Here is a 142,301-nt window from a genome sequence, read left to right as displayed (position 1 = left end):
AGAGCTGTCACCTGCCAACTTGTGCTGCTTGGGAAAGCAAGATTTGAGCGCCGAAATCTGTTTGAATCCAGAATCTGGGCAAATTTTACTATGTTGTGTTGATGAGGACACAGTGTTAAGAGCAGTCTTAAAACAACAACAACAACAAAACAAGTATATATTAAGCCTGAAGATTTAAGGAGGGATGTGTGGAAGCGGAGAAGACGAAAGGTCTGCAGTGTGGAAACAGGTTCAGACACGGGCGTTAGCTCCACAGGCTGACGTGGAACCGATAGGCAGAAGCCAAGAAGAAGAGCGCAGCCTATTAAGAATGTTTTCACACTTAGAACTGCGCAAAAGGGGATGTGCCAAATGGCCTTTATTAGGGGATTGGTTAACGAAAGTAGGCCATACTGATATAGCCGGCTCCTAAAAATTATATTCAAGAATTTAAGTATATGGAGGAATGTCCAGTGTAACAGGTGAAAAAGAGATGAGAAAAAAATTATGACTACATGATTCCATTTATATGAAATGTCCACGATAGGTAAATCTGAAGACACATGAAGTGGACTCATGGCTGCCACGGGTAGGGAAAAGGGAGAACAGGAAGTAACTGCTGATGGGTGCTTTTTGGGGTGATGAAAATGCTCTAAAATTCGATATTGATGGCCACACAATCTTGTGAATGTATTAAAAACCATTATTAAAAGGGTGAATTTTATGGAACATGAATTGTATGTCAAGAAAAAAGCATGAGGAACAAAAAGATTAATTATGTATGTGTAGAGAGTACACAATATGTAATTGTATATAATAGACAATATTATGCTTAATTTTTTTTAAAGATTTTATTTATTTATTCGACAGAGATAGAGACAGCCAGCGAGAGAGGGAACACACACAGTGGGGGGTGGGAGAGGAAGAAGCAGGCTCAGAGCGGAGGAGCCTGATGTGGGGCTCGATCCCATAATGCCGGGATCACGCCCTGAGCCGAAGGCAGACGCTTAACCGCTGTGCCGCCCAGGCGCCCCTATGCTTAATTTTTTAAAACCATACCTACAGATCCCAATTTTGTGAATTATATCTCCACATCCATATGGTGAGAAAAAATTCTGGAAGGAAATACTAAGAGTTAACCATGTTTTACAGGTAATGGGGTCATTTGATATTACAGATTTTATATAATAAACACTTCTTTTAGAATCAGAAACATACTTTTGTAAAAAGGGGACTGGGCGCCTGTTCAGGTAACAAGCTCCTTGTCATGGTAAGTATTCCCAAAAATTTGAGAGTCACCAGATATGGATACTTGCACTGAGAGTTTGACCTACAATGTATGATCTAGTCCTTTTTTCTTTTCTTTTTTTTCCCCATAGGCTCCACACCCAGCATGGAGCCGTGTGGGGCTTGAACTCACAACCCTGAGATCAAGACCTGAGCTGAGATCAAGAGTCAGATGCTTAAACTGACTGTGCCACTAGTCCTTTTAACTGAAGTATTATTTTATAATTAGTTTTTCATTTATTTTCTATTTTCTTTTTATAATCCATTATCTCAAATCTTGCCTCTGGTACCAATCTCTGTGGGGGGAAAAGAAAATTATTTTCCTATAAAACACAGTAATTAGGGGCGCCTGGGTGGCACAGCGGTTAAGCATCTGCCTTCGGCTCAGGGCGTGATCCCGGCGTTATGGGATCAAGCCCCACATCAGCAGGCTCCTCCACTATGAGCCTGCTTCTTCCTCTCCCACTCCCCCTGCTTGTGTTCCCTCTCTCGCTGGCTGTCTCTCTCTCTGTCGAATAAATAAATAAAATCTTTAAAAAAAAAACCCACAGTAATTAAAAAAGAAAGTCACAACTTGAAGGTACTAAGACCCAACAAGGGGAAGGAAATTAGTTTAACAGCAAACCATCCGTGTTTATAGGCTGCCATGATAGCAAGATGATGTCACAAAATTTAAGAAACTGTCTTGCTCGTGGAAGAACCTCCAGATTTCTCCCTTTCCTCTTTGTGAAAGTGAAAATAAAACTTTAAAATGAGACATTTCAAGTACTATCTGCGTGTGTAAATACACTCGCTCCAAAGGTTGCTGACACCCGGGCAGAGCATAATTCTCATGAGGAAAGCGGCCACCGTTTTTTTAGACCCACGTTCGGGGATTGTCAATGGGAGAGGCGGCTGGGCGGGCTCCTCTACCCTCATCTGCTCTCCCGCGGGGTTCTGGAGCATGGGCTAACTCCTCCCACTTCCCTGGCAGAGGGTTGAGGGCAGTGGGAGAGAGGCTCCAAGCTATAAAAAACTTTCAAGTTTTATTTCCTTCTAAGGCATCCTGAGTCACTGGGTGCTCCAGCCCCCAGTGCCCAGGGAAGTTCAGCTCCAATCGGAAATGTGTGTGTGTGTTTCCTGAACCAAAGCTGCTGAAAATCCAGATGACGTTGCCACTTGGACTGAATCTCTTGCAGGCAGAGTGGGAGCTTCCTATTTCCGTCCTGGGAGGAGGATGGAAGTCACTTAATGATCAGTTTCTCTGACCCACGTTCCAATATGACATCACAGTCTAACAGCAAGCGTACCCTCCACTCTACCCCCAGCGCAGAGCTGCTGACACTTTAAAAATCTCATTTGTCACCTCAAAGCATACAGCATGCCCACACTATTTTTCCTCCCACCCTTTAGGCTGCAATTTTTTTTTTTAGGTTTTATTTTTCATTTATTTGAGAGACAGCACGCGAGGGGGAGAGAGAGATTGAGAGCAAGAGCAGGGGGAGGGGCAGAGGGAGAGAGAGAAGCAGACTCCCTGATGAGCAAGGAGCTGATGTGGGGCTGGATCCCAGGACCCCGGGATCACAAGGGCTGGATCCCAGGATCCCCGGATTATGACCAAGCTGAGGGCAGACGCTTAACCAACTGAGCCACCCAGGCGCCCCAGGCTGCAATTTCAATTTGAACAAGTGATGCCAAGCTGTGTTGGTCAGAATCCCAGAAAGCCATTTAGTCCAATAATCTTATTTTAACTGAGGAGGAAACTGAGGCCCAGGGAAGCAAAGTGCCTGCCCATAGCTACAGAGGGATAAAACCAAAACTAAGACCCAGGCCGAAAATGTCAGGGCAGAGGGTTCTGTCCCCACAGCAGTATCCACATCCTTTAATTCAGCTCCTGTATACAGGAGGGGCCCAACGCTCCCTGGAAGTGGGGCTCCAGCCTTCTGACCAAAGCAGCGGCTCTCCCTGTCATCTTCCCCCTTCTTTTCGGCCCCCTCACTGCTTTTGCATAGAAATAAACAGGCAAGGCAACCTGGAAAAGATCCTTCTGGAAACAGAGGTGGCCTTTCCTGCTCCAGAACTTTGTCTAGGATCAGGGTCTGGAATAGGACTGATGAAGGGGAAGGTTTCAACTCCAGGGCTATAAAGTTACATCCCATCCCTTTTGTTCGGCTGCCCCGCTCTTGCCATGGGCAGAGGTATGTGCTTACGTAATTTAAAATTCCCATCCAATTTTTTAAAGTGCATTCACGCAATTCCTAAAGACACTTGGGATTAACACTGAGGTTAAAGGGCAATGAATCTTTTTATGGTGTGTGTTTTCCCACATCGAGTGAGCACGGATACAGGAATAGGCCACGAGATCGTGTTCAAATGTCAGCTATTAACAGCTGAGCTGAAAACTAGAGCAAAGCTGTCGTGGGATGTGTCCGTGGTGCTTCTGGCCTCTCCTGCTCACCTACTGTCCTAGAGCCTGGGTGGAATTACATCTGGGGGCAGGTGAACCTTGCTCATGAAGCAGAAGGGACTGGAGGCTATACAAGCTAAAAACCTACACAGTTCGCAGTTAGAGATGAAAGGCTGCAGAAATGTTTATTGAATACAGTGCCAGGTTTATAAATAAAACTTATTTACAATTTCCATAGAGTTGGTCCCCCATCAGAGAGGTGGTTAAATCTCCAAACAGTTTATCTCAAGATTTACAGAAACGTTCAAGTACATCTCCTTTCCAAATGGCCACGGTGAAGGGTAACTTCTGTTATCAGAACTCCTGCCATCTTTGCTACAGACGTGTTGAAGGAACATTAGAAGAGCTGGAGAAAGAACACACACTCCACCCATGCCGATACCTTCTTACTCCGAGGGATACGGACAGCAAAGGGTTTCTGTCTCCTACAAGACAACTTCGGGGGATTGAAAAAAAAAAAAAAGGAAGGTACTAACTGCCAGCTGAAGGGGATAGGTTAAGACACATTCGTGGAATCTCGTCACTGCCAAAAGGATAGTGTATTTCGGATATACAATAATTAATTCAGATGTTGAAAATAATTGAATGAACAAAAGAGCAGACTTTTGACCAAATTTACATTCTTTGTTTAGGAAGAAGTTCCCAGTATGCTGAGGGGCTAGTAATATGCTGCTACTCCAACGGGCCACAGCGGCACTAGGGAGGCCTACTGGACGGCCACTCGTCACAACACGGGTTACAGGTACAGTCAGACATGCATTTATAAAGAGAATATAAAAATATGTACAGTAGCTCATTTTCGATGTAAGTTGCCGAAAGACACCAATTAGAGTGTGCAAAAATTCATTTGTCTAAAAATCAGAAAAAGCCTTCCTTGGCAACAGTGCGTCAAAAGCCCATCTGAAACTTCGAGATCCATTTGCCTTGCCCAACACCTACCCCCAACAGATGGAGAACGAAACTATGAAAGTTTGCCAAGTACTCAGCAGTTTCTTATGGCAAGTCTCAGGCTCAAGCGGGATGCCAGTTAAACTAGTCACTTTATATATATATAAATATATGTATATATTTATAGAGCAGTTAGAAGTACGGGGCAAGAGTGTACAGGAAGGTGCTAACCAACTCTAAGGGTACGGACCCAACACCCAGCTATTTCCTCTCACGAACACATGCAGCCTGCAAACACCCCGCCTGGGCTGGTCTTCCCCTCAAAAGCCAGAGGGGAAAGGCTCCCGTGGACGGGGCTGCCCTCCACACCGAGCAGGGACTCAGCACGCCCTGGGGGAAAGGCTTCGCCTCCTGTACAGGATGCTGGCCATGTGAAGAATCCGGTTTCAAAAGCAGTCTTTTTGGAAGGACTGTGGGACCACTGCAATGGAGCCCACCCAGCTTCTAGAAAAAGACTTGACGGAAGATTAAGACAGAAGGCAAAGTTTTAAAAAACAATTTAAATGACCCCCAACTCTTTGAAACTACCAAGAAGCCAACGGACACAGGCCTGAGATGGGTCAACACTTGGCCTCCTTGCAAGAAACATCCAGGAGCCCTCGGTCCTCCTGAAGACCCTCCGAGGTGTTCTCAGGTGTTCCGTCCATATTCGGGGAATTGGACAACCACCCAGTCTAAGGACCAACGGCAGAAGATGGGCGGGCTCCTCTCCACTGCTCTGACCTATCCCCCTGGCAGGAAATCAAACAAGCTGCAAAATGCCAGAAAAACAGGGAGTAGGAGAGGGAGAAGCCAAGGGTCTCTGTAAATCAGCCCTGAATGCACCCATTTGGCTGCCAAGAGCTTCTCGCTGCCTCGCCAGCAGCCTGCCGCGGTTCCCTGGCAAATGAAAACCTCCCACAGAAACACTCAAAAAACCCAACTCTTCTTCCTGGTGTGATACAAAACGCACACCCAGCCTGCATTTCAGAACGAGTTCTGCCCTAGATGCAATATTTCTTTAAAGGGGTTTTAGAAGCACACCAATCCCACTGCAAAGACCAGTACTGGCATCTCCGTTTTGGTTACAGGTTTGTAATTAGACACAAAATCCCCTCCAGGCTGGAGTTCTGCTTTCAAGCTGGGGGCTAGCATTAGTTCTACTTGGGAGGGGGGCGGGGAGAGCGGGGAGGGGGGTAGCAAAGTCAAGTCAACTCTGAGGGGCAAAAAAAGGGAAAAGGAGGCTAAGGAAAGTATCATCATAAATTAAAAATCACGACTCAAAGGTGACCGGTAGTGTCTTTTAGGCATAAAGACTGGCTTAGAAGGGACTACTGCTTCTACCACAGCAAGGGTCGAATTACAGACACAATCATGTCTCTTGCACAGATGGTCTCAAGTAGTTACGCAAAACAGGTAATCAGCAGCACGACTGAGAAGAACCCCTAAGTACATGCTTGAGAAAAAGTGGTTTTTTTCCTTAAGAAGAGTGCCACTGCCTGAATGATCGTTAAGTTACCAGGGTTCACTCCCCCCCACCCCACCCCCCAGTGAAAATACAAGTAGACCTACATGGCCATAGATAGGATGAAGCCAGTGCTATCTGCCCGGTTCGAGGCAAAGTCTCAGGCTGAGGTTGGTGTTGGGATGTCAGGAGAGAGGGAGGGCGGGAGGGCGACAAGCCCAAGGCTGGGCTGCGGGCTTTTAAAGGTACTGACCTCTCCTCCGACTACCTTGTCCCCGTTGAGATCTCAGCTTTACAAAGCATTTAACACCACTTTAAGTTAATGGTCTTTTTTTATTGGAAAAAAAAAAAAAAAAAGACTAGCATTTACAACTTGGAATGGACGTAAATTATAATTTCTTGATCAGCAAATGTTGATGGTTGTGCTGAGGTCCACGGCCACAGCCTACTCTGCCGGCTCCAAGTCATGGATCAGGAGGTTTTAAAAACAGAGAGTCCAGAGATGCTCCCTTGGTAAAGGTTTTTCTTTCTTTTTTTTTAATTTGTGTGAATGGTGACAGCCTGACACCCATTTTGCTCTAGGACAACGCGGACAACGCTAAACCAACACACGCAGCATGCCACCGGGATGAGTGTCACCGTCACCGGGGGTGGGGGCACCCAGAAGTACAAGGGGGCCGTCCTGCGAAGTGGGGCTACGACTAGACAGTTTATCCTTCACCCATGCTTCTGCACAGCATCCTGAGGTAAACCAATTTAAAATGTTTGTTTTCAGCAAACCGGCTATGACAATTCATACTAACAAATTGAACTAGAACCCATCTGAAGTAGTTTTAAATTTGTTTTTTCATTTTTCGTTTTTAATACAAATGCCTGACTGTGCTCAATTGTCAAGCTGCATGCATGAAAAACTGGCCAGCCCAAACAGTGTATTAATCATGAGCAATGGAACTGCAAGGAGTCCACTAGGCGCTTCCTTATCATTAAGGTAGTACAAGTATTTATATCGTAAAACTCATGTGTAGCTTGATCTTGAGGGGACAGGACCACCAACCAATACATGCAGATTGTGTGTGTGTGGACAGAAGGTACTTTTGACATTCAGTTTTGCTATATAGAAACAGAATGAGTAAATGAACTTTTTTTTTTTTTTTTGCAAGAGGTAAGTAAAAGATTCAATTTGATTCTTCTAGAAGGGGGGAAAGGAGTTGAAAGTAGGCCTTCATTTTGCAGTCATCATCTGTACGAATTCTGAAAAGACAAATAATCGTAACTTTTGGTTATCTTCAAAAGCAGCTTGAATGAACACAACATCTCTACTCTGCACAGGGAAAATAAATAAAATCAGTGTCTCGTGAAGCGGTTAACTTGTGCACGGATACTGAAGGGAAGACTATTACGAAGTAAGCTGAAGAGACGTAGTGTTTTTACCTTCATAGTTGACTTGCCCATCTCCATCAATATCTGCTTCTCTGATCATTTCATCTACTTCTTCATCTGTTAGTTTTTCTCCTAAGTTGGTCATGACATGACGGAGCTCTGCTGCACTGATGTAACCATTGCCATCCTGTGAACATCAAGCAGGTGCTACTGAGAGCGGTGGAGAGGGCTTCTGAGCGGTCTGACTTACTCGCGCCCTCGCCCGGCACTGCCAATGCTGCACATGGGGACAGGTGGCCCAGCTCCGGTCCCTCCCCCAATCCACCAACTGCAAGCCCCCGGTGAACACCAAAAATGCAGGGGCTTGGCCGACGCTACCAAACTGAAAGCAGCAACCAAGAAACGTGGTTCAGAATTCCCCACCCTCAGCCAATTTAAGGCTGCCGCAGTTAAGTTGGCATATTTCCAAGTCAGATCACCACAGAGGCCCAGGCAATTCGGTTGAAGCGTTCTAAGTATTTCAGCAATGGTAGCAAAGAAGCCGTCCATAAGAACCGTCTGCAAAACGGACGCAGGGTTACCTTGTCGAAGACTCGGAATGCCTCGCGAATTTCTTCTTCACTGTCTGTATCTTTCATTTTTCTAGCCATCATAGTCAAAAATTCTGGGAAGTCAATGGTGCCATTACCTCAAATTAAAAAACAAAAGCTCCCATCAAATAAACGCTCCGGTGATGCTCCCCCGCCGTGATAATGTCTGAAGCTCCTTAAAGAACGGTTAAGACTCACTCGGACAAACTGATCAGTTATTTTATGAGGTTAAACCATTTTGTGAGTCTCAACTGTTCAAATACTTCGCAGGGCAGTTTCCCATGATTCATGTCATTCCAACTAGTAATCAGGGTCCAAGACAGCACTTTATGATGCAAAGGAAACTGCACATGTGGGTTCTTGACCACTAACGGCAGCTATGCAGTTCAAGAGCAGAAAGCCCACGGCACCCTTCCACTCCTGATGGAAGCACTCGAGACCGCCCCCCCCCCGGGGGGTGAGGGGGAGCCCTCGGACCTACCACTACGCCTGGGCTCGTGATGCTGGTCAAGGCCCAGAACTGGCCTGCCAGTACAATGAAATGTTTTTATGGAAGAAAAGGATTACGGGAGGGGGAAAAAACCGACTTTCTTATGCCACAGACCATAAAGCATCACACACAGTCTTCTCCAGAAAGCGTTTCTGGGCCACGTTCTGATAAGTCACCTAATCGTTTTTCCTCCAACCCAGGATCTTTGTTTCCCCATTAGGGCAAGGCTCAAAGTGTTTTCATAGCTCAGGCCATTACCACTAGGGAACTGGGTCAGGAGTCTCTTGTCTGGCCAGTATTCCAAATACCTTCCCCTCTAAAGTTAAGAGTTAAGCGAGCAGCCCCAAAAGACAAGCCAGCAGATCAACAGTGTAACTTGAATTAAACGGAAAAATTAAATTAGAAGAAAAAAAGCCTTAGGTTAAATTACTCATTTTCACCAGTACCTTTAAATCAAAATATTCATTCAGAAATCCCTTTGGCCTCCAAAATTTTAAAGCATTATGATATTCATGCAAAACAAATTATTTGAAGTGCTATCTCATAGGCATGCAAAGACATCCTTAGGCATTACATTTATCCATCACTAGAATCTGCAGCCTGAGACAACTTCTCCTTCCTTGTTCCATACAATCTAAGGGCCTAATACACTTTGCCAGTCCCAGAGCACCATTTCCCAGGGTTCACAGAAAACGGGAGGTGCCCCCCGCCATGTTCCCAGATGGCCAATCATCTTAGCAGTCAAACAAGAGGGAATTATGAGCTACCCACCCCTCTTCCAGAACATTAGTGTGGATGAAAACGCTTTTCAAAGTAGCTCGAATGGGCTGAAACCACTTGTCAAAGAGCTCACCCAAAGCTCCTGCTTCTAACTGTATGTGACCAAAGTCAATTCTACTCTATCACATTATGATACCGTATTTATTTAAATGGGTACTATCTAGCCAATCATCTAGAAAATAGTCTACATCCAAACTGCTTATTCTTACCTCATTTTTAAAAAATTTACCATGTTCTACGTTATATAGTACATGCATATACGCGGTTTCCAAAAAGACACGGTTTTTCGAGAGGGGAATGCTCAAAAATGGTTTACTGAGAGAAATGAGCAATAAAAGGTCTCCTGTCCAGTGTTCTAGTCCAGAGGAACTGGTGACTAACTGGTGACCCGTTACAGAGGACACTGCTTGTGGCTTCTTGGTCTGCACTTTATTCATCTTCCCTGTTAGGTTCTATCATCTACTCCCTACAGTCATCGAGCACTCCATGTCCAAGCCTTACATGAGCCTCAAAATTCTCTGTAATGAACACATCTTCAGCTCGTGCCGTCCTCAATTCTACATTAACGTCTAAGAGTGCTCTTCTCCCACTTAACTTCCCACGCCTCTTGGAGACAGTAAGCTTTTTGAAAAGGTCTATGGCTATTTATTTTTACTTCCCCAAAGGACTCAGTGCAGACTCATGGGCCAGTTGATAAAAAAGATTGAGCTGTAGGTCATGGCAAGTAGAAAAGAACAATACGCCGATCTGATCCAGGAAATGTTCTAGACAGTGAGCACAGCCAAAGGCAGGCCCATAATCTTCTATTTGCATTGTCAACGGCCGTCAGGCAACCACCGAAAGGATCGCTGCGCATTTGCTTTGCTCTGGGGACCTGAAAGACAATCTTGTGACATGTCTGAACTTGAATTACACAACACTGGCACTCATTCATAGGTCTCAGCCCTCACCGTCAGCATCCACCTCGTTGATCATATCCTGCAATTCGGCTTCTGTTGGGTTCTGACCCAGTGACCTCATGACAGTTCCAAGTTCCTTTGTTGTGATGGTGCCATCGCCATCTTTGTCAAATAGGGAGAAAGCTTCCTTGAACTCTGAAAACAAAAGTTTACCCTTTAGAATGAATGTCTTTACCCAACCCAGCCACAGCGCACACTTCCCTTGGGCTTGCCAAAGCAAACTGTCCAAGTCTGCAAATTATCAGAAACTGCCTAGTCGTTATCTCCTGAAATAAAGACCACAATAGTCCTATTGGACCGGCCTTCATTCAGCAGTCCATGAAGCAAACACTGCTCCTGGTAACTGGTTCCATGAAACCATGGTATTCTCACATTTTTGAAGGAAACTAAGCTTAAACACAATTAAATTAGTCCTCAATCCGATCTGACAAGTGAAGATTGGTCCACATGTTCCCTTAGGGCCCCTTCCTATTAAATTGCTACAGCCACAAATGTTGCTTTCACAGCAACATGAAGGGGCTACTAGAAATGTACATTCCCAAGTAACCAACGTGTTCTGTCTATATGGCACTTATGGCATTTCAAAGGCATCCCCGGTTTCCTAGAGAAATCATCTCCAAAAAGTCCTCCAAGGAATACTAAAAGCTAGAATCTAAACTAACTCCCTCTGCAACTGTTCTAGTAGTCCTAACCCTCATTTCCACCCATTCCCATGTATTTTCAAATAGCAAGCACAAGCCTTCATGGTGAATTACGAAGAGACCTCTGGCATAAGAATTCTCAACTCCATCTGGGAGCAGCAGGCACAGGGCACTCTCGTGACATGCAAAGCCGTGACCACCATGAAGCAGCCAAACACTCCAGAATGAAACAAGGATTCCTAGCTCCACTTCCTTTCCCAATGCCTCTGAAACACTGGCAAGGAATTAACACCTGACCTAAATATTTCTGCTTATTGCTTCCATTTAAATAAGTTCTTAGAAAACCGCTCAAATTATAGGGGGGGAAGGGTCAGAGAAGTCACCCGAATGGAGTCATGCCTGGTTCTAGCCTACTGGGACTCCCTGAGGTCATCAACTTACCAGCAATCTGTTCTTCAGTCAGCTGATCAGCCTACACAAAGAAAGAAGAGGTTATAACTCAGTGCACAAGCATTGATTGAGAGCAACAGAGTTCTCCCAATTATACTTTTGATATTGACCTTTCAAAAATCACTCTTTAAAAAAAAAAAAAAAGCCAACCATCTGAAACTGTTATCCCTTAAACGAGAACAATGAGAATAAAGGGAACAGTTTATGCTATTTTAAAAAACAAAGGATGACAAAGAAGTGACAACATTTCACTTCAGGTTTTCTCTGCTGGGCCTGTGGCTATGTGCTCTGAGGTCTAGAGGAAGGGTCAGTTCATAATTTGAAAAATGGCACCTCTAGTGGCAAAAGGCCACACCACATCGGATGCAGCGGCAAGCTCTGAGAAAGAAGAGCGCCACCTACTGTGTCAGGGACACTGCAGTCCCCCCTTCCATCCGAGGATCCCAGCCTGTCGCTGCTGTCACCACAGCTAAGATCACGGCCAGGGGCAGGCTTTTAGCGCACCTTGCGCATTGCTGTGGGCGCTTCAAAATCTCCAAATAGGCGTTACATAACGGCATTGGGTTGGATTAACAGGCCTTCATATCTATTTTATGAGATACAATTAAGTGGAAAAAATAAATACACAGCAATGGGTTACCCAACCAACTTCATTTCCATGTAATAAATGCTTTCCACTTAAATTAGGCAGTTATTTATTAAAAGCCTACCATTTAGAATGGCTGATGCCCTCAAATTATCTTTGATAAAGAAGCCAGAGAAAAATGCAACCATCCTACAACTGAGCTGTTACAAAACTGCAAACGTTAAGTACACACAAAAGTACATAATAATTATGAGACTATACCATGTCTTTTCTGGAAAAAGAGCAACTACTAACTTTGCTAGAGAATACCCACTCTACCAATTTTCAGAGAAGAGCTGCTCGTAATAAACACACTTTACTCAGGCGGTGATGGCCATGAAGGTAATTTGCACTTGTATTGTCTGGTCTCTGCAACACCGAACCTGTGACCTGTGCCTCCAGCCAGGGGACTTCGAGAATGCAAGGAGAGCTAGTATGTATTTTTATTTTAATGAAGGACGCCTAAATGAAGCCACTTACAAAGTAAGTCCTAATAGAAAGCTAACCACGTTATGTTTACTCTAACTCTTAAATGAAAACTTTCCCAATAGGTGCGGTGTTCCAATATACTAATTTGGGGAAAAACTTATTTTTCAAATTAGAATTGGGTCTTCCTTTCTACCCCAGTCACCGGAAGACGGTTTTCTTTATATCGAACGAAGGAGACACGGTGATTTACGTAACGCCAGAACAACATCTGTCTTTGTACAACAGGAAGCCCTGCCACACCTCGCACAAGAAGCTGTCACCTTACCGGGGAGAACAGTCCCACCTCACCGCAAAACTCTCTTGGTTAGAGAGCTTTGCGAGAGCATCAGCCTGCCTCGACAAAGAAATACCGGCCTCCAAATCGGGCAAAGATGCTCTGAACCTGTCGGGAGCCATCTCCCCATCCCGCCAAGCCAGAAAGCGCTGTCGGTGATGTCAGCCCAGCCCGCCCAGAGAGGAAGGGGGCTGTAGAAAACACACCCAGCGAGGCGCACAAGCGCATCTGGCAATCTAGAGGCTGCAGAGAAAGCGGAAACGTGGAGGGCATCTCCCTGCGGACTGCAAAGTGGCGAGGGGCCAGGCTGGGGTGCGTGCCCCGAAAGCAGGCGAGGTGCGGAGGAACGAGGCAGCCCCAGGGCGGGGGCACCGCCCTTCCCTGGCCAGGACCACCCCCCACTCCCACCCCCGCTTCGGGACCGCGCCGCGAGAAGGGGCCAAGCCCGCCGCGCGCCTCCCACCCGCTTCTGCTCCCCCAGGCGGCGAGCCGCACCGCCGCCTCCTCCCGGAGCAGAAACTTTGCGTCTCTAATGGAAACCGAGCCGCGCGCCAGCTCCCTCCTCCCCCGCCCCCCCCGCCCCAATTAGCGCGAGCCGAGTGCCTCCCGCTTCCGCCCTCTCCGCCCCCCACCCCGCCTTCCTGCCCCCACCCCACCCTTCCCCGGCTCCTTCCTTCCCAGCCCACGCCCGCGCCGCGCCCCCCGGGAGGGAGGAGGGAGAACTGCTCAGCCAAGGCGCCCAGCGGGGTCGCCGGGTGGGGGAGGAGGTGGACGCGGACTGCGCCCCCCACGCCCCGGCCGGAGCAATGTGCGCCACCAGGTAGGTCGGGCCCATTCATTCTCCGCTGCCCGCCCGACCCGCCGCCTCCGTGCCTAGGGTAGAGGGCGGGGGGAGGGGGGGAATCGAGTGCCCGGCCCCGCCCGGCTCCCCCGCCCCCCGGGGCCCCGGCTCAGGCGCAGCGCTGCGGGAAGCCCGGGTGCGGCGCGTTGGACGCAGTGGTGCGGGGCTGGGGGAGGGGGTGGATGCGGAAAGCCCCGGTGCAGCTGCGGCCGGAGCCCCAGCCCGCGAACAGCCCACGGCCAAGTCCAGCTCCAAGAGCGACCAAAATTTAAATAAGAAACCCTGGCCGAGAAAAGCGAAATGCAAACCCAAAACGCGTCCTTCTTAACTACAGCTGCTGCGTAACACCCGGAAAAGAGGAAAACGCCCCCACCGAAAAAAAGGGGGGGCGCTTAACTAAAAATTTGGGAAGAAATCATGAGCAGGCAGCTGCTACGCCGCCGTTCACCACTCCCGACCTACCATGGTGCGAGCGAAGGGAAGAAGAGCAGAGGGAGCGAGGGTGGCTGCACCAGCGCAGGGGCTGTGACGGCGGGAGTACGTCCGCTGCTGCTGCTGCTGCTGCTAAGGCGCGATGTGCGCTCAGCGCTGTGCCGCTGCCGCCGCCCGACTGCGAGTAACGGCACCGCGCCCGCGAAGCTCTCAGCAGCACTGCCGAAGTGCGAGCCTGCGCCCCGTGGTATATATACGGCGCTCCGTATCCCTCCGCCACGGCCGCTGCCGGCTCGCTCGGAGCGGTGCTGGGAAGGCCGGGCCTCGCCCAGTTGGCCCCGCCCCCGGCGCGCCCCGCCTCCCGCCGCCCCGGCGCGCCCGCCGCTAGCCCAGCATGGGGCCCCGGGACGCGAAGCGTTCGGAGAGAGGCGGGAGGTCGTAGGGCTGGGGCAGAGGCACGGACAGGTGGGGGAGGAATCCCCAGACACTCTCATCTGGGGCTGGAGTAGGGCAGAGTGCTTCCATAGCCCCGACCCGGGGCGGCCCTGAACGTGAGAAGCTGTCCACCTCTCAGCCCAGCCCCACCTCCACCTGTGGGACACCCCCCTCACCTCACATCTTTTACACCTTCTCCTGGGGCAATCGGGTCGGGTCCCCAGGGTCCCGCGCCCTGGGGTCCCCAGCTGGCCGCCTTCCGTTCGGAGAGTTTCAGGAGGTCCTGGGTCAGGGGGCGGCCGCGGGGAGCTGGGGACAGAGAATTGACTGCACACCTTCCCCCGCCTTGGAGAGGGTCTGAAAGGGCCATGGCAGTTTTCCTCGGGCAAGAAATTGGTCAGATGTTTTTTCTTTCAAAAATTTGAAGCAATTTCTGAAACAAATTATATATGCTGAGTTGCTAAATCTGTGTCATGCTCATATGCTTAGCCAGTCTTCTTTTAAAGTTTTCACGTTTCCACTGAATATTTTTTGTATACCTGAATAATATCTCTCCCTTAACTGTTTTGTTTCCTACGGAAAATACTATTCATCCTGGCTCTGGTCTTAACTGAAACTGAAGTACCTGTGTGAACCTTCCATAGACCTTAAAACCCATGCTTTCATTTTTGTTTTTTTCTTAATTTTCCCGGTCCTGAGAGGGATCGGGTCTTTAGTCATAAAAACAAAGAAGGGGGAAAAATAGGCACTTAGAATCCCCTAGATTAGAGCTGGAACAAACAGCAAGTTCTCCCTACAATGGAGCTGGTTATATTTTAATGTACAATCTGGATTCTGTTCCTTTCTTTAAAATATTTTATCTTTAAATTTACTAATGTTTTCAGTTTTTCTGTAAACTAGAAAAAAGGCAATTTCAGTTATTAATTTGAAACCAAAACTTGTTAAAATCTTGACAAAATGCTGCAGTTAGTTTTCTCGCCAAGGCAGCACACAGAATTTGATCTTTTGTTTACAGGGCCTGGGCAACAGTTGTAATTTATCATTTGTTTACTCTTTCAGAGAATGTGCAAAGTGTGTAATTGACAAACTCTGCTAGAAAGGGCTTCCGTTGGTTACATTTGTTTCTGGCTTTGAAAAATTTGCAGAAAGATGTTTTTAAAAATGAAAAATGTTCAGCCACATTGCAGATGCAACGAGACTTCTGGGATAACCTCTGTTGGAACTGTTCTTACGGCTGTTCCTTCTGAAATGCTGCAGAAAGAGTGAGAGAGGCTGCAGCAGCAAGCCAGGGAATGGTGTTGCCTTCTCTCTGCAGATTAAAAAGATTATTTACTTCACAAATCTACCAGTCATCATTATCAGCTTCCTCCTCCTCTTCCTCTTCCTCTTCTTCTTCATCTTGTTCTTGCTCACGTTAGAAAACCTGAGTGGGAGAATTGGAAATAGGGAAATAGAAGGAAAGGGACTAATATGAAATCATTTAAAGGGTATTCAATAATCTGGTAAGTTACAAGTTTAATTGGCCAAATACGTCTTAAAACTGCTTCATTTCTAAAGGAATTTGTATTCTTTCCTCAGTTTTTTCATATCGTACTTAGTGAAATACATTTTACATTTTAAAATACAGTACACATTGTATAAGTACGGGTAAATAATGGCTTGGAAATGAAATGTGTTTAATTATTAAGGATTCATTAGCTTCTCTCTTCCATTCCTTATAATCATTTTGGTTAAATTCTATAATCTGTGATTTTGAAAATAATATTTCTCCCTGTCATTTAACCAAGTTCATCCAAATAAGAAACTTTGAAACTTTTTCATGACTTTACTTGCTAAAAACTGTGCATTTTAGAATCATTTTACCCATTATAGTAAAATTCATTATTCCGATTCTTTATATAATTTTACTAGCTTAAGTTCTCTTTTGATAATTCTTTAATCACCTTTCAAGTCTACTGGGATTGTAGTGAGGTCATGCTTTAAGTATTTGGCTAGCTCGACACACTGAAATATGAGAAGTTGAGTGACTTGCCCAAGATCTTACTGTGAGTCAAAGATGGCGCATGAAACAGAGCATAGGCCCTTGCACAAGCGCTCTAATATTAGATTATATATTAGTGAAATCAATATCGGAAAACTTTAAACATACAATGTGAGGGATTTGCCTATTTCATGAAGAAGATTCTTTTACCTAGATGATCACTGGGTTTTCATTAAAGTCAAATAGACTCTTTTTTATTATTTAAATTCAATTAATTAACATATAATGCATTACTAGTTTCAGAGGTAACAGGCCAGTAATTCATCAGTCTTAAATAACACCCAGTGCTCATTACATCACATGCCCTCCTTAATGTCCATCACCCAGTTACCCCATTTCCCCACCACCTGCCCTCCACCAATCCTCAGTTTGTTTCCTATGATTAAGGGCCTCTTATGGTTTGATTAGATTCTTTTTTTTTAATAATAATATTTTTACACTTGATCTTAGCCAAAAAGCTGAGAAGCAATTATATCATAATTTTTTTTAAGATTTTATTTTTAGGGGTGCCTGGAAGGCTCAGTCAGTGAAGTGGCCAGTTCTTGATTTCAGCTCAGGTCATGATCTCAGTGTTGTGAGATCAAGCCCCATGTTGGACTCCATGCTCAGTGTGGAGCCTGCTTGAGATTCTCTCTCCCTCTCCCTCTGCCCCTCCTGCTCATGCTCTCTCTCTCTCTCTCTCACTTTCTCTCTCTCTAAAAGAGGTAAATACATCTTAAAAAAACAAAAAGAAAGAAAGAGAGAAAAGAAAACAACTTTTGCTGAGCGTTGACTATGGCCAGGCCCTGTGCTAAATGCGTTATTTCGTTCTCCTGCCCATCCCATGAGGCAGGTATTATTATCCTTATGTGGAAATAGGCACAAAGAGATTCAATGATTTTCCTAATTTAAGCAGTGGAACCCAAATATCTAGCTCCAAGCACTTTGGACATTACACTATAACTATTTCCTGTAATTTAGTAAATTTATTTTTAATTTGATTTTCTTGGGAGGAAGAAGCACAAAGATTAAGATCAAAATTTGTTTTTTAGGGGTCCCTGGTTTGTAGAGCATGTGACTCTTGATCTCGGGGTTGTGAGTTTGAGCTCCACGTTGGGTATGGGGATTACTTAAAAATAAAATCGTAAAACAATTTTTTAAATTTGTTTTTTAAATAAATACTTCCTTTTTTTTTTTTAAAGACTTTATTTATTTATTTGAGAGAGAGGGAGGGAGAACACAAAGGGAGAGTAAGAGGGAGAAGCAGACTTCCCGCTAAGCAGAGAACCCAATGTGGGACTCGATCCCAGGACTCTGAGATCATGACCTGAGCTGAAACCAGACGTTTAACCAACTGAGCCACCCAGGGGCCCTTAAAAAAAATACTTTTTATCCAAGGATTTGAAAGTAGAATGAGAGCATAGGAATGCAGTAATAACTATATCTCCCACACAAGGAGCAGCGTATTTGTGAAAGAAAACTCAAAGCAAAACATTTACTTTGTAAGATGTGGCATATGTGTCTGCAATGGAATATTACTGAGCCATCAAAAAGAATGAAATCTTGCGCTTTGCAACAACATGGATGGAGCTATATAGCATATTATGCTAAATGAAGTAAGTCAGTCAGAGAAGGCCAAATACCATAGGATTACACTCATATGTGGAATTTAAGAAAGAAAACAGATGAACATATGGGAAGCGGGAAGAGAGAAAAAGGAGACAGGAAAACAAGCCATAAGAGACTCTTAACTATAGAGAACAAGCTGAGGGCTGACAGAAGGAGGGAAGGTGTGGGAGGGGCTAGATAGATGATGGGGATTAAGGAGGGCACTTGTTGGGATGAGCACTGGGTGTTGTATATGAGTGATGAATCACTGAATTCTATTTTTCTTTTTTAAAGAGTCCATTTATTTATTTGAGAGAAAGAGTGAGCGAGAGAGAAAGAGCACAAGCAGGGGAGGGGGTGGAGAGGCAGAGGGAGAAGCAGACTCCCTGCTAATCAGGGGACCTAATGCGGGGCTCCATGCAGGGCTAATTTCCAGGACCCTGGAATCATGACCTGACCCAAAGGCAGACGCTTAACAGACTGAGCCACCCAGGCGCCCTGAATCACTGAATTTTACTCCGGAAACCAATATGGCACTGTACATCAACTACCTAAAATTAAAAACAACAACAACATGGGGCGCCTGGGTGGCACAGCGGTTAAGCGTCTGCCTTCGGCTCAGGGAGTGATCCCGGCATTATGGGATCGAGCCCCACATCAGGCTCCTCCGCTATGAGCCTGCTTCTTCCTCTCCCACTCCCCCTGCTTGTGTTTCCTCTCTCGCTGGCTGTCTCTATCTCTGTCGAATAAAACAACAACAAACAACAAACACAACAACAACCAACACAACAACCAACACAACAACAACCACATTTATTTTGTGATGCTTTGTAGCTGGAAGACGTTTCTCATTTTGCAGATGAGGCCTAAAGAGGCGAGGTGAGTGCTGCCTGTGGGACATTTAGGTGATGACTCTGTGCTGTCACAGAAAGAGAGAACTCTGAGGGCTCCCTAATCCTGGTCCTGCTCCATGCTGTATCTCCAGGATTTGGTCTTTTAAGTTTCTCTTTCACAAAACTGTCTTGCAGCAAAACCTGATGTTAAGACATCAATTAATACAAACAGGGGTACCTGGGTGGCTCAGTCAGTTAAGTGTCTGCCTTTGGCTCAGGTCATGATCTCAGGGTCCTGGGATCAAGCCCCATGTCAGGCTGCCTGCTCAGCAGGGAGTCTGCTTCTCCCTCTCCCACTGCTCCACTCCCCCCAACTCGTGCTCTCAGTCTCTCAAATAAATAAATAAATAAAATCTTAAAAAAAAATTAGTACAAACAAGTCCTGATTTTCACTAGTATATATTCAGAAAATACATTTACATATTTAGATCTGCCTCAAAACAGGGCTCTATTTGAGTATTTCTTGTACCCACACTCTTCTAGGCACCAGGAATACAGCGGAGGATGGATAAATAGATCTCCCTGCCTTCATGAAGCTTACACTCTTTTGAGAAAATCACTCTGTGTGTGTGTGTGTGTGTGTGTGTGTGTGAGAGGGAGGGAGAGAGAGAGACAGAGAGAGAGAGGGAGAGAGAGAGAGTTGATCTGATGATTTTTACAAAGTATCCAGTCTAAATTCATTCACTTATGTACGTACAGTCAATGCTGCTTTACGGATGGTTTATTCAGTTAGAAGATTTTTCTCAAGAAATTTGTAATGCCAAACTGGAGCCTCTGAGCTATCTCACAGGAAAGAAGTCTTGTCTTCTCCCTCTCCATCATCCCCACAGCCCTCCTTCTCCACCCTGTAATACCTCGATGATTATCTACTATTTGGGATTCTCTACTCCACTAATCATCTCCATGAGCCGGAACAGATTCTTGCTGTTTGTATGTGGATTTACATTTCATTAAATGTTATACAGGATTTTTAAAAAAGCTTTACTATCTCTAACAATGAACAAAATACCTCCTTATTTTTCCATTTTAAACTTTGCTGTTACGGCGTTTGTGGGATATAATCTCTTGCGACTGGCTCTTATAAAGGTAAAGAATAAAGGAGAATTCTAGCATCACATTGAAATTTTAAAACCTGTGACTATCAGAACACAATAAGCAGGTGTTAAGCCAAGACCTTGTGCCAGGAGAAAAACATGATCGATTTTAGCATATGTCGATTTAGTGCCCCATAATTTTAAGTGACTCATAACCAGACTAAATGCCCTGCAGTATGTTCCAGCTTGCAATGTTCACCAATATATTTAGTTAATGGTTTAAAGTGTAATATTTCCAAACGGCACCATCCACTTTGCATGCTTGCCCCATTCTTGTTTTTTCAAAAAGGCTTTCCTTTGTAGAGGAGAAGACACATCTTGCCCTCCACAGGGCTGGTGCTTGTTGTGCTAGTAGCTGTGGTGATGGATTTGCACTCTTCCCTCTCTGGCCTGTTCCACCCTTGTGACCAAGGTCATGAATATGCAACATAGCAAGTTAGGGTCAGGGATAGAGAACAGAGCAAAATAATTGGCCATTAATAAGTCTGGACCCATGACTTGGGCTTCATTAGCTCTGTGCTTTCACCCACTGAGCTCTTAAGTCACAGGCAGCCAGTGGGTGTACAGACTTAGGGAACAAGTATGTGAATTCAGATTCTAAAATGCCCAATGGGATAAGAGCACAGCTTTTTGTGCTGTGGTTAGTTACACTAAACTCAAGCTGGTTGTTTTGTTTTGTTTTTTGTTTGTTTGTTTTAATGCCACTGAGCTACTGAGAAATATATTCTCTAAGTCATTTTATTTTGGAAATTTTTAAGTCACCATTCTCCCTATTAATCCCAAAGTCAAGGGCACAAGTCACTTTAATCAACATCCAAACACCCACCCTCCTTCTCCTGAGAGTGTGGGGGTCAAACTGGAGAGCTGGCCTAAGACATCCATACAATAGGCACTTAGCAGCTTATAAATGATTTGACAACGATTCAGCTGAGGGATTTGTAGCCACCATGGTAAGCTGGAATCACACTTTTTGGGGTGACTTGGTTTGCCTGAAGAGCAGAGCCAGTGATTGGCACAAATTGGTACTTTCAATGAGGTCTTGATATGGAGAAAACTGACCACAATGATTAATCATATACATTGATTCTGATTGTGAATTATAGCAAAGAATGGGCCTCATTAAGTGCAGAAGAGGGAAGGTCTAGTTCGGCGACTGTGGTTTGATTTTGAATCGTAACAGATAGCCTTGGTCCTGCGTTTTGGAGCCATGCTCTCCAATACAGTAGCCACTAGCCACACGTGATTTTCTAGATCAAAATTAATTAAAATAAAAAATTCAGAGTCTCAGTGTCATTAGCCACATTTCAACTAACTCAATAGGCCCGTATGCTGATGGTCGCCATATTACACAGCTTGAGACATGTCCATCATCACAAAAGTTCTATCTGGACAGCACCATTCTAAAGATTTTTTTTTTAAGGGAATAAACATCCATGTTTGCCTGAATCAAGAACGTTGAGGACCCCCAAATTTTTAATACCTAATCCATGATTCTTTGTTCATCCCAATGAGCTTGTCCCCTTCAGAGCCAAGCAGCATGTGGCCACCAGATTAGTTTCATTGTGTCATTTCTCCACTCCAGAACCTTCAGCGGCTCCTCAGTGCTGACAAGAGAGAACATGCTAAGTCCTCACGCCTGGCATTCAAAGCCCTTCAACAGTTTGTGGATCTACTTTTTCAGTTACTTTTGTTATTCTATAAAAACAAATTCTCTGCTTCAGACACATTGGTTTATTCTCTGTTCCCTGAATAAACATTGTGTCCTCCCAACTCAATGCCCTTTCCATGCCATTCCCAGGGTCAGATGTCTGTCCATATCCTCACCACCTGTCTAAACCCTCCAGAACCTTCATGTCCAGTTTAAATCCCACATCTTTCCAACTTTGCTGCTTCTTATAGCTCTGAATGAACTTCTTCTCTCCTGAATTCCACATCTCTTACCCATGTCTACCTACTATCTTCTCATGCATCTTATCTCCTCATCCAGATAGTAGCAGAAGCTCCATGTTATACTCTTTGTTTTTGCTTTTAAAGATTTCACCTATTCATTTGTCAGAGAGAGAGAGAGAGCACAAGCAGGGGGAGCGAAAGGCAGAGGGAGAAGCAGGCTCCCTGCTGACCAAGGAGCCAATGCCAGACTCGATCCCAGGACCCCAAGATCACCACCTGAGCTGAAGGCAGACGCCCAACCGACTGAGCCACCCAGACGTCCCCATGTTATACTCTTTGAACTCAGCATAGTACCTCAGTCAATAAATACCAATACATTATTTAATTGGTTAGTGTTGACCTCAGTTCACTCCTAGGACTAGGGAAGATATTAGACATGAATTTTCCAAAGTAGAGAGAAAAGGAAAAGGAAATCTTTGCTTTAACACTGAACTACCACCTGAAACCAGTCTCCCTAGATTTGGTGGCAGGCCACATCTCCTCAGGAACCCACTGGACTGTTCCTGCCTTGCTCCCGACCTGTGCCCTTCTACAGCCCTGAGCAAGTATATCCCTTCTTCTGCAATTCTCTCCCCACTTTCACATAACCGGATCTATTCCTGGCTTCCTGTGATGGAGAAAACATGGCCAAAGGCAAGTTGTACTTGAATAGGAAAACTGAACTATCTGTTGCCCAAGTCCAGTGAGGATGCTTCTAGAGTTCTATTCATTCTAAGTAGAGACTCTGAGTCATTGACTAATAAACCAACTCTCGGTATCACAACAGGATGAATGGACTGTTCGGTCACTGAAAAGATTTGCCTTCAAGAGAGTCTGCGAGTTGTACAAATGAGTATTGGTACGCCCCCCTCCCCCGCCTCCTCACATTCTCCTCCGTAAAGCAAGAGGGTAGAAATAAATTTTGTCTTACTTCAGTGAAAGTTTATTCAAGGTTTTATTTCTATTAACCTTGACAAAGCAAACAGCTATTTCCCAGAAGAGGACAGCATTGTGAAATATCATTTGCTAGGTTAAATGGCTGCTTCCTTGGCTACTCAGCCACACAGACTCAGCTATGTCACCTGTAAAATGGCTATAATCATAACACACCTCAGGGGCTCTCGTGAGGGGAAAAAAAAAGAGAGAAAATGAGAGGAAAAAATGTCAAATTAGTTGTAAACAATAAAACCCTAGACAAATATAAGATGTGGTAGTCTATAATATCTAAAATACGTGTCAGCTAAATACGGCAAAGGTCAGGTCAGAAGTCAAGTCAGGACCAGTCAGGGAATCTGAAGCAGTCATTCTAAGGCTCTTCAGTGGGAAGATCCAAAAGGTCTCCCATCGCCCCCAACAGGCTGCTGCCCGGGGCAACAAGCCCTCTGGCCTCGCTCCCTCCACCAGGCCAATGGAATGCTGCTGAGTCATCACCGTCGTGGAGAGCTGCCTAAGAGATTTGTGACTCAGAGAACTGATTTATCGTGTTGTGTTTCACTGCTCCAGCGCTTCCCGGCCACACAAATGTTCATAGTTGCACCTGTTTCACATCAAGTTTGAAACCTAGGAAATGACCCCCCAAACTGAGTAGCAGCAAAATAGACAAGCCATATTTTAAACGGCCTACCGACAAGTGATACAAAGAGAGGCATTTCTGATTTTCAAATCGCAAAGAAAGGTGAGAACCGACTAAGGCTGTTCAGCGCTTTGTACCTGTGGGAGCTTTGTATTTTGGGATGCTTGGAGGTTTGAGCACCGTTTCAGCCTGTATCTTGTATACAGAGGCTCACGCGGTGCTCTTCTTTCTCAACTCTTTTTTGCTTGTAAACATTTGCTAGACAGCCAGCTAGGTGAGGGGGCTGGGTGCCGCGGGAGCTTTCTGTGAAGAGCACCGTGCTCTAGACAAGTTCAGTCATACCTGTTTTCATCAGCGGGAGAGGAGAAACGAATTTTTAGGAACCAGCCTAAAAGTTGCCTAATGAGAAATGAAGATAAAACTACAATGATTCTTTATTAGCACTTGGCAATACCTCCCAAAACTGACTTCAGAATGTCCTGAAAGAATTACTGTTGTATAGCTACATTCCTTTTCATTTGTTGGTTACTCCTTTCAGAAAATGAGCTTCTCTTAACTCTTTTGGGAAGAAGAAAGGGAAACACTACTAGCCTGAAGAAGACAAAAGTAAAGAAACTGATACAGCTTAACAACGGGAAAGTGTCAGCAGTTTAAACTAAGGTCAAAGATTTTAAACCAGCTGTATAGATAAGACCTAGCACAGAGAACAATTCAGGACAGCCAATCCCTAAATGGAATAACAAAGTCCAAAGCAAAGTCATCTCAACATTTTCCACAGTCACTGGGAGGCCTTGTGGATGATAACATTCCTCTGCTCCCCTTATTACAATTAATCTTTGATTAAAGTGTTTTCGAAGGTCAAAGGAAAGATCAGTCTAGTAAGGATCCTAAAGCCCACTCTGTCCCTAACTATTCACTTCTCAGAACTTAGTTTTCTTATCTGTAAAATGGAAAAGAGGGACCAGATGGACTTTCTGTGATTCCTCCCAGATTTAGAATTTTATGATTCTAAATATTTTGCTTGTGAATTTTGTGAGAGATCTGTGCAGAATTCCATTAGTAACTGGGAGACCCCTGGAGATGTGGATATAAATAGAACTAAGGTCATTGGGGACTTGACTCAAGAGTTACATCTTTTTATAAACAGTAAAAATTAAGATCATTATAGAATTCCTCCTTTTTTGAATGATAGTTGATTAGAATACTTGGAACAGACTAAGCCATGCCTACTCAAACTGACTGACTGGGGGGAGCCTGAGTGGCTCAGTTGGTTAAGCGTCTGCCTTCCGCTCAGGTCATAATCTTGGGAGTCCTGGGATTGAGCCCCTTGTCAGGCTCCACGCTCAACAGGGAGTCGGCTTCTCCCTCTCCCATTGCCTCTCCCTCTGCCTCTCCCCCTGCTCTTTCTCTCTCTCTCAAATAAATAAAATCTTAAAGAAAAAAAATCAGAACAACTGACTGATCAATCGTGACACTTATCCCCCCCAAAATATAAAAAAAAAGATCAAACCTGGGTAAAGGACATTATCCCTTTATAAAGACCAGAAGAGCAACAGTAGAAAGGGAAAGTGAGTGATTTTGTTTGAGTGAATCTGATTTATTATTTTTTTCTAAATCTCTGCATTGTTGCAAGAATGTAATAGAAAACACACAAGGGGGAGCTTGGAAGTAAGCCTTGATATTTAAGAAGACATTAATAATTTCCCATAATGATAGTTCCTTAATTTAAAAATAAAAAGTGGAGATAAATGGAGAAAAAAATTGTGGTGTTAAAAAAAAACTACCATCTACATTGTAGACTATAAGTAAATATTGGTTGGTTGATTTTCTTGGAGCTCAAAATACTCTTTTACTTCTGGATTCTTCTACCACTGTTCCAATTATTGTTCATTCATTCCTTTAATGAATATTTATTGAGCTCCTGTAGCATAAAGTGAAATTCACTAAGCACAGAGAATATAAAGATGAATTGGATAGGCCCTACCCTTAGGGAGCTCGCAATTTAGCAAGCTAATTGCTGACCACCAAAAAGCGGCAGGATTGGTATGTCCTAGGACTGAAGTAATAGGCCCAGAGGAGCATTTTGTAGCACAATGATTCACATTTACATGAACTTGGGACAGACTTTATAATAAACCCAACTTTTTATGCAATGGGGACTCTCCCTCCAGAAGTATTGCAAAGATTAAATGTGAAAATAAATGTAAAAGTAACTTTAAAAGCCTAAAGCACTGTACATAGAAGCAGATAAGCCTCAATATGACATAACAAATTCTGGTCTAACTTCTTCATAGCAGAATAAAATAATAGAACTGTAAGGAAATCTGGAAATCATCTAATCCAATCCTCTCACTCTCCAGAACAGAAAACTGAGGTCCCAGGAACAAAGGGATTTATGCAGGAATTCCCAATTTGTTAGTAGCACAGTCAAATCTCTTTTTCTGGCATCATGATCTGAATTAACACAAAGAAGTCACGGTATATATTTCCTACAATGTATATATTGCCAAAGAAATATGGTGGATTGTTTCTTTGGGCAGGTATCTTTATGGTAAGTTGCTCATTTGGAAATTCAGAGATTTGCTCACTTGGCAAACGTCTTTGGGGATGACTACTAGCCGCCTACAGAAAGAAAACCACAGCTTTTCTCCTTTTTGAACAAGGCTTTGAATAAAGGTTTGAGAAGCAGCAATAAACAGCTACTGGCAGCTATAGTCTTAGATCAAAGAACAACCCTTACATGGGTACAGTAGAAACACCACTACTGGTTGTAAAACCTCAGGAAAGACCATTAACAGCATAACCTTAGAAACAGGATGTGTTCAATCACAAAAATCATTAGATCATCAAAGCCATATTGTGTCAAAATCACAGATAGAGGATGTTAAATGAAATGGCAGGTCTAAGAAATCCACAAGGCTTTATTTTCTCAGCTAGATTCTTAAGAGTACTGGAAATAACCAAGCAACACTTCTTCTCTGCTACTTTCTCTGTAGGACACTGAAAATTATGTTCAGAGAAACGCTTTCCCTTAGTTTCCACACCTTCCTCCAGTTGCACAGTCAAGTTCCCCAAATGCTTGAACCATCTCACACCTATAGCGTCAGCTCTAGAAAGGAGTTATTTACTGGAGCAAAAAAACTCAGGCTTGGGAGACAAGACAACCTAGACTGTGTTCTGTGCTCTGCTACTAAATTGCTATGTGACTGTAGGTGTGTCGATCGACCTTCCTAGGTCTCAGATTTTTCACTTGCACAGCGAGGGCTTAGAGGTACCATCCAGCACTAGACTGTGGTACCAGATCTGGCCCAGCTGTCCCACTGAACCCCGTCCCCTGTCTAGGAGAGCCTTTCCACAAAGAAGTCACAAGGGGCTTTCCGTGGGGGAGGCTGCCAGAAGCTTCCCCTCGGTCTCCCGAGGTCAGCAGCGGCCAGCCCGCGGCTCCGCGGTCACCGCCTGTTATTCTGCCCCGGTCATCGGCCCGCGGCCCCCAGCCGACTCCTGGCCATGTCCCCGGCGGCCCCCTTTGGCTCAGACCGGGCTCAAAACCCGGCCCGCGGGAGATAAGGAAACCACAGGAGGAAAATGGAAATGGGCCCTTCCGAAACAAAAGTGCCCACGAGGGTGCTCCTCGCGCCCGGGCCTCGCTGTAAACAGGAAGGGTCGGCTCCGTGGCAGTTTGAGTCGGGGTTTCGAGACAAGGGGAGATTTTCTTATTTCTCCGGCTGCAACTGTGTTCACAAAACGTGCCGGATAAACAGCAACGCGCGCGGCCTCACGGAGCAAGGGGGCAGGGCGGTAGTGGCTGAAGCTCGCCCCTCGCTGGGTCACCGGCCACGGCCAAGGCGTTTAGCATTGTTTTTAAGGCAACTATCTGCCCTGAGCCTCTACGTGTACGACCGAGGTGTGAGCGTCGCGCCTAAGCTTTTCAAGAGCGCGCTGGCGGGCTGGGCGGGGCGCGGGCGAGGGCACTATATCTCCCGGCGGAGGAGCACACGGCAGGCTGACAACACACCCCCCAAAATGCGCTCAGTTGCCGGTTGCTTAGTTGGCGCTGCTGAGTCTTCTTTCCTCGTTCAGTTTGACAAGGACGCTATGATAGGCCAGCGCGACCCTGCAGTGGTTGGCCGGAAAGAGTCGAGCCGCCTGATTGGCCGCGCCGCACCTGCAATGCGTCAAGCCGCGGCGGGCGTAGAGGACTCCGCGTGAATGGTCGTGGCTGGTGGGGCAGCCGGCAGCGTTCGGGAGGGAGCGGCTCCGCCTATGGCCGCCATCTTTACTAGTGGCACCTCGGACGGCCCTGGACGCAGAGGGCCTTTCGCGGCTCTCTTTGGCCGGTAGAGAAAGGCTCTGTGACATAAGTTGCCTTTAGGGTTTCTTTTTCCCTTTTTACTTTGCGGAGGGTGGTTTTATGTTGGCTCCGGTCCCGGGGATGGGGTGGGGGTAGAGTTCGAGTGCTCCCGGCTCGGAGCTCAGAGCAGAGTGGCCACCCAGGAAGGAGGGGGTCTGGCGAGAGAGTTTTCGCCGCCGCCTCAGTAAAACCGCTTGCTTTGCGTTCTCTCGGCGTGCGCGGTTCCTCTCGATTTCTAGAGGCGAAAATGAGTTTTGCTTTCTGGGCATCTTGCTCGAGCTGGAAAGCAGTTCTGGAAAGCTCTCCGAATACGTCATGGTTCTTGCTCACGCTGTGCGCGGTCCCGCCCGCACGGAATGCGTTTTTGTTTTTTAGAACTGTAAATCAAACAGCCGTCTTGGAAACGGTTTATCGGCTCCAGAGACCGTGGCCTGCAGGGGCAAAACTGAGCTTGCCTGACAGACATGCTACGAGACATTGGCTGAAAATGATTTTGATCCTATCAGTTTATTTGCCTTTTTAGGCTACTGCGGTGTTTATGTGTGTATCCGGTTTTCATCCGTCTCTGATGTCCACCCCCGCAAAAAAGGAAAAAGAAAAAAGCCCTCTTATCTTTGCATCAAAAGGGTTCGTTGTTCAGGACTCATCCCCCGTTCGGTGAATGTGGGTGAAAAGAAGGAATATGTTTTCTGGATGAGTTAGAGATGGAGAAACGGAAAAAGCCACGGTTGTCTCGTTTAGCGGGAGGTGATGTCTTCGTTGGTTTTATTTGAACTGTGCAGGTGCAAATTCGGTGGAGTGTGGCTATCCAAAGGTGAACCCTGGAGCTGCCTTGGTATGGGTGTTTCCATGGCTACAGGGAGAGGCGGCTGGCGAATTGCGGGGCCAATAAACCCAGCAAGGCCAGGCCTCTCCCACATATGAAATCTTCCATTCCCATCTCTGTCCAAGATTCCCAGATTGATCTATACAGGCACACATGGGCGTGTCAGTTTTTGTATTGGCTAATACAGGTGTGTTCACTGCCTTGTATGGATTTTCTGATTAGATGCTGCATCTAGCAGAGTGGTTTTGGTACCCTTTGGCCATACATTTTGATTTGCAAGCTGTTGCCACTCTTACCTCATCTTAACCAATTTGGAACATTTAATTATCGGCTTTTATGCCTTTTTCCATAGGTAAACCATCACTTTACCATAGGGTGCCTTCTGCCTGAAACTAACCCCCACTTTACTGTGTATCAGTATAATGCCAGAGCACCGAGTTCATGGACATTGCAAAAGAAAGAAAATTGCAGCTTTGCATAATCTCCATATAGCAACAGCCACTTGTGCTTCCGTGGAACACTCAGTAATTCAGTGTTCTTTGGCAGCTGCAGTGCTAGGAGCAGCCACTTTGCTTGCTGTGTGAAGTATAGCAAAGGACTAAATCTTCCAGAACTGTGGTTTCTTCTGTAGTATGAAGAGAATCAAGTCTATCTCACAGAGTCCTTGTGAGTTTTGCATGAGATAGGAATGTGCCAGCACTGTGTAAATTATAGAACTACTGATAATGATATTCAGTAACTAAAGCATTTATTGAATGCCCATAACTGTCTGACCTCATGAGAGGAAGATTTTCCTTCAAGATTTTCTACTTTGTGGGAAGAACAGATGGAGAAACTCAGATCCAAAATCTTAAATGGCATAATTTTTTTTTCCTTAATTGAAGGCATAGTATTAATATAGCCTTATTAGCATACAGTGCCAGATTCGAGGACTCTTGGGGTGACTGGCTCATCAGTTTGCCTAGGACTTTCCTGGCTTTAGCCTCAAAGGCCCATGTCCTAGAGAGCCCCCTCTTGTCCCAGGCAAACCAGGATATTTGGTCCCCTGGACTGTTTTCAGTGCTACAAGATGGAAGGAGGAACAGAACGAGAAATGAAGATTCCTGCCGTATAGAGGCGATTAGGTTTCCCTGCAGCTGAAGGCCACTGGTCACAAGAAATGAGATAAGTGTTGGGGCGCCTGGGTGGCACAGCGGTTAGGCATCTGTCTTCGGCTCAGGGCATGATCCCGGCGTTATGGGATCGAGCCCCACATCAGGCTCCTCTGGCTGTGAGCCTGCTTCTTCCTCTCCCACTCCCCGCTTGTGTCCCCTCTCTCGCTGGCTGTCTCTATCTCTGTCAAATAAATAAATAAAATCTTAAAAAAAAAAAAGAAATGAGATAAGTGTGTGCTGACACCTGAAACTCATCCAAAGTCAAATTGATACTTTCATCCATCTTCTTCTTTCTCTCAGTCCCCACACGTGTTTTTGTTGTTGTTTTTATTTGATTCAACTCTCCATCTCTGGTAAAGACTTTATTGAGCTTTTTGTCACTTTAGAGTGATTAAGTTCTTTTTTATGCCCTGGACCCCTTTGCCAGCGCAGTGAAGCCTACAGGCTGCTATGGTTTGTTGCCTATATTCATAATTGAAGGCATGTTACATTTCACTTTGAGGGTAGTGAAAATAAAGATGTTCTACTTTTCCATCCAAGTTCACATACCCTATGAATTGGCTCCATGGAGAGACCCTGCTCCTGCATTACCCCGTTGCAGTTCTCTTTCCACGCTGTCCCCTTTTACATTCCTTCACCTTGACATTCCCACTGCCACCGCCATAGTTCAAGGCACTGTTGCTGTTTCCCTAACTCTCACAAACGACTTCATTGATCTGCTACCCTTAGTTCCATCTTCTGCCCAGCCGATGGAGTAGTTTTCCTAAAGCACACTTTTGACTATGTAATTTCCTCCTCAAAGTTGCTTTGGTTTCTTGTGGCCCCGAGGATTAAGTCCAGATTCCTTAGGAGTTCCTTCAGGGCCCTTCGTAGTAATCTGGCCTTGTCAGTCCTTATAACCTACTACTGTTGGCATCTCCTAGATTTGAGCCATATGAATTGTATTCAGTATTTGTGCTTTCCCCCTCCATCCTTTATTCACATGTTTCTCTTGGCCTAGAATTCTGATTTCCATCATCTCTACCTCACAAAGAAGGCTTACTTCAAATGCAGAGTCAGTGAAAATAACCACTTACTCCCCTGAGCTCTCTTAGCACTTTATTTCACCCTCTTCTGTTACCACATGTTACTTTTATTGAGTATTTGATTATTCATTCCGTAAATACTTACCAAGTACCTGTTGTCAATGTGGCCCTGTACTAGAGACAAGGGGGATATGAAGCGGAACCGATTTGTACCTTGGTTTTGTTTTGTTTTTGTTTTTCATTTGCAGAACAGATTTATTTAAATGTTAATTTTGGTTAGATTTAGGGGACTTGGTGGAGATTATGGGGGGCTTCCTAAAACCATCCCCAAATCACAGATTTCACTGCTGCTTTTTCCTTTTATTTCTTTTTTCTTTTATTTCTTCTCCCACCTTCTAAAACTGACCTTCAAGGACTATTCTCTTAGACTGTCCTCCAGTAGTCCACTCTGTGTGGCATTAAATATTTCTTTCTGAAACTTGCCTCTATAAACTGTTCTTCCTTAGACAATTGTATTTCTTCTTTTTTTAAAAAAATTCCAATGCAGTTAACGTACAGTGTGATATTAGCTTCAGGTGTGCAATATTGTGATTCAGTAATTCTATATATTACTCAGTGCTCCTCAAGTAAGTGTATTCTTAATCCCCTTCATCTATCTCACCGATCCCCCTGCCCACCTCCCCTTTGGTAACCATCTGTTTGTTCTCCATAGTTGAGAGTCAGTTTTTTGGTTTGTCTCTTTTTCTTTTCCCTTTGTTCATTTGTTTTGTTTCTTAAATTTCCACATGTGAGCGAGATCATATGGTGTTTGTCTTTCTCTGACTGGCTTATTTTACATAGCATTATACTCTCTAGATCCATCCATGTCATTGCAAAAGGCAAGATTTTACTCTATTTTATGACTAATATTCCATTGCATATATATGTATCACATCTTCTTCATCCATTCATCAATTGACGGACACTTGGGCTGCTTACATAGTTTGACTATTGTAAATAACGCTGCAGTAAACATAGGTGTACATGTATCCTTTCGAATTAGTGTTTTCATATTCTTTGGGTAAATATCCAGTAGTGCGATTACTGGATCATAGGGTAGTTCTAGTTTTAATTCTTTAAGGAACCTCCATACTGTCTTCCACAGTGGCTGCACCAGTTTGCTTCCCAGCAGCAGTGCACCAGGGTTCCTTTTTCTCCACATCCGTGCCAACACTTTTTACTTGTGTTTTTTATTTTAGCCATTCTGACAGATAAGAGGTGCTGTCTCATTGTGGTTTTGATTTGCATTTCCCTGATGATGAATGATGTTGAGTGTCTATTGGCCATCTGTGTGTCTTCTTTGGAGAAATGTCCATGTCTCCTGCCCATTTTTTTTTTTTAAAGATTTTATTTATTTATTCGACAGAGATAGAGACAGCCAGCGAGAGAGGGAACACAAGCAGGGGGAGTGGGAGAGGAAGAAACAGGCTCATATCGGAGGAGCCTGACGTGGGGCTCGATCCCATAATGCCGGGATCACGCTCTGAGCCGAAGGCAGACGCCTAACCGCTGTGCCACCCAGGCGCCCCATCCTGCCCATTTTTTAAATTAGATTTTTTGGGTTTTTTGTTGTTAAGTTGTATAAATTATTTATATATTTTGGATACTAACCCTTTATCAGATATGTCATTTGCATAAGTCTTCTCCCATTCAGTAGGCTGTCTTTTAGTTTTGTTGGTCGTTTCTTTTGCTGTGCAGGAGCTTTTTATTTTGATGTAGTCCCAACAGTTTATTTGTCCATTGGTTTTTAAAGGACTTACATTCAGGTTGGGAGATAATATAAATCTAAGAAATGCTTTTTCAAGGTAGAAGAAAACAACCTAGTATTTCAGAAGTGCAGAGGGAAAACTCATTTTACTAGATGAATCAGAAAAAGCTTTGTGGAGGATGTGGCCTCCAAGCTAGCTTGGAGGTTCGTGACCTATATGGATGTACGTAGGGAAGGCATTCCATGTGGAGGGAATACGAGGAACAAAGCAAGGATGCTGGAAAGAACAGCATATGTTGGGGAAGGAGAAGTTTAATCTGTTATTAAGGGGCCTCTTGAGAGATGAGGCTGGTGTCACGTTGGTTAAGGGTAGACAGAGAATAGCAATACGCTGAGGTAAGAAGATAAGACTATCCTGTATGCATGGAATCCGTTGAAGGGTTTTGATAAGAGACTGACAAAATCAAAGGTGATTCGAAAATAATTATGTGGCTCCATAGTGGGAGGTGAATTTTATAGAGAGAGACTGTAGACAGGGAGACTGATGAAGGCAATAACAATGAGAATAATGGCAGATATTTATTGAGCACTTACAAAAATGCTATGCAATATCTTTATTTGCAGTATCTTGTTTATTGCTCACAAAAGTTGTATTTTTCACAAATAAGGAAATCTAAGCTTAGAAAGAATAAATAACTTGTCCAGGTTCACCCATTGTGACAGAGCTGGAAGTTGAACCGTTCCTGTCTGTAGCAGCTGGTCCACGAATTAGCTATAATCTGAAAATGTTAGCAGTGGAATTAGAGAAGATCCAAGAAATGATGCTCTTTATAAATAGTAGTATTTTTGTACTTTATGTTTCAGGTGAAAAATGAAAAGGCAACAAATATCACCATAGTTGGGCTAAATTCCTGGATTATCTTCTTAAATATTGATCTTACTGTGTATCTCCTACATACTTTCTTATAGTGAAGAAATAAGACACCCGTAAGCAAAATACAGTTGCTACAGCTTTGCCTCAGTTTATAAAAACTGATATACCAAAATGGGGAAAGGGTTTAGATGCTAGTTGGCCTTGGCCTTCTACTTGGACTCTTCAGAAAGCTCACAGAAGAAAGGAGCAACAGTGCTGGCTTAGAGGTATACCAACTTATGCTACCAAATAGACCTATTGGGGTTGTCTCCTGAATGTGAACTAGAACTTTTTGAAGTATTTCCTTGGGTGAAAGATTTCTTGGGCTAGCGTCTGTTTAAAGATGTGTAATGGGTTTAGGGCACTGGAGGAATGGTTTCCCTGTGCTCTCGGTCAAGTCTGCGACCCCCACCCACTTTGCCTCCCTAAGTAAAAAAGTGGTAAGGAGAAAGAGCTAGTGACTGCCCTTGAGGAGCCGCTGGAGTGCTTGATGCCCCAATCACTGAAGATTATAAAAAGAGGAGCAGGGAGGGGGGGTCTCATTTGTTCTGATCTCTTCATTCCCCCTCTCCCTACCCTTTATGCTTTCCGTCTTTTTCTGATTGTAGATGGAAAAATTAAAGCCTGTATGTGTCACAAATCTTGAGACCTAGGAAAGGCTCACCTTCAAAAGTTCTAGTGTACGTTTATAATACCTTGACTACCTTTTCCCCTTTGCCAGTAGTCTCACAGCATTTTGTCTATGTTTTGTCATTCTGATTAGATCATAGTTTCCTTAAAAACAAATTACCTTTTTTAAAAAAGACCTCCCATCACCTATACCATTGTCCTGCGTTTAGTAGAAACTCAGTCTTGATTTGTCATTTTTTCCCCCTGATTTATCTTTTCTACCCAACACTTGATGATTGCATTAAAAAGTTCAAGGATACTCTGGAAAAAGGTTATTCATTTAAGATTCATTCAGTCATGTGTATTGATTTCATTCTGTATGTCAGGTACCTTTGAATGAGGGTGCTGATTACTCTCTTCTGAGGTCATGGTTCATAGTCTTATTTGGGTCACCAGCACCTTCGAGAGTCTAATAAAAGTCATAGAAACCTTTCAGAAAAGCGTAATACATAAAATAATTCTGAAACCTCTGCCATAGAGTGTAGACTTTCTGACTCAATCAAACCAAAACAAAAAACATTTAAAAAAATCCAGAAACCCTCTTCAGTGTGATGTGTTTAGGGTTTACCATTGTATGATCACATGATCGGTGTGTATAGGTAACTACATATGTAAGCTTTCATATGCAGTTGCTCAACGATATAGCTCCAAGGGAGCTATTCTAATATTTGAACTGTTCGGTTTTTTAAAAGATTTCATTTATTTGACAGACGGATAGCAAGAGAGAGAGCACAGCAGGGGGAACGGCAGGCAGGGGAAGACAGAGAAGCAGGTTCCCCACTGGGCAAGGAGCCTGATGTGGGACTGGATCCCAGGACCCAGTGAAGTCTATTTTAAGTGGCAAGATGATCTGAATACAGCACAAAGAATCTTCTACCACGGTACCTGGCTGGCTCAGTCAGAAGAGCACATGACTCTTGATCTTAGGGTTGTGAGTTCAAGCCTCATTTTGGGTATAGAGATTCCTCAAAAGTAAAATCTTTAAGGGGTGCCTGAGTGGCTCTGTCGGATGAGTGTCCTGTTCTTGATTTCAGCTCAGGTCGTGATCTCAGGGCCCTCAGGTCATCACCTCAGGGTCCTGGGATCAAGCCGTGCCTCAGGCTCCGCGCTCAGCTCAGAGACTGCTTCTCTTCTTCTCCTGTCTCTGCCCCTCCCCCTGCTCTCTCTAATGAATAAATAAATCTTTATAAATAATAAAATAAAATCTTAATAATCTATCTCTGAAAAGATCTGTAAATGGTACCAACAGCATCAGTATCATCAATGAACATTATTGAGGTTCTTACATGGGCAAGGTGCAGTCGGAGGTACCAAGCTTGCAAAGAATTACACATAGCTCTGCCCTTCAGGTCCTCACAACTAGACTATCACCTGCCTGCAGGCAAGGACCATGTTTTTATTTATATTGGTTTTTGTGATGTTTATATTGGCTTGCACCCTCAATACACAACCATGTCTGGCATGTGATAGTTGCTAAATAAATATATGTTGAACATCTGAATCAACAGCTATTAAAATGGAGAGAGAGTCAAATAAAAGGAAAGCTTCTATTTTGTGATGTAGCTTTTAAAAAGGAAAATATTACATTATGTTCTTTTAAAACACCTTTAGAAATATTTCACACAATCATAATAATATATATAGTAAATGTAAATTAATAAGCCTAATAAGCCCTAGTGAATCCACCACCTATCCAAATAACTAGAAAATTACCAATACTGTGGGAAATACTTGTGTACTTCTAAATGTCACCCTCCCGCCTCCCCAGCAGCCCAAACCGCACTCTCAATTCAGGAGCATTTTAACTTTGAGATGTATAGATCAGAAGCAAGGATTTACAGAAGGCAAATCTATGTAATTCTTTATTAAGAATTTATGAGATACCTGGGTGGCTCAGTCGGTTAAATGTCAGATTCTTGATTTCGGCTCAGGTCATGATCTCAGGGTTGTGAGATTGAGCCCCATGTTGGGCTCCGCGCTACGTGGGGAGTCTGCTTCTCTCCCTTTCTCTCCCTCTCCCTCCACCCCTCACCCTTTCACGTGTGCTCTCTCTCTAAAATGAATAAATATATTTTTAAAATTGTAATGTGTTAAAGATTCCTTTAAGAAAGAGAATTGCACATTTAGGAAGCAATTGAAAAACAAATACATTTAATAATAGTCATGTGGAAGGTCATTTATTACAGTCCCTTTGAATATCATCAGAAAATAGTAAGCAAGGTACTTCTATGTGCGAAATCCTGGGGACATCAGCACAGTCTACTACACACACGGGGAAGGCAGATACTAGAGTTCATTTTCTAGTGTCTCGGGTTGCCTTGCCTTCCCTCTTGTAAAATGATCTTTGAAACGTCATTTATTTTTTTTGAAATTTGCTTTAAATAGCTTTTCTATTTGTCTTATGTGTTTTCGATTTCACAGTCTCAACACTGTCTTTCATCATCTGGGGTATGTTTTTACATAGATGCTGAGTGCAACTCTTCCTGTGAGTTGTCAATGAAGAGATTTTAAGTTGTAACACTGGTTATAGGTAAAGATTTACCAAAGCAGAACATAAAAATAAAGAAATGACTAACAGAATGGCATTATAGCAACATTTATCTTCTCAAATAAGAATTCTTACACCAATGTTGACTAGGACCGTGCTTTCATATGATACACAGTATAGCATTTCATGTCTAGTAGCATAAACTTGAATTCCAAAGAAATATTATAAATGAAGAGGGTTCCTTTCCAGGACAGTTTTCCCTTCCCCTTAATCTTTGTACCATTGTAGTTCTATATGCAGCCACTCAAACAAACTGTCTTTCTTGTTTCTTTCTTTTAATTTTTTTTATTATTATTTTTTTAAAGATTTTATTTATTTGTTTGACAGAGATAGAGACAGCCAGCGAGAGAGGAAACACAAGCAGGGGGAGTGGGAGAGGAAGAAGCAGGCTCATAGCGGAGGAGCCTGATGTGGGGCTCGATCCCATAACGCCGGGATCACGCCCTGAGCCGAAGGCAGACGCTTAACCGCTGTGCCACCCAGGCGCCCCTAATTTTTTATTTTTTGACATAATTTCAGAGTTACAGAAAAGTTACAAGTATGGTGGCTCAGTCTGTTAAGCATCTGCCTTCAGCTCAGATCATGATCCCAGGGTCTTGGGATTGAGCCTCGCATCGGGCTCCCTGCTCAGCCAGGAGTCTGCTTCTCCCTTTTCCCTCTCCCTCCCCAGCTCATGCTCACTTTCTCTCTAAAAAAAAAAAAAAAAAAAAAAGTTACAAGAGTAGTACAAAGGATTCTCGTGTACCCTTTCCCTGTATTTCCCAACTGTTAACATTTACCACATGGGCACATTTGCACATGTTCTCTTGTGCTTGCTCTCTCTTATGGCAGACGTCATGCCCCTTTGTCCCTAAGTAGTTCAGTGTATAACTGAGAAATAAGGTCATTCTCTCACATAACTATTAGTACAATAATCAAAATCAGGAAAAGGATGTAATACCATTGTTTATTATTGTCTAATCTGTAGTCAAAATGTGTTGTCCTAATACTGTTCTTCACAGCAAAAGAAAATCCCAGATCATGCATTGCATTCAGGTGTCACATCTCTGGTCTCATTTAATGTGGAATCCTTCTTCATTTTGGCTTTGTTTTTCGCAGCATTGACTAACTTACTGATTTCTAACCAATCGATATGCTGAGAATTTTTAAGTTAAGTATATTTCAAGTAACTGAGTTAATCACTGTCAGACCTCCAGGAAAAGGTTTAGGTGCTGATTATCTTATCTTACGTTCATTAAAAAATAATACCCTAAGAAATGGTAGAGCAAAGGATGAGAAAAAGGAATTTAGAATTCTAGACCTTTCCACCCCCATAGTAACACAATCCACTGTTACGAGAAAATAGAAAACAGACGAAGACAGGTTAGATAATTCATCAGAAGCCCTCCAGCTCTCTTGCTTCCTGGATCCCTGTGCTTTCGTCTATATCGTATATGCTTAATGTAAATAGTCATTATAAAACCCTGAAAGTAGTACATTGGTTTATTTTTATTCCATCTACTGTGTTTGGTTTGCCCATAGAATTCTGCCTACTGGTGATCTCTGTTATTCTATACAATAGCTGTGTAATAGTTGATATTTGATTTATATTATAATGTTTATAACGTCATGCTTGCCATATATAGAATCTAAATTTATCTCAGGACCACGTACACAGGGTTTAGACAGCAGCGTGACAATTTGTGTAGGACACACGTGTAACGTGACCTTATTTATGTGCTTCACAGTAGACAAGGTGGGCTCTGATGGAGAGGAGCCTTTTAACCAGGTACCATTCTGAGCTTTCCACCAAAGTGTCCCAACAGGATAGGGGACCAAGGGTGTCTCCTGCGGTGGGCTTGAGGGCATATAGCCTAAGCGAGTCTACCCAAAGCGACACACCTCTTTGAAACTTCGTGTATTTCGTGTTTAAAGTTCATACACATTTTATGTTTCTTTTAATTAAAAAGGTGTTGTCATCCCCTCCCGCCTCCAGTCATCTAGGAGGACTTATTCTTCCTGTAGCTTCAAATACCGCGGTACCTCACCACACCCCAGTTTGAGAAACACGTGGACAGAACTGTGAAGAGAGTTGCGGAATTCCAGGCTCGGGGTAACTCATGAGCGAAGCCCTGACGGGTGAAAGGCAGTCTGTGGAGAAGTGCGAAGTGGGGCTCTGTGCAGAGTAGTCATGTGGACTTGGATGCCACCATGAGGAGCTGGAGAGATACAGTGGGCAAGAGCACTGGTGCAGATTTAGAAGGAAGGAAACCAAGATGCTGGTTCTCTCTCTGCTACTCCCTTCGCCTTGTGGCCTTGGGCGAAGCGCTGAAATCTGGACTCTGGTTTCCTTTCCGGAGAAAGGCAATACCAGAATAAGTGGCCATAAGTTTCCTTTTGGCTGTAATACTTTGTGATTCATTATGAGCTAGGAAAATACATTAGCTTGTTAAAGAGTCCCCATGTTTCATAATTTACAAATTTAATCTGGTCGGTGCTCTTAATATTATTACTGGCCACCTGCTGCTGAAAATACACGATATCTATTTCAAGGCAATGAGTATATTTATGCTTTTAAGAATTTCATGGGGGGTTGGGGGAGGAAAAGAATATCACTGTGAAATCTAGGCCTGCCATCTTATGGACTCTAAATGGTACTACCAAAATACAGGGAAGTATGTCAGGAGATGATTTCTGCACACATCAAGAGAATCCCTGCTTACGTGTATGTAGCTCATTGCCAAAGAAGTTCATACAGTATTTTAAAATGTATTTGATAATTCTTAGTTTTAACTCTCTTGTAAAGAATTGAAATAAATCTAAGAAAGCCCCTACCTCCAATTTTAATCGTTTATTGATCCCAATAATTATTTTCCAGGCCACATTTCATTTTCTAAATGGCTATTGCTAGTTATTTTGCTTTTGAAATTGGAACAAAAGAATGTTCTTTGAAATGATGGTGCAGAAGTGCTGGAGTGCATATTTTATCCACGATGGTGAAATGTAATAGTCGTCCTTTTCTCTTTTGTATGGCTGAGAAATGATGAGAATAGATGGTTTTCCATTGCAACTAGGATGAGCATTTGTGGAATTTACTCCTTCCATCCCCTGCTGCTGCACCTCAGCATTTATCTTCTGTCGCGTAAAAAATTCACAGCACAGAACTTTTGTTCATAGTGAACGTGGGGGAGTTACACAGTAACAAACATTTTCAACTCTTTCGAAACTGTAACTTTAAAATATCGCAAATAAAAGACCAAGGATAAAAGACTGCATCCCTAGTAAATGATGGGATTTGTCTCTAGTTACACTTTGTTTTGTCCAAAACAGATCCAAATAAAATTATTCAGCCTCCCTTCCCAATAATATAATTTGAGACACTGAACTATCCTAAAGGTTGCTTTTAACGGGCATTCTGAAATTTTCTCTGGGGCAAAAACAGTAAATCTTCTGTTTAAGGTTGCTGATTTCATGCAGCTTTTTAAACTGCGTTCTACTTCCCACTGGTTTTCAATTTATTTTCAGTATGCTTCAGTATTTGTGGAGGTTTTAATCCCTTTCGAGTTGAAATGCGACTATTATAGTGCAGGAGAAGGCAGTGCTTGGACATGGCTGACAGTACAAGTGCTTACTTGCTGCAACTAATTTTCATCAGTATGGATCCTTGTATCTGAATCCAACATCAACAGCCAGTATCAGTCATGGGGAACTATAGCAGAGTTCTATCCAAACCATTTTAGCAACTAGAGACGTTGGCTGAGATTACGTTCTTCCTGCTGCTTCCTGAAAGGTGAATGCTTTTTCTAATCATCTTGTGATTTAATTATCAGATCCCCTTTCTTTGTATTTTCTCTCTTCTTGTTTTGACTAAGCCCTACTGACTTTGAAGAAACAATGCAAAATGTTATGTCCACATTCAGCCCAATCAAAGTCTGTGACATGCATATTTTCTTGTTTATTTTGGTTATATATTTTAAGATTTTTACAAATATTTAGAATATTTTAAAACCCTGCTTAAAGTTAAAAGTAATTCTTTTGTAGTCTGACTCTAATGGTTTACTTAAAACGTATTTGAGAAAGAGTTTGGTTTTACTTCCAATTGCTCAATTGATGTTTCAGAATTTCTAAATCATCTGTATTTGCTTTTACTCTTAAATGTACCGTCAAATTATAAAATCAAACGACCATACCAAGTGCCAACAATATGTTTTCTAGAAATAAAATAATTCACAAAAATAAACCACTGTAGGAAAGATACTTCACAAATAAGTGTCTTGTGAGGTTTAAGTTTCACTAAAAAAGGTAAAAATTGAGATAATTCTAATGCTGAAACCTAGTTTTGGGAAGGAGTGTGTAATTCACATGTTGAAACATAGGTGTATGGGTTACCTGTTAAATTTCAAAGTTTAGTTTACTTTCAGTCCTGCCACAGGAATAGTCCGGTGGCCATAAATCTAAAAATAAAATTATTGCCAAGCCTTTCATTTAAATATGCAATTAAAATGTTTTTCTTTGGACAATTATTTTTGGAAGAATAAAATACCAGTGTAAAATTTAAATTGAGCCAGCTGGTTTTATAGAGTTCCATGTCGTAAGATATATTTGAAAAGCTTAAGTAGTCTTGCTTAATAATGGAGTAAGTTGGCTAGAAAGGAAGTAAGCTAGATCATTGTTCCTATGAAAACTCAAGCATAAATTGGGGTCATTGTTGGAGATATTGTAGAATGTATTTTTTCCCTGGAGGGGGGTTGGGCCAGATTTTCTCAGAGATTCCTTCTAACTCTGAAAGTCTAAGAGTTTAGTAAACTTCAGACTAATACTTCATGGAATTTACCTTAACAGTTTCAGAATGGGAAGCATTTTGCGGGTGTTTAATCATTATTCTGGAAATATATCCCGAGTTGGGGCAATAGAGGAAAAATTCCTTTTCATTGTCGTTAAAGGCATGTTGACAGTAGAGGGAAAAAAATGAGCTCCTGTAGCTCTGTAAATGCTTTATAAAAGCAGTTATCCATTTCAGGTTTCTCTTCTGTTTCTGCTGATCTTCAAGGCCTTTTAAATAGAATGTGAGGATCATTTCCTGTCATTATTGGGTTTTGGAGTTTGACCTTCCCTCCAAAAATGACTGTCCTGTGATAACTGGCCATGTGTGGTGACCAGTACCCTGTAGGATCTAGATGATGACTGATGGTGAAGATTTTTCAATTTTCATTCCAGAAGAAAAACCTTGTGATCAGAACCCTTTTGGGGGGAGAAGTGCCACCTGCACAGCCTCCCACTGTCCCCCAGCATCCATCTAGTTGAAGAGGAAATCATTGTTTCCCTGGCTGCCAAGGGTCCATGAAGCACGTTAGACTGCCAGGAAGGGGTCTCGTTGACCCTAGGTAAGTTGTGACCTGGTGGATTGTTTCTGACCAGTGGAAGGTGACCCTCAGCCAAACTATGACGTAAGAAAGGTTATTTTTTATACCATTCACCCTGGTTCCCATATTTTTTCCTCCCTGGTCACCGAATGACAGCTTTCATCTTTAGACTTTCAGAGTCTTGATTTAGTATTCTTAACACACCCTCTCCTCCAGCTTGCTTTCTGGAAAGGATGTGTTATTAATATGCTAATGCAAATTTAGGTTAATGTCTGATCTCCCAGGGATATATGTGTTTCAAACCTTTCTTGTGCAATGATAGCATCAGCAGACAGCAGACGTATTTGGGGGCCCCTGTGGAAATTGTGTCACAGTAAGCTGTCTCCCAGCCTGCCTTCTCTTAAGGTCTTAACAACCTCTAGTCTCATCTCCAGCATCCCCCCATACCTCTTTCTGTCATTCATTTATTCAATATATTTGCTCTGTTTACTCAATATAGGAAATACTTGTGGAGCACCACTGTGTGTCATGTGCTAGGCTAGGCCCAGGGCATACCACAGTGAGCTAAAGAAGGCACAGTCCCTACTGTAAGGGACTTTAGAGTCTACTGAGAGGGTGGGACAATCACGTAATTGCATAGATAAATGTCAAGTTATAACTATGGCAAATGCTACAAAGGTGGTGGGGAACAGAGTGCTGTGTGTATACAATAGGGGATTAGACTGAGCCAGAAGGTCCAGGACACCCTCCCTGAGAGAGTTTGGCTGAGTGGGGGTTAATGAGACAAAAGGAACGACAGGATATATTGGTTGCCCAGGATAGCCATAATAATATACCAAACCTTGGATTGCTGAAAACATCACACATTTATTGTCTCACAGTTCTGGAGACTAGAAGTCTAAAATCAAGATGTCAGAAGGCCCATGCCCCCCATGGTTCTAGGGGAGAATCCTTCCTTGCCTCTTCTCGCGTCTGGTATTTCCTGGCCATCCTCGGTGTCCCTTGGCTTGTAGACATGCCACTCGAGGTTGTCTTCTCGTTTTGTGCCTTCACATCATCGCTCTGTGTATGTCTGTCTCTGTGCCCAAAGTGCTCCTTTGGAATAAGAATGTCAGTCATTTTGGGTTGGGACCCACTCTAATGACCTCATTGTAACTTGATTACTTCTGCAGAGACCCTGTCTTCAATGAGGTCACATTCTGGGGTACTGGGGGTTGAGACTTTAGCATATCTTTCTGGGGGCCACAATTTAACCCATAACAGAGTAAAGAATAGAAGAGTAGAGTCTTCTAGGCAAGGGAGACAGAACACACCAAGGTCCTTAGGTAGGAGGAAGCATGGCCTGTGTGGTGTGGAGAGTGAGTGGGGAAGTGTGAGAAGAAGCTGGAAAGGAAGTGAGATGAGTTGTCAGGCCTACATCAGGGATTTTGGTCATAATCTAAAAGCATCGGTCAATAATGTTACTGGGGGATTTCAGCAGGAATAAGGCATGATCAGATTTGCACTTTGAGGGGCGCCTGGGTGGCACAGCGGTTAGGCGTCTGCCTTCGGTTCAGGGCGTGATCCCGGCGTTGTGGGATCGAGCCCCACATCAGGCTCCTCCGCTATGAGCCTGCTTCTTTCCTCTCCCACTCCCCCTGCTTGTGTTCCCTCCTCACTGGCTGTCTCTATCTCTGTCAAATAAATAAATAAATAAAATCTTAAAAAAAAAAAAAAAGATTTGCACTTTGAAAAAAATCACCCTGGCTACCATGTGCAGAATGGGGTGAAGCAAGAACGGATGGAGATGTATGAGTGAAGAAGGTATATAATAGAGGAGGTGAGAGAGGAAGAGGCGCAGAGGGCCTTGGGCATAGAAAGTCAAATCAGTGAGCCTCGATGATAGATCAGACGTGGCATGGAGGAGGAAATGGTCAGGGATGATTCGTTCCTGGATTTCCAACTCCTTTGCTGAATGCGTGTAGGGGGGCACTGAGGAAGAGCCTGGTTGGGGGGCAAAATTGCAGGGTGTTTGTGGCCATGCGGGGCTTAGAGTGCACCGTGTAGAACTGTCAGACAGGCATCTGTAGGTCTGGAGCTGAGAGGAAAGGTCCCAGCTGAAATGAAAGTCCAAGTCATTGGCATGTGGGTGATATTGAAAGTCTTTTTTTTCTTTTTTAATGGGAGTGGCAGCTGAGGGAGAAAGAATATTTGAGTGAGAGAGGGGTCATCGAATGCACACAGCAGGAGAAGACAGAATAAAAAAGGTGGCCCTTGGTAGAAGAGGAGACATTTTCTCACTCAGCGGGACTCTTGGGGATTTTCCCTCCCTGGCTTTCCTGCGCAACAAGGCAAAGTGGACTTCCCCCTCCTGTCACAGATAGTCCTCAGCCCTGGGCTGATGCTACAGGCCGGGGCAGGTGTTTTCTACTCCCATGTTTGATAGAGTCTAATCTGACAGCTGCTATAAATACAGGAGGAACTGAAGGCCACGTCTTGAGTAATTCAGTTTTGGTAATCTATCAGTAAATCACAAGATATGTCACAGTATCAAATTAGATGATCATTTCCACTTTTAAAAATAAAACTTTGGATTTTCAGTCACTTCAAGGCACACCTTTTCCATTTTTCTTCTGAGGCAGTAAAAAAAAAAAGTTAAATAATTTTTTTTTAATGCCGTGGTGTAGGCAAGTCCCACCCAGAACAAAGTCCATCTAGTCCTCTTTCTCCATCTGGGTGATGATTCATTTTGTTCTATTCATCCTTTCTGGCTCCTTTTGTTTTTTAAATTCTGAATTCCATTGGTCCTTAATATCAGACTTTCTGGGATGCCTGTATGTTTTCTTGTTCTTATGTGTCCCATTCTGCATTTCCTATATTCGACTTTGTGACCCAGGTATGCATTCATGGGCTGGCCTTCAGCTGTGCCTGCCTGGGCGTGTTGAAATTGCTGATAAGAAAGAGGGAGCCCCAGTCAGTTGGCAACGCAGGAACACTCTGGTTCATACCGGTATAAGTGAGCTTAGGATTTCCATGAAAGTCTTCCTTTTTTGTAATTTTATTTTTGTCTTTTAAAAAAATTGCATAAACATTTCCTGAAGATATTCTTATTATGAAGGATTTTTTAAAATACAGAAGTATTTAAAGCAAGATGTAAAAAAAAAAAATTATTTTCCCAACATTCTCCCTATCAATTCCATTTGCTGTTTCCTAAGTGGGATTTGCACCTTTAATACGCTTTTGCCGTCTTTCTCTTGCCCCTCCTCCCTCCCTCTTATTTAATCACTGCAAAGGATTCCATACTATAGATGTGTCATTATGTAATCAATTTTGTACTGGTGTTTTTTTGACTGTAATTGATAATACTGCAGCAGTGTTATCCATGCATTTTTCTCCTATGTGAATGTATTTCTTTAGGTTAGAGTCAAAGAAGTGGTATCCTGGGCATTTAAATTTTTGGAAAATGTCTCCTGGCGCCCTTTCTCCCCACCCCCACCCATCTCTAACCACGCTACTTGGGATCTCCCTGTTCTGGTTTGACTAGTCTTCCTAGCTTCAGGAATTAGGTGCCCAGGGTGCGGGGCNGGGGGGTTGGGTGGGCGACGTGGCAACCACTGCTGGCATATTCCCATTTCCTCAGAGAACCAAGAAAGTTGGCAAATGTGGCAAAAGCAAAGGATCTCAGGAGAAGCGCCAACACCTATGTTCTGGAGAGCAGAAATCTAAAATTCCGGGCTTTGAAGGAGGACACAGCACCTGCTCTACCCTCTCAGTTTGTTTCAATGGAAATTAACTTTTTCTAAGGCTTTACCCAAGTAATAGAAATTTTGTATATTCTAGAGTTGGCCTTGATTTTTCTAAACCTGACACCAGAACTAGAAACAGCAAAACAAGATGAATTGATTTGACTAAAAAGAAATTTATAAAAACTTTCTGAAGGCAAGACAAACCAACATAAGCAAAATTTTAAGGTAAGAAAAACCTGAGACAATATATTTAATATATTTATGTAATATATAATAGGCCTACGTAAGAGCCCATATACATACATATAAAGAATTCTTACAATCAGAAAAAGACAAACTCTCCAATAGGAACATGGGCAAGAGGTCATGAGTAAGCAATTTATCAAAGAGGAAATACGAGGAACTATAAATCTTTAAATATAAATTGGCATAATACTTCTGGAGCTCATCAGCTTTAGATATTAAACCATGTATATTAAAAGTGTTTTTACTCCATTTTGATGTAGGAAAGACTTTAGGATTCGAAGCTGACAGCCAAGAAAGAATTCTTGAGACATCTTTGGTGCAAACAGATGATTTTATTAAAGCCCGGGGACAGGACCCGGGGGCAGAAAGAGCTGCCCCGGGGTCATGAGGAGTGGTGGATTATATACCTTCAAGTTGGGAGTGGGTTAGGGACAGCTGTAAGTCTCTAAGGAATCTTGGAAGCAAGGTTTCCAGGACCTCGAGGGGCCTAGCTAGTGTTGGGAAAAGGTCACTTATTACTGCCTAGTAAAGCCTGAGTCATGAGACCCTTCAGATGTGTAGCAGTGGGCCATACACTTGGGGGATGATTGCCAACACGCATCTTGTGGGGTTTAGAGATAAAGGAAGTTTCCAAAAGAATTTGTATATGTTAAAGTAGACTTACAGGGTCCTGGGGGGCAGGAAGGGGGGTTTGGGGCTAGGATTGCCTTTGCCCTTAGCAAAGTGTCAACATCAAGGCAGTTGAGTCCCGAGAGGAATGTCCCTCTGCCTGTTTCAAGGACTTGTCAGTAGGCTGTGGGTAGTAGGGAAATATAATAATTTTTCTTCTGCCTTTGCTTCCCACATCACCTTTGACCCAGAAATTCCACTTAGAATTTATCCTAAGGAGATAATGATGGATGTGCACAATAGTTTAATTCATAGATATTAATTTCAGGCTTATTTATAATATTTTAAAAGTGGGATATAATCTACCAGAGAGAAGTGATCCATGAGTCATGGTACAACAAAATAATTGTAATGGAGTCATAGAATGTCATTGATGTTGTAGAAATGATTAGCAGGCAAAGGTCCTCATGGTATACTGTTAAATGAAAAAAAATCAAACTCTGAAGCATCATGCACGTTGTGATGCCCCTACTTTGCGTTCCCTAAAATATACTTATTCGTGATGGAAAAGGCCAAAACTTTAATTGTAGTTATCTGGTTTGGGGGGATTATGACTGATTTTCATTTTATTATTTTTGCTTGTCTATAGTTATATATTTCATGTATTAGGAAAAATTATTTTTGAGGACTTTTGTATTTTTTCATGTACCATTTCTTTAAAAAAAAAGATTTTATTTGTTTATTTGAGAGAGAGAGAGAGAGAGAGAGAGCATGAGTAGGGGGAGGGGCAGAGGAGAGACAGACTCCCTGCTGAGTAGGGAGCCCAATGCGGGACTGGATCCCACAACCCTGAGATCATGACCTGAGCTGAAGGCAGATGCTTAACTGACTGAGCCACTCAGGTGCCCCTCAAGTACTATTTCTAATTCATTGATCTCTCTTCATCTCTTTATACCTACATATTAAAACATTACCCTCTGTTGTAGAGTCTCCCATTTCGGGGTTACTTTCTGGGAACCTTTAGTGATAGAGGTGCTAAGTCTTGCCTTAAAAATAAGAAAGAACAGGGACACCTGGGTGACTCAGTTTGTTAAATGTCTGACTTAGGTCATGATCTCAGGGTCATAAGATCGAGCCCTGTTTTGGGCTCTGTGCTGGGTGTGAATTCTCTCTCTCCCTCTCCTGCACATGTGCTCTCCCTTTCTCTCTCTCTCAAAAGCAAAAATGAAAGAACAGACTTAGAGGTAAGAAAATAAAATACCTCAAACTTTTGTAATAAAATTTTATTATGATTTAGAACATGAGACACACTGTCTAATAAATGGCTTACCAACACACCCCTAGAAATACATTTTGAGAATATTTCTGGCTCAGTTTTAGTGACACGAGAGTAAGTAGTAGGGTAGATACTCAGGAATAAAACAAATACTAAAGCTACTGTTTTAACTCCTCCAAATATTTATGGATTATATAGTGAATTAAGAAAAATGTTACCACTTTCAGTTGTGAACACTTTTTGAACTGGGAATTAGTTTACTCATGCAGTTTATTTATTTTTAACCATTTTATTTATTTATTTGACAGAGAGTGCACAAGCAGGGGGAGCAGCAGGCAGAGGGAGAGGAAGAAGGAGGCTTCCTGCTGAGCAAGGAGCCCAACGTGGGGTTTGAACCCAGGACCCTGGGATCATGACCAGAGCCAAAGGCAGATCCTTAACCGACTGAGTTACCCAGGTGCCCTTCATGCAGTTTATTGTTAATTCACTTGATTTTATTTTTAATTCACCTTATTTTACTCAAAATGTTTTTTCTGCAAATTAAAATAGAGTGCTCCTTTTGTGATGATATTGCTCAGATATCCTGAACGTGACGATTTGCTTCACGCCTGATTCTCATCTTTGATCAGAGCTGCTGAACATGTTTCCAGTGAAGACGGATTTGCCTAGTCAAGTCTTCCGAAGAAAAAGTGCCATACCCGTGTAGATGAATAGTCCGTTTCGATTAGTTTATCACCTTGCACTTGGTGAAATTAATGGATATTTCAGATACCTAAGCACAGGAGAATGTTGGATACTCACTTATTCCTTCATTCAACAAGCTTTTATTTATTATCATTTTTTAGATTTTTATTTTTATTTTAGAAAGAGAGAGCATGCATGAGCGTGTGGGAGGGAGGGTGGGTGGTGGAGGGACAGAGGGAGAGGGAGACTCTTAAGCAGACTCCGTGCTGAGCATGGAGCCTGATGTGGGGCTCAGTCCCATGACTCTGATATCACAATCTGAGCCTCAACCAGGAGCGAGAGTCTTAACTGACTGGGCCACCCGGGTGCCCCCAACAAGCTTCTGTATGGCACCTGCTGTGTGCCAGGCACCATGAAGCTGCCCACCCCCATTCCTCTCTTCCTTCATGCCTACCGCGTGCCGAGCACAGTGTAGACTATGACTAGACGACCTGGAGAGAGGCAAACTTGCAGTCAGGCAGAGACAAAGACGTGTGTATAGCTGCATGGCAGAAGTTACGCTGGAGAACAGTGGAGGGGAAAAGAATACAATCAGAAATGGATTATAGAGGGGAGGAGTCTTGCTGACTCATAAAAGATGAGGAAATGCTCATCATGAAGGGAATTCATCATTCTGCCAGCAACATGAGAGATAGAGGACAGAAGCACTGGACTGGGGCGGGGGGACCATGTGAGTGACGGATGATAGGACCCTAGACAAAGGGAATAGCAGTGAAGGAAGAGAGACAAGAAAGACATAATATGTAAGAAAGAGACAGGAACACCGTCTTGATGCCTGGCTTTGAGATCTGAAAGAAATAAAAGGGGCAGCGGAGACTCCTGAGTCAGGAAGCCTTGGAAGTCACCTGGGAGGGTGGATATTGGCACTGTCCCAGGACAGGCTTGGTAGGGAAGAACAAACAGCTGGAGACACCTGCAAGCCTCTGGCTGAGTGTATATAGGTCTGAGGGCTGGGGAGGGGGGCCAGGGGGGTCTGGACCAGAAATCGATTTGAGAGGCATCTGTACCTAAGAGGCACACTTAAATGACAGCTGGAAAAAAGCCTGTTTTAGACCCTTAGATGCTCATTTTAATAAGTTAGTATGTTGACAGAGCCACTCTCTTTTCCCTCATTTCGAATTATTTATCCCATAAAGGAATATCGCCCACCGCAGATAATCACAGTGCTGCAACTTTGAATTATATCCCTGGGGGAATTTGAAAATGTAGAGTCCTGGATCTCACCCCCGGGGGCTGATTCAATAGGTAGGTGAGGCAGAGACATGTAATGTTCACCAGACATCCACCTCTCAGCCCCGGCAGTGGCGGGGGCGGAGTGCGGGGTGTGTGTGTATGTCATGTGACAGGTTCTGGCCAATGCATTTTGAGTAGATGTGCCAGGAGTCACCTTGACTGTCCTCCCCACCTGCCACATCGCCAGCAAGAGGCCTGGTCTTCCTAGTGGAGCCACAGGAGAGAAACAGCCTGCCTTCCTGAACCCCTGCTTCACATGTGTTTCCCTGGGGGACACTCAGAACCCCAGTGGACTTTGCGTGAGTGAGAAGTAAACCTGTCAAGGTTAAATCACTGAGCTTTTCGGGTGTGTCCATTGTAGCAGCCTAGCCTTGCCAATCCTGACCAATACAGCCTGCCTTTCTGGGGGACCCAGAAGCCAGTTTATAAACATACTCTCGGTGATCCTGCTGCCGTGGGCCACTGACCGCACTTTGTGATCGGTGACCAGAATCACCTTCTGTGATAGCCTGGGTCTTGTGGGTACCTTAGAATTTTCTTCAATGTTAGACCTTCCACGAAGGAGGCTTGGCTAGCAAATGGTGTGCCTTCCGTTCAGAAATGTGAACAGCATATGTCGTTGAAGGAAGCGTGATTCATCGGTATAATTAATGTGTTGATCAGATTGTTGAGCATTCACTACGTCCCAGGCACAGTATTCAGTGCTTTACCCTTGCGAGGTATGACTGCACACAGGTAGGAAGTGGTAGGGCGGGATTGAACCTGGTTTTGTCTAATTCCAAACTTGTGCTTTTTTTTTTTTTTTTTTTTTTTTTTTTTTTTTTTTTTTTTTTTTTTTTTTTTTTTTTAGTAATCTCTACACCCAACATGGGGCTCGAACTCACGACCCCAAGATCAAGAGTCACATGCTCTACAGACTGAGCCGCCAGCTGCCCCTAATTTCAAACTTGTGCTTTGATTCCTATGCTCTCGTTTGCAAATTTTACTCCCCTAATGTTTTAGAGCTGGGGTCCTACCGTTGAGGGTGACCTTAGTGTCCCCACCAAAACAACTTGCGAAGGTTGTAGTAATACTAAAGGTCGTGTAATATTAAACAGTAAAAATCTTCTTGAACTTATTTCACAATTTTCAGCTAAGCATTTTCAGGCTTTGAGGACAACTATCTAGCATACTTCCAACTTTCTTAGCAATAAGTGAAGATGTTCTATTTCTAAGGGCTGTGAAGGAAATTTGCTGTAGGGTTACAATTCTGTCTCTGGAGATCCCAGACTCTAATGCATTTGCATATCAATAAACCAAACTGATAGCACAAATTACTTGTAATAAAACCCTTCGCAGGTTTCTATACATTGACCATATGTCAAAAACTCTACAAAATAATCTCTACAGAGAAAAACAAATATTGTATGATCTCACTAATATGTGGAATCTAAAAGTGTCACACATAGAAATGGAAAGTAGATAGTACATGCTTCCAGGGGGTGGGAGGGTGGGGGAATGAATGGCATGTGGGTCAGAGGGTATAAACTTTCAGTTATAAGATGAATAGATCCTAGGGATCTAATGTACAGCATGGTGACTATAGTTTACAGTACTGTGTTGTGTACTTGAAAGTTGGAGAGAGAGTGGATAAGATCCACTTGTTCTCACCACACACCTCTAAAAAAGCGAATTATGTGGGGCGATGAACTGTATTGTGGTCAACATTTCACAATATATACATACGTGTATCAAGTCGTCATGCTGTACACCTTAAATGTGATACCCTGCTGTGTGTCAGTTACCATTCAGTAAAGCTAGAAACAGTCTGTGTAGCGCATCCTCTCTTGATTCTCAACAGCTCGGTGTTCTTGTCTACTTGAAAACAGGACTGTCTCTTCTTGAGATGCTGGGCTTAAATTAGGCCCAGGATTTTCCCCATCATATAACCATGCCCTTGCTGCCTGTCCTGGACAGGCCAACTCACGGACTCAGAACAGGTGTGACCTGCTCAGGACCAGAGTTCAGTGGGTGGCAATGCAGGGCTTGCGAGTGTTCAACAACAGTAGCACATGACAACCACGGTAGCAAAAATACTTCAAATTTCTCAGTAAAATGTATGTTGTCCCAACAGACCATGGATGTGCCTTTTTTTTTTTTTTAAGATTTTATTTGTTTATTTTTGAGAGAGAGAAAGAGAGAGTGTGAGCACAAGCTAAGGGGGAGGAGCAGAGGGAGAGGGAGAAGCCGACTCCCCGCTGAGCAGGGAACCCGATGCAGGACTCGATCCCAGGATCCTGGAATCATACCTGAGCGGAAGGCAGATGCTTAACTGACTGAGCCACCCAGGCGCCCCAGGGCTGTACTTCTTAAACTCTGTTAAATGTCAAACCATTTGATAGAGTTAAATGTTGATGAGCATTCAAAAGGGCTTTTTCTTACCAAATAGAAAACCTTGTTGCAAAATCTTATCTACAGTCTACAATGGTTCGTAACCTTGTCAGAAACCTTAACGAAAATGTTGTCTGGGTTTATTTTTCCCTTTCACTTCCCCTCAGAAATGGGTAGCATGAAGGGAGACGTTACCCCGGGATACCATGCCTGGGAAAGTGATTTACCCTGCTGTGGCCAAAAAGGTTGGTTGGTTGGTTGGTTGATATAATTTAATGCCAAGTCTCAGAGCAGTTGAAAATTAGAATGATTACAGGCAAGCTCGTGAAATGTCTCCAAGCATGATTTGCTCAGGTCCCATTTTCAAACAAAGGAGCCTGGAAGAAAAATGTCCCTGCAGTTCCAAAGTCCCCCCATCCAAGAACCCACGCCTTGCCTGCTGTAGGGAGCCACAGAGGAAGGAATTTACCCTGGGTGGAAAGTTCACTGAACATGCTGCGCTATTTGAAAATTACTTGTTCCAAAAGCCCTTCAGAAACCAGTAATCCTATTAGCTTGGCTTCTGAACAGTTACCTACCTGCAGCAAAAAGTAATTACAACTGTCAGCCAGCAAATAATTGCTCCAGTGTCTAAATGAATGGGGAATCTTCTCTGGAAGAAATTACTGTTCCTAAATGAGTCAGCCCAGCCATCGTCTCTGGTTTGGTTGCTGACAAATTGGGCCATCTGCCCACACCAGCGAGGAAAGGTGAAAGGGATGAGGGAGCTTTAATTGGTGGAAATAGGCAGCTCAGGGTCTATGCAAAGCTTATCACCGGAAGGGCTCTTCTGAGCTGTGCGAAACCTTTCCTGAAGACACAGACACGCTAGGCGAGTTTCAGGTCCGGGGATTTGGCCACTGGCTGCATCATAAAACCTTCGAAGCTCTGACCTTTTCCTTTCATTCTTTGCCAGTGCTCACTAAATATACAAGGGTGTCCAGTAGACACCCTTGTGTCCAGTAGAATCCCTGTGCCCACAGCTGGGTAATTATGTCAAGTGTTGTCACAGTAGACCTTTTGCAAAGGAATGAACGGGACGGGTTTGGCAAGGGCAGGGAGTCAGTTTGTAAAAAGAAAAAATTCCAGCAAATTGCAACAAGGCCTTTCCAATAAGACACAAAGGCCCCAGGTGCTCAGGACTCCTAAAGCACCCCACTTTCACCTCCTGAAAAGCCAGCCGTACTTTATTCGGAAACTCCCCCCCCCCCACTAACAGCTGCAAGAAGTGGGAGACAGCAGAGCCTCCTGTGGACTGGGAGAAGAGGGGGGTTCTGGCCAAGCCATGCCCTGAGCCTGCAGCACTGTCTTGGGTCAGCTCCTGTATTTTTCAGGCCCCCGTTTTGTCACGTGCGAAATGCAAGGAGTGATTACTGTCCAGGGCTCTCTTGCTTGGAAATCCTCCTCTAGATTTGGGGCACAGTTGGGCCGTGTGCTCTGAACATGGCAGAATGCTGCAGGCAGCCTGCTTTAGGGACGAGGGTTTTGAGGAACTCTCTCGGGAGCTTAACTGAAAGGTTTTTAAAAGGCTCCTGTGTGCAGAGGACCAAAGGGCACGGTTAAGTCCTGCAGGAACTTACAGATAAATTGCTGCCAGTTCGGGAGAGGGGAGATTGTCAGGTAGGGGCCTGGCTCCGTGGTGACTCTGTGCCTACAGGCTGGGACCTTGTGCTAGTGACCAGACTTGCCTGACCTTGACAGTATCCATTATCCTCTGCAAAAGAAGATGAAGCGGGGACAGTAGACTGGTGAGCAGGGGGAGACCCGCCTGCTGACCCCCCGCCCCCCCTTCCTGCCTGGTCTTCCATCTCAGTCACACCTCATCTGACAGCTCACGCTTGCCTGCATACTCACAGACCATCGTGCGGTTACCTCACTGTGCACCCACCTGTCTTTTGTTCTCTCTTCAGCTCCAAGTTTAATATTAATATTGACTCATAATATTAAACACCTAACTTAACTGAGGACGCATTTACACATTAGAGACCAATGCTATCGGTTTAAAACGTGTTGCTAAGAGGACATGAATTTTTCCCTAAATAATTATGCCTGGGGTTAGTTGCATAAGTGACAGTAACTAAGCAAATACCAGAGATAATTATTTGCTAATTATTAATTCAGTGTATTTTCTCTCTCCACCTTAGATTTACTTTACCGTCATATCTTTGAGAAGTGTTAATGAAAGATGTAGATTTAACGTGCATTAAGGATGTCATTTGACTTTTAGTGCATAGCTTAAAACTGCTTATCAGCTATCATGCTTTTATAAATAATTTTGGACGCAAAGATTAGAGAAAGAATTCACCTGTTTTTTACAGAACATTTTGTTTGAAATATTTTGCCCACAAATTCTGACCTCTGACCCTATAATCCCCCACCCCCTTAGATATGTTTTGTTTTGAACATCACATTCCACATTCATTCTGTAAGCATTCAAGTGCTGCTCTTTGCTGAGCCCTGGGCCCAGCACCTAAGTGCTATAGAAATTGAGGGTAAGCACTTGAATGTTTTCTGTTTTTATTTCCCTTGGACAGCTCGTCCTTTTTCAAGATTTTAAACTCTAGGCAGGCAACTCTTCAACTGACATTTCCAGCCCCGTAGACCTCCAGGCCCACATCCCCACGCAGGTATTCTCTGCCATCTAAGACCAAACCCTTCCTCTGGGCTGCTCTTAGTCTGGGAAGCGTCTTTGGCTGGGCCTGGAAGTGTGTGGGGGGAGAGGGCGGGGGAGGTGTTTTAGGTTGGAGAGCGGCGGACAGAGAATTGGGAATAAAAGCGGTGTGGTGGCGCCACCGTCAGGCTTCTGTAAGCACTGCAGGCAGGGGGAGAAAGAACCAAAGCAGTCAAACCTTGTGTTGGGTGGATGGAACAGTGGGATGACGTCAGTGTCAGAATGGACTGGAAGGAGACTGGAGGTAGGAGGCCAGCCGGGAGGATGCTTTAATGTTGCAAGTATAGTGTAACGATAGTATTGATTCAAATGACAGACCATTTCGATCCTTTTGGAGAAGGAGAGGGTCATGGACCCTTTCAGAATAAAACAAAAGCTCTGGGTCTTCTTCCCAGAAAAATAAGCATACGTGTACTAAGGATTACGTGTAATTTTGGGGGGGGGGAATCATGGTTCCCAGTGGGTGGTGAAACAGGTGGATTTGGGATCCGCAAAGGAGACAGGGATAGCTCAGGGTAGCGGGTGGAAGTCAGTAGGGAGGCTTGGAAAAGGAAGGAGTTCAAGGAAGAAGGGAACAGGCTATGCAGAAATGTGGAGGTGTGCTTTGGGCAGTGCACATGTGTCTGGAGCTGTGTGAGGAGAGGCCCAGCAGCGTGGCTGGAGGGAGAGACCTGAGTCATTTAATCTGACTGCATGAGGTTTCCTTTTGAGGGGCGCCTGGCTGACTCAGTCAGTGGAACAGGTGATTCGTGATCTCAGGGTTGTAAGTTTGAGCCCCACGTTGGGTGAGGAGGTTACTTAAAAAAATCTTGAAAAAAAAAAAGAATTTTCCTTTTGAGAGTAAATGAGCTCTTTGAGTTAACAAAAAAGCAGAAGGCATTCAAGTATTTCCCAATATAAATAATGGGAGCCATAAATATGCCAGTAATATTCCTAGAGGAGTTTGGGATTGCTGTCATAAAAACCCATACATAAAGAAACAGACACTAGATAAATTCCAAGTAAATCGTTTCATTAATAGTCATTATAAAACTTAAAAATTAAGCATAAGTTGTAAGAATGAAGATCAGGAGAGAAGCTGACCATTTAAAATTATAGTTATTAAAGTAAGCTGCACGTGAACAGATACATCAAGATGTCTAGACTTGGAGAGCCTGGTGGCTCAGTCAGTTAAGCGACTGCCTTCGGCTCAGGTCATGATCCCAGGGTCCTGGGATAGAGTCGGCATTGGGCTCCCTGCTCAGGGGGGAGCCTGCTTCTCCCTCTTCTGCTCCCCCTGCTTGTGCTCTCTCTCTCTGTCAGATAAATAATATCTTTCAAAACATGTCTAGACTTTTCAAAATCATTTTATGGTGTCAGTATGCTGCAAGGGGAGCGGTGGAAGTCAAAACACTATGTCCCTCCTGTTCCAGGTTCCCTGCCTACACCATCCGGAGCTGGCGCCTTTGGACCCCAAAAGCTGCAGTCGAATGGGAGCTCTTTGCAGTCTGATCTCCTGGGAGCCGATGTGTGGAAGTAGACTGCTCTCCCCGAAGAGATAAGGGGAAACAACATGGTTAGTTTCCAAAATACCCAGGGCTGTGGTCCTGCTCTGCAGGAACTCATCACTCTGACATTTGGGTTTGGGGGTTCCCAGTTCTCCTGATGGGGGCCAAAGTAACACACCTCTTCTAGAGACTAAGGTGGGGCACAGCCCTGAATCTTCCCTCAGTCACCTTCCTAAAGGGTCTGGGGCCATTGGACAGGCCATACAGAGCCTCGCGCGGGTCTGGGCTGGGACTGGCCACCCTGTACCCATGAGGCACCACGGAAGTGAGCACTGGTTGTGACTTTCTCAGAACCTACACCCTCTATTCACTCTAACTGATGCTAGGTCTTTGCATCCAGCTTCTTCGGATAACCTGAAAGCCGACGCTGAGCAATGAATGATCTAGGCATTTCTGGAGACAGTGATTGATTTATCAAGGTAACTGTCTGTGGTAGTTTTGGAGGCCCCAGATAACCTTGACTCCGCAGGGGCTACGCAGCATGGGGCCCACTTAGAAGGTATGGCATAACAAGCCCCAAAGCCCTACACTCCCCGGAACTTGCGTCTGCGGCTTATGTATTTTCGCAGCGCTCGTCTCTTACCAGAAAACACCAAATGGCAGGAGAGGTGACTCGAGCCAAGGATCCAGTGTCTGGTCCTATTAGTGGATGAACCATATTCCTGGGTGAACCATGGTCCTGTGTAGCCTTCCCTGATGTGGGTAATGAGGATGCTGAGATCCACACCATCCCTTGTCGTTGAAGAAGGGTCAGACAATAAATCCATGAGGTCTTTAGAAGTGTTATTTACAATAAGAGTTGAAACAGAAGAAGATTTTTTTTCCCCTTGGTCCCGCAAAAGCACATTCACCAGAACTGCCTTGGTCTGTTCAGCCCGAGGAACCAGGGCTGGCTTGGTGGGGACCTGTCCTGGGTGAGGGGCTTATTCAGGCCTCAGTGAAGGGATGGGTTTAAATCAAGGAAGAATCATGTAGACAGGGTTAAGAGCCAGAGAAGCCATCCTGAGGATCAGGTCAGAGGGTCAGGAAGGCTGTAGGCAGGGACCACGTTTGGGGGACAAGAAGAGGGGACAGACCAGACAGGTGCTTTGTATGACAGATGACCCGGGAGGCAGTGGTGTTGGAGGGGGGGACCTGTCTTAACAAGGGGGTGACCATAGGGGTGAGGGCAGATTGGCCAACTAAGATATGCCAGAGCAGACTGACCAGGAAAATTCTAGAAAACCAAGGTTCTGTGATATTTTCCATACAGAAATAAAATCCCTAAAATTAGAGTTTGGTGTCTCCTCTTGCTGTGAGTATTTTGTATAACTTTGCAAAAGCCTGGTAAGTGCTGATGAGTTACATGGCTGCCCCCTCGTCCCCAGCACAGGCTTCCTTCTGGTGGTGCTCTGTGTGGTCTGATCTCAAGTGGCCCAAGTAGCCGAGGGGCTACCCAGCCCCTGGGGCATTAGCAGTGCAGTGTCCTGTCCTCAGACCGATTTTTTCTGTGAGGATAGCGAGCGTTTCCTTCTTGCCTTCCTCCTTACCTTTGAATGGTAAATCCCTTGTGCCAGACAAAACCTTCCCTCTCTGTTGGCACAGCTGAAATACCTGTCGATTTTGGGTCATAGGGCAGAGGGGGTTGAGCGGGTGGCAGGAAGCTGTGAGTTACCGGGCCAGCCCCCTTGCTGGTACTGAATCTGGATTCCCACGGAGCCCATCAGCTGCTTCTGTCGCCTTCCCCTCACTCCCTGCTGCTCTTCTAGCCCTTCTGTGATTGTGGGAGTCCTTCAGCGAGGCCCCCTGTACCCTTTCTTTCCCTCAGCCTCCCCTCCCTGTGAGTCTTCCAGCAGGGACCGTGTTCTACGTGGAATGCCCCTCCTGGAAATGACATGCGGTTTCTAGGAGATTAGGAAAGCCCTGAGCGACTGTGCCAAGCATCTCGTCGCAGCTTAGCAAAAGAAACATGGAAAGAAGTCAGACGCATGGACGCCTTTAAGCCTTGGTGCAGAGTACCACCATCACTTCTGGCGGTTCTAAAAGTTTGTAGGTTGACGTGACACAGCAGGATTTCAAATCTCGGCTGCCTCTTGCTAATACGCTGGATCCTAGAGATTCTTGCTTTGAACTCTGTGGACAAAGATGGTTCACCATGACTTTTACAGTTACTCAAGGGCAGGGGACCGGATTTTCCTGAGCATTCTGACTCTGAAAGATTCACTTCTGGAAGGTTTCACACAAGCCTACCAGCCTGGCACGGTGTCTCTGGCTGGCATATTAGAGATGCTAATTCAGCTTTCTCTCTTTATTACATGATTCTGTTTAAAAGCAAAACTCCCCAGTACTGTTCCAGTGATTGCTTAGAGCCTCATGTCATGTTATATAAAGTTTTACAGTAATTGAAAAACTAATGAATAGCACCCCAGGCAGTAAATAAATCACAAAGTTCATTAATTCAAAGCACCGAACATCAATTTGTAGTACACTGCAGCGCAGTGTAAAATAACGTTACCTACAGTGTAAGAGTGGGAAAGCGGGAATTAATTTTATTTTAATTTCTAATGCACTTTTGACGGCTTGAAAAAGATCTTAAGCATTAACATAATTTAATATATACCCTGGCATTTATTAAACCACTGATTCATGAACAAATTAAGCACCGTGTGTTTTTTAAGTATTAAAGATTCAGGAGTGATAATTAACTTGAATGTCACAGAGGATCCCACTCTCAGCACATTCTGCAAAATCCTCCCATAGATTGTGCAGCCCATATGCTGTAGGGTGCGGAAGATGGCAGTCAGCTGCTTGATCATCCGAACAGAGGTCGAAAGGTTTTATGGTTTCATTTGTTCTGATCAGTCCGTTTGCAAAACGTGTGGGAATGGTGAAAAATCAGGCGACGCATTTGCACCCTCGACTCTACCGTCCAGTCTCACGGGAAAAAGATTTCTCAGGTTGAGGCCAATCACGGAGGTTCTGTCCGTGACATGAGCGTCACTGATGATGCAGAATCAGGAACTACACCGGGCGTGTTGCTCAGTCTGAACGACGGTCACCAACACGTGACCTTTCACCGCTGAGGTCTTTGAATTTGAGGGACCTGACTCAAATTATAATTCTTTTAATGCAAAACCTAATTCAAAATAAGCAGCAAGTTGGGGGGATTTTTCAGTAAAAGGAAGGAGATGTCACTCTACGGGCTGAGTTCATTCATAAACCAATCAAGAACTAAAGCCACGTACTGGATACTGTTGTGTTCGTTTTTAGTGGTAAAATTGGATTTAGCTGAGGAATTCCATTCGGTTGATACTGAGATGGCACATATGATTTCAAGTTGCTAGAAAAAGAATTTATTATCTTTGAAATTGGTCAGTGTGTTTGTTTACTCTATGGGCCTTTTGGCTTAAATTATCTATTTTATCTGGCTACACTGATCAAATTAACAGAGGATTGCCAAGTATCCACGAAGCATGTCCATAAATTCTACTGGGTAATTACTATTTACTTAGGTTCATAATTTCCCTGCAAATGAATAACTTCCACTCAAGACTGTAATCCGCCTCACGTCATGGCCTCTCTGCTGGCGTTCCCTGTAGAGCCACTTCGGCTCACAGGCTGCAACTATTTATGCAAGAAGTTAGTAATCAGAAGTTGAACTGTGTTTAATTGATCTTCAAGAAATAAGTTTGGGGCTGAACTGTCCTTTGGAAAATAACGTTTTCCACACTTATCCGGATGAGTACTGAAAAAGGTATGGAATTGTCGAATCACTGTTTTGTGCACCTGAACATAACATTGTATGTCCACTATATTGCAATAATAGCACTTTTTCAAAAAAGAAAATAACTAGGGGCATCTGGGTGGCTCAGTCGGTTAAGTGTCTGCTTTCAGCTCAGGTCATGATCTCAGAGTCCGGGGATTGAGCCCCAAGTTGGGCTCCCTGCTCAGTGGGGAGACTGCTTGTCCCACTGCCTCTGCCCTGTGCCCCCCCATCATGCTCTCTTTCTCAAATAAATAAATAAATAAATAATTTTAAAAAATAAAAAAGAAAATAACTTTTTTCTTCCTTCTATGAAGATGAAAATATTCATTATGTATTATTCATAAAAATATAAAGCTGAATGTATATATTTCCCCCAACTCCACTACTCAGATGTTACCTCGTTTACTTTGGCATGCATAAACTTTGTTTTTCAAATATGCATATATATGTGGTCACACTAAGTCTATTGTTTTAAAGCCATGTAAGAAACATGTTGTGTATGGGGCACCTGGGTGGTCAGTCAGTTGGGCATCTGACCCCTGGTTTTGGTGCAGGTCAGGATCTTAGGGTTGTGAGATCGAGCCCTGCATAGGGCTCTGTGCTCAGCAGGGAGTATGCTTGGGATTCTCTCTCTCCCTCTCCCTCTGCTCCTCCCCTTCCTTGCATATGTGTGGGAGCACTCGGGCACTCTCTCTCAAGTAAGTAAATCTTGAAAAAAAAAGAAACATGTAATGTATCATGACAGCTTTCCATGTTAACACCTACAAATCAATTTTATCACTTTTAAGGCTGCGTGATATTGTACTATATGGACCTTCAGGTTGTTTCCGACTTTTCATTATTTGTTGTGGACCAAATTCTGTTTCCCCAAAATTCGTACATTGAAGCTCTAATTCTCAAGGTGACTGTATTTGGAGACAGAGCTTTAAAGAGGTAAGGAAGGGTAAATGAGGTAATAAGTGTGGGGCCTTCATTCAAAATGACTGGTGTCCTTATAGGAGAGGAAGAAACGCCAGAGCAAAGGTCATGTGAGGACGCAGGAGAAGACGGCTGCTGTCTGTAAGTCGAAGAGGGAGGCCTGGGAGAAACCGACCCTGCCAGCACCTTGATCTTGGAGTTCTCGCTTCCAGAACTGTGAGAAAATAAACTACTGTTTCGGCCACCAGTCCGCTGCATTCTGGCGGAGCAGCCTGAGCTGACTAATACGCTATTACAAACAATAAATGCACACTTAAGATAAATTCCTAGAAAAGGACTTGCTCGTTCAAAAGCACTCCCTTCACCTTCCCCTCTTCCCCTCGACTTGCCTGTAATTTTTTTTTCTCCTTTGACTTTTTTATACGTATTACCAAATTCCCATGCAGAAGATTTCTGCCTAGGTATCTTCCCACCACCACTGTATCATGTCTGCTTTCTGCACACATTGGTAGTTTCCATCTTTTTAAATCTTCACAATTGTTTATGGTCGTGAAACTTGCATTTCTTTGACGATTAATAAGAAGGACATCTTTCCACAGGATTATTTGCATACCTTTTTTTGTGAAATGCATTTTCATTTCATTTCCCCATTTTATGCGGGAGAGTCATTTGTCTTATTTGTATATAACAGCCTTTTAATCTGTCTTAAGGATATGAATTCAGATGATCTAGTTTGGTTTTTTTTTTAAGATTTTATTTATTTTATTTAGTTCTTTATTTTAAAGATTTTATTTATTTATTTGAGAGAGAGCACAAGCGGGGAAATCTAGAGAGAGGGGGAGAAGCAGGCTTCCTGCTGAGCAGGGAGCCAGACGTGGGGCTCAATCCCTGGGATCATGGGATCAAGGACCCTGGGATCATGACTTGAGCTGAAGGCAGACGCTTCACCAACTGAGTCACCCAGGCGCCTGAGCTTTTATTTTTTTAAGTAACCTCAGTATCCAACGTGGGGCTCGAATTTATAATGCTGAGATCAAGAGTCTCACTCTCTACCGACTGAGCCAGCCAGATGTCCCTGGGTGATCTAGTTGTTTTTTTTTTTTTAATGTGTTGCTTCATGTTTTATATTTGTTTTCAAGAGTTGTCTGCAGTTCAGAAGTTTTAAACTTGAGTCTAGTAAAATCTTTCAACATGTATTTAGAGTTTCTAGCTTTGACCTGTTTAGAAGGATATTATTTGCCCAAAGATTTTAAAAATACTTCTATTTTCTTCTCGATGTTGCATGTTTTTTTTAACTATTTAATTTTTTATCCAACTATAGCTTATTTGCTATTAAGGAGAACTAGTGATATAATTTTTCTTCCAAACTAAAATTTATTTCAAGATCATTTATTGAATAATCCACACTCCATTCACTGATTAGAAATACCCTGCTTACGAGAGACCAGATTCTGTTTCTATAATCTCTGTGGTGTTTTATTATGTCCACTGAGTTATTTTTTTTTAAAGATTTTATTTATTTATTTTGACAGAGAGAGACAGCCAGCAAGAGAGGGAACACAAGCAGGGGGAGTGGGAGAGGAAGAAGCAGGCTCCTAGCAGAGAAGCCTGATGTGGGGCTCGATCCCAGAATGCTGGGATCACGCCCTGAGCCAAAGGCAGATGCTTAATGACTGTGCCACCCAGGTGCCCCATATGTCCACTGAGTTCTAAACCAGTGCCATGCCATTCAAATTACTATGGATTATTATATCAATATGTTTTATATCGGGTAGGGCAAATTTACTTGACTATTTTAATTTAAACGGTGTTCTCAACTCTTACTACAAGGTTATAAACCACAGTTTGTGATGAAGAAGGGTGCTGGTATCACCAATTGAGCCTTTCATTTTGTCTCTGTAGCACCCATACTGAAAAGATCTCTCTTCCATTGTCCCATCACACCATCTTATGAACATTACCTGCGAATGTGTATTTCCCCTTCTGGATCATGAGATCCTTGCAGGCATCTTAGGTGAGATTTTCATCACTTAGAGATGATATTTTATCACCAGTGTAAAGCACAGCACTTAGCATGCATTTGGAAGGTGTTCATGCTTTTTGTTTTTTTTAATAAAAAATAAGGAGCTACTTTTTGTTCTCCATCTATTTATTTATTTAGAAGATTTTATTTATTTAATTGTCAGAGAGAGACAGAGCATAAGTAGGGGGAGCGGCAGGCAGAGAAGGCAGAGGGAGAAGCAGGCTCCCCACTGAGCAGGGAGACTGACATGCAGGACTCAATCCCATGACCCTGAGATCATGACCTGAGGCAAAGTCAGACGCTTAACTGACTGAGCCACCCAGGTGCCCCTGTTCTCCATCTTTTTGGTATCTTTTTCATTTATTTTAGTTGATTTTTTTTTCATTGATGCATCATTTCAGCATTAACCCCAAATTCTTGGATCAATTAATCCAAAATTCTTATGACTTGTTTTCAACACAAACATCTGTTTGTAAGTTGTTTGTAAAATTCTGATTTAAATTAGACCATCTTGGGGCACCTGGCTGGCTCAGTCGATGCAGCATGTGACTCTTGATCTCAGGATCATGAGTTCAAGCCCCACATTGGGCATGGAGCCTACTTTAAAAAACAATAATAAAAATAAGTAAATAAATAAATCGCCTTTGTTTAGTAAGCCTATCTTTGGTGATCCCATTCCAATAGATGTTATTAAACTCATACTATATTCTGTAGAAGAATCAATCACATCTCTTGTAGTTGGGCTCCTGCTGTCAGTGTCCAAGGAGACTGAATGAGGAAGGAGATGTTGATTATATTACGTTTTGGTCAGGGCTGAAACATGGCTAGCCCTGTGTCTTATCTTACTTCTGGCAATGGCTTTTCATGGTCTTGTTTTCTACCACAGTAAATAAAGGAGAATCCAATCTCCCCTCACGTTCCTAGGTGAGCAATCCGGCTTGCTTTGAGAAAGGGAGCAGTGCAGACTAAAGAGGCAGGGGGATGGATCCAGGCGTGAGTGGGCACGTGCGTGCGTGTGTAAAGAAGTTAAAAGGAAGAATGTACACAATTGTACTTTTTTTTTAAAGATCTTAAGTAATCTCCATGCCCAATGTGGGGCTTGAATTCACAACCCCGAAACCAAGAGTCGCATGCTGCACGGACTTAGCCAGCCAGGTGCCCTTCCAATTGTACTTCTTGGATGGCAACAGTGGTGTCTATGTTGGGTACTTTCACTCCTGTACCAAACACTGAGAATTAACTAAAAATTTCAAAGGCTAGAACCCTAAGAACTAAGCGATAAAAGAAATTGGAAAAATAGGGGCACCTCGGTGGCTCAGTGGATTAAGTGTCTGTCTGTGGTGGCTTAGGTCTTGATCCCAGGGTCCTGGGTCCCTCAGCGGGGAGCCTGCTTCTCCCTCTCTATCTGCCACTTCCCCTCCTTGTGCCCTCTCGCTATCTCTTTCTCAAATAAACAAATTTTTAGGAAAACTTTTAAAAAAGAAACTGGAAAAATAAATACAACGATCAAACCTCAGCCCTTCTACCTAATTCAGGAGAGTGGTTACCTTTGGAGAGAGGGTGGATGGGCAGTGGGTTTGGATTTGGGGAGAGATCCACGGGGACCTCAATTTTATCTACAGTATTTTATTTCTCCTATTTGAATAAGGGTTTTCAGCCTGGGCACTATTGACAGTTGGGGCCAGATAATTCTTTGCCGTGGGGGCTGCCCTGTGCATGGTAGGATGCTAACAGCATCCTAGGCTTTTATCCACTAGCTGCCAGGAGCCCTCCCCAGCTGCAGCAACAGAAAATATCTCCAGACATTGCCAGATGTCCCCTGGGGAGAAGAGTTGCCCCTCCTCCCCATCTCAAGAGCCATTGATTTATAATTAAAAACAAGTGAGCATAAATAGAACAACTTAAGAAAAAGGAAGAAAATGTGACCATGTGCTAAATTAGAGGCGGGGGGGGGGGGGGGGGGGGGGGGGGGGGGCGGGGGAGAGTTTAGTACCTGATTATTTGCTGTATTATTCTAAATCTTTAAACTCTTCTGGTAGACTCAAAAGGAAAACGTATCTTTTCATTCTTTATTTTATTTTATTATTTTTTTTAGGATCCGAATCTTTTGGCTTGCTGATAATTGACAGTGATGTTTCCAATCAACTGCTCTCCCCATCCCACCATAGGCTGGACACACCCTTGCAAAACCAAGCCCCGGGGATGCGGCTCTTTGATCTGAGGCTTCGCACACTTACCGTACAGAGATATTTGGTGATTCATCCTCCGTATTGATTGCTCTGTGCTGGCTTAGTTTATTGATCCTTTCTGATTTCCAGCAATCCATAACACTCTCGTTCATACTCTTCCCCATCTAATCCATTCTTCACACTGCCACAGTGTTTTTTTCCTAAGACACAGATATTTGACATTCCCTTGCTTAAAATCTTTCAAAATAAGATTCAAATTCCTTGGCCTCCTGCAATCCCGGGTTGTGCTTCCTATGCAAATCACCTGCAATTAGCACCTTGGAACAGGGTACGCGCTACGTGCCTGGTAAGACGGCTCTCACTTTCGATGCCAGCCACAAGTTTAGGGGTGCCCAGGGGAAGCCGCACTCCTGACCAACTGGCACCAAATTCAGGGGACCCCTCAACCACCTAAGGTATGATACTTTGCTACAACAGAACTCTCAGGAAAGTGCTATAGTTGTGATTATAGTTTTACTCCGAAGGATAGAAATCAGGACCAGCGAAATGAAGAGACACATAGGTGAGGTCTGGGGCATCCTGCTCGTAGAGCTTCTGTGCACTGTCTTCATGGTGTTAGGACGCGCCACCCTCCCAGCACGCAGACATGTTCATCAACCAGGAAGTCCATCGAAGAACTGGTATCTGGCGTTTTATTGGGGTTTCATTAGGTAGCCATGATTGACGGCATCATTGGCCACGCGATTGAACTCAACCTCCACTCCCCTCCTCTCCCTGGAGATCAACTGGCTCAAAGCCCCAGCCCTCTAATCGCATGGTTGTTCTTTCTAGCCTATCCACACCCCAAGTCATCTTGTTAGCATAAACTCAGGTGTGGTCAAGGGCCCAAAGTGAATAACAAAGAATCACTTGCGAAATTCCAAGGATTTAGTGTTTGCCTCTGAGGAAGTACCTGGGACCAGGACCAAATTTTTTATTGTACATCACGTGACATCCTTTGTGAGGACCTGGCCAAAGCCTCTCTCCCTTCAGAGCAGCCACGTAGCCCCGGTTGAGGGTCCTCAGACACCCCTGGCTGTTTTCTCATTGGGGCTCCTGCACATGTTATTTCTCGAGCCTACCCTGGTTTTCTCCTTGGTCTATCCAGTGAGCGTCATCATTTGTCAAGACCTGGGGGACCAGCTTTACTTCTGCAGAGCCAGGCAACGTTAACCCCCACCTCCCCAACGTTGCTAGCGCCAGAATTATTTGTTGCTATGACTGTATGTACTGTTGGCATGCAGTATGGTGACTTTGCTGAATACGGGTTTTGTGGAGCTTTGTCTTTATAATTTGAAGTTACATTTGTCTTTCTAGAAAGTGTCCTCATGTTCACTGCCATTTTGCCACCCAACTCCTCAAGCTCCAGGTCCGGGCATCATATAAACACCCCTCTTGAGGGGCGCCTGGGTGGCTCATTCGGTTCAGTATCTGGCTCTTGATTTTGGGTCAGGCCATGGTCTTACGGTCATGAAACTGAGTCCAGAGTTGAGCTCTGCTTCAGGCTCTGTGCTCAGCGGGGAGTCTGCTTGAGATTCTCCCTCTCTCTGCCCCTGCCCCCACTCGTGCACGCGCGCACGAGCGCTCTCTCTCAAATAAATAAATCTTAAAAAAAAAAACCCAAAACCCACCTCTCTTAGTCAGTGGTGGATGATTAATGAGATGACACAAGCAAGGGTTACTACATATCTAGAAATAGAAATGATTAAGTATATTGTGATTCCATTCACTGGACGACGTGGTCTACATCTAATACATGTTTATGGCATTTGTGTAAAACTGAGAGATGCTTATATAGAAATATTAGGAGGAAAAGTAATCACAACTAGGATGGAAAAAATATACCCACATATGAAGACACCAGAAAAGAAAGAAAGGCCCGTGTAGAAATACTCTGGGGGCTCCTGGGTGGCACAGCGGTTAAGCGTCTGCCTTTGGCTCAGGGCGTGATCCCGGCGTTGTGGGATCGAGCCCCACATCAGGCTCTTCTGCTATGAGCCTGCTTCTTCCTCTCCCATTCCCCTGCTTGTGTTCCCTCTCTCTGGCTGTCTCTATCTCTGTCAAATAAATAAATAAAATCTTAAAAAAAAAAAAAAAGAAATACTCTGAAATAGTATTTGTCTTTGGGCAAAGGAAATATGGGTGACTATTCTGCATTTTCTCCATACTTCCCTGCATTTAAAACTTTTTCTGTATCAAGCATGTACTGCATGCTTAAAATGGAAAGCATAGTTCCTTCTGCATTCCTGCATAGATGGGCAAAAGGTGAAACCAATATAATTTAGATACTTTCACCTGGAACTGGAAATTTACAGGGGGAAAAATCCATACTTCTGCTCCTTTGGGCAGTGACAGGAAGCAGTGAAAAGAGAGGTGTAGATGGGAAGAAAAGGGAGAGGTGATACACTGGCCAGTCCTGCCTCACACTTAAAACATACGCGACCACGGGCCAGAGAGACAAACGTCAACAAGATAAAGGAATTTATAAATGGAGATTGAGGCCAAGCTGTTCTTAAAATGTCACTTTTTTAGCCAAAGAAAGACAGCTTAAGTAGTGGGGATTTAACTATTTGCTTATTTAAAAATTATTTAAAAATAGATGGCTTATTGTTGATTTCTTTCATTACAATATAACTATAAAACATACGCCATTTTCTGGAAGAACTCTTATGACAACAAAAGCTGAAAATCCTTTCAAGCCATTTTGGGAAGATGTGCTAGTTTGAGTAAGTGATCTGGGATGCCTGGGGGGCTCAATTCGTTAAGCGTCTGACTCTCGAATTCGGCTCAAGTCATGATCTCAGAGTCTTAAGGTTGAGCCCTGCATCAGGCTCCTCGCTGAGCAAGGAGCCTGCTTCAGATTCTCTGTCCCTCTCCCTCTGCCCTTTCCCCCCTGCTCAAGCTCTCTCTTTCTCTCAAAACAAAAACAAAAAACAGTGGGGTGTGGGAGCGCCTGGGGGGCTCAGTTGGTTAAATGTCTGCCTTTGGCAGCTCAGGTCATGATCCCAGGGTCCTGGAATTGAGTCCTGCATCAGGCTGGGCTCCCTGCTCAGTGGGGAGTCTGCTTTGCCCCTCCCGCTGCTCACCCTCTCTCTCTTTCTCTCTTTCTCAAATAAGTAAATAAAATCTTAAAAAAAAAAAAATAAAAAAAAGCAAGCTACCTAAGAAAATTCATTTAACCTTTTGAAACTGATGAAAATCACTCCCGCTGCTCACGCTCTCTCTCTTTCTCTCTTTCTCAAATAAGTAAATAAAATCTTAAAAAAAAAAAATAAAAAAAAGCAAGCTACCTAAGAAAATTCATTTAACCTTTTGAAACTGATGAAAATCACTCCCCCCCCAGGGTGCCTGACTGGCTCTTCAGTAGAGCATGTGACTCTTGATCTTGGGGTTGTGAGTTCAAGTCCCACATTGGGCGTAGAGCTTACTTTAAAAAAAAAATCACTTTTTCCCCAAGGTTCTTAGGCAAGGCCTTGAGTCGGACCACAAAGCCCTCCTTATGGGAGAGTAAACATGAGTGAGGTTCCTTCTAAGGAGTATTCTAAACAGTGACATCATTATCAAACCCTGTTGCTGACATCCTTTTCTAATTTCTGCACGATTCTCGAAAACTCACACATTTTGGACAGTTTTTTGAGTAAGTGAATTGTGATTAGGCACAAAGAGGCCAGTTTAGCTGTGATTGAAGAACTACTGCCTAAGATTGTGTCCACATATTAAGGCATTTCCAACCCAAGACATTCTCCCGCCAGCAACAACACTAACAGCAAAATGGAAAGCACATCACACCAATAAAGGGGCTCAGGCTCTTTTATTTCTTTGCTGATATCTCTGGTTTCCAAAGTCACATTTCCTTTCTTTTGCTTTATAGGGACCACCAGAAAACTCCTTGAGATCGAATGAGTTGATAGACCTGTCTCTCCAGTTCGCCTGAGTCAGTGAGTGAGGATTCCTTCCTTCTTAAGACGAAAAGAGTTTGCTCTTACACGTTTTGGTAAACCAGTTTAAAAGACTCATTCATCGCTGAAACTAATTGGAACACCTCCAGAACGGTGGGATTACAACCTTGAGGGTGGAAATGGTTGGTGTCACCCACTCACTCATTCTGTATTACTTAGAACTCTTGGTTGTAAATGACAGAAAGTCAACTTGAATCTGTTTAACTGAAGTGGGAAGTGTATTATAAGGATATGGGGTTGTTTCCCAGAATCCAAGCATAGCTGTGAGGCTCCTGGGACAACTGGAATGAGCGTTCCCGAATCCCTGGGACTCTCTTCTCCAACTCACATCTGCTTTCATCTTTCTCTCTTGACAGGCATGTTTCCTCTGCCCCCCCAGCTCCTGGGCTATTACACCTTGCAGTCCAGAAACACAGAGGTCAATTTCTCTTCTCAGCTCTAGTTCCCAAATCCCTGAAGAAGAACTTTGCTTGGCCTGGCTTGGGTCAGAACTGGGTTGAGCACCTATCTACTGAAGACTTGACCAAGTCAGGTCACATACCTACCGGGAACACGCGGATGGGGCCAGGACAGCTGAACCCCGTTGTACTCACACGACCACCACCACCTCCTGGATTCAGGAAAGAGGCTGCTCCTTCAGCAAAACAAAAGGTGTCCACTACCTATTCCTTTCTCTGTGATATCCTTGTCCAAAAGTAAATGGGAATTATGGAGGTGTTATTTTGCCAAGAAACAAGTACTAAGCACCTACATACTTAGTGTCTCACTGCCTCTTGGCAGTCCTTTTCTTCATATTGTGTCTCCCATGACATTGCTTGAAGGCTGTTTTCTATAGTTTTCGGTAATCGACTCATGCCCACATCTTTTTCATTCGTCATGGCCAAACTGGCTGCCTACTCTGCTGAGATCTAGCTGAACAATATCTCTCACCCAACTCCTGTAACTAAAACAGAGCCCCTTTTCACAGATCTCTCCTGCACCATCTCCCCCCTCTGCCTTCACGTATCTTCTCCTCCTCCCAGCTTCAGAGAAAAGATTTACTCCCATCGATGTCTGGAGATGATCAAGATCAATGGGCCAATATGGGCTAAACGAGAACACGCTAGAAAGCAAGGTAGGTGCTCTAGAGGGAGTAATCTCTGCCACAAAGACTAGAAGGACAGGTGGTTGGGAAGTACATTCTCATTTTTTAGTCAAACTCCATACAAAGTTCAATCATACTTTGAAACCATTTTTGGTTTATTGTAAGAAATCCCTGCCATAGGCACTGGAAATACCTAAAATCTGTAGAGTGAAATAATAACAATAACAAGAACAATAATACTACTAACAGTTAAAGTGAGCTGTTTCCATGTACTCTGGGGTGGGTTTTACTATGCAGAAAAGACTAGTCAAAATTTACTTTCAGTTTTAATGATAACAGAGTTTGCAAGGATCCAGCAAACTGTGGCCATGGGTCAAATTGACCCACTGCTGATTTGTATGGCCCATGGGTGAAGAATAGTTTTTACATTTATAGATGTTGGAAAAAATAGAAAGAAGAAGAATATTTTGTGACATGTGAAAATTGTATGAAATTCAGATTTCAATGTAGTTGCCACAGAGACCATATGTCCTGCTAAGTCTAAAATATTTGCTCTGTGACTCTTTTCAGAAAAAGTTTGCTGACTGCTGGTTTAAAAGGTTACTGTTTAATTTATTAAAACAACAAATTCAAAACCTTGTGTTCTTAAGCTTTTAAAAAACCAGGTGGTGGTTACACTTCTGTGAAACCACCACCACCACAATCAAGATATGGAACATTTCTATCACCCCCTGAGATTCTGCATGACTCCCATAGAATATCCCTCCCTCTGCTCCCACAGCCCTAGGCAACCACTGATCTGCTCTCTGTTACTATATATTAATTTGCATTTCCTAGAATTTTGTATAAATAGAACCATATGGTAAGTACTCTCGTACATGTCTGTCTGCCTGTTTTTACCCAGCGTACAGATTTTGAGATTCATTCATATTGTTGTATGTATCAGTAGTTTGTTCCCTTTAATTGTTATGCTTCTTTAAAAAGTAAGCTTTTTAATTTTTAGTTTAAAAATTCTGTATTATAGAACATTTCAACATTTCACCATAGAAGGCCAAATTGTACGTGTACACATTATTTTTCATGTACTTCAATACCTGTCAAACATTAATTTTTATAAAGCTAAACAATTATACTTGCACATATCGTAAGCTTTAAATTCTCTTTGATGTTCTGATACTCGGCCTAAACTTATTTCAACTAAAATCAGAGTTTTATATCAGTTACTCAATTATCCATTTTATTATTTTATTTTAGTTTTTTAAAGATATTTATTTATTTGAGAAAGAGTGAGACAGAGCACAGGCAGGGGGAGGGCCCAAGGGAGAGGGAGTAGCAGACTCTCCGTGGAGCAGGGAGACTGATGTGGGGCTCTGAGCCCAGGACCCTGGGAACATGACCTGAGACGAAGGCGGACACTTAACCGACTGACCCACCCAGGCGCCTCTTTTGTATTTTTTAAAAGTTACTTATTTTTTTAGTAATCTCCACACCCACTGTGAGGCTAAAACTCATGACTCTGAGATCAAGAGTCACATGCTTTTCCTACTGAGCCAACCAGGCACCCCTCGATTATACACTTTAAATTGTTCTTATAAGGAGGGTCTCTAAACCCAAATTCTCTTACACATTTGTAGCACAGAAAATATCTAACATGTCCAGATTCCTTCTGATTACAGAGCCGTTATGGTTTTGATTCTCCCAAACGTTCCATATTACTTGTTTTCCTGGAATAGAAAAATATGAAGCACTGGCCCAGACTGTCACCATCTCAGCTACGCGAAGTGATCTGCTAAGGAGGCAGATGCTGTCCCCACTAACGAAAGCAACTTAGAGCCAGAGATATTGGTAGAACCTGAATTTTTAAGGTGAGCTACCCCTACCATCATACCTCTCCTTTTCATAAACAATATTCAGAGGTCTCCAAAGCATAAAGGGTGTTCATTTTGGACTCACACAAGGTCTGCAGCTTTCTTGAGTCCACCCGTCCCTTGATTAGATTTGTAACTATTTGGTTTCTAATATATTTTCTATTTAACTCTAGAGATGTTTGAACTCCCTGGGATCCATAGAAATATATTTTCACTTATCTATTTTCACCTGCAAATACTAGAGTATGTATCTCTAATGTATAAAAGCTTTATTTTATTTATTATTTTTTTTTTGAAGTATGCTCCAAGTCCAGTGTGAGGCTTGAACTTATAACCCTAAGATCAAGAGTCACATGCCCTACTGACTGAGCCAGGAAGGCACCCTTATAAGAACTTCAAAAAGTAACTTTAGTGCCATTGGTTCATCTAACCAAATTAACAAGAATTAATTGATGCAATCTATTAATACTCTGTCCATCTCTTATTTCTCCATCTGTTTCAAAAAGATGTTTTTACAATGTCTAATCAGAATCATAACAAGGCCAAATATTGTATTTGGTTGATATGTCTCTAAAAGTCTTAATCTCTTGCAATCTTCTGTACCCTTGAAGCCATGGATTTTTTTTGAAGAAACTGGATTGTTTTCTGTAATTTCCCACATTCTGGCTTTGGCTGATGTTTCTAGGTGGTATGAACTCTAAATTTTCTTTATCTCCTATATTTCTAGTAGCAGGCTTGATTAGATTCAGATTCTTTCTTTTTTTTTTTTAAATCAAGAATACCTCATGGGTGGGTAAATATGTTCTCTAACTAGCAAAGACCTTTGAACCTGATAGGTTCTTTTGTATTGCTTAGTTCTTTTGTATTGCTTAGTTTTTTGGTTTTTTTTTTTTAAGAGTTTAAGTGAGGAGAGCTAGAGAGAGAGAGAGAGAGCGAGAGCATGTGCATAAGCAGGGGGAGCAGGAGAGGGAGAAGCAGACTCCCTGCTGAGCAGGGAGCCCGTGGACAGGATCCCAGACTCTGGGATCATGACCTCAGCCGAAAGCAACGGCTTAACCGACTGAGCCACCCAGGCCCCCGCTTAGGTGTGTTACATGGTAAACTGAAGTTCGGTCATCTCACGTGGCTTTGAGTTGGATCTGCAGTCACATCTCACATAATAGCTAACTTTTATCAAGTGCTTCCCATGGGTCAGGCTCAACAATTAGGCACCTTACTTAAAATGCTCATTTAATCTTATGAACATTTTGCAGAAGAGGAAACTGAAGCTTACAGAGTTTGATTACTTTGACCCAGTTAGCGATAGTGTGAGTTCAGGAGTCGAACTAGGATCCCGGCTCCTGCTACTTTCAACTTTCAACAATTCCACTTCGGGGTCTCTGCATTTTCCCGGTTCTCACCGAGCCTTCGGTTATCAATTACAGGAAAATGGCTCCGCCCCGCTCCTCCCTTCCCCTCCTCGCCCCGCCCAGTCCCCCGGTCAAGCCCCGGGGAGCGCGCGGATTAAAAAAACAAAAAAAACAAAAACAAAAAACCACACTTCCCAGAGTGCACCGCGAGCGCGAAGGCCTCACTACCGGCGTCCGCTCGCCGGCGCCATTTCTGTAGAGAGGAACGGCAGTGCGGCCTGTGATCATGGCGCTGTTCCCGGCGTTTGCCGGCATTGGTGAGGCTCCCAATAGCGGCAGCGCCAGGAAAGGTAAGCACACAAAAAGGACGGAGAAGGCACTTGGCGGGCATACAACGGAGTTTCTCGGTCCTAGGTCTCGGCCCTTGCCTTGGATTTGTTTATCCATTTGTATCCCAGAGTTCTCCGCGGCGTTGCAAAGGCTTCTGGGAAGGGCTCCTGGCCTCGTCCTGGCTTCTGCTTTAAGTTGTAGAGCAATGGACGGAGAGGGAGAGCCCCTGGGGCTGGGGCTTCGATATTGTCATGCTGTTGAACCCCATTCTTGCTCTGAGCCTCAGTTACTTCACCTGTGAAACGGAGATTATAGTACTCCACAATTCAAGGAGATTCCTGATCCAAATGCTGGGTGTTCTTACTACATGTCTCTTTCTTTCCCGTTTTACTTATTTCTGAACGGTTTAGTGGGTTCATAGCTTTGGGCAGACCTAAAGCTAGGGATTAGGATCCAGAGCCTAATCACAGTTTCTCTCCAGAGGGGCACAGATGCTGGGAATCAGAACTGTTATTGAGGGTCCCCAGGTGATGGCATTACATACTGTATTTAGCCTTAAACATCCCCAGGAGATCTGCATTATTAAAAAATTGAGACAGGGAATTGTCATTTAAAGTAATTAACCCTAGATCAGAACTTACGTGGCAGAATCCAGTTGTGTCTGGCACCTCTGTTATATCCTCTCACAGTTCCTACACTTCTTTTCTGATGATGTTCTTCATAATTTTGAGTAATTTCTTATATAATTACTGCAAGTTTTGGTTATCCTTTACTAGACTGTGACCTCCATGTGTTCAGGGACAATGTCTATACGTTGTAGCATACTGAGATCTGAGCACAGGTCCAGAATATAGATGTTCAATGAGTGCTGAATATACAGACTAATAATAGGCGATGTGGGAAACAAAGGCAGAAGAAAAATTATTAAATTTCCTTACCATCTACAGCCCGTTGACAAGTCCTTAAAACAGGCAGAGTGAAAATCCTTTAGGAACTCAGCTGCCTCAATGTTAATACTTTGCTAAAGGGCAAAAGGTCCTGGAAACCTTGCTTCCAAAATTCCTTAGAGACTTAGGCTATCCCTAACCCTCTCCCAACTTGAAAGTACATAATGGGCCACTCCTCGTGACCCTAGTGCAGCTCTTTCTGCCCATGGGTCCTGTCCCTGTGCTTTAATAAAACCACCTTTTTGCACGAAAGGCATTGCAAGAATTCTTTCTTGGCCCTCAGCTTCGAACTCTTGACGTCTTCCCTACATCAATAGGTATTTTTAAAAAATAACAAAAGGTAAGATGTTATAGATGTCACGGGTGAACTACAGGAATACTGACTTCTGGTGGGAGGTTCAAAGTAGGTTTATTTAGGAGATAACTTTGGTGATGGGTCTTGAAGAGGATAGGCTTTAGACAGATGGAGATAGTGGAAGGGCATTCCAAGGCCTTCAGAGACATACAGGGAAGAAATCATGTGACTGTGCAGAAAATTGTAAATAGGGGCGCCTGGGTAGCACAGTCGTTAGGCGTCTGCCTTCGGCTCAGGGCGTGATCCCGGCGTTCTGGGATCCAGTCCCACATCGGGCTCCTCCGCTGGGAGCCTGATTCTTCCTCTCCCTCTCCCCTGCTGTGTTCCCTCTCTCGCTGGCTGTCTCTGTCACATAAATAAATAAAATCTTAAAAAAAAAAAAAAAAGAAAATTGTAAATAGTCCAGTTTGTCTGGAAATCTAGAGGCGTAAAGGGAAAGCCTTGGGAAATACTGTTGGGACTGGTGGTGAGGGAGGGTAGTGACTTGAGTAACAGGCCGGGGGTTTATCCTTTATTTGGGTGGGGTGAAATGGAAAGTTTACAGGGGAGTGTCGCCCTTGTCATTTATCTTAACCAGTATTTATCGGACATTTTCTGGGTATTCAATGGCGGGATAATGTTTGTGGAAGAGTTTTTTATGAAGCACTGTATTTTTGAAAATTTAAACATTATCACTCAATGAAATTAACTATAATTCTTTAATATCATCTAATTTCTAGTCCGTGTTCAAATTTTCCAAGTTGTCTCAAAATTGGCCTCTTAATGCTGCTTCAGGTCAGGATCCCAAAAGGATACAACATTGTATTTTGTGGATACATCTCTTAGGTCTCATATGAAACAGTTTCTCCTTCCCCTCCATTTCCCCTTGTGATATATTTGTTGAGGAAAATGGGTCATTTGTCCTGTAGACATTTCCCACCAGATCCTCCTGGTGACATTTAGCATGCTTCTCTATCCCAGTATTTCCTGTGAGCTAGCAATTAGAGCTAGAAACTTAATTAGATTCAGGTGTAATTTTTTAAATTGAAAATACCTCGTCAGGGTATTTGCTGTTGACTCAAGTCAGGAGGATGTGCTGTCTAGTTTTTTTTTGGAAATGTTAAGATTGATCAGTGATTTCATGGTCAGCCCTGACTCCTCCATTACGAAGCTGCCCATCAATCTTTCACCTAATGATCTTTGCAGTCATTTATGACTATTGCTTAGAGTCATTATTTCATTGGGGTCACAAAATGGTTTTTTTCTAATTTTAACTTTCCTCCTATATCAGCATCAATTATTCTATAAACTTTCTGTCAACACTATTGGGGTACCCTGAAATAGAATTCAGGCAGAAAAGACAGGGTGAATGGTTGATTCTTTCCCTTTGTCTGAGTTCAGAAAATGAGTTGGGGTTCCCTGCAGCTTCTAGAGGTCTCCCTTCTCATTATGAACTCTCGAATTTTTAACACTTGTATTTCAATCCATTGCAGATACTATTTTTCTAATGCCCGAATTGTCCCATCTGTGGCTCTTGGGAGTCTGATTAAGTTTGGTGTGTGTCCTTTTGATGTTACCCAGATGTCTTCATTGCTTCCTTGTTTTCTGGCCTAAAAGGTGGCCAGAGCTCATCACTTACATGCTCCGTTAGGGCTTGGAATTGGCTGTTTCTCTAAAAACCATGGTTTGTTTTAGTGGAAGATGGTGTGGGAAGGTTAAAACCACAAGCTGGTGTCAGGAGTACTAATTGCACTGGGTTGTCATTACTTCTAGACACTTCGAGTGGTCAAAACCAGGAAGAGAGAAATACATCATGAATTCGTGATATTTCCAGGTCAAATTTAAGATTGTGAGATTTTTATTTAATTTCTTTTTATAATTTAATTTGTAATTTATATGTACATTTATAATTTAATATATTTCTTTCCTCTTATGCTAAAAATCTTAGTTCCTGGTGCACCTGGCTGGCTCAGTGAGTGGAGCCTATGACTCTTGATCTTGGGGTTGTAAGTTCAAGTCCTATGTTGAATGTGGAGATTACTTAAAAATAACATCTTAAAAAAAAAATCTTAATTCCTAATACCACCAGTACCATTGTGTATATGTTCAAAATAACAGTAGCAATATGATGAATACTAAATAGTTTAGTATTTTTTTTGTGGTTCTTTTTGTCCTTACGTCGTATCCTGCAGCAGATAGATCATCAAATGACTGTTTTAAAGTCACTTGAAATAATAATCTGTGTGGTCTTGTCAGCAGTTTGACATACAGTTACGTATATTTTCAATTTTTAGGGGCTGCTTTTTTCTTCTTTTTGAATTGACCCTGTTTTATAGTGTTATGAAACATTTGCATGGTTCTAAGGTTGAAAATGTAAACCAGGTAAAGGCTTTCCTTTCTGTTCCTCCAGCCTGTTACTTTCCTTTCTCTGTGGGTTAGAATTTTGATTAGTCGATGACAGCCTTCCACTTTTTTCTCCCTTAATATGAGTAACTACATTTCTTTTTTTTTTTTTTTTTAAAGATTTTATTTATTTATGGGACAGAGATAGAGACAGCCAGCGAGAGAGGGAACACAAGCAGGGGGAGTGGGAGAGGAAGAAGCAGGCTCATATCGGAGGATCCTGATATGGGGCTCGATCCCATAACGCCGGGATCACGCCCTGATCCGAAGGCAGACGCTTAACCGCCGTGCCACCCAGGCGCCCCCCGAGTAACTACATTTCTTTCTCTTTCTTAAATGCATACTGTTCTGCATTTTATTTTATTTTTTTTAAAGACTTCTTTATTTGAGAGAGAGCTGGAGCAAGCAGGGGGAGGGGCAGAGGGAGAGAGAATTCTGAAGCGGACTCCCTGCTGAGCACAGAGCCCAATGTGGGGCTCTATCTCAGGACCCTGAGACCATGACCTGAGCTGAAATCGAGAGTCGGACACTTAACCACCTGAGCCACCCACGAGCCCCACTGTTCTGCATTTTTAAAATTTTTTAATTTTATTTTTGAAGGATTTATTTATTTTAGAGAGAGAGAGCGTGAGGGGGGTCAGAGGGAGAATCTTTTCTTTTTTTTTTTTTTAAGATTTTATGTATTTGAGAGAGAGAGGCAGGCAGAGCGAGTTTGAGCAGGGGAGGGGCAGAGGGCCAAGCAGACTTCCCACTGAGTGAGGAGCTGGGTGTAGGGCTCAGTTAGGACCCTGAGGTCATGACCTGGGCTGAAGTCAGATGCTTAACTGACTGAGCCACCCAGGTGCCCCAGAGAGAGATAATCTTAAACAGACTCCCAGCTGAGTGCAGAGCCAGACGGGGCTTGATCTCCTGACCCTGAGATCACGGCCTGAGCTGAAATTAAAAGTGCCCCACCTGGGGCGCCTGGGTGGCACAGCTGTTAAGCGTCTGCCTTCAGCTCAGGGCGTGATCCCGGCGTTCTGGGATCGGGCCCCACATCAGGCTCTTCTGCTGTGAGCCTGCTTCTTCCTCTCCCACTCCCCCTGCTTGTGTTCCCTGTCTTGCTGGCTGTCTCTATCTCTGTTAAATAAATTTAAAAAAAAAATCTTAAAAAAAAAAAGTGCCCCACGTATTTTGCATTTTAGCTGAAATCCCAGAGATAACTCTATAGCCTGTGCACTCTATGGTATGCTATCTTCCTCATTTCTTTTGACTGATACACAGAACTCCCATCATGTGATGTCATTGGTTTATTCAGACAGTTCCCTATTACGAACATTTAAATTGTTTCCATTCTTCTCCCCTTACTGTACTTCTTTTAACACGTTACATTAGTTTCAGGTGTACAACATAGTGATTGAACAACTTTGTACCTTGTGCTGTGTGTACTCCATGCATAGCCATCATCTGTCACCACACTCCACTATTACAATATCATTGACTATTCCCTATGCTGTGCCTTTTATTCCTGTGATTTATTCATTACATCCGTGGAAGCCTGTGTCTCCCGCTCCTCTTCACCCATTTTGCCCATCCCCCGGCAGCCCATCAATTCTTTGTATTTATAAACGATCCTGCTGTTGGTTTATTCAGTTGTTTCGTAGGTTCTACCTATAAGTGAAGTCGTGTGGTATTTTTGTTTCTCTGACTTCTCTTAGCATAATACCCTTTTAGGTCCATTCATTTATGTTATCACAAATGGCAAGATAACCATCCTTTTTTGGCTGAGTAATATTCCATATTATTTATATTTTTATATACATATCACATCTTTTTTACTGATTCATCTATTGATGGACACTTGGGCTGCTTCCATATCTTGGCTATTGTAAATAATGCTGTGGGAAACATAGGGATGCAGATATCTTTTCGATTTTGGGGAGGTAAATACCCAGGAGTAGAATTGTTGAATCATATGGTATTTCTGTTTTTAATTTTTTGAGGAATCTTCATACTGTTTTCCGTAGTAGTTGTACCAGTTTGCATTCCCACCGACCGTGCACAGATGTTCCCTTTTTCCACATCCTTGCCAACACTTGTTATTTCTTGCCTTTTTTGATTTTAGCCATTCTGACAGGTGTGAGGTGATCTGTCATTGTGGTTTTGATTTGCATTGCCCTGACGAGGCGTGATGTTGAGCATCTTTTCATGTGAGAGAGTGAGAGCATGAGCAGGGAGGAGAGGGAGAAGCAGGCTTCCTGCTAAGCAGGGAGCTTGACGTGGGACTTGATCCCAGGACCCTGAGATCATGACCTGAGCTGAAGGCAGAGGCTTCACCGACTGAGCCGCCCAGGTGCCCCACACACTACATTTTTATCTTCTCATCTGTTGATGGGACGTTTAAGTGCTTTCATACCTTGGCTCTTGTAAATAATGCTGCCGTGGATATAGAGGTGCGTATACTGTTTTGCGTTAGTGTTTTCATTGTCTTAGAATAAATACCCAGAAGTGGCATTGCTGGATCATACGGTATTTATATTTTTTATTTTTTGAGGAGCCTCCGTACTGCTTTCCACAGTGGCTGTACCAGTTTGCATTCCCACCAACAGTGCACAAGGGTTGTTTTTTTTTTTTTTCTCCACATCCTCGCCAACACTTATTTCTTGTTTTGATTTTAGCCGTTCCAGCAGGCATGAGGTGATAGCTCATTGTGGTTTTGGTTTGCATTTCCCCGATGGTGAGTGGTGTTGACCATCTTTTCACATGTCAGTTGGCCATCTGTATGTCTTTGGAGAAATGTCTGTTTAGGTCCTCTGCTCAGTTTTTAATTGGATTGTCTTATGGGTATTGAGTTGTATGAGTTCTTTATGTACCTTGGATACTAACACCTTATTAAATATATCATTTGCAAATATCTTCTCCCATTCAGTAGGTTTCCTTTTTGGTTTTTGGATGGTTTCCTTTGCTGAGCAAAAGGTTTTTAGTTTGAGGTAGTGCCAGTTGTTTATTTTTGCTTTTGTTGCCCGTGCCTGATGAGACAGGTCCAGAGAAATATTGCTAAGACTGATGTCCAAGAGTTTAGTGCCTACGTTTTCTTTTAGGAACTTTGTGGTTTCATTTCTTACATTTAAGTGTTTAACCCATTTTGAATTTATTTTGTGTATGGTAAGACAGTGACCCAGTTTCATGCTTTTGCATGTAGCTATCCAGTTTTCCCAACCATTTATTGAAGAGACTGTCTTTTCCTCATTGACTGTTCTTGGCTCCTTTGTTGTAGATTAAATGAGCATATAAATGTGGATTTATTTCTAGACTCTTTATTCTGTCTCATTGATCTACGTGTCTGTTCTTGTGCCAGTACCGTACTGTTTTGGTTATTATAGCTTTGAAGTATAATTTGAAATATGGGAGTGTGATACTTCCATCTTTGTTTTTCTTTCTCAAGATAGCTTTGTCTCGGGGCGCCTTGGTGGCATAGCGGTTAAGCATCTGCCTTCGGCTCAGGGTGTGATCCCAGCATTATGGGATCGGGCCCCACATCAGGCTCCTCTGCTATGAGCCTGTTTCTTTCTCTCCCACTCCCCCTGCTTGTGTTCCCTCTCTCGCTGGCTGTCTCTATCTCTGTCAAATAAATAAATAAAATCTTTAAAAAAAAAAAGATTGCTTTGGCTTTTGTGGTTCATACAAATTTTAGGATTACTTTGTTTTAGTTATGTGAAAAATGCCATTGGTATTTTGATAGGGATTGCATTGGATCTTGTAGATTGCTTTGGGTAATATGGACATGTTAACAATATTAATTCTTCTAGTACATGAGCATAGTATATCTTTTATACCATTTATTTGTGTCATCCTCAGTTTCTTTCCTCAATGTATTACAGTTTTTGGAGTGCCAGTCTTTCACTTCCTCGGTTAAATTTATTCCTGGTATCTTATTTCTGATGCAGTTGTAGATGGGATTGTTTTCTTACTTTCTCTTTCTGATAGTTTGTGATTAGTGTATGGAAACACATGAGATTTCTTTATATTTTTGTATCCTGCAATTTTACCAAATTCATTTATTCTAAAAGTTTTTTTGTGGAGTCATTAGGGTTTTCTGTATATAGTATCATGTCATCTCCAAGCAGTGACGATTTTACTTATTCTTTTACTAATTTGGATGCCTTTTATTCCTCGTCTGGTTGCTGTGGCCAGGACTTCTAGTACTGTGTTGAATTAAAGTGGCAAGAGTGGGCATCCTTGGCTTACTCCTGATCTCAGAGAAAGGGCTTTCAGTTTTTCACCATTGAGTATAATACTGGCTGTGCATTTGTCCTGTATGGCCTTTATTATGTTGAGGTATATTCTCTTTATACCCACTTTGCTGGGAGTTTTTATCATGAATGGATATTGAACTTTGTCAAATGCCTTTTCTGCATGTATTGAGGTGGTATGATTTTTATCCTTTATTTTGTTAATGTGTATCATGTTGATTGATTTGTGGATTGTGAACCAACCCTGGAATAAATCCCACTGATCATGGTGTAGGATCCTTTTAATGTACTGTTGAGTTCAGTTTGCTCATGTTTTGTTGAGCCAGTTAACTCTTAAATTCATTAGTTTACCCCTGTTTTTACTGCCACTTCCCAGTTTTGCCCATCATCACCCTCTGGATGGACCACAGCCTCTTAAACAGTCTCGCCGTCTTCAGTCCCACCTTCACTCCCTGAACCACTCTCCACACTGTAGGTGGAATGTTAAAGTACATTTATCTAAAAACACCACGTGCCGTTCACTGGTATAAATGCTTTACAAATTTTTTTTAAAAAAGATTTTATTTATTTATTCGACAGAGATAGAGACAGCCAGCGAGAGAGGGAACACAAGCAGGGGGGAGTGGGAGAGGAAGACAGGCTCATAGCGGAGGAGCCTGACGTGGGGCTCGATCCCATAACGCCGGGATCACGCCCTGAGCTGAAGGCAGACGCTTAACTGTTGTGCCACCCAGGCATCCCAATGCTTTACACATTTTAACTCACTGAATCATAAACCTATGAAGTTGGTACTATTATCTGCATTTTTTTCTTTTTTAAGATTTTATTTATTTATTTTGGCGGGGGGGAGAGAGAGAGAGAGAGAGAAAGAGAAAGAGAAAACACAAACCAGGGGAATGGCAGGCAGAGGGAGAGGAGAAGCAGGCTCCCCGCTGAGCAGAGAGCCTGATGGGGGGCTCGATCCCAGGACTCTGGGATCATGACCTGCACCAAAGGCAGATGCTTAACCAAGAGCCACCCAGGCACCCCTGTTTGCATTTTTGAGGAGGAGGAAGTGGAGTCACAGAGCGGATAAGTAACCTGTGTGTGGTCACGTGGCTGGTGGGCCTCAGAACTAGGATCTGAGCTCAGGCAATTCAGCTTCAGAACGTGTGCCCTTGAATACTACTCTTCGCTGCTGGTCTTCGGAATCCTAGATCTGACTTGGTCTCTCTTGTTCAGAGCTCTTGAGTGTCTGTCTGTTGCTCTTAAGGTAAGCCCACACTCTCCAGCTTCATTCTGCCCCTACTTGCTCTCCCTCCCTGTGGTCCAGACATAACAGCTTCCTGCTGTTTTCCAGAGCCCTGCTTTTCCACTTTCAAACCTTTGTACCAGCCGTTTCTTCTGCCTAGACTCTCCCTAGGAGCAGATTAGCCTCACCCCTTGTCCTTGAGGTCTTAACCGAGACGTTCTCCCAGGCAGCTTCCTCTGACCCATACCTGGTTAGGGTGATGTGCTCTCATAGACCCTGTGCATTTTCTTTATCTTGACGTCTGTCACATTGCGTGTAAGTGACTGCCAGTGTCTCAGTGCCCTAGGGTCAGTTTGGGTTTGTCTTATTTGCTGTGTGTTCCTAGCTCCTAGAACAGTGCCTGGCTTTCAGTAAGAAAAAAACCAAAAACATGCTGAGTGAAAGAAAAGAAAGAGACCCTGAGATTGAGTATTTTGTTAAGAGTTGCACAACCAGTAAACAGTAAAGCCAGTATTTGAACACAGGTCCTTGTGGCTCGGAAACTTGTGTTCTAAATCACACTGTAATATTAGAACGTTGGGGTTTGGACTGTTTAAACATTACTTTTGGGATCCCTGGGTCTCTTCAAATTGTAGGTTAACACCGTAGAGAGGCTGACTTTGGCTGGGTACTCTGTAATCACCATCTTAAAAGCAGTTCTTAGTCACGTTTGCTGATGCTTTCTGTACAAATGTTTGTGCGCTCAGTTTCCTTGTCAGAAAATAAGATTTCGATCAAAATGAAGGGCTTGGCTTGCTCTTATTAAAGGAACAATTCCCTTCTCTAATACATATGCTAATTGATTACACTCAACCTTAGACATATCTTTTGAATTATTCCTGGAGGGGTGGTGCTCTCCGGAGTTCACAGAAACCAGTAATCAGTGCTATTTTGTTGTAATGGTAATGGGGAAGGGGTGAACTGGGATATTTTATCCAATTGCGATTCAAAAAAAATTTTTTTAATTTAAACTGATTCATGGCGATTTCTTCATCCCTCTATCCAGTGGAATTGAATTAAAGCATTTTCACTATCGATGGTGAAATAGCATGATATAATAAACTTATAAAAAGCATGTTAACTTATAGATGATTCACTATATAATTTTCTGTAAAATTACACATGCTGTGGTTTTTCCAGATATCTACCTGATTTTTGTTAGGCGGGAGTTCTAAAGTGGTTTTCTGCCTGATACTTCTGCCCTTCCTTTCTTAGGGGTGGGTGTGTGTGTGTGTGTGTGTGTGTGTGTAGCCGAGTGCTCATTTCCAGGCAGGTTCAACCTGTGGTTATTTACTAACCTGACGGACAAAAGGTTTGTCAGCCAGTCACCTTCTCTATCTAAACCCTAGGCATGTTGTATCCTGCTCGTCCTCTCTGTACTATGTTACGTCCTGCTTGGTATTGACACAATGATCTAAATACATATTTGATTTCTATCAAAGGGACTTATAGATCGTGTGAGCATGTAGGTAAATATAGAAAAAAAAAAACTTTGCAGTCTGATTAATAAAGTATCCTTTAATCTCAAACAGTGTTCTCCAGGATTCCATGTAACCACAATTTAATAATCTACGTGTACTATGTAAACTGTTAAGGTTATGATTCAGTATAAATTCCACATGAGCAGAGACCTGGCCTGCCCTATTCACACTACCCCCAAAGCCTGGGATGTGCCTGGGCACATAGTAGGTATTCAGTACTGTTTTCTTTAATGCTTAAATCTCCCTTTACAGTGAAGACTGGAAGAATGAAAACAGTTGTATTTATACCTAGATAATGGTATGCTTTTGCTGATCTCAGATTCCTTCAGTTTAGTAAATTAGGTGCTGGGGATACAATGATACGAAGTTATGGCTCAGATCCTCAGTCATTTTATTTATTCAAAAATATTTATTGATTCCAGTTACTTTGTGCCAAGGCACTGTGCTAGGGGTCGGGAATACAGGAGTGAGTAGTCGTGACCTCTGCCCTCATGTTGCATTTAGTTTAGAAAGGAAGGAATAGGAGGAGGGTAGGTGAGCTGGAAACTTGGCTGCAAGAATGGTGAAGCAATTTGCTGTATTTGTTTGGCTGGCAAAATATTTTTCTTTGTCTTTTTCTTTTTTCCACTCTGACTCCCTACAGTGTCAGAATAATCATTACTACTCTGGTCCCTATGAGAATTTGAGTTGTTGACCTTTGCCTTAGAATAAAGTAGGAAGACTGCCATGCAGATAATGAGATTATGACGTGGACATTGCCATGATAGCCCGGTGTACCAGGTGCAGGGAGACTTCAGGAAAGCCAGCGCCTTAGTTGAGGGAGTGAAGAGTAGCACCATAGTGTGGTGGAGAGGCTGGACGGAGGGCACAGGTCCGGGTTCAGGTGTGTGCCCTTGGCCCGCCCATCACCGAACTTCTTTGGGCCTCCTGCTATTGATCTGTGATCGAGGGGGTGGTGGTCCATCTGTTTTCCGGAGAGCCTTCTCAGAGCCATCCCCTCCCTCCGGACCCCCAGGAGCAGCCCCGCTTCTGCTCCTCTGCATATTGGGCTTCTCTGAAAGATTTTGTTTGAACGGTGTTTTCTTTGGCTAAGAAGAGTTTTAAAATCTCTAGACTAGATGATCTCCAAAATTCCTGCATGCCTATCATCCCATGATGGTTACTTCTGACGCTCCATGTTCACTGCTCATGTGCTACCAGGGGGAGAAAAAGCAGCAGCAGTAACTTCTTGTCAGGTGCAAATACCCTCTGCTCTAACAAAAGGTCATTTGATTGAGATGAAGGTCACAGAGAAGGTCAGTGATGATTTGGGTTGGAACTCTAAGCGTTTTAGTTCTGTATACACTACTCTTTTTCCACACTGGGTCTCATGGCAAAGTCTTAATTGCTTCCTTAAAAACCCTTGTTCTTGTACTTTCTGAAGGACTCCTGAGAGTCCCACACTTTGTTGTTTTGACATCTGGGTTTCCTTATATTTCCTCCAAGCTGTCCTCACTATCCAGAGTGTTTATGGAAAAGTATACTGGAATCGTTTGAGAGCACCTCTCCTTGCATATTGTTTGTTCCATCTTTTCTCACTTTTCCTTTGTTCATGAGAAAATCCAATTATTGTGGAAATAATCATGATCTCTGAGCAGTAGGAACCATTGTCACATACCTCTTGCTAGGAATTAGACCCAAGGGAAGGGAGCCAACCTCAGAAAGACAAAGACAGTGGAAGAAAGATGGCCTGAACAGTTGTTTAGCTCTCACTGGGTATGACCTTACAAATTGCTAAATTCCTTTGAGCCTTAGTCTCCTCTTCTATACAGTGGAGATCATAATACCTCCCATGGAGGAGGGTTTTGGTGCTTAAAAGGGGGGTAGGGATGTAAAGTGCTTTACCTGGTGTTTGGCCTGCAGTAGGCACTTAATGAGTTAGAATCCCTCTCTTCTTTCCTTTTTCCCTTTTTTTTTTAAGATTTATTTGAGAGAGAAAGCATGTGTATGTGCGTGTGTGCACATGAGCATGGGGTGGGGAGGGTTGGGTAGGGCAGAGGGAGAGGGAGAGAGAATCTCAGGGAGACTCCCTACTGAGCACTGGGCTCCATCCCATGACTCTGAGATCATGACCTGAGCCAAAATCAAGAGTTGGGCACTCAACTGAGCCACCCAGGCTCCCCTCCCTTTTCTTTTAATGTACCTTTCCTCCTTAGGCATTTTCCTGCCTGCCTCCCTCCCTCCCCTCGTTTCCACAAATATTTATTGAACTCTTCCTGACCCAAGCCAGGCGTTGCTCACGGATACAACAGGGAGTCCACCAAAGTATCTGTCATCACGGAGCACACGTTTCAGCGTCTCCTCCTCACTAGGATGCAGGAATCATCAGGGACTAAAACAGAACATGTAAAGCCCCCTTCCAGCACAATTCTAAAAAGGCAACCCAATTAAGAAATGGGCAGAGGATCTGACTATTACTGTTCAAATATGAATGACCAATAAACACATGAAAAGGTGCTTCACACCATTAGTGACCAGGGAAGTGGAAACCAAAAACACAGTGAGAAGAGACATCACACCCGGTAGGACAACCCAGTAATCTGCAACACAGACACTAACAAGTTGCCAAGGATTTGGAGAAGTCAGAATCTTTATATGCTGTTATTGGGAATGTAAAGGGGTGTAGCCAGTTTGGAAAAACAGTCTGGCATTTCCTTAAAATGCCGAACATGACCCAGTGTTTCTCCTGGATGTCTAGCCAAGAGCAGTGAAAACATACGTCCATATAAAAACTTATACATGAATGTTCACAGCAGCATTGTTCATAATAACCAAAATGAGGCCCAAGGGTCCACCGGCCGATGAATGGACAAAATGTGGGCTATCCATACAATGGCATGTTATTTGGCAACAAGAAGGAATGGAGCACGGGTACATGCTACAGCACGGATGAACCTTGGACACATCATGCCGAGTGAAAGAAGCCAGTTACAAAAGACTGAATTGTATGATCTCATTTATATTCAGTGTCCCAAACTGGCGAATCTGGGGAGACAGATAAGTGGTTGCCTGGGGTGGGGGAGCCGGCAATGAGTGATGGTAACTGAGAATAGGTATGGGGTTTCCTTTGGGGATGGTGAAAATGCTCCAAGATTATTTCACGGTGACAGTTGCACAATTCTGTTGTTTGTTTGTTTGTTTTTAAGTAAATTCTGTGCCCCACGTGGGGCTTGAACTCATGACTTCAAGATCAACAGTCGCATACTCCACCGACCGAGCCAGCTAGGAGTCCTGTACAATTCTAAATATACTAAAAACCAATGGTTGTACATTTTAAATGGCTGAACCTTATGGTATTTAGATTATATCCCAGTATGACCGTTAAGAAGTGCAGTTACCCTTCTGTCTTCCAGCTTCATCCATGTCATGGGTGCCGTGGCCCTTATCTTAGAACAAAACAGGACCACATCCAAACCCCTCCTGGGGCCCCCTTGCTACCACCATCCACCATCCCATGGCTTTTTCCTTTCCCTGACAGTTAAGACTCCTAAAAGGTTAGAAAATAAGTAATTTAGAAAGAGTTCATTCCAGAGGAGTTAGGAATTAATGGATAAGCAGAAAGAAGAAACATTTTGGACATTTAATCTCACCACCCGGAGATAATCGTTATTAACATTTTATGTCATTTTACTGTTAGCAAAGTTGATACCCCGTGTTTTTATTTTCAAAGAGGAGTGCTGATATAAGGAAAGGCTTATGTTAAGTTACTGAGAACGAAATATATTTTGAAGAAAGATATCTTAATCTTTTTTAGCAATATTAAACATGGAGAGCTTTTGTGCATGATTTGATTTTTAAGCTTTTTGGAATCGTTTGCATCAGATTTGAGGTTATTAAACCCTAGTGCTTTGGACACATCCCTGCTCCCCAGAGTGTATGGAATCTGGGAAGCCGTGTTGCTTTTTAAGCCACACTTGCTGTGTTGGCTTTTGCCGAAGCCGCAGCCTGATTGCGCAAGAGGATTTCAGTCTTAAATATTTTCGAGTATGTTAAAGCCCCGTGCCCTGTGGAGTAAAAATCTCACAGATTCCCTTCGGCTTCTGCGGACCGTCTGGCTGACCCTGGCCGGGAATTAGGGTGTCAGCTGGTAAGGTGGATTTCCCGCTTCCAAAATCACATTGAGCTAATTTCACTGATCTTTTTTTCCTGCCCTTTTGCTTGTGCAGAATTAGACTGGCTGAGCAACCCGAGCTTCTGTGTCGGAGCCATAGCCTCTCTGAGCCAACAACCTGAAGAGGCCACTGCCCTGCTGTCTGAAGGGTCGCCGCTGACGAGGTCGTTTTTCCGAAAGATGGGTTTTTAGTTTTTGTCCTTGTGTTGTCTGTCCCTGGGTTCAAATAACGCTCCTTAGAAAACCCTGTGATAAAAGAGCGAATTACAACTTTTTTTTTTTTACTTGAACTAATGAGGCGCTCTTTGTTTTTCCTTACCTCACTCATAGATCTTTCCTCTTTTCCCCCTTTGCATTTCGTAGCGGCAAGTGCGTGACCCAGCGCCAATAACAAGGCCACCAGGGAACTGGCCCCATGTGATTCAAGTTGAGTCACTTGACTAACCCCCTTAGTAGCCTTTAGAATATTGTAACTCCGATGTTCCCTCAAGTTGCGTGTTCACCATTTTTGGAAAAATAGAAGCTGGTGTGATAGAACATTGGGTAAAATCTCATGAAAATTTTGGGGACAGCAGAACGGGGCACATCTGTACCAAGCTTTGAAAGAAACTGTGGTAGAGCATCGAATTAAGAAGTGAGTCCTCTCGCAGATATGGACTAGGTATTTTCATTAAGATGAGGAGCCCTGGGAAGGCAGTCTTCCGAAAGTGCAAGAAACCTTTGGAAATGGATGCTAGTTGGTGCCTGAGAGAGAGTTGTCCTTTAGATATTTCAGTAATGCAGAAGGGCTCATCATAGCCTTTAAAAACAAGGACCAGAATTAAACCCTTTTTTTAAAAAAAATTTTTGTCATTAAGGACGTGCTGCCCTAATATGTGGGACTGAAAATAAATCCTTTATGACATTGCTTCAGAAAAAAGTGTATTTGTTTATAATAATATTTTTTATTATATTATGTTAGTCACCATACAGTACATCCCTAGTTTTTGATGTAAAGTTCCATGATTCATTACTTGAAAGAAAATACTATAGTTGATAAAATAACTGGTAGATTATTTTCATTTAAAAATGTACAAATGTGAAAGCCTAGGTTTAGAAGCTATTCAAATTAGAATTTCTTCACCTACTATTGTTTTAGATCTAATTCTTTTTTTTTTTTTTTTCCTGGTGGGGGGAGGTCCAACTCTTAAATCCTTAAGGGGAGTTGTGGTTTAGGAAGGCACTGTATAAATATACGGCCAAACAGTAAGCCCCTGTGGGCATTTCTGGAATCCCCTTTTACACATTTGTTCGCTTCTTTACATAGTCTTCTCCCTCCTTCTCTTCTGAAAATAATTCTAGTGTTGATTTTCCCAAAACAGGAGTCCTCTGAAATCAGAGCCTTCAGATGAAAGTGATGTTAACAGAAAGCCCAAACAAACAAGCAGAAAAAAGAAGAAAGAGAAAAAGAAGAGGAAGCATCACCACAAGAAAACCAAGAGAAAACGTGGGCAGGCCAGTAGCAGTGGTTCCGAGCCGGATAGTGAGCCCGAAAAGGACAAAACTTCCAGAAGCACTGGGGACAGTAGAAAGGAATCCGAGAAACCAAGGTGGGTTTTCTATTCTCAAATACCTATGACTTTCCAAATTTTGAATTTTTTCCCCCTCATTTGTTAAGACAAATGAGACATCTGAATGACTAGTTAGCCACTCAGTCAAATGGAGTTCAAAAAAACCCCAAACAGAGCTCCACCATTGGGTCAACATTAAAAAAAAAAAAAAAAAAGACGACGAAGCAAACTTTCATTAAAAAAACTGTGGCTGTGATTTTATTTGAGAAATGTTATTTAGACACAGTAATGATGGTGTCAAGATCTGATTGAGACAAAAAAGTCTTTAGGATTTTGAAAGATGACTGATGGGCCATGCCGTGGGAATTTGGACCAGTTTGCTACCTAGTTAAGGGTCCCGTCTGTGAGGGTCAGAGTAAGAGGAATGTCTTATTTCTCTTCAATAGTCTCTCTTCTTTCGACCGCTCTCATCAGGCCCCTGGGTGGACACACACGCTTTGGTTAAGGGTAGCGTAACACTTAAAATCATCATCACTCTTGTCCTTTTCCTACTTCACATTTCTTTCCAGCACTTTCTTCCACTGTGTGGAAGGTGCAGACTGGCTCATGACCACAGTATTTCCTTTTCTGGGGGCTTTGCTTCTCCCCACATCTTGCTCCCCTGTCACCCTTGAGCCTGTCGCTGCCATCGTTCTAGAGCGAGGGCAGTGCAGGCGTTCAGTGGCAGCTCCCCGTCTCTGCCTCGTCTCCTCCGCTGCCCCACGGGGGGGCCCTTCTCCCTCACCTACAACAGGTGGCATGTGGGAACTACCTGAGTCGTTTCTCATTTCACTTTTTTCTTCTCTTCATATGGGCTAGAAGAGAGAAAATTGAAGTCCCTGTGCAAGCCATACTTAAATTTAGTGCTGTTAAGATTTTTTTGACTCTTCAGGCATTACTTGCTTAGATGTCCCATTATTTGCTTAGTGAGAGCTCTGTGATGCAGTGAGTCTGGAATCTGACCCACGGAGTTGCCATCAGACAGGCCGACACGGAGTCCTCCCGGATCCTTCTGCCACCAGATCTGCGGAGAGCCTTGCAGGCTGCCGTGGTGCAGGGCATCCAGACGGAGTCAGCCATCTCTGCGTTTCGGGTACTCTGTCTGCAACCTAGGCTTGCTCTAGGAGGGGATAATAAAAAGGTTCTGACTGTGACCGAGTTTCTGTGGGCAGGAATCACTCCTGTCTCACTTGCCCTTGTGTCCCTTCGGCAGCGGGCACGGGGCCCGATGCATAGTAAGTGCTCGGTACATTTCTGTTGGGTGAATGAATGAATACATTATTGATATTTTTGCTTTTCAGTATGTCTTCAACGTACATTAATCATTATTTCTTCTGAAAACTCACTGTTAGCTACCAGCCTTTTTTTTTTTTTTAACAGTTGAGGAAAATGAGTTTTAAAGGATTTTCTGAACCCACACAGGAACTACCATTAGAACTTGGAAGGGAGTTATTTTCAGCCTGTGCTTAATCACATCAGAGGTGAGCTTTAGAGCCTCTGGATTGTTCTGTGATCCAGGTGGCATATTTAAGTTCACGGACACTTTGCAGAATGTCCCCATTAAGATCAAACTCGACTGTTCTTGTTCTTCTCTTTTACTTTCTTACTGCGAACTTCTGTAGTCTCTTCCTGGGAAGATGACCTGGAGGATTTGTTTCCATGGAGACAAGAACTAAGATATTCGTGAATTGTGAGAGTATTTCTGTGGTGTCAGGAAAGTAGGTTCACGGGGTATAGCGCACCCTATAGGAACTCTGTTTTAGGGTGACAGAGGGACGACTTCCCCCAGGGATACAGCTTCTCAGGGACCTCTGTCTCCTAGAGTGAGCTCCTCACCTTCAAGGGGGAGGCACATCCTTCCTTTGGCGCAGCCCAGACCACATCCTGCTTCATGACCTCAGTACCCAGTAGGAGAGGATCAGAGCTTGTTGACTCCCCAGGGGTGGTCTGCTCCCTCCTCCCTCCCCTGTGGGGTTTCCATTTCTTTCTGGAATGCATCCATCTCATTCCTTCCCTTTGCTGCCCCTTACGGAGTTTGTCAACAGAAAACCCTCCACAGATGTTCTGAAGGGGAATGTGTTAAAAATCACCCTGTATTGTAACCTATTCAGCAAACAGTGATTGAAAGCTACTTTGTGTCCCCGAAATGCCATTCCTCTATATTCCCAGCCAAGGGTGATTTAGAAGCCTTTAGAATCTTTATTTCTATCTGGGCAGAGTCAGAAAGCCAAGATGGAACAAGGTTCAGGGCTGTTTGGACCACTTTGGCAGCTTCTCGCACCAGCAGCATGAAGACCTGATTTTCTTTAGAGGAGGGAAGAGGTCAGATGCCAGAAAAACTCTCCCTCCCCCTCTTGTTTGACTCCTGGGGAACTGGTTCCATTTGTGCCTCCGCTGGAAGTCTGCCAACGCTCAGCTTGGTCCAGCGGGATGAGTAGGGGTCTTGTCTCGCAGTGGGCTCTCTCTGGCCCTGGTGTGGAAGAGGGGTCCGTCCACATGGGCAGAACAGCGTCCACAGCACCCAGGCTGTAGAAACGAGGCTTAGACCAAGACTGAAGGATATGCAAGACCGAGCCATACGGAGCTGTGGCTTTGCTGCTGCTCATAGGTTTTGAGTTGGAATAATCTGAGCACTTTGAGATGAGTTACAGGCTAAGCAAGGGTGACCCACTTGATTTTTTTTTTTTTTAAGAAAACTTGCTTATAAGTATATTTGAAATTCTAGTTATAGTCATTTAATGGAATATTTAAGAATAACACATTAGGGCGCTTGGGGGACTCAGTCGGTGAAACGTCCGACTCTTAATTCCGGCTCAGGTCATGATCTCAGGGTTGTGGGATTGAGCTCTGGGCTCTGTGCTCAGCGGGCAGTCTCTCCTCCCTCTGCCTCTCCCTGTGTGCTGTCTCTCTCTCTCTCTCTCTCTTTCTCTGTGTCTCTCCCTCTCTGTCTCTAACATAAATAAGTAAATCTTTAAAAAATAAGATATAAACATATTAAAAAATAATAAAAATAATAAAAATAAAAAATATATAAAAAATAAAAAAGAACTCTTGTGTCAGGTTAATTTCGGAGGTAAGGTGACTTCTTGGGCAAGTGCCACTTAGCGATGACAGTTTTTGCTTCATGTTTTAAAGCCTTTTCCACAGCAGGAGTCCTCTTCGTCTGCGGCACGTGCCCGCTTTACGTGCCTCCATGTGTTTGATGCTGTGCAGAGCGTCAGTGTTGAAGTGTTTACCTTTCATGTTTCTGAAAGGTGGACGATGTGACTAGAAGATTTCAACGTGCCTCTCCCTCTTTGTCCCTCACCTCCCTGTGTCCCACAGTCAAGAAGGTAACGCTGCTGCTGATACTGGGCATCGCTTTGTGTGGCTTGAGGATGTTCAGGCTCTGACAGGAGAAACCTTCAGAACAGATAAGAAACCGGATCCGGCCAACTGGGAGTATAAGTCTCTCTACCGAGGAGACATAGCACGGTACGTGTCATGGTGTCTTTCCTGATTTTCACTGGTGGGAAGTGACTTCTTTCTCCCCCGAGCCGTCTCTGTGCGGTCTTTGTCTGCCCGGCCCCCTTCTGGATTCCGATGCCTGTCCCCAATGGCTGAGCTGTTGAGGCACGTGTCTTATGTCACATGCTGGAGCGAAAGCTCAGGCCTTGAAGTCAGGATCCGGGTGTGAGGAGTCTCACTCACGTGTCATGCCTGGCCTCGTGCCGGGCGTCGTGGCTTTTTAGTAACTACTTGTTGAATGAACAAATCTAAAAACACCTTTAAAATAAGTAGTTGTGACAAACTTATCCAGAAACCATTTGGTCTGATCTATATGCCATTTTAAAAAGTCACAAAAGCTTTTTATTCATCTGTCCCCCAAGTAAGCCTTTTTAAAAGTGACATTAGGTGGTAATGCCTTTTCCAAAATGCTTCCCGCATATGTCACCAGATAATCAAAAAAAGAGGCGATGGTATTCACTCCAGTAATTAGTTTATTAAACTTTTCTCCTCTAACCTGTCAAAAATATTTAAGTATTTATTAAATCTCTTAGGCACTGAGTAGTTTGTAAGACACTGCTGGGAACATAAAGGACAGTACCACACAATCTCTCTTTCCAGATTACAGGTGATGAAAATTGAAGGTAGAGAATATGGAATGTAAAGCCAAGAGGAGACCATTATCATTCTTTATGAGCTAATTACTTTTTAAAATAAATTTCGGTTTCCATTACATTGCTGCACCTCCACATTTTAATTGTCATTCATCACGACACTATACCTCACCACATAGGCCGTTCCAACTGAGATTTCCTTTACGACGTGTGTATGTCCGTAGTTTTTCAGTGCGTATTTATATCTACATGCAGTCTCCTAAAACCTCACGGCTGAGAGTAATCGACTATTAAAATGTATTCATAGATTTTTGAATACTTTTAATACTCCTTAAAGTCGTGTTCGGTTCCCCACGGCCCCGTGGTGTGGTGCCCCAGACATGGTAGGACCCAGGAAAAGATGGGGAGGCCAGCAAACACTGAGCCCCAAGTGTGGATTGTGAGCCCGTGCTTGTTAGCCTGTCTGAGCCTCACAGCTGCTTGGTGAGGAGGACGGCACTCTCAGTTCATGAACACAGAAAAGGAACCTCAGAGAGGGTAAGCTGCCAGGAAGCCGCTTTCTCGGGGAGCCTGTGTTCCTCCAACCTCAGATGTTCTTTTCCTGCTCACAACGATGAGCTCGGTCGTGTGGGAGGGTGTTTTCTGGATTGGGAAATGGAGGACTCTGGCTCTCATTCTCACTTGGCCGCTGACTGAGCGTGTAATCCCACGTGAGTCACTAACCCTGTCCGAGCCTCTGTTTCTTCATTTGTTACCTCCTGCTGTGCCTTACACTCCGCTGGGAACATCGATAGGAAATAGAAATTAGTTTGCAAAGATAAAGGGTTATTACTTATTCATAGATGAAAAAGGAAAAATATTCACAATGACTGACTCTTAAATCTCCGCTAATGAGCGGCCCAGACCTTAGCAGGAGAGTAACGAGAGAAGTTTACTAATCTAAACTGTGAAGATGCTGGCGGAAGGGCTGGGGCATTGCTGTGATTTCCCCGTGGATTCCTAAAGCGTTGTTGAGTTAAGTGATTAATAGCGGTACTGCTGTCAGCGTTCAGATCTAGGGAAGTATCGATCCCATGGCACTGTGAGTTGGTCAGAGGACAGGGGGTGTGTTTTGTCAGGTCGCGAATTTCCACACTTCTCGAGGGGCACTGACAAATCAGGAGCATTGAGAGGACTCGGCTGGCACCGTCCTGTGAGGACCAGATGAGGCCTTGTGGGCATTGGGCCTATGACAGCAATCTGGTCAGTGTCTTTTAAGCTCCGGTGGACCATCTTTCGGAAGGTGGATTGACAGTGTTCTGTGTAACTCGGAAATGCAGAACCAGGATCAATGAGTGGAAGTTCCAGAAAGTGAGACGTGACTTAGTATCAAAGCAAATTTTCTAATAGTGTGAGCCTCCCAGCAGTGACCTCGTATGCGTTAGCATGTTGTGGTGAGCAGGGCTTAGAGTTCGTGGGCAAGAGTCTTTTTCTTCAGCTATACACCAGATGAAATAGTTGGCTTACATTTGGGAGCCAAATCTTATAAAATAATAATAACTTTAGTTTATCTAGTGCTTACTCTATGGCTAAGGACTTGAAATATATAAACTTTTTTTTAAATTTTAATGTTTTTTTATTATGTTATGTTAGTCACCATACAGTACATCCCCGGCTTCCGATGTAAAGTTCAATGCTTCATTAGTTGCGTATAACACCCAGTGCACCATGCCAACACGTGCCCTCCTTACTACCCATCACCGGTCTGTCCCATTCCCCCACCTCCCTCCCCTCTGAAGCCCTCAGTTTGTTTCTCATGGTCCATAGTCTCTCATGGTTCATTCCCCCTTCTGATTACCCCCCTTTCTTTATCCCTTTCTTCCCCTACCGATCATCCTAGTTCTTATGTTCCATAGATGAGAGAAATCATATGATAATTGTCTTTCTCTGCTTGACTTATTTCACTTTAGCATTATCTCCTCCAGTGCTGTCCATGTTGCAGCAAATGTTGAGAACTCGTTCTTTCTGATAGCTGAGTAATATTCCATTGTATATATGGACCACAATTTCTTAATCCAGTCATCTGTTGAAGGGCATCTTGGTTCCTTCCATGATTTAGCTACTGGACAATGCTGCTATGAACATTGGGGTGCATATGGCCCTTCACTACATCTGTATCTTTGGGGTAAATACCCAGTAGTGCCAATATATAACTTTTTGATCATCCCTGCTATTCTGTGACACGGGTACCATTATTATCCCCATTTCACGGATGAGAAAACTGAGGCACAGACAGGTTTTGGAGTTTTGTTTTAAATAACTTGGTCAGGGTCACCTAGTTAGTAGATGATGGGGTTGGAATTTGGACCCAGGTAGACTGCCACCATGAGAGCATGTGTGAATTGAAGTCATTGAAGGAAAGACAAATTTATTATTGCCCAGCTCACTCTGGGCCTCAGAGCCACTGAGTGAATTTGGGGCAGAAGTGTGTGCTCAATTTAAATATATTCTTTTCCCATGCCCTGTCCCTCTTTCTTTTCTTTTCTTTCTTCCCTTCCCTTTTCCTGTAGCTGAATTCATTTAAATTAAATGTCCATATGGTATCATTCACTGAACCTCTGAAGTGGGGTTCCCTTCTTCTGGAATTATTCAGGTAAGACCAGCTGACTATTTGATAAGGATTTTACAGAAAAAATGCCTTCATTTGGGGGAATATTGCATCAAATTACATCCTAGGTTCTGCCCAATTAAGATTCTATGATAAATGATAAATTAGATAAAACCCAAATGTCCAACAATAGAGAAATGTTAACTAGATGAGGGCTTACCCTTCCAATGGACCGATTCAAAGCCAATAAAAATGGTATTTTCTAAAACGAATGGTATGGGGAAGTGCACAAAAGTAGGGAAGAAAGCCCAAAGCTGTGTATCAACTCTTTTTAAAAAGAGGTGTGTATACACATATAAACACATGTACACACATATCTGAAAGGAGGCGCTTAATAATACAGATCGGGCAGAGTCTTTTTTCCTCCTTTATCATTTTTTTCCTTTTTTTCTCCTTTATCATTTTTATGTTATAAAATGCAGCTGTTAAAATCAGCTTTACTAAATGCACTTTTAAAGTCAGAAAACTGTAAACGTTTTTTAAGAGATTATGTGAATGTCGAAATACTGTTGATTTTTAGCAAAAAAAAAATAGTAATTAAGGGGAGAACAAAACTAGTTCTACTTACAGTGTGTTCCTTCCAGAATGATGGGCGTGTTTAGAGCTCTTGAAGCACTGTTTTGTCTCCTCACCCCTCATAAAAGTTGTTTTGACTCCTAAATGGATGGGGGGCAGATTGTTGTGAGTTAACCTAGGAGGGTCTGGGGGAGAGGATGGAGAGAGGAAAGGTTTGTGTGCGTGCAAGAGCTGGGAGGGCGGCTTCTCAGACATCTGTTGACTCTGGGGAAGCAAAGGAGGTGCTGTGCCTGGACCAGGGGGAGGTGGAGGCAGAACTTTCTGGAAGATGACGGAAGATGGCAGCTTCTTTCTCCTTCCCCCCCCCCGACAACATGAATTTATGGAGACTTAAAAAAATACAGCATAAGTTGAAAGAATTTTATAGTGAACGCTCCTATTCCCACCCTCTACGTTCTACCATTAATATTTTACTGCGTTTGCCTTATCACAGGTCTGTCTGTCCATCCGTCCTGCAACCCATCTTATTTTTTCGGTGCTGGCCTCAGTATACTGCCCCCTAAATACTTTAGCCTGCATGTCACTAGCTGCAGTTGAAGATTTGTGTAGGTTTTTCTTCGGACTTAAACTTTACGTACAATGTAACACAAATCTTCACTTGCTGAGTTTGGACACATGCATACACCTGTATAATCCAGCCCTGTCTGAAAATACAGAACATAGCTGTGACACCCCCCCCACCCCCTCAAGTTTCCTCCTGCTTTCTTGCGTTCAGTCCACACCTCACCTCCCCAGGGGCAGTTACTGTTCTAATTTTTTTCCATCCTCAATTAGTGTTGTCTCTTCTAGAATTCCATATAAATGGAATCCTATAATACGTACGCTTTTGGGGCTGGCTTCTTTCAGTCAGTGTGGTGTTTTCAACATCCCGCCCCTTGGCGGCATTTGTCGGTAGTTTGTGGCTTCTCACTGCTGGTCGCGTCCTGTTGTGTGGCCGTACCGGTGTGTTTATCTGTTCTCCTATAGGTGAGCCCCTGGATTCTTCACAGTGTTCGGCTGTTAGCAGTAGAGTCGCTGAGAATATCTGTGCACACGAGTCTTTGTGTGGAAATGCAATTTCCTTTTTCTTGGGGGAATGCCTAGAATAGAATTGCTGGGTCACAGGGTAAGTCTAAGTTTAGTTTTTTTCAAGAAACTGCCAGACCTTTCCCCAAAGTGACTGTACCAGTTTCCGTTCTCACTAACAGCACGTGAGAGTCCTGGTTCCTCAGCAGATTGCTCGCTGGTGTTAAGCATTGTCGGTGTTTAATTTTAGCCATTCTGGCGGGTACGTGGCATAGCTCCTTGTGGTTTTAATTTGCGTTTCCCTCATGATTAATGATGTTGAGCACTTCTGCATACGCTGATTGGCCCTTCATGTCGTCTTTTGTGAATTCCGTCCAGATTCTTTGCCCGTTCTTTAATTGGTGGTTTGGGTAACATACAGAGGAGTGCACGGTTTCCCTTGGCCTCCATGCACGTGTTCAGTAGTCTTGAGTGTGATTCCAGAGACACCTGCACGCTCACTACAGGCCTTTTAGAACCCAGCCTCTCTTCCTCTAGAGTAGAAAACAGCCACATGTAATTTTATTCAACATGCTTTTGTTTCAGGATTAAAAATACAATCTTAGCCCTCCCTGTTTCCTTCTTAAGTGGGGACACAGGACTATATTGAGGAAAAGGGACCAGTGTAGGAGACAGGTGACTCCCTCTCACCCAAGGTTCCGGTGTCCTTAGGAATAATGTAAAAGAGGGGATGAGGATTTCCACCTTGTCTGTTACGTATGATTGTGACCCTCAGTGACATAATGTGTGGAACAGACTTTACAAAACTCCAGGAAAATAGAAATTACTAGAATCTGGAAGGCAGGCATGATCTCTGTTAACAGAGAATTGGTGTTTAGGGGATTAAGTCAAACACAGAAAAAGTTAATTGCTGATTGTCGTATTTCTCTAAATAGAAGCACTCGGAAGGTAGGGTGAATTTGAACACACGCAGTTAACTTGCCTCACAAGAGCTCAGGTCTGCTGAGCCCAGTGGTGCGGAGCTGGTGCACCTGTTCCCTCAGTAACTTTCCTTCTTTTTCAAATACAAGGTACAAGAGGAAAGGAGACTCCTGCCTGGGCATTAATCCTAAGAAGCAGCGTATATCCTGGGAGGGGGCTCCCACAGAAAAGAAGCGTTCCCACAAGCATGCTGAGCGCTATTTTACGAAGAAGAGCGTGGGATTAATGAACATTGATGGAGTTGCCGTTGGCAGTAAAACCGAACCTCCCTCATCTGAGCCAGTCTCTTTTATCCCAGTGAAGGGCTCGGATGATGTGGTTCCACCCGTTACGACCTGGTTGAACCCTCTGGGGATTTACGATCAGTCCACCACACAGTGGTTACAAGGACAGGGTCCTTCAGAGCAAGAAGCAAAACAGCCAGACTCACAGACGGACAGAGAGAATGCACTGCTCAAGGCCAAGGTGGAGGAGTTCAACAGGAGAGTGCGGGAGAATCCTCACGATACCCAGCTTTGGATGGCGTTCGTGGCTTTTCAGGTAAGTAGCACTGTCCCGGTTCTCTTATTTAGAATGACTGTCCCAGTTTGGGGCAAACCGATTCGCTCTGCAGCCGTTTTCGAGCCCCTGGGAGGAACCCTGGCCCTGGGTATTTGAAGATCCTTATGTTGTCACTCTTGCCCGGAGCTTGCTTCCAGCCCAGGAGGAAGCCTGCCATGTGAAGAGTAAGCGCTTTCATGTGTAATTTGGGGGGCCGGCCTCTAGGGAGCAGGAAAGGGCTTCTAAAAGAAGGTGAAATTGAAACAGGATCTGGGAAGAAGGGCCTTTGTTCACCGGGTGAGGGGTGCAGGGGGCAGAATGCGCAGAATTGGGAAGAGAAGGTGCTGCTCCCCCACGACCCAGCTGGGGCTCTGCTCCTTTTCTGAAACACACAGCTTTGTCTTTGTCCTACTTACTTTTTTTGCTGAACTGCTCGTGCAGTTCTGTTTTGCCCCACCTTTGGCTGTATTATGGGTAAAGTTGGCTCCAGAGAAGCAGTGCTCAAGGGGCGGCGTGCTTGCTCTTGTCACGTAACTCGTGACGGAGCGCAGACGGTCAATCAGGTGAAGTCAACACACGCTCGAGCGTAGCGGGTGACACCGGCCCCTGAGGAACGGAGTTTGCACTCAGGAAGAATCGTGACTAGCCCGTGGTCACCAAGAAGGGCCGAATGACCATTCATTCTGGGAGGTGCTGGACAGCGGCACTTGGAAGCGGCTCTCTAGCGGTGGTGGGATTTTGAGGCTCCCTACTTCCGTGTGTGAACTGACGATTTTGTCTCGAGGACGAGGTCCTGAAAAGCCCCGGCCTGTATGCCGTGGAGGAAGGCGAGCCGGAGAAACGGAGGAGGTCTCTGAAGCTGGTGCTGGAGAAGAAGCTGGCCATCCTGGAGCGGGCCATCGAGAGCAACCAGAGCTCCGTGGAGCTGAAGCTGGCCAAGCTGAAGGTGTGCGCGGAGTTCTGGGAGCCCTCCACGCTGGTCAAGGAGTGGCAGAAACTGATTTTTTTACACCCCAACAATACGGCCCTTTGGCAAAAGTACCTTTTATTTTGCCAAAGCCAGTTCAGCACCTTCACCGTGTCGAAGATCCACGGTCTTTACGGCAAGTGCTTGAGCACTCTGTCCGCGGTGAAGGATGGCAGCATCCTGTCGCACCCCGCCCTGCCGGGCACCGAGGACGCGATGTTTGGTAAGAGGCCGAGCGCCAGGTCCGCGTGTGTCGGGGGACTTACGCTTGCTTCTGGCTCTAGTAAAAAACGAAGATTTGTTTTTGGTTTTATTTTAGAAACATCAAATTGATAAAATGCATTTAAACAAAGTATTGGGGCTCCTTTGGACTAGAACCGACTCTCCCTTCTCCGGCTTCTTGGTGGGGGGGCGGAGGGGGCCTCAGAGCCAGTAGAGGTAGTAAGGTTTCCCTGGTCTAGAAGTTCCAGCTTTTCTGCTTATTAGCCAGGGAAACATAGTCAAGCCTCGGCTGTTGTGGCTGTCCGTGGCCTTCCCTGTTGAGATGTCTGTCTGCTCATCTCACCCGTTCTGGGATCTCAGGCGGTGGTGTTCGTGGGGATGCCCTGATGGCGGGGCATCAGTGCACAGAAGCAGTTATCGATATTATACCGTGAACATTACTGTTGTGTCCCGAAGGAGCCTAGAATGTGAACTTTGTCCAGTAATGAGGTACAGAAGGCAGCTTGTCACGCAGGAGCTGGAGATTATCAGTCTTGACCTGAAGCCGGGATTTGCCCTTCACTGGTTCTATTGTGACCTTGCATTATTCCCTTAACCTGCTTGAGCTCCAGTTTCTCGCTCGGCCACAGCAATATAATACTTGCTTTATAGGGTTATTGAGCACGTTAACGGAGGTTGGCCCGTGGTGAGAGCGGCTCCGTGTCCCACACACAGTAGGCGTTTATTTGGTCAAAACCTTGCTATTTCTGTTAACCTCTAAAGATATGAATATATTGCTCTAGAAATAATAAGCACTTATGGCACTGACATAAAGAGCCTCATATTTGGTATCGTTTGTCGTACGCTCAGATAGCCTAGTGTTGTTCAGTCAGTTCGAATCGTACCACGGTTCAGACAAGCCGAAATTTTCATAGATGGAACCTTGATTTGTATGCATTGGCCTCCCGAACAGATGATGAACATTGCTGGTGAATAATGCCATCTAGCGATCCACTGAGCGCAGATCTTTGCTTTCTGACGAAAATCTGTACCATCCTTTTCCTAGAATTTTTCTTGAAACAATGAGCTTTGAATATTTGATAACTGTTCAGACCAACCTCTTGCCTTATCTTTATGCAACATATATAGTTTTTGTTAATATTTGTGTTCCACGAAGGTTTCATATAAGAATTGGAATAAATGTACTTTGATTACAGTTCTATGGTGAGTCCTTTTAATAAGGACACGTATTATTACAGCTTCGAAATGATCGCAGTTAACTAATTTGAGAGAAAAGATGTTCTCGGTGTTGAAATGCATGTTTTTAGAAGTTGTGCCCTTTCCCTTGAGTGATGTTAACTGGGATTCTCCCTCTTGCTCTCCCCGCTTTCAGCTCTGTTCCTTCAGCACTGCCACTTCCTGCGGCAGGCCGGTCACTCTGAGAAGGCCGTCTCCCTGTTCCAGGCCATGGTGGACTTCACCTTCTTCAAACCTGACAGCGTGAAAGACCTGCCTACCAAAGGACAGGTGTGGGTTCTAGTTGTGAGACCGACCTCTCCCCCCACCTCTGCCTCCCTCCCTCCCCCCTCCCTTTCTCCTTCTCTCTTTCCTCGGGGCAAGTGTGGCTAATGGGAAATGGTGGTAGTATTCTTACCACCTTTGTAAAAATTCTATCCTCCTTTGTATCAGTCCTGCTGAGAGCTGTGGCTCGGAATATGCTGGTGATCTAAGAAAAATTCTGTAAGGAAGGTAGTGAAACTTGGAGAGATGAAAGATCTGCTCCCCCCAATATAAAGACTCATTATATCCCCCCCTTTCTTTTTCTTACTTATGGGCCTTGTTTCAATGCTAGTTGTCCCCACCAGGCAGAGAAACGGTGGCCCTGCCTTTTAGAGCACGTCTCACTGTGTCCTCCTTCTGTGCATTCTAATCTGGGTCTTAGGTCCTTTTCCCAGTTAGCATTTCCGCTGCGTGAGATCTTTGCGGAAATTGCAAACGATGGTGCACGTTGGCACTTTGTCCACACTGATCCTAATCAGGGAGGTGTTGTCATTTAGATGACAGGTGAACATTGCCCATATTTGTGACGTGGAAGCAATAAAAAACCCTCATCATAGAGCTACCCATATAAGAAAGCCGCCTTCTCCCTTTTCCCTTGGAAGAAATCTCCGTTTCCTACTTTGCAAAGGGGGTCTGGTGGAAGATGGATAGGATATCTGAGTTGATAGTGAACTTACGTCTCGGGAGGCTGAGATCTCCGTCTTGTGGAATGTTCCTGAATTGCCTTTAAAGACTATTTTTATCATCATTATTTTTATCTGTTTTTTTCCTAGATGAAATTGGGTTAAAGAATATTGGTTAATATTAGTATACCTGATTAGTAGTATAATGAGCCAGATAAAATTATTTTAAGACCGGGTGTGCTATTTTAAGAATATGCCAGGCTTCTGAAGTGAGTCTTGGTGGACTACAGGGCTCTGGGTGTGTGGTTGCGGGGTCAGGATCAGAACGGCCCTCATCCTGGCCCTTTGCTGACGATCACGGAGTGTGATGAGAACAGTTCCTTGTGGGGAGGATACTGCCCGGGACCGTGAAACGTCAGGAGCCACTCCCCGCAGGTGTCAGGAGAGCTTGCTGTGTGATCTTGAGGTTTTCAATACTAACAGCACGTGTAGTTTCAAAGCATTTACAAGACAACTTTGAAATAAAGCTTTTTCTTTTTCCATATCTTTAAAACTGAGAGACGTTGTTCTTGGAAACAGCAGTACAGCATGAGGAAGCCGAGTGTGGTCTGTGTTTCTATGGAATAAATAAATCAGTTCCAACTATCACACTTGGAAAAAACCACACTTCTTTTTCTCGAGTACGCTTTCTTCCCTCCCTCTTGTAAGAGCAAGATTGCCTAGAGTGTGGTCTTTCCAGCTCCCCTTCCCGAGGGGGCTGCCAGGCACTCGGTATGGGACCGTGTCCAGACCATAGCCCTGTCCCGCCCTCCAGGGGCTCTCCTGGATGCAGCCCTCTTGCAGGCGTGCGTGCAGCACCCCGGGCTCAGGCTGGACCGTCCTGCGGCTCCTGGCCCTCAGCATGCCACTGGGAACCTCGTCATCTTCTACAGGTTTCTTACAAAAGCTTTCCTTGAGCAAGTGGTTGGCTCACTTTTAAAGTCCTTGTTGTCGAGGTGCCTGGGTGGCTCCGTTGGTTAAGTGTCTGCCTTTGGCTCAGGTCATGAGCTCAGGGTCCTGGCATCAAGCCCTGAGTCAGGCTGTCTGCTTCTTTCTCTCCCTCTGCCTCCTGCTCCCCCTGCTTGTGTGCACGTGCTCGCTCGCTCTTTCTCTCAGATAAATAAATAAAATATTTTAAAAAAGAATTAAAATACCAAAAAAAAAAAAGTCCTTATTGTCCATTGATAACACAATTGCTTTCCTGTTCGTCGCTGTGTTCACGTTCTCCTCTATGGGGAATTACTTGTTGCGCTGAACTGGTCACCACACAGCGAACCTAATGCCCAAATGCATGAGAGCAGAGGTGTGATCACAGGCTTTAACACGCAGACCTTTTCATTCCCTGGATGCCTGCCACATGCAGAGCTGTGTCAACAAGTGTTTATTGAGTCCCTACTAGGTATTGGGCACTGTGCCAGATTTTAGGAACACGGAGTTGAGAGGTCATGCCCTCTGTAGCTCCCAGTCTGTCCTGTTGAAACTTTGAATCCCCTTCTTCTCGGAAGTCTTGAAAACGACATGATTTCATGTGTTGAGGGGCCCAGTGGCCGTAGGGGGAGTGGTGGTGTCCCTCTCCCCATTTAGACTGGCCTACCAGGGTCAGAACTTCTCAGAAACCATTCCTCTCCTACCCAGCTGGAGGCCCTTCTCCATGACGTGGCCGCTCTTTCTGTAACAGACTCAGTAGTGGTAACCCGTCACTTTTTGCCGGATCTGTTTGTTACAGGTCATTAGGCCCGGCCCCGGGGTGTGAATGCCACAAGGCAGGGGTAGGGTCACAGGGGCTATCTTGAAGGCCGCCTACCACACGAGCTCATTGTTTTTTCTGTTCTGGGGTGTATCCTATATCTACGAGAAAGACTGGTGACAAGGAAGATTTCAGCCACAAGCCCCTCTTATGCTGATCAGAACATACTTTGCTCAATGACTCAGCAGTTTTGTACAAGTTAGGCTCACCTCCCTATTTTAAACCTGAACAGGTGGAATTCTTTGAGCCCTTCTGGGACAGCGGGGAGCCCCGGGCCGGGGAGAAGGGCGCCCGAGGCTGGAGAGCGTGGATGCACCAGCAGGAGCGAGGCGGCTGGGTGGTCATCAGTCCAGGTAAGGCCCCTCTCGGTTAGGATGCGTAGGCCTCTGTCTTTCTCCTGGAATGTATTTTCACGTCTTTTCTGGTTGTTTGTTTATACGTTTAAGCTCTTCTGTCAGTCCTTAACACTGTAGACACGTCAAAATGTCAAAAATACATTAGTGGATGTGTTGGGAGAATAGACTGTCTCTCACCCTTAGAGTCAACCCCCCAACCCTGTGGAGGGTTTGAGTTTCTTCCCAGAGGAAGTAAGTTTCATTTTTCCTTTTAAAAGGTTGCTCCTCCTTACGAATCCTCCCCTCCCCACCCCATTTAGTGTGTCCTTAGGACAGTCTTTCTGTTTTCTTGGCCATGTACAGACCATCAGATCCTTTGAAGAAGCCTTCCCTATTTAGGAATACTATAAAATAATTATTAACTAGCGTTTACGTAACTGTCATTCTAAGTGACCGCTAAGTACTTTCTGGATTTACACCCTAAGACAGCTCTGTCCAGTAGAAACATAATTCAAGCCACAAAAGTAACATCACATTTTCTAGTCGCCACATTAAAAAAGTAAAAGTGAAATTAACATTGATATTTTGTTTGACCCAATATGTCAAATACTTGATATTTCGACATGTAACTATTAAAAAAAATTGAGGTCTTTTGCATTTTATTTTTCCCATGAACTCCTTGGAATCTGGGGTGTATTTTACACTTTACAGCACATTTCACTTCAGACCGGCCGCTGTCGAGCGCTCCATAGCCGCATGTGTGCGGCTGCCGTCTTGGCCCACACAGCTCCCAGCGCTTCAGGAATTGCTTCTCCCTTGGTTTTGTTGAAAGTGCGAGGGGGAGAGAGGCCCAGACTTGGCCTATTCTCACAGATGTCACCTTCGTGAGCCTTGGTTTCTTTGAGGAATGAAAACTCTGGATTAGCTCCGGTCTGTGTGGCGTCGTAGCACTCCAGGCCAAGTGGCGTCTCCGGCCCGTTGCGTGTTGGGGGTAATTTTTCTCTGCGCGACGCCAGCAGGGATGGTTACTCCTCACTTGGCTCAACTAGTTTGACTTTCCTTGAGTGTTCTCTCCCAGAAAGAACTGGAATCATTCTCAGGCTAACCAGTGGTTTCATACATGAAGAAAAATAACTTGCAAGGCAAAGTGGGTGTAGGTATTATAACCCTTTTAGCCACTCAGTCTGCAAGGCCACACGAAGGACCAAAACATAGAAGTCTTTTTTTTCTTTCTTTCTTTTTTGAGAGTAAGTGCGAGTTGGGGGTTGGGGGAAGGAGGAGCGAGGGCCAAAGGGAGAGAATCTCAAGCAGATTCCATGCTGATCGTGGAGCCTGATGTGGGGCTCCATCCCACAACCCCAAGATCACGACCTGAGCCAAAATCAAGAGTCAGACGTTCAACCAACTGAGCCACTCAGATGCCCCCGGAAGTCTTTTTAGTAGTGACTTTTCTTTGAGTAGAAAGTCAGGGTGATTCTCTGTTTTTAGGGTTTTTTGTTTGTTTTAATGAACAAGATTCCTAGAATGCATAGAATGCATAGAATTCTGAAGTTCATCATAGTCTGCGTTTTTATGAGACTAAAGTAGAATTCTCACAGCAGTGTCCCAGGGACACTGTTTCCGAAAACTAGTTGATAACTATTCTTTGTTTTTCTTTTATTTTTAAGTTTTCTTGTCCCATCTTGACAAGGTTGGCAAGTAGAGAGCAGTTGGTATTTATCATTGATTCTAAGGTATTTCTTCTTCATATGCACTACTTACTATTTCTCTCTCACCCTCACTTTCTATTGGTCTGTATTGTTATGTATTTATAAATGTCTTTCCAAAACCATGTAATCTTTTGAATTTCTTTTTTTTTTTTTTTTTAAGATTTTATTTATTTATTTGACAGAGACAGACAGGCCAGCGAGAGAGAACACAAGCAGGGGGAGTGGGAGAGGAAGAAGCAGGCTCCTAGCGGAGCAGGGAGCCCGACTCGGAGCTCGATCCCAGAACCCTGGGATCACGCCCTGAGCCGAAGGCAGGTGCTTAATGACTGAGCCACCCAGGCGCCCCTAATCTTTTGAATTTCTAATGTAATAAGTTCAGATATCTAAGCTGGATGTGTGACTCACAGGGGTAATTTCTCTTGTGATGAGAGGTTTTCAGTGTGATTAAAGGATTACCTTAAACATAGGTCTTTAGAAGAAGGTGATAAATGGTTAAATTTTCGTTTTCTTTGAGAATTCAGAAGAGCATTTAGATAGAATGTTGGGTTTAAAATGCTAGTATACATGTCACACATTTAAATTCTGTGGAGTTTTTGTTACTTATTTTTTAAAAGGTTTATTTACTTGAGAGGGGAGTGCATGCGCATGCACAAGCCGGGTAGGGGGTGGGTGTGGAGAGGGAGAAGCAGGATCCCTGCTGAGCAGGGAGCCTGGATGCAGGACTCGATCCCAGGACCCTGACATCATGACCTGAGCCAAAGGCAGACACTTAACCAGCTGAGCCACCCAGGAGTCCCTGTTATTCGTTTATTTTCAAATACTTACAGATTCACAAGAAGCTGGGAAAAAAAACTACACAGGGAGGTTTTGTGCCCCCCTCGCCCAGTTCCACCAGCAGTAGTACCCGGGTGCAGTAGCACAGCCCGGAAACCGGCCCAGTGCAGTGTGCAGTGCGTATGCACATCTCCTGGTTTTTCGAGCACTCGTGAGCATGCGTGTTCGGTACTGTGCGGTTTCCTGTAACCACCTCCACGGTCAAATACAGAATGATGCATCACCACAGAGCTCCCTGACGCTTTCCCTTGTACCCATATCTGCCCCCACGCCCCGCTCTGGGGACCGCTGATCCGTCCTCCTGTCGCTGTTGTTATGTTGTCACGTCACTTCCCGTATGTCATATAAACGAAATCTCATGGCCTGTGACTTTTAAAAAAACGATTTCCTATTATAAAATATATACAAAATTTACCATTTAAAAAACATTTTTTGAGTACCCAGTGCAATGGCATTGACCATGTGTACGGTCCTGTGCAGCTGTCTTCACGTCTGTCCATCGCCACAACATTTTCATCTTCCCCAGCTGGAACTCTGCACCCATGAAGGGGTAACTCTCCATACCCCTGCCGACCACCGTGCTGCTTTCTGTCCCAGTGAATTTGACTCTTCTCGGAGCCTCACGTAAGCGGAAGCAGACAGTATTTGTCGTGTTGTGACTGGCTTCTGACACTCAGCATCGTGTCTCCCGGGCTTGTCCAGTGAAGCGCGTCTGTGCTTCCTTTCTGAGGCTGAGGGGGATTCCACTGTGGACGCCACGTTTTGTTTACCTGTTCATCTGTTGATGGATGCTTGCGTTGCCTCACCTTTTGCTGTTGTGAATAATGCCGCAGTGAATATGGGTGTGCACATCACGTATCTGAAACCCTGCTTAGAGTTCTTCTGCTTATCTACCCAGCAGTGGAAATGCTGGATCATACGGTAGTTTTTAAAATTCTTTGAGGAACCCGGGCACCTGGGTGGCTCAGTTGGTGAAGTGTCTGACTTCAGCTCAGGTCATGATCTCAGGGTCCTGGGATCGAGCCCCACATCGGGCTCCCTGCTCAGCGGGGATCCTGCTTCTCCCTTTCCCTCTGACTCTCCCCTGCTCGTGCTCTCTCTCTCTCTCTGACAAAATCTTTAAAAAAATAAAATAAAATTCTTTGAGGAAGTGCTGTACTCTTCACAGGACTGTACCATTTTGCATTCCCACCATCAGTGCACAAGGGTTCCAGTTTCTCCCATCCTCACCAACATTCGTTTTCTGTGTAACTTCTTACGATTGGCTGTTTTCCACTTAGCATCATTCCCGAGGTCATCCGAATTGTTGCACGCCTCTGTGGTTTTTTCGCATGTAGGAGTCCATGGTGTAGACGTACTGCGGTTAATTTCACCGTTGACCTGTGGGACACTGGGGGTGTTTCCAGAGTTTGCCCGTTACGAATAACGCTGCTGCGGGTATTCACGTACAGGTGTTTGTATGTAGGTTTTCATTTTTCTGGAATCAGCGCCCAACAGTGCAGTTGCTAGGTCTTGTAGTAAACACATGTTTAATTTCATAAGAAACAGCCCACTTGTTTTCTGGGGTAGCCGTACCATTTTATATACCTGTTTGTTTATTTTTAAATTCTCACTTTCCAGAAGACTCAAGACTTTTCTCCTCTTCCATTCTACGTGTTCAGAGTTAGGAAACAAAGTGAAAGTACAGGATATCTTGAATTGACTTTTTTTGAGAAGTGGACATAGGTTGTAATCGTCAGGCCACTGGCTGAAAATCTCAAGCAGTGCTGTTATTACGTGTCCTTTAGCATTCTGGAACTGTGTTGGCCAGCACAGAAGGCACTAGCCGTGTGTGGCTCTTTAAGATGAAATAAAGTAAAAAATTGAGTTCTGCTGCCAGCTGCATTTCAGGTGCCCACTAGGTCACATGTGGCTGGTTGCTGCCACATTAGACACATAAGGTATATAGTACGTCATCATCATAGAAAGTTCTGTTGGACGGTGCTGTTCTAGAATATGTGTGTCCACATTTTAATAGTATGATAGCATTAAAAATCATCTGATTTCATCGGCTAATCTGCCAGGGTTTTTGGGGAACCTGACTGGTGATGGGAGAGTCCCTCAATGCCTCTGAGTCCCTGAATGTTCCAGAAGGCTGGGCCTGGGTCTTCCTCATCTTGGCCCACCAGAGGCCCACCACAGCAGCTGGCATCGCAGACCCGTTGGGTGTCAGCGCTGGTTTTATTTGCTCGTAAGTGAGCTGAAAGTTTTGTCCTCGTCTAGATGATGATGATGATGAACCAGAAGACGAGGACCAGGAAATAAGAGAGAAGAGTCTGCCCAGGTGGCAGATCTGGCTCGCCGCCGAGCGGTCCCGAGAGCACAGGCACTGGCGGCCCTGGCGCCCTGATAAGACCAGGAAGCAAACCGAGGAAGACTGTGAGGACCCGGAGAGACAGGTGAGTGTCCCTCCTCAGGCAGGAGGCCAGCCTCGGGGTCCCTCCCTTCTCCCCACTCCCACGGGGTTGGCCGACCTGCAGGAAGCTTGCTGAGCGCTCGGAGCACTTGCCTGGCTTGCGAGACATTAGCCTCTGCCTGTTCCTATCTCTGGAAAGCTCCCTGGCCACTGGTGATGTGGGAGCCTGGAGGAACCTGACCGGATGGTTCCCGTTCCCCAGTAGGAGGGAAGGCCCCTCCGGAGATGGTCTCCCAGTTACTCCGTTCATTTGTCACACAGAAGCCTGAGGACTCGGGGTTTTCAAGACGTGGTTTCCCTGTCTTGGGTTATTTAGCTGTGTCCACTTTCCCCATTGCACTCTCGCGTCCTCACAGAGGTGGCGGTTCGACTCCGGAGGACAAGGGGAGCTGGATACAGGGGCCGTGCCGGGACAGTCGGCACACAGCTGGTGTTGCTGGGGACGTGGCTCGTGTTTATGGAGCTGCCATTGTGCACTTGACACTCACATCGTCTCGCTTACTGTCCTTGAATGATGTGGCCCGTGCTGCTCTGTGTCTGGCGACCAGCAGCTCTGGACGTTGTACGTTAAAGGAAGAGGTTCTGTTTGGAGCCTGAAATGGACCCAGTTTCCTAAGAGCCCAGCCGTACTGCTTGGCACGTGACATGCTCTAGGGACAGACTGGCAGGTGTTTGTGTTCACGAGGCTCGCTAGCTTTGGCCTGGTCTGTTGTCCCCGGCGCTTCTTGCGATTTACGTGCCCCGAGGGTGGCTTTCTGCCTGTTTTCTTCACTGCTGGGTCACCAGTGCACGGACAGTGCTTTTCCGGTGCTGAGTGCTTAGTTAATGTTCCTGGGTGTTGAATGACTGATGCTGGGTCTTCTGGTCCGGGCACAGGGATCAGCACGAGTGTCCAGAATGTTTGAGGACTGGCCAATGGGGTGGCCAGGCTGCAGTTAGGACACAGGGGACGGGGGAGCTCTGGGCCGGGAAGGAGGGGCGATGCCAGGGAAGCGGGATGTTTGGTGCGTGGCCTGCCGCAAGGCGAGTCTGCAGGGGACATCCCTTTCCCGACTGGCGCTGCGTGTGTGTGCATCGGGAAGAGCGGGGTCTTTGGTACGTGAGGGTTTTACAGCATCCAGGGTCACCTCTCCAGAAGTTAGTTCTCGAGGCTCAGAGTTCCGGCGGTTTTCTGGAAGCTTGTTTCTGGAGCAAACTTCTGCTGTGAGCAGTTCCTTGTCACTTAGCTTTTTCTTTAATCAGGAAAAAAGCTTTCTGGTGAATTGTCGGTTCTGAGGAGTCCGATCCCAGGGAGTCCAATTTTACTGTGCTCACACTTTGGTTTCCTCTTTGCCGAGAGCCTCGAAGACCAGGCAGGTCAGCAGCGCCCTGAGACAGAGACCGGTCTCCATGGCCTTACACTTTAAAGTGACTGCATGAAATCAGCTACAGCAGGTACAGTCAGCATTAGGTCTTAGAATTGTTCTTACCAGGGTCCGTGGCCGCTGTCGTTTCCTTCCCACCTTGCTGGTGTTCATCTACCTTTGAGCATATTTTTCATGTCTGAAAGCAGTTTTGTACAGAGAAACCACCAAATATTAAAATTCTTTTTTTTTTTAAGATTTATTTATTATTGAGAGAGAGAGAAGGGGGGGAAGGGGAGAGGGAGAGAGAATCTCAAGCAGACTCTGTGCAGAGCCTGACACACGGCCTTGATCTCACACCCCTGAGATCAGGACCTGAGCAGAAACTGGGAGTCCGATGCTCAGGTGCCCCCAAATAATAAATATTCTTATCTTCTATCTTAATAAACAGTTTTGACAATTGTGACTTATCAGAGTAACTACAGAAGCAATTACGTGTGCCTTCACAAGTGAGTACGATCCTAGATTTTCTGTGAATCCATTAGGCTCCTTTGGAAGGTGTTAGCTTAAGCCCGCGCACGGTCCTCCCTCCTCCTGAGGGGGCCTGGGCAGCGTGAGGATGCTGCCAGCTCCCCACCAACTCTCCGGTGCCTGGCGAGGCCTCTAGCTTTTTTGCATCTTGTGGGAAACCTAGCTCTTGTCTGTTTAATATTTAATTGGAATAATGTTGAATCATTAGCACATCCACATAAAAGGAGCCGTGGGGAAAGTCGCAAAGCCTTGTCGCTAGTCTGTCGCGGTGAACAAACCACGCTCCTGAGCGGGCCACCTCACCGTGTCTCTGTTACAGGTGCTGTTCGATGACATCGCGCAGTCTCTGATCCAGCTCTCCAGCCGGGATCTTCAGTTTCAGCTGGTTGCGGCCTTTCTGCAGTTCCTGGGCGTGCCTTCTGGCCTCAGCCCCCCGGCCTCCTGCCTCTACCTGGCCATGGACGAGAACAGCATCTTCGATAACGGGCTTCAGGATGAAAAGCCACTGACTTTTCCCAACCTGTCCTTTTCCGGCGTCAGCTGTGTTGGCCGCTCAGACCCCCTGGGCTGCCGGCGCTGGACCCGCGGTCACAATCGAGAGGGCGAGGAGTTCATCCGCAACATCTTTCACCTTGTGATGCCTCTGTTTTCGGGCCAGGAGAGGTCTCAGCTCTGCTTCTCTTGGCTACGGTACGAGATGGCAAAGGTAACTCCAGCCTCCCCCACCCCGTGTGGGGGCTTCAGAAACGATCGTGGGGCTCTTCGTGTTCCTCAAGCGCTGGGCTCGGGCACCTCCTTGTTCAGGGACCTCTGAAGGCCCCAGTATGTGGTGGCCCTGCTGAGGGGGCGGGGGGCAGCTTGTCAGTGACTGGAGCCGTTTATTGTGTTCGGTCTACTGCTGCCAGGTGTCTGGGATCATACGAGCAGTTAGTGTGAAGAAGCAAGCTTAAGCAGGGGTTAGAGGGTTTCAGGGTTTATTAAAATACATAAAATAAGCTACTTATTCTGTCTGCTAGAAATTTCTCTAGGATGGACTCTTCTGCCCTCTGCTGGCCACCATTAGTATTGCGCCCTAACACCCAGAGCTGTGGCTCTGCAACTGCACAGATTGCACGCACCAGGATGTGTTATGAAGATGGTGTGCGAGAAAATTTGGTGGCCCCTTCTCACTGGAGAAGGATACTTGGGGCGGGCAAGCCTTGTTTACCGAGGTTTCAGGTGGAAACCTGGGTGCGGTCATTTGGGGGCGCCCGTGGCCTTGGTACAATCCTGATCTGTTGTCCAGCTCAGTGAGCCCAAGTGCTTAGCAAACGTGTGATGAAGGAAGGAAGTGTAGACACCCGTGTGGCTGTCTGAAGTGGGCAGGACAAAGGGATTGCTTGAAAATCACAGAGCACTTGGGAGTCCTTTTCTTTTTCCTTCAGGTCATTTGGTGTCTGCACACTAAAAACAAGAAGAGGTTAAAGTCACAAGGAAAGAACTGCAAAAAACTCGCCAAAAATCTCCTTAAGGAGCCGGAAAACCGCAACAATTTTTGCCTCTGGAAGCAGTATGCACATCTGGAGTGGTTGCTGGGCAACACCGAGGATGCCAGGAAGGTGTTCGATGCGGCGCTCGGCCTGGCGGGGAGCGGAGAGCTGAGGGGGTGTGAGCTCTGGGAGCTGAGCCTCCTCTACGCGGAGCTGGAGCTGGAGCTGGAGCTCTCGCCCGACGTGAGCGGGGCCGCCACGGCCCGAGCCGTCCACATACTGACCAGACTGACGGAGAGCACGGCCTACGGGCCCTACTCCGGGCCGGTGTTGGCCGTTCAGGTTTTGAAAGCCCGGAAGGCTTACGAGCACGCGCTGCAGGACTGTTTGGGGCAGAGCTGTGGCTCCTCTCCCCACCTGACCAGCGTGGCGAAGTGCTTCATGCTCTTCCAGTATTTGACCGTGGGGATCGACGCCGCCGTGCGGATCTACGAGCAGGTGTGTGTGAAGCTGACGGGCTCGGTGTCACCGGGGGACTGTGGCTGGGAGGACACCGGCAGCGCCCAGAGCCCGGGCCGTGTCCTCGAGGCCGTCACGCTGATGCACGCCAGCCTGCTCCGATTCCACACGAGAGTCCGTGTGTACCCTCTGGCTCCTCTGCGCCGGGCGCTCTCGGACGCTTTACACGTGTACCCCGGCAACCAGCTTCTTTGGAGGGCCTACGTACAGATTCAGAGTAAGTCCCACACAGCCAGTAAGACCAGAAGATTCTTCGATGCCTTGACCAGGTCTGCCAAACCCTTGGAGCCTTGGTTGTTTGCAATCGAAGCCGAGAAAATGAGGAAGAGGCTGGTGGAAACCGTTCAGAGGTAAGTACAGACGTCTTGTCCGTGTGTCCACAGACCTTTGTGGTGTGCTTGCCGTGACCCCACTGCCCTGCGAGGCCTCCAGGATCCAGAAGGGGATACGGGCTGGCGCCCGGAGCCCTGCTGGGGGTGTTCCTGGTGGCGTAGGATGACCTACCGAGAGAGGCCTCAGAGCCTCGCAAGTGGCAGCGGCTTTGTTAGCGGCTTTCGTGGCCGTCTCCCTAGGCCGTGCTTTTTGGGATCCTGAACGTTGCTTGTGGTGTGTGGGTGGTGCTGGTCAGGCGTTCAGCTGTCCGAGCAGCTGTGCTAACAGCGTAGTGGGCAAGAGCAGGGGCTCCGGAGTAGGACTCTGGATTCAGATCCCAGCTCTTCCACGTCCCGCCTGTGTGGCCTTGGGCAAGTCCGGTCCCCTCTAATAGGTTCCCTTCTGTAATGGGACAACAGACAGCCTCCTGCAAGGGCTGCTCGGAGGGGCCAGGGAGGGAAGTGCTGAGCAAGAGGGAGTGTGAGAGAATGGCCTCTGTTGTTATTACTAATGATGACAGCGTTGCGTTCTATGTGTCATCTCTTGATAACGGTGTGTCTGAAGGTTAGGTGACTGTCCCGGGCGCGCTTAGCGGTGGCCTCACTCGGACCTCGTATCAGCTGACGACCCAGAGTTGCCTCTGAAGTGTTTCCCTTTGTTTTTTATTACTTCCATTGGGATTTTATTCACCCTACGTCCCCTAAATTGAAGGGATTTTCCTTTCCATCATTCCGCTGAGTAAAGGTGGGCTTGGCTCTAAAAAGCAGAGATGCAGGGAGACTGCGTGGGAGCTCTAGGCAGCCTCTGGCGTAGAGAACACAGAACCCTGGGCACTGCCTTCCTCTGGCCTTGGAGGGGCCCCATCATGTCTGCAGTCTGTGCCCCCCAGCGCCCCCCAGACCTGGGGACATGCTGATCCTGCTGGAGTGGACATTTGCGGTCACCAATGTGCCTCTTCCGCGGGTGCCGTGGGGTGCGAGAACCGGTCTCGGAGTCACGTGAGCCTTTGTCTTGCAGGGTGGATGGCAGAGAGGTCCACGCCACAATTCCTGAGACCGGCTTGACGCATCGGATCAAAGCCCTGTTTGAAAATGCGTTGCGGAGCGAGAACGGCAGCCAGTGCCCCTTACTGTGGAGAATGTATTTGAATTTTTTGGTAAGAAAATGTCCAGAGTTTTTGTCTTTCTGCAGACATCCACTGCTTCCTCACAGGGGAGAATGTGCAGGTGTCCAGTAACCACTTCCCAGGAAAGCTGGCAGGGCTGACTTTTGCCCCCACACCTTCTTGGCTTCTGGGAAACCTGGGGGAGTCCTGGCTGGTCTCTCTGGACGTGGCAGGGGGACGCAGGTTGCTTCGCTCCTCTGGGCTCTGGTAGAGTGATAGGAATAATCATGGGGCTGCTTGCAGCAGAACCTATTTTGGCTCTCGGAGCTGACTTCCTTGAGCCGACAACTTGGAAATGGCCTAAGAGCTTTCATTGGAAAGAGACCCTCATTTTGTTCTGCCATTCTGCCATCTGTTCATAAGACTTCCCAGGTCCTGGTTCGGTTCTGACATTAAAGGTAAGATTCACCCTAGAAGGTAGTTTTGACAATAAGCCTCTTCTCCAGAGCAGCTTTTTTTTTTTTTTTTTTTAAGATTTTATTTATTTGTCAGAGAGAGAGAGCCAGTGAGAGAGGGAACACAAGCAGGGGGAGAGGGAGAGGGAGAAGCAGGCTCCCAGCAGAGCAGGGAGCCTGATGCAGGACTCGATCCCAGGACCCTGGGATCACACCCTGAGCCGAAAGCAGACGCTTAACGACTGCGCCACCCAGGCGCCCCAGAGCAGCTTTGTTTTCACTGAAAAGTACCGTAGCTAGTGATTGAATATGGGGAGATGCCGTTAGATCGTGTTAATATGCGTGTGGAGGCTGAAAGGTGCTTCTGGGGCCCCGTGGGGTGAGTTGACTTTGCCTTTGGTTAAGGACATGGCGTTGGGATGGGCCTCATTTCCTGGAACATATCTGCCAAGTTGCATGGTTTTTCAGAAGTGTACACTCCTAGGCCACTTGAGTGTTTCAGCTAAAGGCTACTAATCATATGCGAGTGCTGTCTAATGAATATTGCTTTTTTGGAGGCCAGGAGTGACCTTATCTCTCTGATTATTTCCTCTGTATAAGTTCTCAAGGCAGTCAAAATACCTGAACTTTTCCAGTCAGCACCTGACAGAGTTGGGTATGAAGAGATGCAGAGAAAGTTAGTTATGGGTCAGGAGAGCTTTGGGCCTTCCCCACCTTAGATTTCAGATCCCAACTCCGTGTGCCTCCCCTGAGCTCTGAGAGGCCCGAGTGGCAGGGAGGATGCAGCGTGTCAGAACAGTAGCTTACTGGCACACACAGGACACCGAGGCACCTCCCGGTGGGCAGAAGTTGGCATCACGAGGAACTAACCCAAAAGTCTGTGGTTTGGTTTTTTTTTTTATATATACATAAGATTTTATTTACTTGTTTGACACCGAGCACGAGCAGGGGGAGCGGCAGGTGGAGAGGGAGAAGCAGGCTCCCCGCTGAGCAGGGAACCCAGTGTGGGGCTTGATCCCAGGATCCTGGGAGCACAACCCAAACTGAAGGCAGATGCTTAACCGACTGAGCCACCCAAGCGCCCCAAAAGTTCGTGTTTTTTTTTTTTTTAAACATTTATTCATCAGACCCAGAAGCTCAGATTATATGTTTTGACACCCGTGTGTGAAATGGAAATCTTCAGACGTCCAGAGGCTGGTGTGTTCATGGTGCATGCAGGGCTGCCGCCTGTTAATCGGGGTGGGGGAGGGAGTGCAGCTTAGGGAGACAGCAGTCAAGAAACCCGGCTTCTGGGTGCATCGCCGCTCCTGTGGTGAGGCCACTCAGCTGAAGGAGCGGACGGGGAGCTCCCTAAAATTTCCAGTGCTAATACCGCGTGAGTCTTTGTAAGCCAGTCAAGGACCTTGAAATGTGAAAAGGGAGGGCTCGCAGACTTGCCAGTTTAACGTCCCCTGCCGTCGGTGGAGAGGGGCAGGGCAGAGACGGACTTGGGGTATTTTTACAAAGAATCTTCCATGAGCCAACTTTGGTTTGGATTGTAGACAGAAAAATTCTTGTTGGCTTGGATGAAAAGATTGGGGTGGTTTGGGCTCATCCTGCAGTTCCTGTCTTTAGCTTGATGCCCCATGTGGGGCTCGAACTCACAGCCCCGAGATCCGGAGTCGCCCGCTCCACCAACGGAGCCAGCCGGGTGCCCCAGACTGGCAGTGCCGCACACTCCGGCGACACAGGAGAGAAAGGGCCGTGTGTAGAGTGGCGGCTGATGCTGTGGGCCTGGTGAAGTGAGGCCTCTGAACAGAGGGGAGCCCCGGCTGGCACTTAACCCTCTGGCGTCGTTCTCCTTCCCCTGCTTGGCAGCTGCTGGTCAGCCCGTACGAAGGCCACCACTCACACGAGCGGGTGCGACACAAAGAGTCGTGTGCAGTTTACTGTGCCGGTTGTGGGGACATGAGCCTCCGGCAGGACTGTCATCTCCCCCGGGAACACTCAGGGTGTTGTGGAAATGTAGCTTTTTGTCTGGGTTGGGTATCGCTCAGTGGGGTCACATGACTGTAAAAAAGTTGTATTCGCGAACAGCTGCTAGATTTGTTTGCAGTCCAATGAGAAAAGCGAATCCGACTTTACAAAAGCCCAGAGCCCATCAGGCTTTTCCTTTCCCCGCAGATGCGGCACCAGGGAAGAGGGCACATGGGGGCCCAAACAGGCGACCCCTGGGTGCCACCGCGTCTCCGAAGGGCGTGCTCGTGCACATGCTGTCGTGCGCGGTCTGGGGGGCTTTCCAAGGACTCGCGTCGTCCATTCGCCAGGGTCTCGTTGGCCGGGGCCTTCCTGGGGTGGGTGTGACTAGAGCCGCCTCGGTGTGAGACTCTGGCTCCCGCCTCACTCTGTGGACCTGTCGTCCTCACGTGGAGAGTGGCCCCCGCACTCTGTCCCTTCACCGGCTGTATCCCCTTCAGATCTGTGCCTGTCCCCGTCCTGATGCTGTGGGGTCACGCAGGGCATGGGAGTGGCCCGTCGCTCTTGCTTCGGCCTGGACTTGAGGGGTGGTACGAGAAGTCACGGTTTGTCAAGATGAGGACACCGAGAGGGTGAGGAGGGCGGACGCGGAGAGGCAGGGCCGCAGTCGTGAGCTCGTCTTCCCCGGGGAGGCTCTGCGTTCTCGAGAGGGAGGGGATGGGAGCTGGGCTGGGCCTGAGAGCGTGCGGTCCTGCATGGAGACAACCAGGAGTCACCACCGAGCTGTCACCTGGCATTGACCCTCCCACAGCTGGTAGCCTGGGTGTTCTCCAGTGGCTGATGAAGGGAATCCTGGAGAGCACTTTTCGTTTGAGTCTAGCCCATCGATGTACCTTAATTTGCTGGGTTCCAGGGCCCTCAGCGAGCCTCACAGTGGTTGAGAATGGACGCAGCACCATTTTTCCTTCTTTCAGAAACAAGGAAAGCGTGTCCTGAGTTGTGAGGATACTGAAGTGTTCTGGTGTGTGAAGGAGGGACAGCTCACGATGGTTCCCTGCGTATGAACTCAGAGAGGTCCAGCCTCCGAAGGGTTGGAGGGGGAGGAAGACCGGAGTCCCCTGGGCTCTGCGGCTGGCTGTGGGGGTGGCGAAAGCCTGTTGTCCCAGGTGCTGGCTGTAGCCCCAAGTTACAGTCTGTTTCTGTGGGAGTGAACCCGAAGGAACTGAAAAGGAAGGGAGGCCATCCTTGGTGGACAGAACGCCTGAGCCACAGGCTCGAGTCTCCAGATGCACCCCCAGGTTTGGGAAGGGGGTCAACAGCCCTCAGCAGGCTCATGCCAGATGCCGTGCGCCAGCCACCTGGCGGGAAGAGCCAGCAGCCACTAGAAGGCTCTCCTGTGGGATTGGGAGCCTGGAGGAGGTGGGCGGGGAGAAGGTCCAGAAGCAGACTTGAGCTCCGTGAGCCTGGCTTGTGCCCACTCACAGCTGCAGGAGCCCCCCGGCCTGGGGAGTGGCCCTGCTGGGCGGTGGTGCCTTGGAGGAGCCCCTGAGCGACACATGCCTTCCTGGGAGCGGGACGTGCCTGGGGCAGGGGCTGGTGGGGAGGACACACGTGCTCTTTCCACACCCACTGGAAACCGCAGCAGCGTGTCTGGGGGTTGAGACTAAGGTTTCTGCCTGGAGACAGAGCATGCTGACTGTCCGCACACTCTGACTGAAATTCCTGACCAGAAATTTATTATTATTAATAAGGCGCTGGTTCAGTGATGCTGGTTATCTCAGTCCTCTAAGATTTGAGAGAACGGTAAGCGTTAAAGCAGACGTGTGTGTGCAGTCATTGGCCTCACCTCACACACACACGGCCTCGTGCTAGAAGCCGTTCTGACGCAAGGCACGATGGCCCCCAGTAAAGGAGGACATAGACCAGGCACAAGTCACAGGGCCCGGTCACCTCTGGGTCCGTCGGTGCAGGGGAAACGCTGCGCAGCAGTGGCCCCGAGAGCACCCCGCGGCGCCTGGACTTGTGCCCAATGGCCCCCGTGACGGTGCCAGCCCACCCCCACCCGCCACCTAGCCCCCGTGTGGATCAGTACAGGGTGGACAGGCTGCTTTCTGTGGCATTGGGCTCTGCTTCAGTTAATCCTTTTCGGAATCTCCCCTCCTCTGCCTCAGGTGTCCTTGGGAAACAAAGAAAGGAGCAAAGGCGTGTTCTACAAAGCACTTCAGAATTGTCCTTGGGTAAAGGTAAGCCCCAAAGACCGTGAGATCTGCACGTGCCCAAGGCCCCTCCTGCCTCGCTGCCCACCCGCCCGTGTCATCCCAGACCGTTTCACAGGGAGCCTGTCCCCTGTGGGGCCTCGGCTGATGGGCTGGTGTTTCTTGGGAGCCTTGCTGCAGGCAGGCCCCATCACCTGCCCAGAGTTCAGCCCACGTGCTCCCAGCGCGGCGGCCCGTGGCCCGACTCTGCCTTGCCGGGTGCCAAGTGGCGTTCCGAAACAGGGCCCGTCCCGTCCACCAACTCCCGCCCCCCTTTAGAAAGAGGAGGCCTCGCTCAGGTCCACTTACTCCACCCGGCTCTCGTGAGCTCTGCGGCCTTCCGGAAGCAGGTGCCGGGGCGTGGCCGAGTTCGGACAGCCAGGGGGAGGGCAGGCTGGTGAGTGCTCGACTCCTTGTCCCAGGCGCTGTACCTCGATGCCGTGGAGCACTTCCCTGAGGAGATGCAGGAGGTCCTGGACCTGATGACAGAGAAGGAGCTGCGGGTGCGCCTGCCCATGGAGGAGCTGGAGCTTCTGCTTGAGGACTAGAGCCGGGAGGGACCGGGACCCTACCTTCCAGGCCTTGTCGCCTGCCCTGCCGGAGCCGAGATGCACGAGACGGGCGACGCGGGGGTGCGTGTTGCAGGAGCTCTGCTTTTGAAGTCCAGCTTTAATTGTTAGTAATTTATACCTGGGTCATCAGTTTCTTACCTCTTGCACATTTTTTGGATGTGCAAATGACACAGAAGCTGTTGTTTACATATTATATATGTGAATATGTAGATAAGAATCATGCCAAGTGATAACACCTCGTGGTTGGCGCGTGCGCGTTTGTTCTCTTCCTCTGCTCCGCCAGCCCCGCCATAGCGAGAGTGCCCTGTTGGCTGGCATTCTTGGTCGTCCTGCCAGGGTTTCTGGGTCTTGATAGGAAAAGTCTGGTCATGGTAGGAAAGGTCTGGTTGCTGAACCTCTTGCCCAGGCTGGTTAGCAGGAGAGCAGATTTTGTCCTTCTCTTCGGGCCACAACAGTGGAGAGTCCATGTAAAACTTGGTGTTCTGGCCCGTATCAAGTGTACGAAGTTTCTCACGATCCCCAAGCTCTTCCTGACGCCTCCCAGCTGTGGACCCGCAGCATCACCTGGGCGCCTGGGAGAGATGCAGCCCCGCGGGCCCACCTCATCCGTCTGCACTTGAGCAGGACCCCTGGAGACTTAGGAGCCCCTGGGTGTGGAAAGCACTGCCTGAGGAAAGGACCCTGCTGCAGGGAGCCCGTGGGCAGCCATCTGGGAAGAGTGCAGAACGGAGCCGGAGGCTTCCCACCAGACCCCCTGCCTGTGGGACGGGCCACAGGATGCTTCGTCTGGGTAGGAGAAGTGCTGCTGGAGACGGAGGCCCGGGCCGGCCTCGTCCTTGTTTCGGCGTCTGACGGCTGTGAACGGAATGAAATGTAAATATCCACATTCAGACCACTTCCTTCTGAAAAGGACATGCCTGCAGTTATTAACTGCTGATATTTAACTGGGAGGGAATTGCTTTATCTTCTCTGAGGCCTTGCTCTTAAAAAAAAAAAAGACAAAAACTGTGATGGCTACAATTGCTAAAGTTGCAGTTCTCTGGCATCTCATCCAGAAAAGCCAGTTCTCTGGCATCTCATCCAGAATTTTGGCTAGAAACAGCTGGAAAAGAAGGGTGGCAAGTCAGAGCCCCTGTGAGGAAGGTGGCCAGCCAACCAAGTGGACGCTTGCCTTGCCTGCCCCACTCACCACTGGCTTGAACACAGACCTGCTCGGAAAGGAGAGAAGTGCAGGAAATAGGGAAGGAGAGGGGGAAGCTCTCTCGTGGTTTTGAACGCCCTGGAGAACAGGGGATGACAGGGCAGGGGAGAGACGTCAGCCCAGGCCTGTGGAGATTCCTGGTAGGAACACCACACTTTCCTGCCCCCAGAGTGCCGAGAACCCGCAGGCTTCACAGACCTTCCAAAATGGAAAGCTGCGTTTCCTTCTGAAGCCACGGCCACACTCGGCCTGTGTTGCTTCAATAGCAGAGACCACTCACTGGCTCCATGGTCACGCTTCCCCACTACCTGCTGTCCAGCTTTGCCACCGGCTCTGGGCGTGTGAGGCCGGACAAGAGTGCCGAAGTCTGCATTCCCTGTCACCGCCCAGGTCCACCTGCTTGTTGCTGCTGAGCGCCAGGTGGGGCGGCTCCAGAAAGAAGGTGAAGTGTTTGAGAAGGAACACGCTTTATTGGGGACAGAGCACTGCACGTGACCAACAGAGCAACAGCCGGGGGGGGGGGAAGTCCTACACATCACGCTCAAAAAGGTACACAGGAGGTTTCGCTAAGAAAGATCAACTGGAACGGGAGTTCCTCTGGGCAAATTCCCCAGCCTCCTCCCTTCAAGGGGTTGGGAAGCCCCCGACCGTTTCCTTGAAGGCAGCTGGGGTCCGCTAGAGATACAGCCCCTCAGGGGTGCCTTCTTGTTTCTTATAAAGAACATTTTCTTTAGATTTCTTGAAGTCTTCATTGGTCACTTTCATTCTCCGTTCTCTCAAGGCCATCAGACCAGCTTCTGTACAGATCGCCTGTAAAAAAGAACAGTATGTTCAGAAAGAGATTTTTTATTTGGACTGCATCCATTCGAGGTGAAAGTGAAATAAGGTGTATGACACCCAGACTAAACAAACTGCTTAAACCATTTGGGAAAAGATTAGATCTTTTGAATGTTTTACGCACTCCAATTTTACTTTCTCAGAGGATCTGAGGTGGCTCTGAGGAGGAAGACTGGCTTGGGTTCTAAGCAGCGGGGGTGGCCTGACGGAAAAGTTCTCAGTCCTCCACCCGTTACAGGGAGCCATGTTTCTTCCTGGGCACCAGCTGCAATTATACCAGGAAACTGAGCGGCAGCCAAGCATCCATCCAGTTTGTTCACCCACAGTCAGAAGAGAACACGTATTCTGGCTAACTGTAAGTCTCAGGACAGTATTCACTGTGATACATTTATTTTCTCAGTCATCACTTGCCAAAAGTAAAACAGGAACCCATTCAACGTGATGTGACAAAAACACAATCCTGGCATTGAAGTTTTTATCTGGTTATGGCCCTCAGGATATTTCAGATGGTTCAGCAAAAAAGTCTATTTGTGAACAAAAAGATAAAGCAGTAAAATGGTAACATCTCATAAATCAGGGTGAAACACGTATATGGTATTTACTATTGTTGCAACTTTTCTGAAGACTTCAAATTTTTCAAAATATAAAGTTGATGCAAAATTTTAAAATAATTTTGATTTTAAAAAGAGCTTCTTACTCGCCAACAAAGACATTAACCTAGTTCTACAGAGGCCCACGATACGCAGCGGAGTGCAGGCGCCAGCATGACAAGGCCCGACGTGTGCCATCCTGACCGTGGCCCTTACAGCTGACCAAGACCTAGGTCCTCACCTGAAGGGCAGGCTGGACCCAGATTCAGTGCTGCCGGGTGCTGCTCTAATTCTGGTCATCGGGGAAGAAATGTCCTAACACTCTCACGCACAGCTGAGAGATGCCACGCAGCCCAGGTTCTCACCTTGATGTCGGCACCAGAGAGGTCATCTTTAGCCATGATCAGGTCGTCCAGGGTCACGTCATCAGCCAGCGTCATCCTGCTTGTGTGGATCTGGAAGATGCGCTTCTTGGTCTTTTCGTCCGGCAAGGGGAACTCGATCTTCCTGTCGATGCGGCCTGTGGGTAGAAAAGGTTTCCAATCACAGCCCTGTGCAGCCCCCAGGTCAGCTCCAGCTCACGGAGGGCCTGAGCCCGTGTCCTCACTCGTGCAGTTTCAGTCAGCACCCTGTGGGCAGGGGGGTCCACGTCCTACAAAGTGAACAATCCTCTTGTAGTTTGTAAATGTCTACATGTGAATTCATCCCATTTAAAAGAAATCCTCTCTGCTCTGGTACCCTTAGAAATAAAGGAATGGCTCCTGAATGGCCTAAGTAGTGGAAAAGGACAGATGATGTTGAAAACATTACATAAGCATAAGCAAATTAGCCACTGCTGCTTCCTGGTGTGACCTGCATGTAAAAAAACGAACCTGAGTTTGCATATGAACTATTCCTTCGGAAAAAAATATTCAGTATGGGAAAGAGAAAAGATCACAACTTCAGATTGGAATTAAAGGGGCCACGCTACACCAGCTGCATTCTGTCCTCACTCACCCATGACCTCGGGACGCTGTTTTTAGTAAGTTACTCTGCACTTCAATTGTGTACTTGCCTTGATATGTATCATTTTTAAATCCCCTGCCCATGCACTTAGACACAGACACACCAACACAGTAGCTGTCCCTGATGGAACAAGCAATCTGACCTGGTCTGATAAGGGCCGGATCCAGAGTCTCTATTCGGTTTGTGGCCATGATAACTTTCACGTCACCCCTCGAATCAAATCCATCCAATTGGTTCAGCAGCTCCAACATTGTTCGTTGAATTTCTCTCTCACCACCAGAATTTGAATCGTATCTTTGAAAAAGAAGAGGAGTGAAAACCAAACTGATCTGAAGGGGAAATGGAAGGCCTCCGACACAAACGCTGACGCCCTCAATTAATTCTAACAACAAAACCAGCACACACTCCCAACTGCCAGATCACGTTATTTAAATTGTAGAAGTTTTCATGCCCGAGTTTACAATTTAATTCAGTCTCCATGTTTGCTGTCTGAGCCCCCAACCCGACCAGGAGCTCCTGGAGGGCAGAGGCTTGCATACAGCGGCTGTGTCCCCAAAGTCCAGATGATGCCCAGCTCTGAGCAGATGCTGGGGACGCGGTTATGGACTACTCTCCAGGCAGTCACAACTCCTGGGTGGTGGTTACCTGGCGCCTGGGAGAGCACAGCCTAAAGCACCCAGAGTGCCATGTATGGCAGGACCTGTGGCAAAGCCATGTGCAGGGCATACAGGGAGTACGCCATGATTATTCTCAGGGAAGAGCTCCGGGGTTTTTACCTCTGCCCAACACAAAGAGAGAAGTGTACCTTTTTGTTCCAATGGCATCAATTTCATCAATAAACACGATGGATGGTGCGTGTTCTTCTGCAACTCGAAACAATTCCCGAACAAGCTTGGGCCCGTCACCTAGGTACTTCTGAATCAGTTCAGAGCCAACCACTCTCAAGAAAGTGGCTGAGGTTTGGTTTGCTACTGCTTTGGCTAGTAAGGTTTTACCTATTTTAGATTTAAAAAGAGAAAGGAAAAAAATGCTGTTTTAATTTAAAAACTCTGTCACTTAAATGGGCACCAGAAATGGGCAGATCCCTGTGAATGAAAAGGCATGCCCCCATTCAGGTATCTGGACATTCTGTTCTCCAAAGCAGGTAAGAGGAAACGGAGAAAACCTACATAATGTTTTGATTATTTTTCACAGTCTTCCTAAATTCTTCATTACAATGTCAGAAAGTGCATTTTACTGGGTTATTCAGAGCTGCAGAGATAATTAACCTGACCCATGCAACCAGGGTTAGAGACTGAAAATCAACTCCTGTGAAACTATCCGTGATGGGAAAGCGGCCTGAGAACCATAGGTCTGACCTAAGTAAGTGCACTTTGATCTGGAGGACCAGGCCTGCAGTCCCTGCGGCTGACAGTCTCGGCTGTGTTGGGGGGGCTTGCCTGAGGCTCAGCTGAGACAGGACAGGCTCCCGATGAAGCCCACAACCGAGAACTGCTGAAAGCTCTAGAGACGTCTCAGTCTCTGGTGTGCCCTCGTGAGGGTCATTCCTCTTAGGGACAATCTCAAACTGCTCCATTCCTTGATATCTCTATTTTAGGTCAAAAATGAGATTTGGTGGCCATCTTGTGAACTTTAGGGCTGGAAGACCTTGGCCCCTTTGATGGTGAGGACATGGGCACAGGGCCAAGCAGGGGCATCAGGACACAGGAGCAGCTAGAGGCAGAGCTGTAAAGGACCAAGCTTAGGCCTGCAGGGGGAGGGGGCTGCTGGTGAGTGACACAGAAGACTTAGTTCGAGTGGGAGGGAGGACAAGGTACTAGCTTTGCAATAAGACAGGGCCACGATGTCTTTCTGGTCAGAAAGGCAGAGGAGCAGGTGTGAGGGCTTAGAAGCATGGACTTCTCCCTTGGAGTACCAGTTAAGGATGGTGAACAGAAGACAAAAAGGACCTCCTAAGCGGATGGCACCTGATAGTCCAGAAGCAGCCACGGCCAGCTGCTGGAACACTTCAGTAGCCAGCGGGATCACCGAACCAGGCTCTTCCTCCTCCTGACGCGGGCCACCCTGTGCTCCACCCCGGCTCCTCACATCGGCCCCTGCCAGTGCACATGCACGAAGGCGGCCCACAGCTGCAGCTCCAGCCCCGACACCTGCTCAACTCCCAGAGCTCCTGCGGCCTTGTGCTAGTCACCGGCCTCTCTGATGAAACTGAATTTCCTGGGCTGTGAGATGATGAGCTGCAAAAGCTCCACGCCTCTGAGTTCAGTTGTCTCCCAATGTCTCCACTGTGGGCAATCCTCAGTGATCCCTTCACTCAAATAACTGTGCTTCCTTTGGAATTTACATAGCTGTGAACTGCTGAGTCCTGTACAACTTACTCAGGTCAATTAATTGCACGATGAACCAAATACGTATTTGTATCTGCATCTATTCATCCATTATATTCATTCAGTACAGTGGACCAGAGAATGAACCCAATCTGAACAGCACAGAATAGCTTTTAACTCCATGGTTCTCCATCATGGCTCTGATACCTGGCCACACTCCAGATGAACAGATCAGCATTTTCAGAGATGGGACCAGGCATCGGTATTTTTTAAAGCTTCAAGGTGATTTCTATGTACAGCCAAGGATGAGCATCCTGGTTTGTGTCTTATAAACTATTTTTAATAGACTCACATTAACTCTTACGAATACTTGAAAATCTTACGTTTTACAGCATATATATCTAATATATTTGAGTAGAGAGAGTTGTTCTAAGAAACTGTAAATGCATTCACATTGAGCAGGCATTCTGGGGGGGGGGAGGGCTTACCTACTGGTGTTTATTTTTTGTTGCAATTCCCACTATTGTTTTTAACAACACATCAAAATCTGTTAAGTCTACAATTTCAAGTCTAAGATAATTCAGTTTTTTAGCATCTACTATACGGATAAATATACCTTTATGTAATAGATGTAGTTCCATATTTACTCAGAAAATGTCCAAAATGTTTAGAAAACCTTGTTTTGAACTAAGGAATTGTGGCATCCTTACTCAAGAATTAAATAATTATAACAAATTAATGCTGCAGCTCAAGAGATCAGCTGAGCGTCCAGAAAGTGTCAAACACAGAGCGTACAAACCTGTGCCAGGTGGGCCATAGAGAATGACCCCCTTTGGGGGCTTTATACCCATCTCTTCATAATATTCAGGATGAGTGAGAGGAAGCTCCACAGATTCCTATAGAAAACAAATGCTTGGTAAAAATGAAATGGTTTCTTACTGAAATTATCAGATCCATGAATTGGCATCCTGGATATATCATCTCACTTTCAATAACAATAAGCTAAAAGGTCACTCTTGTTAGAGACAACATGCTTGACATCGTCTAGCAGCAGGGACAGATGGGTGAGGACATCTGTCCTCCCTGAGCTCGAAGCACCCGTCCCCTTCCTATTGCACCCAGTTTCCCTCTCACTTTCTCGTAGAAGTCCGCCTTGAGCAACATTTAAGGTCTTCCTGAGCAAAAGGAACTTAAAGTGGAAATACACCCTTTTCAATTAAACTACAGACAGGAGCTGGCGAGATTTTCTGATTGCGGTTACACTGATGGACAGGATGGCTACTTCCCAGCTGTCTGCGGGGTCACTGGTGGTGACCGGTGACAGCTCTGCACGACCCCCCTACAGATGAAGCAACCTGCAGATGAGATGGCTGGCCCACAGCCAGCCTGCACAACCACTTCCCTTCACCCCACTCACACTGTCCCCGCACATCACTGGAGGTTTCCAGATAGCCACAGCTGAAGTCAACACAAACGGAAACCTTATATATCCATACTGATAATAATTAAGCTTTGCATATAAGGTGCAGCTGCTGCAACAATCATACAATTTGTTTCTATTACCTAACTCAGGATTAACAAATACAATTCTCCACAACTGGCAAGCTCTGAGCCAGTTACTGGTCTGATCACTAAAGAAAAAACAAAATATGCAAAATAACTCTAAGCACCCTAAATGAGATAGTAAGAAACCAAAAATCTAGAAACCCAGAGCTGGTTCTTAGACCTACCTTAATCTCCTGGATTTGGTTGTCCAACCCCCCGATATCAGCATAGGTTTCCTGGGGCGCCTTTTCTACCTTCATCACTGTGACCAAGGGATCCGTGTCATCCATGAGCACCCCTATGACAGCATGCACCTAACAGAGGACATTCAGTTTTAATGCAGAAATGTGAGGTTCACACAATCCATTCACAACAAAGCAACGCCGATCACAGAGTGGCACAAATGGACAGATCTGAGAGGAAGGAGAAAGAGCTCCTAGGCGCTTAGAGACCATCAACTTGCCTTGTGGTTGAGGAGGACGGAGCAGCCTGGTTCCAGCAGATCCTTGTCTACAAAGGAAAGAATGCTGACGTAGTGTTCTGAGCCCACAGATGTAGACACGATGGCATGATTGTCATCGATAATCTCTTCCAAGGTTCCTACTGACATTGGGGTCCCCCTCAGATCATCCACCTTAGATCTTTCCTCCTATGTAAGAGTATGGCATGAAGGAAAAGCAGATTAGACCTAAAAAGCAGACAAGGCTGACAGATTTTACTAGATTTACTAGATTTTACTACATTTACCAGGCAGGTGATGCTTTTTTTTAAAAGGCAGCCAGTCCGAATGGGTCAACTACTTGAATTTCATTTATTCACTGAATTCGATTTAGTACCTAAAACTGTTAATTTGTAAAACAAAAGTTACATTAATTTCTTAATTACCTCTTGCTTTTCTTCTAAAGGCTTCATTTGTTCCTGATTTCTAATGAATTCTTCCTCCATGAGAAGATAGTCTTTAATTCTCTCTAACTTCAATAATTTTAACCGGCACTGAGTGTGAGGGGTCACTATAATTAAAAAGAAAGTTTTATTTGGAGTGTGAAGTTTGCAATTAAGTTCACTCTTAAGGAAAAAAGGTTAAGACTTAAAATAAGCATATTTTAATTGAACAGACTGAGAAATTCAAGGTTTGGTGATGTTAAGTAAGCAGGTGCCTAGATGCTAAGGGAAAAGGGACTTTGGCAGTTGTAAGCAAGCAGGTAAAAACAGGGACGAGGTCGAACGACATCTGCTAAGTGAACTGCAAGAAAAAAAATCAATGACCCCAAAGATCGTTTGCTTTGATTTTTGGTTCCCCATTTGTGTTAACAAAAATAGGTACAAGTGCTGTCCAGTCAGAATACATTGTTGCAAGTGACCTTAGGAATCCACCCCTGGGAGAACTGTGAAATATCAGTGATAATAACATATGTGGCAAACATTTTTTTCCATACTCTTTTGTGTTCTTTTGCCTTGAAGTCTCATGCTACACAAGAATTTTAGCATATAAAGATAAAAATGTCAAATTTTTTTGTGGTTTGTGGGTTTCTTCAAAGTGTCTCTCCTTTCCTAAGGTTAAGCATATTCCTGATTTTTCATTTATTTACTTATTTTCATATCTGTAATCCATCTGACAAAAAGCAAGGGGTCTAATTTCATTTTCTCTCAATAGCAAATAAAGATGCCAGCCATTTATGTAAACTCACCCTCTCCCCACAGAACTCAAATGTTCTCTTTACCATATATTCATTATCCATGTAACTTGACTGTTTTTGGACTCCTATGCTCTTCTGCCAATCTGATGGTCTATTTTTACCAATACCATATTGATTCATTATGGCAGATTTATGGCATGTTTTTCATTGCCTGACTCCCTTCACTCTTAATCAAGCAGTATTTTAAAAATTATTTCATCTAAGCAGGAAGAGACTTGTTTAGATGGGGGTTGGGGAGGTATGTGAACCGCAGTGAGGAGAAGCAGGCAGCCATAGGAAGGACTGGGGGAAGAACATTTTTTTAAAGATTTATTTATTTATAGAGAGAGAGCACAGGGGAGGGGAAGGAGGAGGAGAGGGGCAGAGGGAGAGAGAGAAATAGACTCCCTGCTGAGCACAGAGCCTGACATGGGGCTTAATCCCATGACCCTGAGGCCATGACCTGAGCTGAAATCGAGTCAGATGTTTAACTGACTGAGCCATCCTGGCGCCCCAAGGGAAAAACATTTTTAAGCAAAAGTCCTAATGTGTGGGGTACCTGGGGTGGCTCAGTCGACTCTTGATTTTGGCTCAGGTCATGATCTCAGGGTCGTGAGATCAAGCCGCACCATCAGGCTCTGCACTGGGCATGGAGCCTGCTTGATTCTCTTTCTCTCCCTCCGCCCCTCCCCATGCTGCCTCCACGCCCCCACCCTGTGCACATGTGCTCTTTCTCTCTCTCAAAAAAAAAACAAAAAAAGTCCCGATGTGCATAAAAGTCAAAGAACACAAGGCAGGGCTGTGGGAACAACGAGCAAGAGGAGTGGTAGGGGCTGAGGATGGAGAGGTGGGCTGGGTTAGGTCACTGGGTCTGAAGTTTAGTCTATGTTCAGTACGAGGTCACTGAAACAGTTTATGTTCATGCATCACAAGATGTGAATTCCAACACAATGGCATTCCATTTCTTCATGAAAAAGATGTGTTTATAAGTTATTCAAGCTCAACCTGCGTTTTTTAACCTAAAACTATGCTTTTCATACACTAGAAGAGCTGCTTACTTAAAGGAAATTAGTGGAGTTTCTTAAAGTGAGACACAGCTGTATACTGTTTGGACGCTGCTAAAACTAAACTATAGCTTTCATTCCAGCCTAGTGAGTCGAGTGCCACACACAGGAGTCAGAGCTTCAGCCACCCCACTTCCTGCCGCCATGTCCAGACCTCTAAGCTCCACAAACACAGATGGTTCCTAATGGAATCGAGAGAGAGCAAGGCGGGGCTGTGTCATTACCCAGGGGTAGCTTGCTGGCAGCATCTGGTCCCTTTGTTTTCTTCTTCTTTTTCCCCACTCTGGTTGGCACAGGAGGTTCGTATTTCTTTTTCTTGTCCTTGAATTTTTAGAACAGCAGGAAAAACAAAAACCACACAAATCACATCAAAACACAAACTTGTGTAGGACCATCCTCTATTTCTAGTGGCTGTAATTTTCCTTATGTTCCAGAATGCTATTAAAAACTGTCCTTTTAAAAATAAAACTAGTTGGGTGGCTCAGTCAGTTAAGCGTCTGACTCTTGGTTTTGGCTCAGGTCATGATCTCAGGATCATGAGACAGAGCCCCCCATCAGGCTCCATGCTCAGCAGGGAGTGTTTCTCTCTCCCTCTCCCTCTGCCCCTCCCCCTGCTCTCTCTCAAATAAATAATATCTTTAAAAAAACAAAGTAGGTTTTACATTCCTGCAGTTTTAACTGGTGAACGTAACTGATCTTTCTTTTTATAATACACAATGATAGTTGTTATTCAATAAGGACTAGAGGTCAGAATTCAGAATTGCATACCAAAAGTTTGAGCTGAAATAATTTTAAGACAATTCTTCACATCTGTGGATATTAAACACTAAAATTACAGGCAATTTATTTTAACACTCTGTAATATTAGTTTATACATTTAAAAACCATTAATTCACAACTACTTACTTGACAGGTCAATTATCTTTTCGAAAACATGAAAAGGACATTGAATCTGTAGGCCAGGCTGGGTAAATAATTACAGGATCACTTATTTTGCATTTTCAAAGTCATGAATCCCCAAAGAACTTCTCAGCTGAGATCTAGGATATGTTACTTGCACCACAGATCCATCTTGCTTATTTACCTTGTCATCCTTCTTGCCACCTCCAGGGCCATGACCACCACTCTGACTCTGACCCTGAAAAAAGAAATCCGAGGTATACATTCAGAATATGAGCACTTCAAAAGAACATCCTTCTTATTTTCTTGTGATTCTAAGGATCAAGACCTCCTCCTCATTTTAACATTTCTGAACTTAAGGTGTACCCTGAGGTCAACATGTACATTTGGCATATGGCAGAATTTCTTTTTTTCCTGAAAAGCTGTTAGTTGCATCTTAAATCAAGGATGACTCTATTACGAAACTGTTGTAACTTTTGTATCATGAGGAGGTTGGGATTCTAAGAACACCCTTTTCTGAGGGGAAAATATAGAGCTTGACATTCTTTATTATAAAACTACTTGACTGAGTATGTTTCATGAAATTAGGCCATCAAAGCTAAATCATTTTACCTATTCAACAATCATTTATCAATCATTTACTCCTTACTAAGATCACACCAAAACCCAGGAGACTTTCCTTTCAGTAGCAACTTATATACCTCCCTTCTCTAAAGCCTGGGACTCTCGGGTAGGTCTTTCTTGCCAACCTGAAAATCTAAATCACTTTAAGGTATCAAGAACTCAGTGTATTAATAATAAGCTCATGAGATTTTGGACTTTAAAACAGACCCCTCAGGGGCGCCTGGGTGGCGCAGTCATTAAGCGTCTGCCTTCAGCTCAGGGCGTAATCCCAGTGTTCTGGGATCGAGCCCCACATCAGGCTCCTCCGCTAGGAGCCTGCTTCTTCCTCTCCCACTCCCCCTGCCTGTGTTCCCTCTCTCGCTGGCTGTCTCTGTCAAATAAATAAATAAAATCTTAAAAAAAAATAAAAATAAAAAAATAAAACAGACCCCTCAGTTACAGGGCAATGCTTAACACAAACAGATCTCAAAAATGATGGCATTTTAAGTAACCGTAAACTTACTTCAATAGAGGGGCCCTCTCCCCTCAAATCACTTCCACATAAGCACCTCTAAATTAATACACTGCCAGCTTAACTATCAAGACAGAACAAGTGTATCATGGTTACCTGAAAGAGTAAGGGTCAAAAATATTTCCCTACATGCAGGATTCTTAAAATTTTGTGCTTTATTCTGAAGAAGGTATTTAAGGGCTCTGAGAAATTTTGTTTGACAAAATTATTACACTGCAAGAGGCTGTCCAATCATACGCCTTTAACATTTACTTCTACCTCCTAAAGAAAGCTGCTGTTGGCTGGGGCAGCTAATGTGTGTGGGTTTCTTACTAGGCGACTAAGTCTATACTAAACGTTCTCTTTTACCATCTCATTAATTCCACACCGTCCTTCAAGCTGGGGTTCATTATTCCCACTTTCTAGATGAGGAGCTGCAACAAGCCTAAGAACATGGGCTATGGAATTAGATGCATCCAGGTTTCAATTCTGACTCCATCACTAATAGGCTATGTGACCTCAGGTTAAGTTGGTCACCTCCCTGAGCCTTGGCGACCTTAACTGGAAAGTGGGGATGATACTAGCTCCTGTTATGGAAAATGCATGTAAACCACTCAGCATTTGCATGACTCAAAGTAACTACTAGCAATACCATATTATTGGTGAAAAGGAATGTTAGGGTCAGGATTTTAATTATCAATCTGGTTACAGAATCTGAGTTCTGAAACCCATCTGGTTCAGTTCTTCGTTCTCTTTTGTTGATCCCATCTCTGTTTTTATCCAGGCCTCTAGCCTCCCAACTGAGATTCCCACAACAGTTCTCCCCTCACCATTCCAGCTATTACCTTCTAAAACAAAGAGCTAGCTGATCCTTTCATTCTCCTCAAAAGCCTTCAACTGTTCCCTAGCATTTATGGTGTAACGTCCACACTCTTTACAGTGGCATACCTGGCCCTTGTCAAACTGGCTGTGACTGACCCTTCCCTTGTTCATCTACCTTTCTCAGGATCCTGCAAGTCTGGCCCCACAGGAGGATGTTTTCCTAAACGGGTCCCAAACTTCTTCATGTGTGGGGCATTTTACATGATGTTTCTCGGTCTCCAATAATAAGAAACATATCCATTATTAAGCCCTTACTATATGGCAAGCAGTGTGCATTCTCAGGGTACCATCTCATTTAATTCTTACAGACACCATGAGGTTGGTACTGTCATTACTTCTAGTTTACAGATAAGGAAACCAAGGCCCAGAGATGTTAAGTGACTTGCCTATTATCACAGAGCTTGTCAGAGATGTGGCTGGGAATCACTCAGGTTTACTGGACACCAATATCTGTGTGTTTCTCTACTGCACGTGCTCTAGAAAACACTAACAGCCACTTACTGTGTCTCAGTTTCCTCCTTGGTAAAGTGAGGATAATAATGATTACTGCAAAGACTGTTATAAAGAATAAGAAAATGCCGGAAAATACCCTTTATTGCAGCATTATTCACAGTAGCCAAGATATGGAAGCAGCCTAAGTGTCCATTGATAAATCAATGGATAAAGATGTGGTGTGTAAATGCACACAAAACATGGATATTACTCAGCCATTAAAAAAAACAAAAACAACCCCCCCATCTTGCCATTTGTGACATTAATGGACCCAGAGGGTATTAAGCTAAGTAAAGTCAGGCAGAGAAAGACAAATACCACATGATTTCACTAATATGTGGAATCAAAAACAAGCAAAGCAGAAACAGACCCATGAACACAGACAACTGGTGGCTGCCAGAGGGAAGGGGGGGTGGGAAAAATGGGTGAAGGGGAGCAGAAGGTACAGGCTTACAGTTATAAAATGCATAAGTCGGGGATAAAAGTACAAAGGTACAGCACACATAGGGAATATAGTCAATAATATTGTGATAGCATCGTCTAACAACAAATGATAGCTACACTTGTGAACAAAGCATAGTAAGACTTGCCCGATCACTGTGTTGTTCACCTGAAACTAATGTAACACTGCATGTCAGCTATTATTGAAGAATAATAATGCTGGAAAAGTACCTGGCACATGCTTAGGACGCTACCCCAAAGTCCTTATAAGACCTATATGATTATGAGCTCAGGCGTTCTTGATGTTCAGAATGCCAGCTCAACACATTTCCATCTCAGGCCCTTTGCACTTACTATACCTTCTCCCTGGACCACGTTTCCCTCAGATGTTTGCATGGGCTACTCTCTCATTTTATTTAGAGCTCTGCTCAAATGTCACCTCCTCAGAGGGACCTTTGCTGATACCCTATGTAACAAACAGCCACCCCTCCCCTCCCTTTCAATGAAACAGTCACATAACAATGGCCATCCCACCCATCTCTATCCCGCTCCACGGCATCGGGCATTGTATTACAGGTCTCATTTTTCTATTTTTTGTCTGCCTTGCCTAGAATGCAAGCTCCATGAAGAGAGATTCACCAGTTACACTCACCCCTTGTGCCCTCAGTGCCTAGAGCAGAGCCCGCCGCCCCCCCCCGCCCCAATTTGCAGGTGCTCAACAAATACCCGCTTAGTGGACTAACGAATAAATGCTAGCGGTTTTTATTATTCCTAATGCACCACGGGAGCGTCCCTCCGAGTTCCAGCTGTCGGAAAAGCGTCCGTCTTCAACGCTTCCTCCAAATGTCCCCACTCCGTGCGATCTCCCACGACTGCGCTCTCCCCTCCTCAGCGGGAACGAATCCCTCCCTCTCCTCCAAACGCGCAGCCCTTCACCTGAGCGCCTCCGAAGGCACTCGTCCCAGGTGCTTCGGCAGGCTCCCGCCGAAACTCCCCGCGCGGGTCAGCAGGGCCCGGGTTGGCGGAGCAGCAAAGCCGGACGCCCTGACCCGCGCTGCCGCCCCACTAGTCAGCCAGGGGGACCCTTCGCGCCGAGCCCCGGCCCCAGGTGCCCCGGGCCAGGCCCTCCTGTCGGCCCCGGGCCGCGGCGGACCCAAGCACTGTCTCTGGGAGTCTCCGTCCCCCGACAGGACCGGGCGGGCGGACAAGAGAGCGGGCAAACAGAGTGCCTCGGGCACCGCCTCGTCCTCTCGTCTCGGGCCGCTCCGACCCCGTCGCGCCGTGACCACCGCCCGAAACCCTTAGTCACTCACCATCTTGCTTCGGCCGCTCGAACCGCCGCTGCCGGAAGCGCACCCGCCGAGGCGGCCCTCAGAAGCGGAAGTTGCCTAGGGACGCTACGGAAGCCGATAAGGACCAAATCCCTCGCTGCCGCAGTCGCGCTCTGGGGACTGGTGTCGGTGGGGCAACGATATAATTTATAAGCAAAATGTGAATCTTGTGAATATCTTCCTTGGAAAAAATTTAAATAGAAATTATTTAACTGTTGTCAACAATTGTTGGCTGTTGTCAACAATTTGAGACAATGACCTGGACTTTAAAAAATAACTAAGACAATTATGAAAATATAAAGTATTTAAAATATGCAAAAATCATAACTGAGAACTTCACTTACTGCTCCAAGAACTGGAATGGGATTTGGAACTGCGAAGTTGACATATAGTTTTGGACCAACATTTAAGCAATTATTTGGTCTCTGGAATAAAAGTGATCATCTGAGAGTATTCCCTTGTCTAATGAGTTACTTAGATGTTTTCTTTTTTCCCGTGATGATTTGTGACTTGTGATGATGCCAAATGTTGTCCCAAAATAACTAATCTTGCACCTACTTGGGAAAGTTGATCATTTATTACATCCCCATGGCCATTAGAAAGATAACAAGCATTCCTTTGGCCTCTGGAAACTTCCATTACAGGTGCTCAAAATGCTGCCTGTTGCTGAACTGGACAGATGAATTCGTTTTTTGTTTTTTGTTTTTTTCCTGCTCCTGATTAATTTAGGGCTTTTAGTTGTGAAATGCTAAAAATATTTCACTAATTCACACACAACAGGTACAAAATTTAGGAAATTACTCCTTCCTTTTCATCATCACTAAAATATTATAATAGAAAGTCTTGAGGCTGTTGACCTCCACTAGCAAAACTCTAGGGAGAATCCATTCTCTTGCCTTCTCCAGTTTCAAGAGGCCACCTACATTCCCTGGCTTGTTGCTCTTTTTCTGTTTTAAAGCCGGGAACGTTGGCCCTGCTTCTGTCCTCACGTCTCTCTCTGACTCCACTTCTACCTCCCTCTTTCACTTTTTAAAAATTAATTTATTTATTGAGAGAGAGAGAGCGTGGGCGTGGGGTGGGGAGGAGCAGAGGGAGAGGGACAAGCAGACCACGCTGAGTCTGGACCCAAGATGGGGCTTGATGCCAAGACCCTGAGATCATGATCTGAGCTGAAATCAAGAATAGGATGCTCTTCCCACTGAGCCACCCAGGTGCCCCTTCCCTCTCACTTTTAAGGACTCTGGCAATCACATGAGGCCCACCCAGATAATCCAGCATAATCTCCCCATCTTTAGGTCAATTGATTAGCACCCATAATTCCATTTGTGACCTTTGTCCCCCTTACCATGTAACCTACCATATTCACAGGTTACAGAGGTTAGGACATGGACATCTTTGGGGAATCCTTACTCTGCCAAACACACTAGCTATTCAAACACGGGCATGTCACCTCCCTCTCTGTGCCTCAGTTGTCCCCATATGTTCAAGAGGATAATAATAGTACCTCCGATCCATTCCTTGCCCTCTCCATGCCATCGTGTCAGCCAGGTTAGGTCAATGAGCATTCTCTGGTGGGAGAATGGAAGGCGGGATGCTCACTGGTCAGGACAACCATGGCTCTAGCTCCCACAGAGTGACTGGCCCAGGGACTCGAACCGTCCTTTGTCTGTCCCCTCCAGTGGTGACAGGGACTTCCTATAGCTGCCAACCTCCGAGCTGCTTCCTATTCTGTGTTGGCTTCTCAGACCTTCAGTAAGTCTCTGTTGCAAGTGCTTGGAGCGGTGTCTGTCGTCCTGGCTGGGCGCTGGCCGATGCAGGGTCCTCCAGCAGGCAGATCTCTGGCCCTAGAGTCACAGCCCCCAGCGCTGGAAGCGCCTCAGAGGTCTTCTAGCTGCGCATGTGTTAGGAGCTCCTGAAGTTTTGGTTGAATGGAGCCAACAGACATGTCTCTCCCGACGTCATCTGTCTGTGGATGACAATGACATTGATAGAACAAGGGAGGGTTCCCTCCTCAGTTCTATTCTTATCTGTCATTTTTATAGATGTTTGGGCTGAGAACTGTTGTTCACATAAATGGAACAGGAAAGAAGTTAGTAATGAAAATGTCACTCAAGCCTTCTGTGTCACATACCAAAGATCACATAATGACCCATTAGCAAAAGCTATTATTAGTGGTAGCTTAAGTCTTTCTTCCATGTGGTGGCAAAGAACAAGAAAACATGGCATGTATGAAAGGATCTGTTATGCGGTCACAGAAGTCACTCGCCTTCTCAGTTTCTGGGAAAAGTGCCCAAAAGGCTTTACCAAAACACATCAAAACATGATCTATTATCTCCGCTAACCCTTCACGCAGGGACTCCTGATAGATCGATTGATTGATTAAATTTCTTAAAAGATGTTATATTTATTTATTTGAGAGAGAGAATGAGAGAGAGCCCGAGAGTGGGGGGAGGGGCAGGGGGAGAGGCAGACTCCCAGCACACTCATGCTATCTCTAAAATAAAATAAATAAATCTTAAAAAAATTTTAATACTCTTCCTTGTAATAATAGGCCTGCTTTCATAAATCCCCCCCTTCATAGTTTCCTAAGGATGAGTGGTCCCAAGGGTGTTTTGTCCCTTAAAGTATTCATTAATTTCCTCTTCCTTATTTTTTTTATAAGCAATAGAATACTACTCTTTGCTCTTTTGTTGGTCCGGGTCTGGCTTCGAGGCGGTTTTCATTGGTAAGATGGGAAACTTGGCAGTAGGCTCTCAGGACGATAAGGGCTTTACATTTTTGGGGTCCTTCAGATCCGTGGTTACATCTCCCAGGGTCTTTGTAGTGAGCTTCTTTCTGACTCGTGACTCTGGGGGTACCACGGGTCTTCCACACAAAATGTGGTGCCCTGCCTCTTGGCCCTTCCCACGTGTTTTCATTTTGTTTTGTGGTTTCTTTTCTTTCTTTTCTTTTTTCTTTTTTCTTTCTTTCTTTCTTTCTTTCTTTCTTTCTTTCTTTCTTTCTTTCTTTCTTTCTTTCTTTCTCTTTCTGTCTGTCTTTCTTGAGAGAGAGAGCGAGCAGGGAGGGGGAGAGGGAGAGAGAATCTTAAGCAGGCTCCATGCTCAGCAGCGCTGAGCCCCAGACGGGGCTCGATCTTACGACACTGAGATCATGCCCTGAACCAAAATCAAGAGTCAGAGGATTAATTGAATGAGCCACCCAGGCACCCCTCTTCCCACCTTTTTAAGGAATTTATCTAGTGCCCACATTTTTCTTCCATTTTTGTACCCTAGCAGCGGCTATATATAATTTCTTAACTATGTAGAGCTCTATTTCCCACTTATACCTGGGATAGATATTCATATTTTTCCGCAATTTTCATGTCTTTCTGCCAGATTATAGGTTATTTTGGTCACTAGTGGCAAATATTTTTGCAATGTTTCCAAATGGCTTGGTTTTTCTTTTTTTGAAGATTTTATTTATTTGAGAGAGAGCCAGAGAGAGAGAGAGAGCATGAGCAGGGGGAGTGGCAGGTGGAGGGAGAAGGAGAAGCAGATTCCACGCTAAGCAGAGAGCCTGACACAGGGCTCGATCCCAGGCCCCTGGGATCATGACCTGAGTCGAAGGCAGACGCTTAACTGACTGAGCCTCCCAGGTGCTCCTGGTCTGATTTTTCTTAGCCCTCCAAGTGCCTTCCTGAAATGGTCTCTCTTGGGTTCGGCTTTGACTAATTCCACATCAGGCCCCGCTTGCAAAGGGATCAGCCCCAGATGAGCTTCCGCTGCCGATTGTGTCCTGCATGGAACCTTTTTTGGTTTCACCTGCCTTTGCTGATACCTTAGGATCTTACCCCAAGTGAGATGCCTGGAAAGTCTATATTCACACAAATCTAGTCCCCAATTTATTATTGTTACTTCTGCTATAGTCAGTTCAAGCAAATCTCAAGGAGTCTCTTCTGATTCTCCCAAATTGTCTAACATGCAGTGAGCTCATGACACAGAATCCTGGACCATGCCCCTGTCACAAGCACGCTATGAAGGTACATCCGCGAGCGTGTCTTTCTACAATGTCAACTTGATTCTAACGCAAGGTTAACCTAATTGTAAAGCAGGTTCGGGATTCCAAATTCAAGGACATTTCATGACGCATTTAACTTGGTTTCATTCATGTCACACAAAGCAACGCACAAGACAAAGTCACACCGCAAACGTGATACAACAAGAGGTAAGAAGTCAATGAGCCAAATGGGAAGTCTGTGAACACGCAGCTGGGGGTGAAGGGCACGCGGTTGGGGGTGCTGGTTCAGGGCAGCTCTTGGCACCTGCTGCGTCTCATGTCCAGTGGAGAATCTCTGTGATGTTCCAAGATCAATGGGGCAGAGCCTTTGGGGGCAGTTGCCTTTCTGATGTGGTCAGACATAAAAGGTCAGCGTCTGGAGAGTCTGACAGTTTGTTGCGAAGTCCTCTCTTTTAAAAGGGGTTTAATCAGTCTGGGGCCTTTGCAGGTCTTCTCTGGTTCTACTGGTTATGGGTTCTGGGTGTTGTCATCCTGGGCTGGTTTCAGCGATACCTTGCCTTAGCGGCAACACCATTGGGTGCTTGCGTCACTGCTTGACGTGAGTGACTCCATCTTGTTCTCTACGATAGCATAATGGTTAAGAGCACAGACTGAAGTCAGGTTGCCCGGATTTGACCCCAGCCTGCCACTCACATGGCATATCAGTGGGTGGCCCCAGGCATGAAACGTCCCATTTGTAAAATGGGTGTACTAATAGAGCCTACCCACAGAACCACTTGGAATGACAAATTTAGTGACATTTGTAAAGTATTTAAAATCGTGCCTGGCATGTAGTAAGCACGACATATGTTTGCTAAATACTTTTTAAATGAAGCGTTTGTGTAAGATGACTTGAAGTTTGATAATCTCACCGAAAATAACCCCCAGCTTTAGCGCCCAGGCGGCTTGTTCCTGTGGGTGTGTCTTCTGGGCTTGGTGACTGAAGGAGGAATGAACCGGGGCCAGTTTTCTGGGTGGTCAAAAGGTGCGTGCAGTTCAGATACTAGCCAGCAGAGGACGCCACACAACCAAATACTGCGCAGGGGCCGGTTTCTCCTGACCAGTTACGTTCCCTTCAGAGCTGGTCTCTGGTGCTAGGCTCCCAAACGGCCTGGATCCTCTCCCTGGGCACCCTCTGCTGAGGTGCTCCCCAGGCCTGGCCCGTCCTCTTTCTCACGAAGCCCCTTCTGTCCGCTTAGCCTGGTATTTGGCCTCTATCAGACTCAAACCCTGGCCCCTGAAGGGGAGCAGAATTTGTCATCCCAGAACACGCTTCTCCCGCCTAAGAATGTTGTTAAGCTGGTTATTTTTAAGAACCTGCAGACATAGGAGCAGCTCTGAAAACTGAGTAGATGTTACCCTTTTGTAAGAGACATTGACAAGTAAAAGGGAGATCATCTGTGCCTCCCTTGT

The 142,301-nt window shown here is 45.1% G+C and overlaps 3 protein-coding genes and 3 long non-coding RNA genes across 16 annotated transcripts; 3 read left to right on the top strand and 3 right to left on the bottom strand.

Annotated features, from left to right (window-relative positions):
* Positions 1–6,417: 6,417 nt before the first annotated feature.
* On the bottom strand, positions 6,418–14,293 carry CALM1 (calmodulin 1). Its single transcript, XM_002920781.4, has 6 exons — positions 14,086–14,293; positions 11,386–11,416; positions 10,295–10,438; positions 8,066–8,172; positions 7,536–7,671; positions 6,418–7,355 (listed from the first exon to the last, which is right to left on the bottom strand). Exons 1-6 carry the CDS (start codon positions 14,086–14,088, stop codon positions 7,327–7,329), a joined length of 450 nt encoding a protein of 149 aa, XP_002920827.1. The 5' UTR covers positions 14,089–14,293; the 3' UTR covers positions 6,418–7,326.
* Positions 14,294–32,635: 18,342 nt separating this feature from the next.
* On the top strand, positions 32,636–61,606 carry LOC105238337. 8 transcript variants are annotated; one of them, XR_004620333.1, is made up of 6 exons: positions 32,636–33,850; positions 38,790–42,203; positions 46,002–46,132; positions 56,508–56,650; positions 56,983–57,061; positions 58,450–59,770. It is a non-coding gene; the product is annotated as an uncharacterized LOC105238337 (long non-coding RNA). The 8 variants fall into 8 exon arrangements; XR_004620334.1 differs by lacking the exons at positions 56,983–57,061; positions 58,450–59,770 and adding an exon at positions 61,386–61,606; XR_004620335.1 differs by lacking the exon at positions 56,983–57,061.
* Positions 61,607–69,426: 7,820 nt separating this feature from the next.
* Positions 69,427–70,611, top strand: LOC117796024. The gene is made up of 3 exons (XR_004620337.1): positions 69,427–69,494; positions 69,872–70,166; positions 70,483–70,611. It is a non-coding gene; the product is annotated as an uncharacterized LOC117796024 (long non-coding RNA).
* Positions 70,612–74,027: 3,416 nt separating this feature from the next.
* Positions 74,028–130,465, top strand: NRDE2 (NRDE-2, necessary for RNA interference, domain containing). The gene is made up of 14 exons (XM_002920789.4): positions 74,028–74,166; positions 89,019–89,127; positions 90,325–90,552; positions 93,877–94,026; positions 99,951–100,401; positions 101,186–101,591; positions 102,963–103,096; positions 105,771–105,891; positions 110,679–110,854; positions 113,065–113,451; positions 114,170–115,083; positions 116,123–116,261; positions 120,793–120,864; positions 121,299–130,465. Exons 1-14 carry the CDS (start codon positions 74,103–74,105, stop codon positions 121,422–121,424), a joined length of 3,477 nt encoding a protein of 1,158 aa, XP_002920835.1. The 5' UTR covers positions 74,028–74,102; the 3' UTR covers positions 121,425–130,465.
* On the bottom strand, positions 94,342–98,911 carry LOC117796119. The gene is made up of 3 exons (XR_004620491.1): positions 98,698–98,911; positions 97,868–97,955; positions 94,342–95,430 (listed from the first exon to the last, which is right to left on the bottom strand). It is a non-coding gene; the product is annotated as an uncharacterized LOC117796119 (long non-coding RNA).
* Positions 117,758–136,949, bottom strand: PSMC1 (proteasome 26S subunit, ATPase 1). Of its 4 annotated transcripts, none has more exons than XM_034643268.1 (13): positions 136,836–136,949; positions 132,778–132,831; positions 131,918–132,014; positions 129,839–129,963; positions 129,417–129,602; positions 129,139–129,267; positions 128,208–128,304; positions 125,887–126,076; positions 125,224–125,375; positions 124,442–124,596; positions 121,186–123,459; positions 119,515–120,797; positions 117,758–119,372 (listed from the first exon to the last, which is right to left on the bottom strand). In XM_034643268.1, the coding sequence occupies exons 1-11, from the start codon at positions 136,836–136,838 to the stop codon at positions 123,325–123,327; spliced, it is 1,323 nt and encodes a 440-aa protein (XP_034499159.1). In that variant the 5' UTR covers positions 136,839–136,949; the 3' UTR covers positions 117,758–119,372; positions 119,515–120,797; positions 121,186–123,324. The 4 variants fall into 4 exon arrangements, with proteins under 4 accessions (XP_034499159.1, XP_034499160.1, XP_011225243.1 ...); XM_034643269.1 differs by having other exon boundaries at positions 117,758–120,797; positions 121,186–121,355; positions 121,449–123,459; XM_011226941.3 differs by having other exon boundaries at positions 117,758–120,797.
* Positions 136,950–142,301: the final 5,352 nt, after the last annotated feature.

The sequence above is a fragment of the Ailuropoda melanoleuca genome, chromosome 14, assembly GCF_002007445.2.
Source record: "Ailuropoda melanoleuca isolate Jingjing chromosome 14, ASM200744v2, whole genome shotgun sequence".
NCBI lineage: Eukaryota > Metazoa > Chordata > Mammalia > Carnivora > Ursidae > Ailuropoda > Ailuropoda melanoleuca.
Note: the sequence above shows the minus strand (reverse complement) of the source record. Positions and strands in the feature narration are given on the sequence as shown.

Bases quoted from the DNA above. Each gene is read 5' to 3' on its own strand.
- CALM1 (XM_002920781.4), bottom strand. The intron at 7,672-8,065 runs GTAACCCTGCGT...TGATGTTCACAG, and splicing joins CATTCCGAGTCTTCGACAAG to GATGGCAATGGTTACATCAG. The intron at 7,356-7,535 runs GTAAAAACACTA...TTGTCTTTTCAG, and splicing joins TGGGCAAGTCAACTATGAAG to AATTCGTACAGATGATGACT.
- NRDE2 (XM_002920789.4), top strand. From the start codon at position 74,103: ATGGCGCTGTTCCCGGCGTTTGCCGGCATTGGTGAGGCTCCCAATAGC. The intron at 90,553-93,876 runs GTGGGTTTTCTA...TGTGTCCCACAG, and splicing joins AAGGAATCCGAGAAACCAAG to TCAAGAAGGTAACGCTGCTG. The intron at 101,592-102,962 runs GTAAGAGGCCGA...CCCCGCTTTCAG, and splicing joins CACCGAGGACGCGATGTTTG to CTCTGTTCCTTCAGCACTGC.
- PSMC1 (XM_011226941.3), bottom strand. The intron at 129,603-129,838 runs GTAATTAAGAAA...ACTCTTACATAG, and splicing joins CTTTAGAAGAAAAGCAAGAG to GAGGAAAGATCTAAGGTGGA. The intron at 123,460-124,441 runs GTGAGAACCTGG...TCTTTTTTACAG, and splicing joins TCTCTGGTGCCGACATCAAG to GCGATCTGTACAGAAGCTGG.